The sequence below is a fragment of the Carcharodon carcharias genome, chromosome 14, assembly GCF_017639515.1.
Source record: "Carcharodon carcharias isolate sCarCar2 chromosome 14, sCarCar2.pri, whole genome shotgun sequence".
Lineage (NCBI taxonomy): Eukaryota > Metazoa > Chordata > Chondrichthyes > Lamniformes > Lamnidae > Carcharodon > Carcharodon carcharias.
The window spans coordinates 143,586,322-143,708,687 of NC_054480.1; the positions used below are offsets into that span (position 1 = coordinate 143,586,322).

Sequence of the window (122,366 nt, forward strand, 5' to 3'; positions counted from 1 at the left end):
ATAGAAAGTGCAGTGATATTCAAATTTTCTACATGCATCATGATGAACTCTGAGGTGTTTCAATACACAATAAAGAGAACATTTCAAAGTGGTCATTACAGGAAGTGCAACAATATCCAAATTCAGAACCGAATCTTGTGATTCCAACGCCTCTTCCTCGGGTGACAACAAATAGTCACTGGGATTTTAGGGGAGAGACACAGCCGGCGGAGGTCCCGCCCCGCTTCCTCGCTCATTGGGCTGCGGGAGTCGAGCGTCGAGGGGCCGCCCCCGTTACCAATCGGCCCTCCAACCGGAGTCTGAGTGAGTTTGAGCTCATATGACCGACTCGTTATTTATGACCAGGGGACCGGGAGAGAGGGGAGAGTGGGGGAGAGTGGGGGGGGGGCGGGGGTAGAGAACGAGCGGAGAAACCGGCAGGTGAAACACTGCAACAGTAACAACGAGACGGTCCAAATGTAACAGCGAAACATGGAGCAGGGGGAGGAAGGGCATTGTGCCATTGTGAAGTCTATGTAAACAGTCTGGCTCCTTTAGCACTGATTGGCTTTAAGGCTTCTCCCCTCAACGCGAATTGTTAGCTGATTAAGATCTGGGTTCCGAGGGTTTGGTTAGTTTCGTTTTGCAACCGACTCGCTGGAGAAACGGGCCGGTTTCAGTTTTAAGGGAGGGCTGCGGGTGGGGGTGGGGGGGAGGTGGGTTAAATTTGAACCCCCCCCCCCTTAGATTTTCATCAGTATTTGTGTGAGCCCATTAATGATATGGCTGATGAACCTTCCTTGCCTCTCTCTGCCCGCTTGTCCTATGCGGTCGGACACTTTCTGAATGACTTGTGCGCGTCCATGTGGTTCACTTATCTCTTGGTTTATTACCACACCGTGCTGGCCATTAACAACTACAATGCGGGTATCCTGCTACTGATCGGGCAGATAGCGGACGGGATCTGCACCCCACTCATCGGCTACGAGTCTGATCGCACTCCCGGCTGCGGGAAATACGGCAAGAGGAAGACGTGGCATCTGATTGGTGAGTGTAACACATTGAATCACACGGGCAAGTTTAAATGCAGTTTTTGTATGAAGCAAAAGAAGCCCTATTCTGCTTCCGCCCCCCCCCCCCCCTTGTTTTTTCAGCGATCACATTAGGTGGTGGTGGTTTAGTGCTAACATCATGATTTTCACACGTGGATGTGATTTACAATTGCCTGTGATGACACTGTCAATGTGCTCATGCATTTGCTAATTTCTTAAACCCAATGAATGCACCCCAGTGGTAAGTTGGAAATAATGTCTTGTGTTTCACGGACCTTCGCTTTATGTAGTTTATTTCCTATAGTTTTGGAATGGTGAAGGATCGAGGCTCACTGTATCAATACAAAAACAAAACTTGCTGGACAAGCTCAGCAGGTCTGACAGCATCTATGGAGAGAAAGGCAGAGTTAACGTTTCGAGTCCATACGACTCTTCTTCAGAACTAAAGAGAAGTAGAAATGTGGTGAAATATGTACTGTTTAAGCAGGGGTGACCGGTGTTGGCCTTCTACCCAGCTTCACCTGTCCCACCCTCCTTTAAACAGTATATATATTTCACTACATTACTACTCTTTAGTTCTGAAGAAGAGTCATACGGACTCAAAACGTTAACTCTGTCTTTCCATAGTTGCTGTCAGACCTGCTGAGTTTTTGTTTTTGTTTCAGATTTCCAGCATCTGCAGTATTTTGCTTTTATCACCATATCAACACTCTTGTTTAAACACCCAAGGTTGAATATAGCTGGCGAGGTGAATGGGATAATGAGCAATAACTTGCATTTATATAGCACCTTTTAATGTAGGAAAGCTTCACTTGTGTGTACTAGGACACATGTTGACACAGATCCAAAGATGGAAATATTGTGTGACAGACTAAACTTGGTCAAAGAGATGGGTTTGAGAGGGTTTTAAAGGAAACGAGAGAGAGAGATGAGAAACAAAGTGGTGTAGGAAAGGCGATTCCAGAAATCGGGGCCTAGCCGGCTGAAGGTACATGTGCATCCCTGTTAGCTTCACCCAATCTCTGACATAAGACCAGGATTAGAGGAGGTTGGAGGTAGGGAGGGGTGAGGCCATGGGGGTGGGGAGGATTTGAACATGATGAATGTTTTGATTTGAGCTCAAGTTTATAATAGATTGATGGCGGGGAGAGTATTCAGTAGCCTAGTCAGCAAATAATAAAGGCATAGATGGATGGTTTCAGTAACAAGAGAACTGGAGGTAGGGACAATGAATACCACCAGCTTTAATACCCCCTCAAAGCCACACACTATCCTGACTTGTAAAAATCACAGAATTGGTATGGTGCAGAAGGAGGCCATTTGGCCCATTGTGTCTGCATTGGCTCTCTGAATGAGTAACTCACTTAGTGTCATTCTCTTTCCTCCTTCCTGTAGCACTGCACATTCTTTCTTTTCAGGTAATTCCCTTTTGAATGCTTCAATTGAATGTACACTCACCACACACTGAGACAGTACATTCCAAACCCTAACCACTCACTGCATGAAAAAGTCTTGCTCGTATCACGATTGTTTCTTTTACTAATTACTTTAAATTTGTGCCCTCTTGTTCTTAACCCTTTCATGAGGTGGGATCAGTTTCTCTCTATCTTCTGTCCAGACCTCTCATGATTTTAAATACCCAATCAAATCTCCTCTTGGCAGCCTTTTCTCTAAGAATATAGTGCAGTTCCTTCACTGTCGCTGGGTCAAAATCCTGGAACTCCTTCATTAACTGCACTTTGGATGTACCTGAGGTACATCAGGAGCCCGGGAAGAGTGTCCTGCAGTCAGTTTAGTCAGTTCTTATTTTCAACGAGAGTCACATCACAAGACAGCGCGAGAGAGCGGCGGAGAGATCAGAACCGGTGCGAGTGTGGGGAAGTTCCAAAAAGTGATGTCAGCACAAAGTTGAGAACTGATTGGTGAGTAGTGGGTAAGTGTTTTTCTCCAGTTTAAAATTGAGTAAGCTAAGGAAAGATAAGAGTTCAAGTTTAAAAGTACATAAATAATTTAACGTTTTTACTGTATTTAACTTAAAGTAAGGGTTTTCTTTCAACTAACGGCATGACAGGGCAGCTCAGTCCCGTCTTATGTACCGCCTGCAACATGTGGGAAGTCCTAGACCCTCCTTGCGCTCTGACTGACCGCGTGTGCAGGAAGTGCCACCAGCTGCAGCTACCTGAGCTCTGGGTCTCGGAGCTTGAGCGGCAGCTGGAGACATTGAGGTGCATCCACATGGCTGAGAGTTTTGTGAGTAGCATGTTTTTAAATGTGGTCACCCCACAGCTTACTGAAGTGCAGATAGAGAAGGAATGGGTGACCAGCAGTCAGAAGAAAGGTGTCAGGCAGGTAGTCAGGAAATCCCGAGGGTGCATCTCGCTCGAGAACCGTTTTTCTGTGTTGGAAAATGGTGAGAGTGACAGTTCCTCTGGGGAGTGCAGCAACACTCATGGCGCTGTGAGTGGCTCAGCTGCACAGAGCAGGGAGGAAAAAGAGGGGAAGAGCAATATTGGTAGGAGACTCGGATAGTAAGGGGAATAGACAGACGTTTCTGCAGCCGTAGGCGTGTCTCCAGGATGGTATATTGCCTCCCTGGTGCCAGGGTCAAGGATGTCACTGAACGGCTGCAGGGCATTCTAAAGGGGGAGGGCAAACAGACAGAGATCGTGGTACGTATTGGTACCAACGACATAGGTAGAAAGAGGGTTGAGGTCCTGCAAGCAGAATTTAGGGAGCTAAGAAGCAGATTAAAAAACAGGACCTCCAAAGATAATAATCTCTGGATTAACTCCGGTGCCACGTACTAGTGAGTATAGAAATAGGAGGTTAGTCCAGATGAATGTGCGGCTAGAGAGATGGCGCAGGAGGGAGGGCTTTGGATTTCTGGGACATTGGAATCATTTCTGGGGATGGTGGGACCTGTACAAGGTGGACTGGTTGCACCTGAACCGGAATGGGACCAACATCCTTGCAGGGAGCTTTGTTGGTGCTGTTGGGGAAGGTTTAAACTAACTTGGTAGGGTGATGGGATCCTGAGAGGAGGTTCAGCGGGGGGAGATGAGCAGCCAAAATTAGAAGCGAGGAAGTGAGTCCGGAAGACATAGAAATTATAGGCCAGTTAAGGCACAAGGGAGTTTGGCACGGTTGAATGGTATTTATTTTAATGCAAGGAGTCTGACAAATAAGGCAGATGAGTTGAGGGCACAAATTAACACATGGAAGTATGATGTCATTGCTGTCACAAAGACATGGTTGAGAGAGGGGCAGGATTGGCAGCTCAATATTCCAGGATATAGAGTCTTCAGGTGAGACAGGGAAGGAGATAAGAGGGGGTATCGCAATGTTGATCAAGGAATCAATTACAGCAGTAAGGAGGGATGACATCTTAGAAGGTACCTCAAATGAAGCCATATAGGCAGAACTGAAAAACAAAAAAGGAGCAATCACATTGCTGGGAGTGTACTATAGACCCTCAAACAGTCAGAGAGAAAAAAAAGAGCAGATATGTAGGCAAATGTCAGAGAAGTGTAAAAATAATAGGGTATTAATAGTGGGGGATTTCAACTTCCCCAACATTAACTGGGTTAGTCATAATGTGATAGGTTTAGAAGGAGCAGAATTCTTAAAATCCACGAGAGCTTTTTAAGCCAGTACGTAGAAGGTCCTACAAGAGAGGGGGCGGTCCTGGACTTAATTTTAGGGAATGAAGCTGGGCAAATGTAGAGGTATCAGTGGGGGAGCATTTTGCAGATAGTGATCATAACTCCGTTAGATTCAGGGTTGTTATGGAAGAGGACAAGGATGGGCCAGAAATCCGAGTTCTAAATTGGGGGAAGGCCAATTTTAATAAGATCAGATATGATTTGGCCAGAGTTGCCTGGGAGCAGCTACTTTTAGGTAAACATGCATCAGAGCAGTGGGACTCATTCAAGAAGGAAATAGGGAACCCTGGATGTTGAGGGATAAAGAGAAAAAGGGAGGCTCATGACAAATAGCGAGGCTCAAAACAGCGGAAGCCCTAGAGCAGTATAGAATGTGTAGGGGGCAACTTAAAAAGGAAATTAGGAGAACAAAAAGAGGGCATGAAGAAACATTGGCAGGTAAAATAAAGGAAAATCCAAAGTTATTTTTCAAGTACATTATGAGTAAGAGGATAACTAGGGAAAGAGTAGGGCCCATTAAGGGCCACTGTGGTAATGTGTGTGTGGAGCTGGAAGACGTATGTCGGGTTCTAAATGAATACTTTGTGTCGGTGTTCACAAGTGAGAGGGATGATGTGGGTATGGAAATCAGGCAGAAGGACTGTGATATAATTAAAGGAATTAGCATAGAAAGGGAGGAGGTACTAAGTGGTCTGGCAAGCTTAAAATAAATCTCCAGGCCCAGATGAAATGTTTCCCAGGCTGTTGAGTGAGACAAGGGAGGAGATAGCAAGGATGCTGGCAATAATTTTCAATACCTCTCTGGCCACAAGAGAGGTGCCAGAGAACTGGAGGATAGCCAATGTGGTACCGTTATTCAAGAAGGGAGGAAGGGATAAACCAGGGAACTACAGGCCAGTCAGTCTAACCTCAGTGGTGGGGAAACTATTGGAAGCAATTCTGAGGGACAGAATTAATCTACACTTAGAGAGGTAGGGATTAATCAAGGACAGTCAGCCTGGTTTTAAGGGGAGGTCATGTCTGACCAATTTGAGGTGACCAGGTGTGTAGAGGGCAATGCATTTGACAGAGTCCATTGGATTTTAACAAGGCTTTTGATAAAGTTGCATGAGAATCTGGTAATGAAGGTAAGAGCGATCCAATGGGATCCAAGGCAAGCGAATGACACGAAAATTGGTGGGGTGTTAAATAGGAGGATAGCCTTAGATTACAGGAGGATATAGACAGGCTGGTCAGATGGGCTGATCAGTAGCAAATGGAGTTTAATCCGGTTAAGTGTGAGGTGATGCACTTGGGCAGGACAAACAAGGCACAGGATTACATGAAGAATGGTAGGACCCTGGGAATCAGAGGGACCTTGGTGTGCATGTCCACCGGTCCCTTAAGGCAGCAGGACAGGTAGATAAGGTGGTTAAGAAGGCACATGGGATACTTGCCTTTATTAGCCGAGGCATAGAGTATAAGAGCAGGGAGGGTCTGGAACTGTATAAAACGCTGATTAGGCCACAGCTAGAGTATTGCGTGCAGTTCTGCAATCCGCACTATAGGAAGGATGTGATTGCGCTGGAGAGAGATGAAGGATGTGATTGCATTACAGAGTGCAGAGCAGATTTACCTGGATGTTGCCTGGGCTGGAGAGTTTTGGTTATGAGGAGAGATTGGATAGACTGGGGTTATTTACCCTAGAGCAGAGGAGATTGACGGGGGACATGGTGTATAAAATTGAGGGGCATAGAAAGGGTAGACAGGGAAGAACTTTTCCCTTGGTGGAGGGATCAATAATCAGGGGGCAGGAGGTTTAGAGGGGATGTGAGGAAGAATTTTTTCACCCAAAGGTTGGTGGGAATCTGGAACTCACTGCCTGAAAGGGTGGTAGAGGCAGAAACCCTCATAACATTTAAGAAGTATTTGGAGGTGCACTTGCAACGTCATGGCATACAAGATTATGGGCATAGTGCTGGATAATGGGATTAGAATAGTTAAGTGCTTGTTTGACTGGCGCAGACTTGATGGGCTGAAGGGCCTTTTTCTGTGCTGTAGACCTCTATGACTCTACGACATGGACTGCAGCTCATGAAGGTGGTTCATCACCACCTTCTCGAGGCTTAGTAGGGATGGGCAATAAAAGCTGGCCTAGTCAGTGATGCCCACATCCCAGAGATGAATATAAAATGAAGTAGAAATGGATGATATTTGTGTTGGAGAGGGTGTGTTTGGAAACCCAACTCAATCTAATAGGACCCTATTGCAAAAAAAAAAATCAGACTGAGATAGTCACCACGGAGGGGAATAGCAGCAGCGGTGAGGGAAACGGAGCTTGTATGGAGCTTAGGTCTTATCCATGTTTAATTTGAGGAAATTGCAGCTCATCGAGGACTGGTGTTGGACAATAACGGTGGTGGGGGAAGTGAAGTAGAAGAGCTGGGTGTTGTCAGTGTACATATGGAACCTGATGGTGTTTTTGGATGAAGTTGCAAAGGGGCAGCATACAGACAAGAAATAAGCTGGCGGGGGGGGCGGGAGAGAGAGGTGGTTTAGGTGGCAAGGGTATATCCACGTGGGCCTCCAGAAGTAACAGCTGGGTAGTTAAGTGGAATTGGGCAAGGACTGTCCCACTTGCTGGGATTAGGGTGAGGAAGTGCTGAAATATAGTACGGTTAACCATGTTAAATGTGCAGAGAAGCTGAGGGATAGTGCAATGCAGTCACTGAGGATGTCACTTACTTGTGGTTTTAGGGACGCTTCAACATTTTCAGCAAAATGACATAAACTTCGAGGTTTGAGACTTGTTTTCTGAGGAGGAATTTTTTTGTTCCGTCTTCTCTTGGATGGACTGCATGAAAGAACTGCTCCAGGAACACCCCCTTTGTGCCGTTTTTTAAAATTCATTCGGGGATGTGGGCTTTGCCTGCTGGGCCAGCATTTATTGCCCACACCTAATTGCCCTTGAGAAGGTGGTGGTGAGCTGCCACCATGTATGATGATGAGAATCAGACCTCCCTAATATTATACAGGGATTCGTATATTATCCTGGGATAGTTGAGTATATCACTGCAACTAGTTTCTTCTGGAAGTGTTGACCTGAATAGACCTGGAACTAATTAAACAAAGACTTGGGCCATCTTAGATCCATTATGAAGTGTGGTGAACAGTGAGGAGGATGTTGGTAGACTTCAGGAGGACATAGATGGGCTGATGGAATGGGCAGGCATTTGGCAGATTAAATTTAACTCGCGTGAAGTGACGCATTTTGGAAGGAAGAACGAGGAGTGATGATATGGAATAAAGGGGGCGAGGAACAGACATCCTTGGGCATATGTGAACAAATTGTTGAAGGTGGCAGGGCAAGTTGAGAAAGTGATTCAAAAGGCACAGGGGCCCTGGGCTTTATAAATCGAGTGACAGAGCACAAAAGTAAAAGAGCTATGATGAACCTTTTATAAAACACTGGATCAGCCTCAACTGGAGTAATGTGTTCAAAGTCTGGACGCCAATTTAGGAAGAATGCGAAGGCTTGAAGAGTGCAGAGAAAAGATTTGAAAGAATTGTTCTAGGGGTGAGGAACGTCAATTATGTGGATAGATTAGCGAAGCCGGGTTGTGAAGGTTGAAAGGAGATTTGATGGAGGAACTCAAAATCGTGAGGGGTTTGGGCAAATTAGATAAGGGGAAACTGTTTTCATTGCAGAAGGCTTGAGAATCAGCTGACACAGTTAATGATTGGCAAAAAAACTAAGGCAATATGAGGAAAATTTTTTTTATGCAGTGGGTATTTATGATCTGCCGTGCGACTTTCCAAAGGGAATTGGATAAGTATTTGAAGGGAAAGCATTTTCAGGGCTACAAGGAAAGGGTGGGGTGCTGGATTGCTCTTAGAGAGCCAGCACACATTTAATGGGCCAAATGGCCACCTCCTATGCACTAACCATTCTATGGTTCTAAGACAATGTAATTTTTTAACAACTGCTTTCTTGCGTCTTTTGTCTCTTGTTCCTTTGTCCATGTGTAATTTTGTTTTTTGTTTCTGAAGGGAATGTGAACATTTGGTCTAATCATAAATAAACTGACCTATTTAATGTTGTGACAGTGATTTGCATATATTTGAAAGAGTTTGTACTCTTCTGGCACAGATATTTCAAGCATGTAAACACTTGAGAAGCTTGGGTTTAAAGGGATATGGAGAAAGGATAGGCCGTCAGGAATGAAAAGATAAACATGTCATGGTCAATATGGCTGAGAAGGTTTAATGAGCTGTGTCGATCCCTGTCTTGTCTTGGGGCTTCTGATAACAGGTTTTAGAAATATCTGATAGCACCCTCAGACCCCCAATAAACAATGTGTGCAGATTCTTCTAGAACATTTTTAAAATTCACTTATGGGGTATGGGCATTGCTAGTGAGGCCAGCATTTATTGCCCTTGAAGGTGGTGGTGAGCCGCTGCCTTGAACTGCTGCGGTCCATGTGGTGTAGATGCATCCACAGTGCTGTTAGGGCGAGAGTTCCAGGATTTTGACCCAGTGATAGTGAAGGAACGGTGATATATTTCCAAGTCAGGATGGTGAGTGGCTTGGAGTTAAACTTCCAGGTGGTGGTGTTCCCATGTATCTGCTGCCCTTGTCCTTGTAGATGGTAGTGGTCATGGGTTTGGAAAGTGATGTCTAATGAGCCTAGGTGAGTTTCTGCAGTGCATCTTGTAGATGGTACACACTGCCACAATGCATTGGTGGTGGAGGGTGTGAATGGCACACCTTCCACAAACAATTAAGCGGGCTGCTTTGTCCTGGATGGTGTTGAACTTCTTGAATGTTGTTGGAGCTGCACTCATCCAGGCTAGTGGGGAGTATTCCATCACACTCCTGATTTGTGCCTTGTAGATGGTGGACAGGCTTTGGTGAATCTGGAGATGAGTTTCTTGCCATAGGATTCCTAGCCTCTGACCTGTTCTTGTAGCCACAGTATTTATATGGCTAGCCCAGTTCAGTTTCTGGTCAATGGTAACTCCCAGGATGTTGATAATGGGAGATTCAGTGATGGTAATGCTATTGAATGTCAAGGGGCAATGATTAGGTTCTCTTGTTGGAGATGGTCATTGCCTGACACTTGTGTAGCGTGAATGTTACTTGCTATTTGTCAGCCCAAGCCTGGATATGTCCAGGTCTTGCTGCATTTGGATATGGACTGTGTCCATCTGAGGAGTCGCGAATGGTACTGAACATTGTGCGAACATCCCCACTTCTGACCTTATGATTAAGGAAGGTCATTGATGAAGCAGCTGAAGATGATTGGGCCAAAGACATTATTCTTTAATTGCCTGCCAAATACATAATTTAGCCCTGGCCCAATTTTTTTCATTGGTCAGTGTGGTGACTGTATTACTGGGACAAATGTCTTTAAAAGTGCAGTACCTCCTGGTCCCCAACCCACCACCCAGAGAGGTGGGCACTACAAAAAACAAAATGTGACCCAATGAATGAAACAAGTCTGCAACATTCTTATGTGGTAACTTGATTCTCGTTATTTAGAATATTTGGAGGCAACAAAAGCACAGGTGTTAGTTTCAACATCAACTAAGATGAGACAAAGACAGGGACAGAAACCGGTGATGTTACTGGGGGTGGATTAGTGGTCTTTATGCTGGGGTGGGAACAAAAAGCTTCAGCCTCCAGATTAGGCACAGTCTCCACTTAAATAAAAATAAGCCTTGTGCAAGGTATACAAATTTGTGAAGAAGGATTGTAGCCTCTCCTTGGGCTTTTGCGCATTCACAATGTTGTGTGGGGGATGACCAGAGGGGAGGCTATCTAATGCACTTCAATTTAACTGTAGACTTAGTTCAGTTAAAGTGAGGAATATTTTGTTCAGACGTTTTACTTACTAGTGGTCGCATGCATTGGTATTTCAGGACAATATGTTGCAGAGTGGAATTGAGATTCACGTCTGTAGGTCTCCCTCTTGTGTGAGCTGTTTTTATAATGCTGTCAGATGGAGGCATGATAGAAGAAGATTGGAACAGTGGGTTCCCTGTCATTCTTGCCTGCTCTTCAATGGCACTTATGGGAGAGCTGAGAAATCTTTGCCCAAAGAACGATGTGAGGTGCAAAGAGAGAACTAAAATACAAGGTAAAGGGGATTCCAATGATCTGGAATACTTAACCTTTCAGCAAAATACAAAACAAAAATCACTTTTGTATAGTAGGTGATTCAGAATGTCACTTTAATGAACCTACTATAAATTTATAGCAGATCTGAAACAGGTCAGTTTAAAAATAATCTGCTTTCTTTCTGTTTCAAATTTAATGTGAAAAATGCTCTTGGGTACGGTGTTGCTGGTCTCTCCTATAAGGTGGTGTCCTGTTTCTTCTGTGGGCAGCTTTACTTGTTTTTGATATCTGTTTAGACAGATCTAACCACCTGCATTTCTTTAAGCTTGTGGCATGTTGTTAAATCTAAATTTCCTCTATTATAAACTTTTGTCTGTTTTTCTGTTGATTCTGACTGCAAGAAGTAGATGAACAGTATATCTAATAGCCTCCCATTCAGGGATTCACAAGTTGACCTGTCAGCTAAACTGATTACTCTGTCTGCTAGGATCATATTTTCTTCAGATACAGTGCACAGTGTCTGCGCTCCATTAGTTGTGGTGATTTGCTTAAGATTTTTGTCCCGCATCATGAAAATATAATAATTTTCATAGTATTGTAATTTATTGTAAAGGTAGGTTACTAGTGGGGTGTGTGTGTGTGTGTGTTTTAATTGAATTGCAGACAGCTGGTCTGGGTGCTTTGTATCAGAAGGGAAACTAGGTTTGAAATGCTAAACATGGCTGAAATTTTCAAATGGGAGGAGTGAAGAATATTTTTATTTTTAGATAAACCAGAGGCGTGAATTTCGAAGAGATGGTAAGGTGTTACACCTAGCCAACAGAGGCTAAGCCAAACAATGTTTATTTTTCCCTAAGATTACTGATGATATAAGTCTTTCATAGCACTCATTATGGAAAAAGTAAAGTTACAAAGACGTATTGGAACAATGGGATTTTCATTAAAAAGGGAGAAATGTGTATAAAGGAGATGAGGTTATGTGTCCATTCTAGGATCCAACAAGTGTGAAAAGCCTCCAGCTTCTGTGTACCAAGCTGCGGTCTCCAGGAATCCAAGCTAAGAGAATTAATTTTAAATATCACTGTCCAGGGTACTGTGTGCTTTGCCTGGATCTGTTAAAATCTGTTGTTTTACTGTTGCCTTAACAGAGGTGTAACTGGGAACTAGATTAATTAGGGGATTTAGGAGTTATCATAATTTGTAAACCTATGTATGTGCTTAAAATCATTTATTAATGTTTAATTTAGTTTTGTAAAAAACCTCTAAGACTCAGTGGATTTATTACTACTGAATTCAAGGTACGCATCCTGAAATAAAAATACAAATTGCAAAAACAGTTGTGGTCGCTGTTTCAAGTTTCCCTCTGGGATTTCAGCATTTACCAGCTGCTGTGCCATAACACCTGGCTAATGGGCTAGCGATGTGATAATAGACTCATGTTGCATCAATTTGAACTAGAATGCGTGTGATATTTTCCAAGCAGTGCTTTGTTTTTTGTGATCCTTTCTAAATGGGGCTGTCTGGCTTCATTGCATATTCAACAGTGCCTGCAGCCTTTCTGGTGGAGTGTTACAGATCACTCGGAGTCAGAGTTGCAGTGGCAACATGCACTTTTACGTGCATAGTCTAGTCTGGAGCTATGGATAGTGATGGTGGAGGCTCCAACTCTCTTTCCATCACATGACTGACCAGAAATCCTTCCTGCTACTACCACCAGGTTGATACTCTGCCTTTTTGGCTGCGTTAAGAACACCTATTCCTTAGCCATCGAGTCCTGTGGATAGACTCAAACTGGAGCTTCTGACTCGGGCAGGGATGCTACCTACTTGTCCCCCATGCAGCCTTTACAAATTCACTTTATTTTACAACACAACTTCTTTTCAATTAAAGGGATTTGTGAAATAAATAGTCGAAAATTCAGGAATGTGACATTGGATGATGATCTTATTACGTTTTATGACTTCTCAATGGCTTCTCTAAACAATTTTTTAATGTTTCTGGCTTATGTTGTCACCCTGCAGAATAATAGTACTTGGAAGCACTATTATATAGTGCACTATGCAGAATATAATTATTGATCATTTTCTGCTAACTGTTTCTAAGCATGTGTAGAAAAATCATAAGCATTTATATAATTTAAGGCATTTATTGAAAAGTAAATCTCCCCCTGAACTCAATGGGTAAACATTGATCTTAGTGTGATATTGAGCCATATGGAATGGGAAGATCCCAGCTGATAACATAATTACCTTCACGGGTATCCTGGCTGAATGTGCAGATGTAGGGTTGACAGCTGAAGACATGCTAAGCTCAGGTATGATTTCCCAACTTTCTGCGTGATCCCACCAGCCCCCCACCCCCCGACTCTGTTTCCTGTCAATATTCTTTGTCCTGTCTCTTGCATCAATCGGCACTCTCAGGCTGCTAGAGATGTGTTGCACTCTATCCCACCAACAGTAAGTGGTATCAGAAAGGAAAGATGAGGTGACTGCTTTAACTGAACTCTCTTCATTCCTCCAATCTCTCTCTGATACACGTCCTCACCATTTAGTTTTTTTTTAAAAAAAAACAAAATTCAAACTTTCAGCAGTCATGAGAACTGAAACTGAAGGACAAAATTAAATTAACAAATCTTAGAAAGTGGATTTTGGAGCCAGGAAGTGCTATTTTATTCAGGACAAAATACAGTGCCCATTTTTGCCAAGGTAATTTCCTTTAACTTTTTCTATGGCATATTTTCAGTTCTATTATACAAACCCTGGTAGCTCACTCATCAATACCTGAAACATTTTGCTATTTCCTTCACTTTTTTAAATATAAAATCAAATACAGTTCACTGTTTTCTCTTACACAATCTGTAACGTAGTTTTGTTAACAGTAGTCACGGAAATGTGTGGTTTTACTTTTCAACATTTTTGGCTTTGTCCTTATTCACACACTCAGAGCAGCAAAATCTTTTCTAGTTCTTTAAACAAATCGTATTAAATTGGCTGCTGCTTTGAATAGCATGTGCACATTTCTGGATTAATGATTGAAAGGGTTATTTAATTACTCGGGAAACCTTCCTATAATCTAATGCTGAAAGACTCCTTTGATATTATACTTGGTTACATGACTATGTATACCCCTACTGACCTTGTTTCAATTTCTACAGCATTATCACCTCAGGAGTTTAGTACTTGCAGATTTACTGCCTTGGGAATCTGTTAGTTTTCTGTTTGTTTTTTTAAATCCTTGCATTCCATGAGTGTTCTGGATGGCAAAAGCTCTGTTTGGGCAGTTCTGTGTGCTCCAGGTGACTGCTTCATCTCCAGACCCATTGCTTTCCCTCGCTGCTACCCAGTTCAAACTATAGACTGCTGCAAAGCTTTGGACAAAACATACTCATATCAGTTGCTCTTCTTGGAAAAATCCAGCAGGTCTGGTAGCATCGGTGGAGAAGAGCACAGTTGATGTTTCGAGTCCTCATGACCCTTCAACAGAACAGTTCTGTTGAAGGGTCATGAGGACTCGAAACGTCAACTGTGCTCTTCTCCACCGATGCTGCCAGACCTGCTGAGTTTTTCCAGGTGTTTTTGTTTTGGATTTCCAGCATTCGCAGTTCTTTGCTTTTATCAGTTGCTCTTCCTCCTTGCCTGGTAGCTCAAGGTGTGAAAAGTGCATACAAAATAGCAATCCTGCACACCCTGTTATTAGACTTGAGGTTAATAGGCATGCAACACATTTTATTTTTGACAGTTGCTCTCTGTGAAAGCCTAGTTACCTTGCCTTATTAGCATCTGATTATTGCGAATAAGTTTGGTGACTGCCTTCACTCAAGTTCAGTTGCGCACCAGCTGGTTACTGTGAACATTTTTTGAAAAAACAAATCTTTCGTGGGACTTGGGTGTTGCCAGCTAGGCCAGCGTTTCTTGCCCACCCCTAGTTGCTCCTGAGAAGGTGGTGGTGAGCTGCCTCCTTGAACCGCTGCAGTCCATGTTCTGTAGGTACACCCACAGTGCTGTTAGGGAGGGAGCTCCAGGATTTTGACCCAGCGACAGTGAAGCACATTATTGAAACAATGTGGAGATAATGGCAAAGATGCACTCCAAGATTAATGAGGAAAGGATGATCGATATTGGGAACAACTGGACAGGCTGAGACTCGTGCAGAATGTGAATATCAGTGTGGGCCATTTGAGCTCTTTGTGCTGTATGCTTTATATGCTGTAATCAGGCAGAAAAGACTGCAGGGATGGGGCTCGGGGCCTAACTAACCTAGTCGACACTCTCCCCTTCCAAGGTAGTTACCTTTTTTTGCCTCTGATCAGATGTAGGTAATTGCAGTTCTTGGGTTCAAGATGTCATTGGCACTCAAATTGAACACTGGGCTACCTTTTTAAAATAAAAGCAAAATACTGCGGATGCTGCAAATGTGAAACACAACCAAAAATAGCTGGAACAATTCAGCACGTCTCACAGCATGTGCGGAGAGGAATACAGTTAACGTTTCGAGTCCGTATGACTCTTCAACAGAACTAAGGAAATATAGACATGTGGGGAAATATAAGCTGATTGAGGGGAGTGGGACAGGTAGAGCTGGATAGAGGGCCAGTGATAGGTGAAGGCAAAGAAGAGATTGCCAAAGATGTCATAGACAAAAGGACAAAGGGCGTTGATGGTGGTGATATTATCTAAAGGATGTGCTAATGGGGACATTAAGGGTAGAAAGCAGGACAAGCAAGTGACAGATGGCCCTAGTGGGGTTGGGGTAGGGGGAAGGGATGGAAATAGGCTAAAAGGTAGAGATAAAACAATGGATGGAAATACATTTAAAAATAGTGGAAATAGGTGGGAAAAGAAAAATATATATAAATTATAGGGAAAAGGGGCATCAGAAAGGGGGTGAGGATGGAGGAGAGAGTTCATAATCTGAAATTGTTGAACTCAATATTCAGTCCGGAAGACTGTAAAGTGCCTAGTCAGAAGATGAGGTGCTGTTCCTCCAGTTTGCGTTGAGCTTCACTGGAACATTGCAGCAGGCCAAGGATGGACATGTGGGCATGAGAGCAGGGTGGAGTGTTGAAATGGCAAGCGACAGGGAGGTCTGGGTCATGCTTGCAGACAGACTGAAGGTGTTCCGCAAAGTGGTCACCCAGTCTGCATTTGGTCTCTCCAATGTAGAGAAAACCCCAACGAATGCAGTAGACTAAATTGAAGGAAGTGCAAGTGAAATGCTGCTTCACTTGAAAGGAGTGTTTGGGCCCTTGGACGGTGAGGAGGGGGGAAGTAAAGGAGCAGGTGTTGCACCTTCTGCGGTTGCATGGGAAGGTGCTGTGGGAGGGTGTTGAGGTGTTGGGGGTGATTAAGTAGTGGAACAGGGTGTCCCGGAGGGAACGATCCCTGCGGAATGCTGCCGGGGTGGGGGGTGAAGGGAAGATGTGTTTGGTGGTGGCATCATGCTGGAGTTGGTGGAAATGGTGGAGGATGATCCTTTGAATGCGGAGGCTGGTGGGGTGATAAGTGAGGACAAGGGGGACCCTATCATGGTTCTGGAAGGGAGATAATGCTGTGCAAAGATCATCAAGGAGTACAATGCAACCAACTGCTGATTCTTCACAAGGAGGGGGTGACCAATGAAGGTGACTTGTAATTTAGCTCAGTTGTCATTTTTGCCATTTTTTGGAAATAATTGCAGAAGTTAATGAACTGTAAACTCAGCTGAGTCTGCAGGGTTTGGTAGCAACGTCAAATGAGTGAGATTTCCAAATGAAGTAAGACTTGAGCAATGTGTAGTGCTGAGCACCGTGTGTGGATAGGTTTATTTTTCGTAAGGGAGATTTGCAACATGTTGGATAATTTGCCGCTGCTGGGAACCTTCTGTGTCTTGTCATTTTGGTACCTCTGTGTTGCTCCTTTTGTGAGAGAGTATGAGTTGTGAACATATCCTAGTGTTTCTTTTGGCTGCTTTGACAGTGGATGGAGTATCTACTGGGTGTTAGTGGGATCCACTTCAGATCGAAATCGCCTGCACCTCCTTTTGCTGGTTCAGGAGACTGCTGTCTAACTCAGTCAGCTGCTTTGGCTGGTCCTGGGGCATCTATCCATTGGAATGGCTGGATATGATATCGCTTTCCAGACAGCAGCCTTGCCTTCAGTTGAAAGGTGATCACTCATCATGCCCTTGCCTCTGTTTTTTTCTCCTTAGAAGATTCTCTGAATATTCTATTAAGAGCTAATAGTAGAGATGACTTTGATCTTGAGGCTAGTCGGTTTAGTGAAGTGAGAAAAATCAAAGTTCCTTCTCTTTGGCAGTTGGATCCTTCTCCAGTGAGAGCACTGCTGATGCTCACTGTCTAGACTAGTGCGTAAAGCCTCAACTGAAATTTTAAGGACTGTTGGCATCTGTGGAGCTGTTTCCAAAACTTGCCACGTGACAACATTGTGCTGAACTGCCTCCAACAAGTGTGTGAATTCAAACATTTCCCTTGAATAAGATTTGAACACAGTATATTGAATGTCAATTTTTTGGGACTTGTATCAGTGCTTGTCTCCTTGTTGAGACTTGCGCTGGTTAGTGAGATGTATGAGGGTGCCCTGTGCTGATTCATCCAGTTTTTGTTCTTTCAGATCCATTTAGTACCTGGCTGTGCTGTACTATCCTCAAGAGCTCCTTGACGATGAGCAGAAGCTGGTGATCACTGAGGCAATCCTGCATCTTTCACTCAGGCACAAATGTGGTGCAGCTTTGAAAGCTTCACCCTGGCCCTAGTACAAGCTATGATGCATTTCTCAAGTTTTAAAATGCTTTTGAAAATGAGGTACATGGCGGAATTTACACATGTAGTTGTCACTAACATTTATAGAATAGGAAGAAATTAGGTAAACAGAAATGAAGCAGTATTTTTTTTTTGAAACTGTTCGTGATGATCTTCTAGGCAACTTTTCTTGGTGGAAACATTGAACTATGTTTACAAAACAGCAGTGGCAGCATCAGCGCATCCAACTCCATAACTAAAGAACCTCCTCCTAGAGGTTCCCTGCGCTGCTAACACATTGGTTTACACAGATCATGTGATCTTACAACACAGGATTATTCTTAAAGCTGCAGTCCTACATTTCCCAAAGCTATAATTACAACATTCGTTTTCTCCCCCCCGTTAACTTTTTTGTATATTTTGTATTTACAAGGATATTTATCGCATGACATTACAATATTTACACAGGTCATGAAATTACAAATTCAGTCTTTCAGATGGTTTCCTGATCCGTGTGGAATGTCCACGACTTCCGATTCTTTGACAGGACACGTTCTCTGGAACTGCATTAACATCAGATGCTTCCATTAGGCACAGGCAGTTCAGTGTTGTCCACTCCGATAGAGATGTCGGGCATGTCTATCCTTGGTTGAGCAACTTCAACAGGAACCACAGGTTCAGCAATGGTTACAGGTGGAACATCATTTTGAATTGAATCATTTGGAACACCCTTTTTTTTTTTCTTAAATGATCCACATGCTTATGGGTGATCTGGCCCTCCACTTCCACGTGGTACGACAATGGTCCAGTCACAGAGCTTACTTTACCAGGTGATCACTTCGGTCCCCCACCGAAATTCCTTACATATATTGCTTCTCCAACAGTAAACTGTCACTCACCACTATACAAGTCATGAGTCACTTTTTGGTACCTTGACCTGTTGTCTCCACTTTCCTCTCCAAATTGGTAAGTATTAGGCTTAGTCGTGTTTGAAGAAGTTGCCTCAACAGTAATCCTGCAAGTGCTGCTCCTGTCATGGTGTGTGGGGCGGGGGTTGTTCTGCCGTGAAATAGGAAATGAGCAAGTCTAGCTTCCAATGATTCACTTGTTAACTTTTTCCACTCCCACCTTAAAAGTTTGTACTTCCCTTTCCGCCAGTCCTTTAGATGATGGTATGGTGCAGTCTTCATGTGGTTGATACCACCGATGTTGACAAATCCTTGAAACTTGGTGCTTGTAAACGCTGTACCATTATCTGAGACGATTACCTCTGGCAATCCATGGATGATGAAGCTCTGGTGCAGTTTTTCTATAGTAGCGCCTGACGTAGTGGGGTTCACACACAGGATAGGAAGAAATTGAGTAACCAGAAAGCAAACAGTGTGGAATATAACTATTGGGTATTTACTGAAGAGAATTGTATTTATTCCTAATGCAAATAAAAAGAGGAAGAAATTGCAGGTGTTGAAAATACAATGTCGGTTTTTTATTCGTTCTTATGATGTGGATGTCGCAGGCAAAGTCAGCATTGTTGCTGATCCCTGATTGTCCTTGAAGGTGGTAGCGAGTCACCACCTTGAACTGCTGCAGTCCACCTGTTGCAGGTGCACCCACACTTGCACTACTTGCACTCTGACAAAGATTATACACCAGCTTTGTTACGTTGTCCTTTTTCTCTTTCTTTCTGTTTCTTTTTGGCCCTTTCTGCTTTTGTATTTGCTGTACCGCAGTGATGTAAATAAAGCATAGGTCAGCTCTCAATTCTGTTTCTACAGTTTGTTACCGATTTGTTACCTTGTTGAAGTAAAGCTGATTTTGTTTACCTCTGGCCCACTAAGACTTTGGTAACACAATGGTACCTTTTTTGTAACTGGTTTTAATAAGCAAGTATTATTACGTGGGGGACAGTAGCTTGGTGGCAATATTAGTGGACCAGTAATTCAAAGGCCTGGCTCTCAAAACGTGAGTTCGAATTCCACCATGGCAGCTGACGGAATTTTAATTGAATAGAATTAACAAATCTGGAACAAATTAGTCTTATTAATGATGGAATTGCTGAACTGTCGTGAAAACCTATCTGGTTCACTCATGTCTATCTCATCAGGGAGAAATTTGCCATCATTGGCTGGTCTGGCCCAAATGTGACTCCACATCCACAGCAGTGTAGTTGACTCTTGCCTGCCCTCTCTATAATGGCCGAGCAAGCCATTGTTTTGTCAAACCACTTCAGGAAAAAAAAATGCTCTGACATGGACGGTGGCGGTTCAACCTCAACATCTCGAGGGCAATTAGGAATTAGTAATATAGTGAATCTTTTTTAAAAAATCCCTGATTTGTCATCTTTGTGTCAAATGTGGTTATCGTGCAGTCTGCAGTGGGTGTAGGGAAATTACATAGCAATTTCAGAAATGTCTAATACAAGGCTGGGGAACCATTTTCTTAAGGGCTACACACACAGACAAAATCTGTCGTGGGCTCCACGCTTTTTATGCTTGCTTTCCGTCGCCATTGTGTGCGTGTGTGTGTGTGCATGTCCTCCTTCATTATCCACGTTCCCTACAACAAACATCGTTCTGACCAGCCTTGTCGTGATTGACCTGGAGCTCTCTCCTCACATCTTCTCAGTTAAGGCTCTTGAGTTGGCTGCCCACTGTTTGCTGTCCAGGTTACTGGTGCTTTTCTAGCCGGCGGCTTTCAGTTCCTGCCCTGGGCTCCTGCACCTGGATCTTGGGGCTTTCTGTCTCTGTCTCTCTCTCTCTCTCTCTCTCTCTCTCTCTCCACAGCCTGAGTCTCTGGTGACTGTGACTGTGGTGAAGGATCAGGCATCAAAACATGAAAGTGGCTGGGGGTGGATTTTTTTCTGGAAATCTCCCCACAGGCTGGATGGAAAAAGTGCACTCCGGACTGGGAGTTCCCCACCCCTGGTCTCATACTCTTCTATTGGCTATTCAGTGCACTTAAGATAGATCTTGTGTGGTTGTCATTTGTTGCAAGTTCCTTTCATGAAGCAAGGGCTGATAGCGTTCAAGCAGTTCCTGAATTATATCAAGTGAATCATGCTGTAGTGTGACATAATCCTGGAAGCAGTAAGCAGCCTCTTCTTGTATTGGAAATGTGTGAGAGAGGGATGTTGGATCTTGGCAAAGTTTTTAAATTAGCTGAGGGGGATGTGATGTGAACTTTTGTTCCCAATTCAGATGAGTATTTTATACAGGTGTAAAATTCCACTTATCCTGCCAGTAATGCAAATACAAAGAGATAACAGCAAAAAACTGCGGATGCTGGAAATCCAAAACAAAAACGAAAATACCTGGAAAAGCTCAGCAGGTCTGGCAGCATCTGCGGAGAGGAGCACAGTTAACGTTTCGAGTCCTCATGACCCTTCAACAGAACTAAGGAAAAATAGAAAAGCAGTGAAATATAAGCTGGTTTAAGGAGGGGGGTGGGGGTTTGGGACAAGAAGAGCTGGATAGAGGGCCAGTGATAGGTGGAGATAACCAAAAGAAAAGATGTCACAGACAAAAGGACAAAGAGGTGTTGAAGGTGGTGATATTATCTAAGGAATGTGCTAATTAAGGGTAGAAAGGACGAGCAAGGTACAGATAGCCCTAGTGGGGGTGGGGTGGGGGGGAAGGAATCTAAAAAGGCTGAAAGGTAGAGATAAAACAATGGATGGAAATACATTTAAAAATAATGGAAATAGGTGGGAAAAGAAAAATCTATATAAATTATTGGAAAAAACAAAAAGGAGGGGGGAAAACGGAAAGGGGGTGGGGATGGAGGAGAGAGTTCATGATCTAAAATTGTTGAAATCAATATTCAGTTCGGAAGGCTGTAAAGTGTCTAGTCGGAAGATGAGGTGCTGTTCCTCCAGTTTGCGTTGAGCTTCGCTGGAACAATGCAGCATGCCAAGGACGGACATGTGGGCATGAGAGCAGGGTGGAGTGTTGAAATGGCAAGTGACAGGGAGGTCTGGGTCATGCTTGTGGACAGACCGAAGGTGTTCTGCAAAGTGACCACCCAGTCTGCGTTTGGTCTCTCCAATGTAGAGGAAACTGCATTGGGAGCAACGAATGCAATAGAGTAAACTGAGGGAAGTGCAAGTGAAATGCTGCTTCACTTGAAATGAGTGTTTGGGCCCTTGGACAGTGAGGAGAGGGGAAGTGAAGGGGCAGGTGTTGCATCTGCTGCGGTTGCATGGGAAGGTGCCGTGGGAGGGAGTTGAGAACCCCCTCCCACAGCACTTTTCCATGCAACCGCAGAAGATGCAACACCTGCCCCTTCACTTCCTCTCTCCACACCGTCCAAAGGCCCAAACATTCTTTTCAAGTGAAGCAGCATTTCACTTGCACTTCCCTCAGTTTAGTCTATTGCATTCGTTGCTCCCAATGCAGTTTCCTCTACATTAGAGAGACCAAACGCAGACTGGGTGGTCACTTTGCAGAACACCTTCGGTCTGTCCACAAGCATTACCCATTCCTCCCTGTCGCTTGCCATTTCAACACTCCACCCTGCTCTCATGCCCACATGTCCGTCCTTGGCCTGCTGCATTGTTCCAGTGAAGCTCAACGCAAACTGGAGGAACAGCACCTCATCTTCCGACTAGGCACTTTACAGCCTTTCGGACTGAATATTGAATTTAACAATGTTAGATCATGAACTCTCTCCTCCGTCCCCACCCACTTTACGTTTTTTTTCCCCCTCTTTATTTTTCCAATAATTTATATAGATTTTTCTTTTCCCACCTATTTCCATTATTTTTAAATGTATTTCCATCCATTGTTTTATCTCTACCTTTTAGCCTTTTTCGATTCCTTCACCCCACCCCACCCCCACTAGAGCTATCTACCTTGCTTGTCCTTTCTACCCTTAATTAGCACATTCTTTAGATAATATCACCACCTTCAACACCTCTTTGTCCTTTTGTCTGTGACATCTTTTGGTTATCTCCACCTATCACTGGCCCTCTACCCAGCTCTTCTTGTCCCAACCCCCCCTTTAAACCAGCTTATATTTCACCCCTTTTCTATTTTTCCTTAGTTCTGTTGAAGGGTCATGAGGACTCGAAATGTCAACTGTATTCCTCTCCACAGATGCTGCCAGACCTGCTGAGTTTTTCCAGGTATTTTTGCTTATGCAAATACTAAGGTTGCTTTTGCAGCTCTAATTGTCATTTGCACGTTTATTCTCCCCACCCCCTTTACCCCTCCACATGGTCTCTTTTTTTCAGATGTGCTTCTAATCCTTTTCAAGGAAAGCGTTGCCTATTATGACAGACCATTGACATCAAAGCTGAGACTTCAGAACAGTACCCAGCTGCGTGTGTATCAAGCACCTCTGCACAACAAGTAGCTATGTTAGTTGTTTTCTGAAAATGATATTAAAGCCTTTTAAAAAGACTATTTATAAATGGTGTGATAAATTATGAGTAATGGGAATTTTCAAGGATTTCAGCATTGGAGAAACTGCCTACCCCTGCTGCACTTGCAAATATTGAGGCTGTCATAGATTCTAGAGGCTGCCTGTGGCAAAATGCCAACCATCCAAAAGAAAACTTATCATAGAAAATAAAGTAACAATTATCTGCAAGGTATGTTCTTTTCAGAATGGGGAAAGTAGAATTCTCTGTACATGTTTTCCCTAACCTTGAATGTCTGTATTAATCATTGTGGCTCTGGGAAGGTTGTCTATGGTCCGGATATAGTGACGCTGTTAGGGGCAAGCTTGTCGTAAATTTTACTTTTTATTGAACGTAATATGAACTACAGTACAGGCTTAGCACGAGGCTCTACATAGAATCATCTCCCAGCATAATCTGTCATGGGATCTTACATCACTGGTGCAGACTATGTATTTAACAGTAACCCTTTCTACTACAGGGTGTGCTGAAATGTAACTGGACATCGTGGGATCACTTGTGGACAGCTGGATCTGTGATCAATGTTGGTTTAGTTTGCAAACATTTATAGAAACCTTTCTGTCTTTTTAAAACTGTTTATTGCCTCAGACTTGAATTGCCAACAACAGTCTGTATTTATACAGCAACGTTTTGACATGGTAAAATGTCTCGAGGCACTTAACAGGAATGTTATCAAACTAGGCAAGGAGATATTATTAAAAAGTAACCAAAACCTTGGTCAAAGAGATAGGTCTTGGGAGGTGGAGGCAGAGAAGTTTGGGGACAAGACAAGACAAGGCATGGCTGCCATTGATGAAGCAAAGGAAATTGGAGATGCGCAGTGGGCTAGAATTGGGGCAATGCAGGAGGATGACTTTAGGGCTGGCGGAGGGTCGAGATTGGCGAAGAAGTGGGGCTGGGGCAGGGTGGTGGGGTGGGGAGGGGTGCAGGGCGGGAGGGATGCTAAGAGGGATCATGGAAGGAGAGTAAAACCTTTTTAAAATTGTGGTGTTGCCAGGACCTGTTTGATGTTTAGCATTCATTACTGGGCAGATCTGTTTCCATGGGGCATTCCAACTGAACATGGATGGAATGCCGTCTTAAAATTGAGCCTTCCTTATTCTTTGGGTTCATTTGGACTTTCTTGGCAGCTGATCAAAGCTTAGACATCTGGAACTCCCTTTAGTTCTTTCTATTCTTTAACCTCCAACATTTGGCAATAATTACCTAGCAAAAATAACGTGCCTCTTGGTGTAATCTTTGAAGTTGCTGCTAATCCGGGGGTTCTTTATCTTTTTGCTTCTGAGATCTTTTTGCCCCATGTTATTAAAAATTCTAGGGCCCCCTTTCCCTCTCATTTAACACAAGTACTTTTCTGTTTTTTAAATTAGCTCTACGTTGAAAGATACTTGTTTCTGGTGCTAAGTAAAACAAAGTATATTAAGTAACAGTTCTGTCAAGATAATGGAGATATCTTTGACAAATGTGCATGTTGTGGTCAGTGTCCATCTGGCTTGGTACATTGTTGAACATCTAGGTTCGGGTGAGTAGGTTGTATTATAACGGACCCAAAATGACCAAAGGAAAGAGTACTGCATTAATCGCAGCATTCTCACATCCGGAGCAGCCGCTGCATTGAAAGCTTTCATCCCCTCGCACAATAATTCAAACTGGCTGCCTCGTGCCTTCCAGAAACATGGTGGCAGGGGGAGCATTGGGAAAAGGTGGTTATAAATCAAACCCCACAATCGTAAAACAACATTGTATTATTGGAGCTTTAGCGTTAAACCGCTGACAATGTTTTAAGTAATGTTGAATGTTGTGTATGGATTGCTGAGGTAGGTCACATGAGTGGTATAGTTCTGACTGGGAGAGGCTCCAGTAGGCAGTCACTAAGAGCTGAGCCAACCCATGGCTTGATTGGTGTTCAGGAAAAGTTACACAGCTGTGGCAGATGCTCATCTTGGTTGAGAACCCCAGGCTTAATCTAATTTTGGAGGATTAACACCAGTGTTTGTGTTGTCAGTCCTTAACAGTCAAACTTCTTAACATGATTAGATAGGTCTTCCTTTTTAAAGGATGTTTTGTAAACCAGACAGAAAAGGGGGAATGCATAGTGACGTGTGCGTTCGGAGGTTTGTTTTATTGATGATGTAAACTTATTAATACCCATAATTAGTGCTCCTCATGCTGAGAATCTTTAATAACACATGCTTCCTTATCATGAGACCTTGCATTAAATAGGAGGGCAGCTGTTATTCTTACTGTTAGAAATGTGTATGCGGGCTGTTCAAAATTTCAGTATTATCTCAGGATCCTGATGCTATAGAAACTGCCCCATTTCATAGCATGGTATGGTTTTTACACAGCCACTACTTCAAAGAGCGTACACAGATGACATTGAAGGTGTGTTTGGCTATTTTTTGCTGTGCCCTTGCCCTTTACAGTCATAGGCAGGGAAAGTATGTAGAGGTCAGTGTATCTTTTATTTTTGAAAGAGGTGCACTTCACTGAGCCACCGGTCAGAATATATGGCTGTTAGTTTCCAACAGTTGTTTTACTGTTATAAAAGCAAAGAACTGCGGATGCTGGAAACCCAAAACAAAAACCAAAACAGAAATACCTGGAAAAACTCAGCAGGTCTGGCAGCATCAGCGGAGAAGAACAGAGTTGACATTTCGAGTCCTCCTGACCCTTCAACAGAACTAAGTAAAAGTAGGAAAGGGGTGAAATTTAAGCTGGTTTGGCGGGGGTGGGGGGGGTGTTGTTTTACTGTTCTGTGCTCTGCTTCCTCTGACCATGGCTGCAGTAACTTCCTGTTTTTGAGGGCTTTGGAGGGTTGCATTTTCCAATTGTTTTTTTGACTTCATATTCTGTTGTGCTGTCAGTCTTGCATCACTCATAGCATCTGACTTCCACTGGCTGTCCCTTCTAACAATGCACAAATATGAAACTAGCCTAAAAATTCCTTCATTAGGCCTGTCCTGCGTCTGTAACCACCTCCTGGCTTGATTTTAGCCCAAATTCTTTGTTTTAACTCCTACCTATTCCTATCCTGCTCCTTCATTCTCAGCCCTACTTTGTGCAATTCTCAACCTTTTCTGTATTGCTGCCCCTCACTCTGCCTTTAAAAAAAACTCCTCAAAAATATATCTTGACTGTGCTTTCTGCTGTGTCCTATATAAATGCTGTAGCTACTACAATTATTGTGCTATGTGAGATTAGTCAACTTAGGCTCCAGGATCGGAGCCTATATTGGTCTGTATAACTTGGTACCCCACATTCTGTGTTCACTCGCTGAGCATCAGCTGAGTGACTATAAATTTAAAGTGTGCATTGCCAGCCACACGGTGCTTTCACAAAAAAATGGTTCTTACCTTACCACTGCTGCTGAAATTGTGGGATGGATTTGTATCTCCCTGTGACCATTGTTCTTTATTAGCTGAATTTTTATTTTAACCATGAGGAGGAAAGCAGTAAATCTGCAGAATTTGAGGCCCAAAAAAACCTCTGAACTGACTGTGGAGTAATTTGTGTCAGTTGGAATTGATGATTTAATTACAGAAAGCAGTTGTTGCATATTGGGTGGTGCTGTATTAACCAGGCACTGTATTGTGTCTCTCCCCTTCACTTCATTTCACTTCACTTCAAATTGTCTGGATGCTGGCCACTTTTTATAGTAATTGGTCCCTGCTGCTCTGATTAGAGATCTGGAAGCATCGTAACAATAAAAGATTCCTATTTGTTTAAAAAGAAACCTTGCCTGGATTTCCATGTATGCACATTAAAGCACATTGTTTAAAGCTCTGACTAAGGCAACAACAAGTTGTAGTGTTTTTAACATTATAAAATGCCCAAAGCACTGAGGTGGGGGAGGGGTGCAAACAAAATCCAGAATGCTCAAGCAATCTTCATTAGATGAGTGCAGATATCTTGGAGGGTTGTAGAATGGTAGGAGATAGGGAGGGGCAAGGCCAAGGAGGGATTTGAAAATGAGGATGAGAATTTTCGGGAATCTTAAAACCTCTGAAGTTTTTAAAAATATCATCATGGGATGTGGGCATCGCTGGCTGGGCCAGCATTTATTGCCCATCCCTAGTTTCCCTTGAGAAGGTGGTGGTGAGCTGCTGCCTTGAACCGCTGCAGTCTATGTGGCATAGATACGCCCACAGTGCTGTTTGGGAGGGAGTTCCAGGGCTTCGGAACAGCGACAGTGAAGGCACAGTGATATATTTCCAAGCCAGGACAGTGAGTGGCTTGGAGGGGGAGCTTTCCGGTGGTGGTGTTCCCATCTATCTGCTGCCCTTGTCCTTCTAGATGGTAGTGCATGTGGGTTTGCAAGGTCCTGTCTGAAGAGGCTTGGTGAGTTCCTGTAGTGCATCTTGTAGATGATACACCCTGCTGCCATTGTGTTGGTGGTAGAGTGAATGGCACCCCAACCACAAACAATCAAGCTGGATGGATTTGTCCTGGATGGTGTCAAACACCTTGTTGAAACTGCAGTTATCCAGGCAAGTGGTTAGTATTCCATCACGCACTCCTGACTTGCACTTTGTAGATGATGGGACAGGTTTTGGGGAATCAGGAGGTGAGTTACTTGCTGCAGGATTCATAGCCTCTGACCTAGTCTTATAACCATAGTATTTATATAGTCCAGTTCAGTTTCTGGTCAATGGTAACCCCCAGGATGTTAGTTATTTAACAGGAAGCCAATGAGCATAGGGGATGGGTGAATGGAGATTTGGTGCAAGTTGGGACATTGGTAGCAGAGTTTTGGATGATGTCAAGTTTGTGGAGGGTAGAACTTGAGGTCCCGGCCAGTAGTGTGTTAGGGTAGTTAAGCGTAGAGGTAACCAGGGCACACATGAGTGTTTTGGCAGCAGATGAGCGAGGTAGGGGCTGAATCAGGCAATGTTAATAGAAACAGTCCTTGTAATGGTGCAGGTTTGTGGTTGGAAGCCTGTCTCAGGGTCAGATATGCCACCCAAGGTGGTGAACTGCTTGGTTCAGCCTCATTTGCTAGGGATTGGGTCAGTGGCGAGGGAACAGTGTGTGGTAAAGACGAAGACTATGGCTTCAGTCTTCCCAATATTTAATTGGAGGAAATTTCTGCTCAATCTAGCACTGGATGTCAGACAAGCAGTCTGACAATTTGGAGACCATGGAGGAGTTGAGGTAGTGGGTGTTGTCAGTGTACATGTGAAAACTAATGCTGTGCTTTTTGACGATGTTGCTAAGGGGCAGCCTGTAGATGAGAAATGGGAGGGGCCAAGGATAGATCCTTGGGGGACACTAGAGGTAACAGAGCAGGAAGAGAAGCCATTGCAAGTGATACTCTGGCTACAGTTGAATAGGTAAGAATGAAACTAGGCAAGTGAATATTTGGATATATGATCTCTGTATTCATCCACAGGGCATGTGTATGTTTACTTTATCAACTTTATGCTTGTTCGTAAAATGGTACAGCAAATAGTGTTGGAAGTTTTGATTCTTGTGCGTACTTTGCTTGCTTGGTTATTGCTTTTTAGTTATCTGTTTGAAACCAAATGTAATATGGGTGAAAATGCTGGACTTCACAGCACGATGGAAACACCAGGAATCTTGGTCAATCTGACCACAGCTTCCCTCTGAATAACAGTCCCTGGTTAGCAAGAAACTCCAATAGGACATCTCATGGCAAAGGACAAGCAGCAGCCAATCGCACTGTGGAGAGCTGGGCCATGGGTCTGGCACGTCTTGTGCAAGTTAACATTACCAGCAATGCCTTGACGAAGCCAAATTGCTGCCCACAATTGGTGTGGTAAGATGTGATGTGTTTAATGAATTCATACCAGAATTTCAAACATGAAGAATGTGCAACTTGGTAGATGCTTGTTAGAAGCATATTATTTACCTGCATATTATTTACCTGCATATTATTTACCTGCACGGCATGTGAGGACGGTTCCACTGAAATAAGTACGTATGGCTAAAGTGGTCGATAATTTCTATTGGGTAATGCCATTGTACATATGGCGTCCCAAAGGGTCTCCTCTCTTGCAATGAATTGGAATATACTATGGAATTTTACTTATTTTTCCTCTTTCCCTATTTTACAACAGTGACTACATTTCAAAAGTGCATAATTGGCTGCAAAGGACATTGAGACATCTTTGAGGTTATAAAAAAAAAACTATATAAATGCAAGTTCCTTTTTTCCCCACTCTAACGCAGTTTGTATTTGCACACATCTCTCAACTGAGTTGTATTCCCAACCACATTCCCTGTGCATGTTTTAGTTTAGAAGGACATGTATTACATGTCTCCAATGCATGAAATGGAGACTAATGCACAACTCTTGCGACCTTGTGTGTGTGTGTGTGTGTGTGGATGTGTGTGTGTGTGTGTCTCAAGTATTAAAATCAGTTAGTTCTTCAAAAAAATGCTTAAATTTGCTGTATTTAATGTATTATGATCTAAATTATAGGAATACAATCTCAAGTGGATGACTATGGAAAAGGAGTAGGTTTGGCCTAAGCATTGAAGAGAGAAATGGACAAATGGGTTCTGGGTACAAAGTTTATTCTAGAAAATTGTTAGTTAATACATTTTGGGAAGGAAATAGTACAGAAATGGAGTATTGCTGAAAAAGATGTCGAAGCTTTTTGTCTTGCACTCATCAGGACACTTCCCAATAATACCAATACAAGGAGAAAACAACAATTTATGCTGTACTGTTTTCCCTGATATTGGTATTCTTGCTAAGTGTTCTGATGAATGCAAGATGAAAAGCTCCACGTCTCTTTTCAACAATAGTGGTATTTATTTAAGACATTTTTGTGGAAAACCTGAGAAAAAGGGATTCAAATAAATAATTCCTGCTCATGATATCAGAGCATGGACTGCTTTATTGTAGGGAACAGTTCGAGGCCTAGACAATTGCTTCTTTTAAAAGAGTTGGATAAATATTTGAAGTGAGGAGCATTACAAACTATATGGGGGGAGATTCAGGCCATGGGACTGGTTTTAGATTGATTGATTCAGCAGAGAGCTGGCACAAGCATGATGGGGCTAATTGGAGGGATTCTTCTAATCCTGATGATTAAATCACTTCAGATGACTGTGATCTGATACAGCCTTATGCCAAAGTTATTGTATTTTTCATCTTTGCTGTTTGCCTCCTTGGCAAAATTCAACCCATTTTAGTGCCTTTGTATCTTGTGTGTGGTAAGCCTTGGACATGATGTGTCTCGATTTGCTGTTCTGTTTGACTTTTATAAAACAAAATTTATCCTAAAGTTCTGTGCACCATTGAAATGGCACATTTATTGCCTACCTGTAGTTGACTCTTGAGGTGGCGATGGGCCCCCTTGAACTGGTAGAGCTCCTGTGGCGCTACCACAATGGTACTTTAATCCACCAAGCATGAAGAAATGGTGACACCTGCCCAAGTCAGGGTAGTGTGAGACCTAAGGGAAATGTTCATACACGTACTTTGATCATATCAGTTACTGCGGCTCTAGGTTGCTGCAGAAGACATCATTGCAGATTAGCTGAGGTTGCTGATGTCAGTTTATGCTTTTTTTTAAACCAAGAAAATTGTGGTAGGACCTTTTTTTATTTTCAAGGATTCTCCTTCTGTGTGGACTGCATTCAAGCAGATTGTCCAGCGACTATAAACCAAAAATAAATGTCCACCATCTCCCCAGGAAGGCTAAACTGTGCTTGAGGGAATAGCTCCTCTTTGAAGGTTCTCAGGCAAATATTTTGGACTGTGTCTTATGAGTTGGGTTGCTAGGCAGTGAAATGATGACTCACTTAATCAGCTTGTGTAGCATTGTCATTAGAATATGATGGGTGTGGATGAAAATTTATTTTAGTAATGAGTACCACTTATTCTTTGGGTTCCTCATCCACTCCAAAAGGAACCATTTGAAAAGATAGTTAGCTCCTAGTCTGGGATGTATTTGCTCCAGCCCAGCTGCAGCTCCTTGGAGTTGAAACCAGCTAGTAAGGTTCCCTCTCCTGATTATCCCTTCTTTTGCCCCCTTGCTTTTCTGTCAGAAATAAACGGGCATTTATAGAGACATCAGGATCAGTTTGAACCATAGAAACCATTCGTCCCTTCGAGCCCGCTCCACCATTCATTATGGTAATGACTGATCATCCAACTCAATAGCCTGCTCCCACTTTCTCCCCATATCCTTTGATCCCTTTTGCCCCAAGAGCTATATCTAACTCCTTCTTGAAAACATACAATGTTTTGGCCTCAACTACTTTCTATGGTAACGAGTTCCACAACCATGTCAGTCCTGGCCTCCCAATGAGCAATAACTGGAAGCAAACACAAATATCTGCCCAAAAAGTAGATTTGAATATGATTCACTTTCCATCACTGCAGACAGCAGAACATGGTGCATACTTAAAGGGTCTTCCTATACTGTATTTTTTTAGCTTAAGTAAAATGAAGTTCAAGATCCTGTTTATATTTTCAGCTAAACCTTGTGTTTGAATTGTTGCATTGTAATTGTTTAACTTCCTCTCTTATCTTAACAGGAAGCATCAGTGTCCTTCTATCTTTTCCCTTCATTTTCAACCCTCCAGTTGGCAGCAGAGAAGACATTCCACAGTGGGCTGAGCTCATTTACTTTGTTCCGTTCATTGTTATATTCCAGTTTGGGTGGGCTGCGACTCAGATCTCCCACCTGTCCTTGATACCCGAGCTTGCCACCAACGATCACGAGAGGGTTGAGCTCACCGCTTTTAGGTAAAACAAAAAAAAACCTTGCTCTTTGCACTACCTGCATCCACAATAGAATTCCCACCTGAACAGAAGCTAAAGGTTAACGTTTGCTGGTAGCCTAGTTCCGCTGGTCTTGAATGTTACTGAGTGATCTGTTTCATTTTACCAGGCAGTTGCTGCAGAAGTGAGATGAGGAAGTAGCTTTTGGGTGTTTTCTTTGGTAGTTGAGAAAATCCAAGATTCCAAGCAGGGGAGTCCCACATGTCCTTGTGCAAGATTCCATAGATAAGCTTGCAAACTTGTTTTATCCCAGCTCTAGGAAACGTTGTTCCACGATGGGTGCTGATTTCCCGGAACAGCTTTCCCATTGCTGCTGTGCAATGGAGCTTGGGGAGAACATTAGAGTTATGAGGAGAATATTCTGAATGGGAATGTTTGAATGGTTGACAGTATTAACTGGATCCCAAGCCAGATGGTGAAGAATTAAACTAGGTGCCAATTCTTTTCCTTGATAATTGGTTTATTTACAGAATACAACATTACACAAGTCTGTCTTCTGCCTGCTCTCCAATAGCCCAGCAGTCTCTCTTTATAAGTGCTCACAAGTACTTAATTAAAATGGTGCCCTTCATTGGAATATCTTAAATAATTAGCACTAATAACCATTAACAGACTATAGGTATGATTGTAAACTGCTAATTTAGAAATGTGGGTCTGAATACAAATTGAGTCTGATCTAGTGTTTCCCACTGGCAAACCACTTCATGTAGAATTGGGGTGTGCAGGAGAGAGACAGACAATTCTGTTCAATTGCTCCTCGCTGAAGTTTATGCTCTCCACAAGCCTCCTCCCTCCCCTGTTCATCTGTGCAGCAAGATCCCCACTCTGCCGCCATTTTTGGAGTGCTTTCTTGTGAACAGTGCTCTGTTCTAGAAACATTCCTCCAATGACCGGGAGGGATGTTTCATCATAATATTTTCAGGATGGCAAGTTTTGAATCTTGATTCTGTGGAAGTCTAATCTGTCGGAATGATGTTTGTTTATTTCCACAGGAATGCTTTTACCGTTGTAGCTAATATTACAATTTATGGGATTGCATGGCTGCTGTTTCACTTTCAGGCTGAACAGTCAGCAGATCCTGACATTGACAGCCACCTAGGCAGACAGGATGTCCCCCTGTTCAGGGTAAGTAACCAGCTAAACTCCTTTCCTTTATGTCTAACTCTTGACCTTCTCTCGCCTCCGTTTCTCTCTTCACCCTCTTCCACCCAAACACATTTCGCTCAAGTCTTTCACCTTCTCTTCCAAACACCTTGACTCAAGAACCACAACTTTCCTTTAAAATGTAAAAGCTGCTGCATTAAAAACATCCCAAGGTGCTTCTGACACAGTCACATGAGAAATTAGAACAGGTGATCAGAAGTTCAAACAGGTTTTCAGGAGCTGGAATTACTCAGTGGGTCAGATAACACTTTCTCCCCACGGATGCTAATGTTTCGGGTTGTGACGATGCTGAGCATGACCTAAAACGTTAACTCTGTTTCTCTTCACAGATGGTGTCCGACCTGCTGAGCATTTCTGCTATTTTCTGTTTTTATTTCCGATTTTCTAGCATCGGTAGTATTTTGTTTTTCTGTTGGGGCTTAAGGAGCACCTTGAAGGAGGCAACATTTAAGACCGGAGTGCCAAAAGTTGAGGCCTAGACAGCTGAAGGCATGGCCACCAATGTTGGGGGTTGAGGAAGACTGCTGATGGAAACTGGGGATGTGCGAGGGCAGAATAAGAGGGATGAAGAGTTCTAAGGGTAGTGGGGCTTGAGGAGGTTACAGGAATGGGGATCTGTGATGTCCTACAGAAAACTGAACACTAGAATCACGCTGGAATATGTGTCCACAAACTGTGATTTGCCTTCTGGTAAAAGCCCCCATGTGGAAAATTTGGAAGGGTCAGCTCCTGTTTTTGTAACCGCTGGGGTGTTTAGGCCATGCATGGCCCAGTCCTGGCTGATGCACGTGCAGGGGGTCCAAGGTTCACCAGGATTTGGAGGCACTGACCTCTGAGCTGAAGATGAAGGCCCCGGGCCTGTGTAAAGAGCAAAGTCTAGAGACAAGCAAGGGAGAGGTCCAGGAGAAGCCCAAAAATGAAGTCCCAAGTAAGGGAAGACGATTGGGTAAGAAAAGACTCCAATTAGAGAAAGGGCTGCAGGGAACAAACCTTAAGTGAGATGGGCTTGTGAGAAACCCTTGTAGTCGAAGATACCTCAAAAGAAGTCCCAAAGATCAAAGAAGGTAACTGAAGGTTGGTAACTTGGCGCTGGGGCAAGGTTCACCTTTGGAGCTGTTGCGTTCTGCTTGGCACGGCCGAAGAGCTGAAGTTGTGCTTGTACGTTGATGCTTGAGGGCATTTATTACGTAGTGTGGTGTGTTTGACCACAGTTTTCAGAGGATTAGTTCTTGAAGAGACATGAAGAACCCTGCTCGTAGCCCAATGTAGCCAAAACAACAGAACCTCTGGAGAAAATAAACGACACAGACAGAACATCGACAGCTACTTGGCCTTTGGATTTTCATGGATTGGTGATGCCTCTCGTTCTGCCCCAGAATGCCTAATTAGCAGGGAGAAGCTCTCACGCTGCAATGGTACCACATAAGTTGAAGCGCAATTTGAATACAATGCATTGTTTGCTCTCCGGCAAGGATGTACAGTACTTCAAGCCCCTGAACGAAATGTAAAGCAAAATCAATATATGATGGAGTGTGTTCGGGTTTCAGGTAACATGCAGGTGAACTTACCTGGTGGCTGAACCTGTAGAGAAATCAAAGAAGTTGCACACCATTACCAAAACCCGAATTCTGCCGGCAAGCGGAAGTATCGAGAGTAATGTTGGGAGTTGGGAGGAAATCGACAAAGTTCCTATTTCTGATAATACAATCAAACAGCATATCAACAACGTGTCAGTTGATACTGAGCAGATGCTTCCAGAGTTTAGAAATGAGTGGAAAAATCGCCCTGCAGATTGATTGACTCCACAGACATTAGCGGACTCTGCCAGCTCTTAACCAATTTCAAGTATGTTGACAGGGATCCTTTCAAAGAATTTTTCTTTTGCAAAGAATTGCCCAGTCATGCGACTGGAAAATACATTTTTGTCTTCCTCCAGATAAGCAGTTTTAACAGTATCTTAACTGGACCAAATGCAACAGCATCTGCACTGACAGAGTAGACTTCGTGACTGGAAAAGTCCAAAGGATTAGTGTGTAATGTAAAAGAGCAAAATCCTAACATCCAGGTACAGTGAAGCCCTTGTTGCCAAAACAATGCTGTCTGAGTTAACTGCAGTATTGGGCCAAATGGTGAAAATCGCAGATTATGTAAAATCCTTTTGCGCTTGTGTGAAGTGATGAGGGCTGAGAACCAGGGTTTACTCAGGCAACAGGGGCGTGGTGGCTGTATCAGGGAAAGGCCCTTTCCCGTGCGAGTCCTGAAAGAGTTTTAAGCTCTGCATGAATTGCCGTGGAAAGATTTCTGTTACGTGACGATCCCTGGTGTGCTAGGCTTGCACAGCTTTCAGAAATATTCGGCCATCTGAATGAGCTGAATGTTAAAATGCAGGAGGAAAACGAGAACATTGAGTGCCACAGATAAACTTACAAGGCTTCAGAGTAAAACTGGCTGTTTGGCAAGAAGAAGTGGCAAGCGGGTCGATTTGAGATGTTCAAGCTGGCATCAGTGCACCTGATGGCAAAAGCGCACTCAACCTCATCTCCAAATGGCATCTGAACTTCTCTTGCAGTGTTGTAAGATATTTCCCCTCCCCGAGTGTGGAAAACTTCAGGTACGCAATCTGTTTAGTTCACTTTCTTTTGAATTGTCAAAGGAGCCTTGAGTGAAAAGGCTTTTGCTAGAGGGCAGTTCAGTTGACGAGAGAATAGGTGTGCCTCAATTTCTTTAACGTATAAAGGTACCCCATGACTTGGGAACTACTGTGCTGAGCTACTGAACCATTTGAATTCAGAATTATTATTCTGGTGAGAATTTTGTCCAGATTGCTTCTGATATTGCAGCATTATAAGCTGCTTTGTCGTTACAGTTCTTTGGGATGACATTGTAGTTCTATAACCTCCTGATCTGGCTATTTTACCTTGTATTGCAAGTTTATAAGCTCACCTTTTGGCTCATCCATCAAAATAAAACCAGCTTAGTTTTTATTCCCTTCCCGAATCTCAGCAATTCCTGTTTCTCAATGGTTTCGAAGTTCTAGATTTACATTTGCTGTTTTCAAGATTCAAAGGACCGAAACTGTTTGTATAACGTGTAATCTATCTAGTATAATGTGTAGTCTATCTATATTGTAGTTTTAAAAAGTCTTGAATTTCTTATGCACTTTCTGCCATGAAAAAATGTCCCAGTGGTGGGGAGTTTGAAGCATAGGGACCAGTGTCACTATTTCTCTTGTTTTCCTGTTCCTCCATCCTAATTCCGATTTACTGAAAAACACATTACAAAGGTTTCATGGCCATTTGAGGAATTGACCAATGCAGTTTTGATCATTGGTGACCAGTTCAAATATCTTGTGAAATATGAGCATTATTAAGGCCATCGTTTGTTGCCCACCCTCTGATTGCCTTTGATGGTGATCTGTTTTTGTTTTTTGAACGACTGTATTTCATATGATGTAGGTACACCCATCGTGCTGTTAGGGAGCAGTTCCAGGTTTTTGACCCAGTGACAGTGAAGGAACAGAGATTAGAGTTCCAAGTCTGGATGGTGTGTGACTAGGAGGAAAACTTGCAGCTGGTGGTTTTCCAATGTTTCTGCTGCCCTGGTGACTTTTACCACAAAAGGATAGGTTTGGAAGGAGCTGTTGAAGGAGCCTCCGGTGGGTTGCTACCGTCCATCTTACTAATGGTATACACTGTTGGTGGAGAGGATGAATACTTCAGTGGGGGATGGGGTGTTGAGCTTCTTGAATGTTGTTCTCATCTGGACAAATGGAGAATGTTCTATCACACTCCTGAGTTTCACCTTTGTAGATGGTGGATGGGCTTTAGGGAGTCGGAGGGTGAGTTACAAATCACAGAATTCCTAGCCTCTGACCTCTTGTAGCCATTGTTTTGTATGGCTGGTCCAGTTGGCTTCTGGTCAGTGGTAATGCCTAGTAGGTTGATAGATGGTAATGCCGCTGAATGTCAAGGGTTAATGGTTAGGTTCTCTCTTGTTTGAGATGGTCGTTGCCTGGCACTTGTGCAGTGTGAATGCTACTTGCCACATATCAGTCCAAGCCTGAATATTGTCCAGGTCTTAATGCATTTGGCCACGGATTGCATCAGTATCTGAGGAATTATGATGATACTAAACATTGTGCAATCGTCAGTGAACATCCTCACTTCTGAACTTATGGAGGGAAGGTCATTGGTTAAGCAGCTGAAAATAATTGGGTACCCTGAGGTTCTCCTGTCGTGATGTCCTGGAATTTCAACAACCGCAGCCAATCTTCCTTTGTGCTAGGTTTGACTCAAACCACTGGAGAGGTTTTTCCCTGATTCCCATTGACTTCACTTCTGCTCAGATTCCTTGATGCCACACTCGGTCAAATACTGCCTTGATGTCAAGGCCCGTCTCGCTTGCCTCATGATGTTTCTCGGGCTTATGCAGGAAGTGCAGTAGGTTAGTGATATCTAACCCAAGCACTAGAATGAGTTTTTGTTCGAGATTTGTTTGGTGCTCGTGGTATGAGGCCAACAGTTATCTGAAAATGAAGAATACTTCCGTTCTAGTATGAACTGTCCCAGGCCAGACACCATGTAAGACAAAGTTGGCACTATTTCTCTGCGTCAACAGCATATCTTAACTCAAACTTCAGAGGAACGATTGCATCAGTGTGGTATTTTCTATTTCCCACACCAGTTACCTTGTGGCTTTTCTGTGACTACCAATTAGTGCTGTATCAGGAAGTTCTGCACAGTGGCCTCGCATCACTACAATCTATGCTGAGACTGCCAAACTCAATTAACATGTAACATATAAATTTATTGCTAGAGACGAAAGGCAAGCCTCTGACGGACTGTCCCCTCTACCTCCAAGTCTCTGCAGGGAAGTGAATTTTCTGGTCACTGTAGCCCTGAATAGTAAGAAGGAATAAATCAGTACCTTGATGTGCTGTGATTCAGAGAGGATTAGACTCCAGTTTCGCAAGTTTACGTTTGTTTTTTTTCCCTAAGAATTGTTAAAAGCTTTCATCCTCGTTAGTCATCATAGTTTCAGAAGCTGCTTCTTCTCATTCCCAAAATATGGAACCTTTCTTTTAAAAGCCATCATCAGTTCCATGAATATTGCCCACTCACTTCTCACACTGTGTAGTAATGACGAATGCTCAGGACCCCATCAGTGGAGTTGGGCTGAGAGGAACTGCACAACTATGCTGACTGGTAGTTCAAGTGGCGCAAAAGTAGCCATTAACCACACTTTATTATATAGCTTTCTCTCCACATTGAGCTCTGCAACCTCTCTAAGCCCCAATGCTTAATAAAATAAACATGCGGGGGGAAAAAAATGCCTACAGCTTGTTTTAAATGTTTTTGGATTCTACAAAGTGAAAATTCTTCAATACTAAATTTCTAATTGAGTTTTTAAATTATTTTATTCGCACACTCTGCCCCAAAAGCCAACCTCCATTCTCCTCCATTTATAAATGAAAGAAGGATTGCTACATATCATCTTCCATTTAAATAGAGATTAGTGGAGCCTGGGAACAAGCTGATCAAGAGGATTTTTGTGTTTTGGGTAAATTAGTTCATTAGCTAACAACTCTAACTGCACGCCTTGCCATAATTCTCATCAATTGCTGCTTGCAATCAATAACTAGGAGAGACTAATGTAAGAATAAACAGTGGTGGTTTATTGAGACATTAGGCAGAGCACCTGCACACCTTCAATCAGAAACCATCTGAACTAGACTTACAATTCCCAGTTGTCCGTGCTGTACAGTGACTCATCAGTACTGTCACATGATCAGTACACTTATAAGATGTCAATGCTCTTACAGAGACAGGGGACCTCACTTTACCACAATTTTAGATATCAATTTTATCTGATTTTTAAAAAAAATAGTGGATTTAACCAACATTAGTAACATCTTTTAACTATATTTAATCCTTCTCTTTCTATGGATTATGGTTTTATGTTCCATTTGAACCTGTAATGCACAGTAAGTGAGGTGATTTTGGCCAAGGGAATCTTTCTGACGGCTATTTAAATCTTTTAATATTTGCTTGCAGACCTTGGCTCTAATTGTTATTGGAATTGGATTTGTCTCTTCATTGATGTTCCACATTGGAACACAGGAGAATCTGAGAAATGAAGAGGAACATGTTGTCACTGAACAGACACCGATCATCAATAATTCCAAAAAAGGCTCCAGTCGGTCACTACTGCAGTGGAAACATTGGCTGAAGGAAGTGTCTTTTTATCATGTAAGTTTGTGTGACATTGTGGACCTCTTTCCCTTAAGGTGAGAGGGGGAAAGTTGGTCAATAGGCAGGAAATTAGGGTTAATAGATGCTGCTTGGATTGGCGAAGGGTTGAAAACACTGATTCTAAGAGTAAAACAAAAACAGAATTACCTGGAAAAACTCAGCAGGTCTGGCAGCATCGGTGGAGAAGAAAAGAGTTGACGTTTCGAGTCCTCATGTCCCTTCGACAGAACTAAGTTCTGTCGAAGGGACATGAGGACTCGAAACGTCAACTCTTTCCTTCTCCGCCGATGCTGCCAGACCTGCTGAGTTTTTCCAGGTAATTCTGTTTTTGTTTTGGATTTCCAGCATTGGCAGTTTTTTTGTTTTTATATTGGGGAGAGGGCAAGTTGTTCCATGGTCTCCTTTGTGCTATTAACATCCATGGATCTGTGTCTTTTGCTAATTGTAGGTCATGCAGGATGGTTATTGAGCTCTGGTTCAATGTTTCGGTAGGACTTCTGTTTTTTCCCAATTCTAGAGCAATGAAAAGCTGTGTAGAGAGGAATCTGATCATTTAGAAGTTTGAGATTTTGGCACCTTTAGGAATGTAAATTGGACTAATTCAGGAAGATTTTAGAATTCAATTTTTTAAAAAAAGTCTTCTAGCAAAAGTAAAATTTAAAGGCCTTGTTACCAAATCAAGTTTTCTGGGCAAAATAATTCATATCCATATTTAAATGTGGTGAACAATGGACTCAATGCATAAACATTATTAAGCAGCAGGTACAGAAAGTTTGTTAGAATCTGGAGTTTAACACTGAATGTATATCATATTCCCAAAGTGTGAACCAAAACTGTCTAACTCCCAGAAATCTGTAGAGGAGGGACGTTTCTCTCCAGTTCATTTGAGTTTCTGATAAATGCATCTCGTTTTGAGTGTACTGGGTGAAGTTCACGTTCTCCTTCTGGGAGCCACAGGGAGGTGAGGAAAATTGAATGGTGAGTTATTCGTTTGAAGAGCTGCATTGGCTTCTTACATTTGGTGGAGGGTCCTGTTGCTTGATCTGGAAACTGAGGAGAGTCGAAGGGATTCGAACCTTTTTTCTAGAGCTCGCTCCCTAGTATGCTCCCTAAACAACTACTTCTCCACGTTACCTCCCCCTCTGGTACCACTGAACAGCTTGATGCTTTGCACAGAACCATACATCGCCTTCATTTACCGACTTTAGCTCCATGTCCTTTGCTATTCTTTTCCAATATAAACCTTTTGATCTGTATCTTGAAAATATGAAATGTTTGAGCACCCATTTTGGATTATGGCTTGTATTCATATTGGGAGGATGCATTATTTGAGCTGATTAGTCTTTCTTGCAAAGAAACACAATTTTTACTGTAACTTTTTGGAATGGATTGATGTTGTAGAGGGGAAGTGTTGGGTTTTATTATTTTACAAAAATTGGCAGAGTTAAATTGACTGAAACTATCACTGGCACAAAGCTACAGTGGACTTGAACAAAGCTTTCTTGTACAGTATCTGCCTGTGCTTTCCCTTCAATCTCTCTTGCGTTAGCCCAGGAAAAGACATTCAATTTGATGCCAACCCTTAAAACCAGGTAACCATTTTGACAGCATTGCAACAGGTCAGTGTTCCTACCAAAATGTAATGCAATCTAAAACCATTTCCATGCAAAGGCTGGTGGTTTGTCAATCGATGAGTAAAAGTTAGCCCTTACATGCACTAATCTGTAACTTGTAACTGGTTCAATTTTTAAAAAATTGCACAAGTGTCTTCCCTTGTCATTTTGATAATGATATGAACGAAATCTATCATTGGGGACCAAAGATCAGAGCCCCTTCACTGTCACTCTAGGGAGTAACACTTAGGGCCTTAACTTTTTAGGACAATATGGGCCATCTAGTTTTGTACTATTTTTTTAAAAAAGAGAGAAACTGGACTCTGGCATTGTACCAAGCTGGGGATGTATAACTGAGCGTGTGAAGTTCTGCTTTTTAAAAAGTTTTGTATTTGGTTGCACACAAACAATGGCAGAATTTCTTGCTCTCATTTGTACTCTGCTTCCCTCGCTTTTTTTTAACCCCATTTTCAATTAGTCTGAATTATTCCCTCTTGTGTGCTCTCACTTGTGTGGTCTCTCTGAATCCCATTTCAAGTGTCCAGAATTATTTTATACATCATTGCAATAGATCCTAGAGTGTATTGTCTTTTAATAATTGGTGGCTTGAGGTTTCCTTCAGCCCATCCAGTCTGTTTTATTTACAACACTCCTTTCTTTTGAAAGGTGGCATTTATGTATATGTGCACTCGACTGATCATCAACCTATCGCAGGCCTACATCGCCATGTATGTAACCTACACTCTGAAGCTTCCAAAGGTATGTTCAAGAAAGCATACGCTTGCTCACCAGAAAAGCGTCCCGAATAGTTTGTTTTCTCTGAGATTTGTGATATGTGCAGTAGTAAATGCTTAGCTCATCATCAAAGTGGCAGAAATGTAATGTTGTTGGTTGCTCTGCAGTACAGCAGCAAGCTCGAACAATGTTCTGACCAGTGTTATCCCCCTCACCTCAAAATGCTTAGCTGATGATTTGCCTCCTGCGATTTATGGGACCTTGCTGAGACCCTTTTATGAAGGGTCAATTCCAGTGTGGAAACATTTTTGTTTCTTAAACCAAGCACTGGTAGCTGGCGGGAGTGAAACCAATTGATATTTGGTGCCACCCTGTGGTCAATAAAAGGTGCTGTGCCTCTTAAGGTCTTTCCACTCCTTCCCACAGGGTATTTCCATGTTTTCACTTTGGCTCACTGATAGGACCCAATCATGTCCATGCTATAAGTGGACTTTTAGGAGAAGAACAATTGCTGTACGATATCTCAGGGCTTCTGAATCATGGCAAACATTTGAAAAAATTATAAAGTCTTGGTTGTTAATAAACTTGCTAGTGTCTTCCCCTCAGATATGGATGTTGACACTTGCCATTGTTTCCAGTAGACCTCTTTTTTTCAGTATATTAAAATGTTGCTCATGTTTGATGCACAGACTATTTAAGCTTTTCCTTTTACAGAACTACATTGCCATGATTCCTCTGGTGATGTACATCAGTGGATTTCTGTCCTCATTCCTCATGAAACCTGTGAATAAATGCTTTGGCAGAAATGTGAGTGTTGTTAGCTTTAGAAATGTGAACATCCTACCTCAATGGCTGGACGTATTTGAAGTGTTCATGTGATGTATGTTAGTTTTTCCCTACAAGGGATATTGTTACTTATTTTTTATAAAAAAACCTAATGCCTTGTTCTCCACAATTGATCTGTGATTTATGTGGATGCCGTGTATGTGACAAGAATTTCTGTATGATCTTTTTAAACAAAAAATATTCATTTGGAAAATACTGCATTTGCAGGTTTAAAGTTTTTTTTGTACTTTTGGAAAGAATGTTGAGCTTGTTCCAGAAATTTGATTGTTAAAATACAAGGATGAAATTTTAAAAGCCTCAATAGAATTCTTATAACACACAAATCATTTGACTCATTAGATCTATGTCAAGTACTAGTCGCACAATATCTCTCTGCACCAGTGCTCCCTCCCCAACCTCCGCGGTGGACTCTTAAGTTCACAGCTGGTTCACCGCTGCTGCTTCTGGTAAAGTATTCGATGTACAAGCAAGTCTGTGCATAAACATATACATTTTCTTATAAAGCTATACCCTCTAATTATGTTTTGAAAAACAATGCAGTACTACTTTAGCTGTGTTGAAATTTGTAATTGAGGCTCGAATGCTCTTGAGAATTTAAAGCTAAATTGCTTCTGGGCTAAAAGGCAGCTAATTATCTCGAGTGAGTAAAACAGTTGCTGTCATGATCGAGTACAGAGTATTAACCGGCTCTCTGCTAATTGTCCCAATTTGAAAAGAAATGATCCTTTGTTTATACCACATCCATTTATTTTAAAAAAGGTGCCATGTGGTTTAAATATTAAGTTCCACTGGTTAGATGACTAAGTGAATCATTTTGCACATGTTTGTGGGGGAATAAAAGTTCATGACTAAACCTGCAACAGCCACACAAATTTTAACCTACTGAAGCTGTGCCTCTCACCTGAGGTTAGTTGAGAGAATCATGTGATATTTCCTGGCTAAATCTTTCAGCGTTGATTTGTATTCCATGAGATAATGTGATAAGTTGTTTTGAAAATCGGTTGCACCAAAACACAAAAATTGGTCCAGATTGAAAACAGATGCACTGAAAGAGCGACTCTTTACAGTTTATTGGTAAATGGCCTATAATTGAATCTGATTATTCAGAAGCCAATCTCCCTGACTGCTGCTGTCCCTTATCAGTAAAGTAGACAGAAAGATTGTGTTCAGCAGTGACCATAACTATGAATCGTGTTGTGACAACTTGTTTAACTTGAGGTGAAATTGTGGAAAGCTATTGTTTGAAAGCCCAGATGATTGGTAACTAGCAACAGAGTGGGATTCTGTAAGGAGCCTGGATACTTCCGGTTTTAATAGTCTTTTTTTTAAAAGAGGCTCTTGGACATTCTCTACAGGCTTTAGTATCGCTTTTTTGCTGTTTGAACCTTGATCTTGTTCGGATTTCATGTACCCTGTCGATGTATGAACCTAATATATCTCTTCCCAAGCCATCATAGCTCAGGAAGTGTACAGAAGGTCACCTCGAACGTGAAGAGGAAGATGGATTAACCTTTTCTGGATGTTTTGTAGTTTCTGGTGTTTTTATAGCTTTCTCTTTTTGCCCTTGTTCCACAAGTGTCTGGTTTGTGGCAACTTAAATGAGCCGGAGACTAAAAGAGGAGAGAGAATAAAGAAATAATAGAGACTGGAGAATGGGACTATCATCAAAACCAAAGCAGTTTGATTGATTAGCTGAAAGCCCTTGTTTCTGTGTAAAAGCTCTGTGGCAGACAGCCTTTCACTTTGAGCTTGTCTTTTTTGAATGAGGGTCTGTTAACTTTTGTCCTCTGTCGCTTCTCCCAGCAACTGGTAACCTCTGTTCCTCTTTTTTTTAGATGACCTACTTTTTTGGGCTTGTGATGATCCTGGCGTTCGCCTATTGGGTCTGGTTTTTTCAAATGGAGAAGAGCATCTTTGGTGCGGCAGTCCTTCTGGGCACAGGTTCTACCACAATTCTGGTGACATCACTCGCCATGACTGCCGATCTCATAGGAGAAAACACTGTAAGAAATGAGAAAGTTTGATGTAAATCTTTGTAGCTTGCATGGGCGCTCTCTTGTTTTAAGGTGAGGTGACAAAACTTTGTATCGTAGAAAAATGCACTGGCCTCTGTCTTGGGGAAATGGGTTGTCTGGATCAGTGTGTAGATTGTTATCTCCCTTGAAGGCTTTGAATTTTCTGAAGGCACCAGCAGTTTTCTGATACCCTGAGAGTGATAATTCTAAGGGTAAAACTTAGAAAATGAGTTTTAATTACATTCCCAACGTCCACAAGTAGAGTATTAGGCTTATTGCTGGGATCAAGAGACCTGTCTCCTGAACACATTTGTGTTAACATAGAACCATAGAAAACTACAGCACAGAAGAAAAGGCCATTCGGCCCTTCTAGTCTGTGCCAAAATATTATTCCGCTAGTCCCATTGACCTGCACCTAGTCCATAACCCTCCAGACCTCTCCCATCCATGTATCTATCCAATTTATTCTTAAAATTTAAGAGTGAGCCCGCATTTACCACGTCAGATGGCAGCTCGTTCCACACTCTCACCACTGAGTGAAGAAGTTCCCCCTAAACCTTTCCCCTTTCACCCTAAAGCCATGTCCTCTCGTGTTTATCTCTCCTAATCTAAGTAGAAAGAGCCTACTCGTATTTACAGTCTATACCCCTCATAATTTTGTAAACTTCTTTCAAATCTCCCCTCATTCTTCTACGCTCCAAGGAATAAAGTCCTAACCTGTTTAATCTTTCTCTGTAACTCAACTCCTTAAGACCCGGCAACATCCTAGTAAATCTTCTCTGCGCTCTTTCAATCTTACTGATATCCTCCCTGTAACATCTACAATATTTGGCCAAACGAGCAGTTTATAGAACCAGCAGCAAGTGTGAAGGTTTGTTTACGCGTTGCTCTGCTAGATCCTAGCCAATCCCAGTCTTCTGCTTCCTTCATTATCACGTGTCCTCCAGCAGAGTAACTGAGTTGGGATCAGGTGAAGGGAGCCTTGGCCCTTTTCTTTTATCCTTATCCCTTTTTTTTCTAGCAAAAGAATGAGACTCTTGCTGGGAAAGGGAATTGTTCTCCTAGGTGGACATGTCAAAGACGGAGTAAAGTTCCTCCTAATCTGTCTTGAGAGGGGCAAACGGCTACTTTAACTTTTTTTTAAAGTTTCATTTGTATAGGGCCTTTCATGATCTCTGCTGTCCCGAATTCCTTTACCCACCCGTTAAGTACTTTTGGAGTGTAGTCGTTGTTATAATATAGGAAATGGGTGATTGAGGCAGTAGCACACTACATTTAAAACATATTCAGCTATACACCCATGGTGCTGTAGCCCACAGGGTTATAGGCCAAGAGCTGGAAATTGGGTTTAGGATGGGTAGCTCTTGAGGCACGATGGGCTGAATAATCTTCTTCAGTGAAGTAAATTTCCTTTGTTCCCAAATTCAATGCATAACATTGGAAAGTTCCCTCCTCGATGCGCTGCTTGTAAGGGTGCTATGCACAACAGGCTTGGCTGGTGTTAATAGTCATCATGAGTTTGGTTGATACAGTCTGCATGAGTTTTAGGTGATTTTTTAAACAGTCCCTAGTGGGTACCTACCAACACCACAAATCTACCCACTGCTTAGTCAGAAGGAAATGAAAGTAGTGCAGTACCAGCTGTGACTCAGCTGATAGCATTCTCGCCTCCAAGTCAGGAGGTTCAAGACCCACTCCAGGGACAATGACGCAAATATCTACGCTGATCTGAGGAAGTGCTACATTGGTGGGAGGTGCCGTTTTTCAGATGAGACTTTAAATAAAAGCTCTGTCTGCCCTCTCAGATGAGCATAAATGATCCCATGGCTCTATTTTGAAGAGCAGGATGCCCCGGCCCACATTTATCCCTCAAGCAACACCACAGATTATCCATTATCACATTGCTGTTTGTGGGAGCTTCCTCAGATCAGCTTAGATATTTGCGTCATTGTCCCTGGAGTGGGTCTTGAACCTCCTGACTTGGAGGCGAGAATGTTATCAGCTGAGTCACAGCTGGTACTGCACTACTTTCATTTCCTTCTGACTAAGCAGTGGGTAGATTTGTGGTGTTGGTAGGTACCCACTAGGGACTGTTTTAAAAAAAATCACGTAAAACTCATGCAGACTGTATCAACCAAACTCATGATGACTATTAACACCAGCCAAGCCTGTTGAGCATAGCACCCTTACGAGCAGCGCATCGAGGAGGGAACTTTCCAATGTTATGCATTGAATTTGGGAACAAAAGAAATTTACTTCACTGATGAAGATTATTCAGCCCATCGTGCCTCAAGAGCTACCCATCCTAAACCCAATTACCAGCTCTTGGCCTATAACCCTGTGGGCTACAGCACTTCGGGTGTATAGCCAAATATATTTTAAATGTAGTGTGCTACTGCCTCAATCACCCATTTCAGATAGTGAACTCCAGACCCCACAACACTTTGGGTGAAAAAATTTAAGTCCAGGTTAAAGGGGTGAGAGTTTTTTATTCATGGGGTGGGTGTCGCTGGCTGGGCCAGCATTAATTGCCCATCCCTAATTGCCCTTGAGAAGATGGTGGTGAACTGCTGCCTTGAACCACTGCAGTCCATGTGGTGTAGGTACACCCACAGTGCTGTTAGGAACAAAAACAGAATTACCTGGAAAAACTCAGCAGGTCTGGCAGCATCGGCGGAGAAGAAAAGAGTTGACGTTTCAAGTCCTCATGACCCTTCGACAGAACTTGAGTTTGAGTCCAAGAAAGAGTTGAAATATAAGCTGGTTTAAGGTGTGTGGGGGTGGGGGGGCAGAGAGAGAGAGAGAGAGGTGGAGTGGGGGTGTGGTTGTAGGGACAAACAAGCAGTGATAGAAGCAGATCATCAAAAGATGTCAACAACAATAATACAAAAGAACACATAGGTGTTAAAGTTAAAGTTGGTGATATTATCTAAACGAATGTGCTAATTAAGAATGGATGGTAGGGGACTCAAGGTATAGCTCTAGTGGGGGTGCGGAGAGCATAAAAGATGTAAAAAAAAAAAAATATAAAATAAATAATTTTTTTTTTCTCTTTTTATAATGGAAATAGGTGGGAAAAGGAAAATCTATATAATTTATTGGAAAAAAAAAGGAAGGGGGAAACAGAAAGGGGGCGGGGATGGGGGAGGGAGCTCATGACCTAAAGTTGTTGAATTCAATATTCAGTCCGGATGGCTGTAAAGTCCCTAGTCGGAAGATGAGGTGTTGTTCCTCCAGTTTGCGTTGGGCTTCACTGGAACAATGCAGCAAGCCAAGGACAGACATGTGGGCAAGAGAGCAGGGTGGACTGTTAAAATGGCAAGCGACAGGGAGGTTTGGGTCATTCTTGCGGACAGACCACAGGTGTTCTGCAAAGCGGTCGCCCAGTTTACGTTTGGTCTCTCCAATGTAGAGGAGACCACATTGGGAGCAACGAATGCAGTAGACTAAGTTGGGGAAACGCAAGTGAAATGCTGCTTCACTTGAAAGGAGTGTTTGGGCCCTTGGACGGTGAGGAGAGAGGAAGTGAAGGGGCAGGTGTTGCATCTTTTGCGTGGGCATGGGGTGGTGCCATAGGAGGGGGTTGAGGAGTAGGGGGTGATGGAGGAGTGGACCAGGGTTTCCCGGAGGGAGTGATCCCTACGGAATGCCGATAAGGGGGGTGAAGGGAAGATGTGTTTGGTGGTGGCATCATGCTGGAGTTGGCGGAAATGGCGGAGGATGATCCTTTGAATGCGGAGGCTGGTGGGGTGATAAGTGAGGACAAGGGGGACCCTATCATGTTTCTGGGAGGGAGGAGAAGGCATGAGGGTGGATGCATGGGAGATGGGCCGAACACGGTTGAGGGCCCTGTCAACGACCGTGGGTGGAAAACCTCGTTTAAGGAAGAAGGAGGACATGTCAGAGGAACTGTTTTTGAAGGTAGCATCATTGGAACAGATGCGACGGAGGCGAAGGAACTGAGAGAATGGGATGGAGTCCTTACAGGAAGCGGGGTGTGAGGAGCTGTAGTCGAGATAGCTGTGGGAGTCGGTGGGTTTGTAATGGATATTGGTGGACAGTCTATCACCAGATATTGAGACAGAGAGGTCAAGGAAGGGAAGGGAAGTGTCAGAGATGGACCACGTGAAAATGATGGAGGGGTGGAGATTGGAAGCAAAATTAATAAATTTTTCCAAGTCCCGACGAGAGCATGAAGCGGCACCGAAGTAATCATCGATGTACCGGAGAAAGAGTTGTGGAAGGGGGCCGGAGTAGGACTGGAACAAGGAATGTTCCACATACCCCATAAAGAGACAGGCATAGCTGGGGCCTATGCGGGTACCCATAGCCACACCTTTTATTTGGAGGAAGTGAGAGGAGTTGAAGGAGAAATTGTTCAGCGTGAGAACAAGTTCAGCCAGACGGAGGAGAGTAGTGGTGGATGGGGATTGTTCGGGCCTCTGTTCGAGGAAGAAGCTAAGGGCCCTCAGACCATCCTGGTGGGGGATGGAGGTGTAGAGGGATTGGACGTCCATGGTGAAGAGGATGCGGTTGGGGCCAGGGAACTGGAAATTGTTGATGTGACGTAAGGTGTCAGAGGAATCACGGATGTAGGTGGGAAGGGACTGGACAAGGGGAGAGAGAAGGGAGTCAAGATAACGAGAAATGAGTTCTGTGGGGCAGGAGCACGCTGAGACGATTGGTCTACCGGGGCAGTTCTGTTTGTGGATTTTGGGTAGGAGATAGGAGCGGGCCGTCCGAGGTTGGGCGACTATCAGGTTGGAAGCTGTGGGAGGGAGATCCCCAGAGGAGATGAGGTCAGTGACAGTCCTGGAAACAATGGCTTGATGTTCAGTGGTGGGGTCATGGTCCAGGGAGAGGTAGGAGGAAGTGTCTGCGAGTTGACGCTCAGCCTCCGCGAGGTAGAGGTCAGTGCGCCAGATAACAACAGCACCACCCTTGTCAGCGGGTTTGATGACAATGTCAGGGTTGGACCTGAGAGAATGGAGTGCAGTAAGTTCAGAGAGAGACAGGTTAGAATGGGTGAGAGGAGCAGAGAAATTGAGACGACTAATGTCGCGCCGACAGTTCTCAATGAAAAGATCGAGAGAAGGTAAGAATCCAGAGGGAGGGGTCCAGGTGGAGGGAGAATATTGGAGATGGGTAAAAGGATCAGTTGAACTGGGAGAGGACTCCTGCCCAAAGAAGTGAGCCCGGAGACGAAGACGGCGGAAGAAGAGTTCAGCATCATGCCGAGCCCGAAATTCATTGAGGTGAGGGCGTAAGGGTATGAAACTACGTCCTTTGCTGAGCACTGAACGTTCAGCATCGGAGAGGGGAAGGTCAGGAGGTATAGTGAATACACGGCTGGGGCTGGGATTGGAAGATGGGGTGGGGACGGAGGGACAGGCCGGGGTGGAGGGTCCTAGATGGGTGTTGGTGTCGATGAGTTGTTGGAGCTTGCGTTCCTTAGCACTTGCGAGAAAGAGAAAAAGTTTCTTGTTGAGGCGTCAGATGAGCCGAAGGATAAAATGAAACTGGGGGCACGCGCAGCTTTGAAAAAGGGTACGGCGGTGCTGCTGGAGGGACTCCTTTCAAGTGAAGCAGCATTTCACTTGCATTTCCCCCAACTTAGTCTACTGCATTCGTTGCTCCCAATGTGGTCTCCTCTACATTGGAGAGACCAAACGTAAACTGGGCGACCGCTTTGCAGAACACCTGCGGTCTGTCCGCAAGAATGACCCAAACCTCCCTGTCGCTTGCCATTTTAACAGTCCACCCTGCTCTCTTGCCCACATGTCTGTCCTTGGCTTGCTGCATTGTTCCAGTGAAGCCCAACGCAAACTGGAGGAACAACACCTCATCTTCCGACTAGGGACTTTACAGCCTTCCGGACTGAATATTGAATTCAACAACTTTAGGTCATGAGCTCCCTACCCCATCCCTGCCCCCTTTCTGTTTCCCCCTTCCTTTTTTTTCCAATAAATTATATAGATTTTCCTTTTCCCATCTATTTCCATTATAAAAAGAGGGGGAAAAAATTATTTATTTATTTTTTTTTTTTTTACATCTTTTATGCTCTCCCCACCCCCACTAGAGCTATACCTTGAGTGCCCTACCGTCCATTCTTAATTAGCACATTCGTTTAGATAATATCACCAACTTTAACTTTAACACCTATGTGTTCTTTTGTTCTATTGTTGTTGACATCTTTTGATGATCTGCTTCTATCACTGCTTGTTTGTCCCTACAACCACACCCCCACTCCACCTCTCTCTCTCTCTCTCTCCGCCCCCCACACACACACCTTAAACCAGCTTATATTTCAACTCTTTCTTGGACTCGAACTCAAGTTGTGTCGAAGGGTCATGAGGACTCGAAACGTCAACTCTTTTCTTCTCCGCCGATGCTGCCAGACCTGCTGAGTTTTTCCAGGTAATTTTGTTTTTGTTTTGGATTTCCAGCATCCGCAGTTTTTTTGTTTTTATATTTGTGCTGTTAGGAAGGGAGTTTCAGGATTTTGACCTAGCGACAGTGAAGGAACGACGATATATTTCCAAGTCAGGATGGTGAGTGACTTGGTGGGGAACTTCCAGGTGGTGGTGTTCCTATCTATCTGCTGCTCTTGTCCTTCTAGATGGTAATTGGCATGTGTTTGGAAGGTGCTGTCTAAGGATCCTTAGTGAGTTCCCACACCTTGTAGATGGTACCACTGCTGCCACAGTGTGGGCAGTGTTATAGCACTCAGTTCCTCAATAACGGGCAGAATTTAATCCAGCCTGTTTTGGTGGGAAACATGGTGACCAGGCCGGCTTAATCCTGGAGAGGCCATGGCTCTGCTAGCAGTGGGAAAACCTCTACTAACCCTATTAGCATATCCTTCTATTCCTTTTCTCACTGGTGTTTATCTGGCTTCCTCTTACTTGCAACTATGCCATTTGCCTAAACTATCCCTTGAGGTAGCAAGCTCCACATTTTTGTAGGTCTTGCAGTTAGATTAACTTAAAGTGAGAAGCACAAACACAGCAACTGAACTCCAGACTGGCTGTGGTGAACTTGCATTGATTTTTTTTTCTTCATCAAACAACTTTCCATTTTCTGACGTTTTCTGTCCATAAACTGAAGCTCATCCAAAACTCTGCTCCCTATTTCCTAACTTGCCCCAATTTGCCTTCACTCATCAACTTTGTACTCGCTGAGCTGCATTGGTTCCTGAACTGGCAACATCTCCATATTCTTTTCAGATAGCCTCGCCCTTCCCTATCCTTGTAACCTCCTCCCCTTTCCCTACAACCCTTCAAGAACACTCTGCTCCAATTCTGACCTCTTAAGCATTCCTGGTTTTGGATGCACCACCATTGGCCCTAAGCTCTGGAATTCTCTCCCTAAACCCCTCCTTTTAAAACACTCCTTTTAAATCTGCTTCTCTGACCAAGCTATTGGCCATCTGTTGTGATCTCCTCCTCCTTTTGTGGTTTGCTGTCAAATTTTGATTTTTTACCAACACCGATGGAATTGAGGGAGTTGAGGTGATTGGGAGAATAAGGGATGGCAGCATGAGGAAGAACTTCTTCCAGCTCAGCGAATGGTTAGGATCTGGAATGCACAGCCTGAGTATAGTGGAGGCAGACTTCATCGAGGCCTTCAAAAGAGAATTGGATAATTATCGGAAGGAAAAGGAAATTTTAAGGCTTCAGGAGAAAAGGCTCAAGGGGCTAGAGTTGCTGTTGCAGAGAGCCAGCACAGAGCTGGGCTGAAGGCCACTTCCTGCGCTGTAAGCACTCTGATTCTATAATGGGGCATCTGACTGGAAAGCAGAGTCGAGGCAGATGATCAGCCAAGATTCCACTTCTTTTCCGATGGAAACCTAACATGCTGTTTGTAAATCCTGGTACCTGCCATCAAATGCTTGATGAGTAAACACACAGCCCTCTCCAAATAACAAAATGTGGAAGTGAGGACCGAGTCCTTGGTTATTTGGTTGATTCACAATCACATGCAATGTATAACAAAAGAACTTGGAACTAGAAAATGCCATTACTTCCATGACCCCTAGCTACACCCCCACACAAGAACGCCACTATCCAAGATCCTTCTAATCTTTCCAAACCCTAATGTGCTCAACACAGAACTATTAATATTTCACTAACCCTCTGGCCCCTTTCTTGAATGCCATTGATCCACTTCCTTTTTAAAGGTGTCAGTTGATCCTGAATTAACTACTTTTCTGATGATTGGCCACACATGATCATTATTTAGGAGAGATGAAATTCTTCTCTCTTCCAGTGTTTACTTTTTATCAGGCAGCAATCACAGAACTCAAATAGTACCCCACACTTTAATAGTGGTAATGCTGTTTTATTATTCTAAAGAGCTGTTTTGTGCCTCCCTTTGGTCTTTGTATGTAAAAAGAAAAAGATTAGTGAAGACAAATGTAGGTCCCTTACAGTCTGAAATGGGAGAATTTCTAATGGAGAACAAGGAAATGGCAGAGCAATTAAACCATTACTTTTAGTTCTGTCTTCACGGAGGAAGATGCAACTTGCCAGAAATGCTAGGGAACCAAGGATTTAGTGAGGAGGAGGAGGAGGAATTGAAGGAAATTAGTATTAACAAAAAAATGTTAATGGAGAAATTAATGTGACTGAAAGCCTATAAATCCCCAGGGCCTGATAATCTACATCCCAGGGTACTTAAGGAGGTAGCCATGGAAATGGTGGATGCGTTGGTTGTCATCTTCCAAGATTCTGGCACAGCCATGACTGGATGCAGGGATGCTGTTTCCCCTGGTTGGGGGGGGTGTCTAGAATGAGGGGTCACAGTCTCAGGACATGGGGAGGCCATTTAGGATTGAGCTGAGAAGAAACTTCTTCACTCAAGAAGGTGGTGAACCTGTGGAATTCTCTACCACAAAAGACTATGGAGGCCGAGTCACTGAATATATTTAAGAAGGAAATAGATTTCTGGACTCTAAAAGTGTCAAGAGGTATAGGTAGAGAGTGGGAGTATGGCGTAGAGATATACGATCATGGCTGATCCTCTTGAATGATGGAGCAGACTCAAAAGAGTTGAATTACCTACCCTTTTTCTATGTTCATTTAACATGTTGCCTGTAAGTTGGCCACCTTGGTAACAAGTGGGTTAATTTTAACTCACCAGATGGGGAAACCAATGGGCAATACTATCTCTTCATACTTCAATGGAGAGTGAAAATGGGCGTGGTGTAACCGGTGGTTACAGGCAAGATATTCCCAATAGCATGGCCTGTTCCTCTCTTTGACCATCCACACTTTACCACCTGCCCAGAGACCCCTGCTGGAATCAGGAGGGGGAATCTAGCATGTTCGTTGCCTTGACAATTCTTGGCTGATCGGCTTGTTGATCTTGTTATCAGGCTTTTTTCACTCTTAGCTGATTCCTATACTATTTGACACTGTTTATTGGTGGAGCTCTTTAATCTCCAAGATGAGCTCAATAATGATTTGAATTTATATATTTTTTCCTTCCAGCAAAGTGGGGCCTTTGTCTATGGCTCTATGAGTTTCACAGATAAAATAGCCAATGGTCTTGGTGTGATCATTATCCAGGGTTTTCACCCTTGCAAGTAAGTCCTTTTCATTTGAACTTTAGCTTTCTTAAACCTGGTGCCTGAGGCGCAGTGATAAGGGGATGCAGTGACTGTAGCACAGGAAAATTGTGCAAGACTTGTAACACTACCAAGAATTAGGGTAATAATTATTTGCTAAACATTCAATATAAGAAAGCTGAATGATTTCCTTTCCCAGAAAGATTGGTGATGTACTACCCGTGTGAAAGGCATTGATTTTTAATTCTAATTCCTATCTAATTAGCCAACTTTTCTTCCTCTGTCATCCATCTTGTGTCTCTTTTGTAATCTTCCCACTGAAACAGTAGAGCAGGACCATTAAAATAACTAAAGGCCATCATATTCATGATATGTTGCAGGACCATGAGTGGTGAGTCTGAGTTGTGTGGGCCTACTCCAAACAACTGTTATTTCTTTTTCCTCTCTGTCTAGGACTGAAAATTGCTGTGCACAATGTAGTCCGTTCTACCATTTGGTGATGGTATTAGTGACTGGTGGCGTTGCCTGTGCAGCACTTGTTTGTTTAGGAACTTTCCAAATTTGGCCAGTCAAGATTAGGAGACGTAAGTAATAATTGGTTGCTTTCTATTTTTCATTTTCGGGTATTTTGAACCTTTTTTTTTTGTTGCGCTCCAATAAATCTCACCACCTTGAGGTACTTGCAGTATTCCTCTCAAGCAAGAGAAGCCTGGGTGTTCTCTGTTTCCACGCCTTGCCTTTGTGTATCTAGGGCTTCCCTGGCAGACTTGTGGCATCCTCCCTCCTGGAGGATACCACCAAGCAAGCCCAGGAAGCTGGGTAGTATGAAATGGGAGCTGGAGAACGATAAGGCATGAGGTATGAATTGGGAATGGAGTGGGGCCAATTATACAGCGAGTGGGAACACTTACATTGCATATGTCAGCAGCAAAGCAGGGGATGGATGGATGGATGGAGGTTCTTGGTGAAGCTGATGCTGGGATTGGAACTGATCCTGGGATTAAGTAGCATTCTGTGGCTGAGGAGAGTAGTGAGGTCAGCTCTGCACAACACCTAACTTGTTTAGACGATTCTACTACATTACAACCCCTTGTTTACAGTTGATATTTTTACATAAAAGTTGCAGTGTTTTGAAAAAGTTGTTCTTTGCATAAAAACAGTAAAAACTGATCACTCCCTTCGAAGTACTGATTTCCTTAGGGTTTAAGCAGTGTAGTGTTGAGAGGCTTGTAGATGGAGGACCTCGAGCAGGAAATTCTGTGGTAATCTTTGGTCACTCTTCCTTTTCAAAAAAAAAAGGACTCTTGGCTTACAATATACCCCTCCTCAAAAAATGTAATTCAGAGCGTGCCATGACTTCTGACTTGTACGTCCTGCCCCAATGTCTTATTAGATGCCACATAGATCTCCCAGGGAAGCCCTGGACACACAATGCAAGGGGCAGAGATAGAGCAGAAGAGGAAGGTCTGTGTGCAGAGGCAACTCCCCCTGGAAAAGCTCAATAACTTCTGGCTTGTGTGTGGAATAATTCAGAAGTTTCGTCTTTTAGAAAAATGTCTGAAGGTTTGTCGAGTTAAGATGGAAGCTGTAGTATTTCAAACGACTTTTGGCTTTGTGGTGCTTGCTTGTTTATTGGTTGATCGTTGGCCCATCCAAATGTTCTTGCCCCACGTTTTGCATGTGGCACAGACATTCTCAAGTTAGATGCAACTTCTGGTTTTTTTTAATCTAATTATGGATTGTGTATGACATGACTTGACTTCTCCGATGCTTAATGGAGGATTTGATAACAGTTGCTATCAGTTCAGCTGATCCACTAGGGTGCGCACAATTCTAGTTGTTTTATGTTGCTAGCTTCATAGTGCTGCACTGTGGTTGGTTGGGAAGTTCTGACAATTGGTTTTGCATGCAGTTGGTGCCATATAAGATTAGAACTTGTTTTCGAGCTCAATTTCAGAAGCTTTTAGCCATTACAGTACATTCAGCCCACTGAGTCCATGCCAGCTCTCTGTAGAGCAAGTTGGTCCTTTGAGCGAAGGAGAATAAATCTAACCTTGTAGCTAAATTCCTTCACCCCTGCTCCATTCTGGTAAATCTCTTCCACCCTCTCAAGAACCTTCACCTTCCTAAAGTGTACTGACTAGAGCAATAGGTCTGGCTTAGCTAGAACTCTTATAAAGCAGTCATGTCTAACATCTAGAAATACTAATCCAAGATAAGCTTTAGTTTCACAGTGCTCCTAAAGTGTTATGTATGTGTTTGTGCTACCTAAATGATTGGTACCAGTCTAGCATTTTGGTTTTTACACTCGCTCCCTCCTTTAAGAGCACTGCATTTTTAAATCCTAAAATCACAAGTTACTTCCAGCAGCCTGGTGATCCTTCACAAATGGACTGAATTACACTTTTTTTCTGTATTTTCTGATTTGAGAAACAAGGAAATCAAAACGGCTGCAAGTCTAGCACTGATTTAGTGTTTTTTAACTTTTTTATAGTCAGGATGGGAACGCTGTTAGCTGGTGGAGGCAGCAGATTAGCCCAGCTTTGCTGTTGTGTGTGTGATTGCTGATGTAGAAGTGTAAGTGCTTACAGGAAATCACTGGCTATCCAATGGGAAAGATTTCACTTTGTGTTAAGTCATGTCAGGCTGTAAAAAAGCTAAAAGTGCTCTCTTGAGGAAAAGTGGATGCTGTGATTGCAGTATTGTTGGCTTCATAAGCTGATGGCTGAGCTGCTATTTCTGTCCTGTTGGCATGGATGATGTATCAGTGAGTGCACTTAACTGGCTAAATTAATCTGTAATTGGTGCAGTCTACGTATGATTTCTGGTTACCAAAAAACATTTCCATTGTCTGTCTATTTCAGGGTGAGACGAAGATGGTAAAAATTTTGAAAGCCAGAATGGATTGACTGCACTTACACTGGCTAAATAGAAAAACAAAATTTACTGCATGCACCAACTTGTAAAATTCACTAAACAGAAAAAAAAAACTACAACCAAAAGAAGCTCTGAGATAAACCCAACCCATCATGCTCTAAACCATTTTTTTTTTTTAAAACTAAATAAAAAATAGCTTGCTTTCAAATCGATGCAAGCATTAACCTTCGTGTTAACATAATCTCTACTTAAAACAACAAAAAGATTGTACATTAAAGTCTTCAGGGCTTTCCAACTAACTTCACAACCAGTGAATTACTTCTGAGCTGGTGTCGCCATTTGCAAAATTGATCTGTGCAAGACAATGAGATGGGTGTCTGGATAATCTGATCAATGATGTTGGTTGAGGGAGAAGTATTGGCCGGGTAGAACTTCCTCTGCTCTTCGAATAATGCTATGGGATATCTTATACCCACATGAAAAGACGGTGGAGTCTTGTTTTAATGCCCTTTTCAGAAGATGGCACCTCTGATCCCTCAAGTCACTCGAGATTATGTTGAAGTCTCTGGAATGGGGTTGAATCCAGGACTTTCTGTCACTAAGGAAAAAAAAAACAATGCTACCATTGGGCCAGAGTTGACACTCCCAAGCAATGCAGTTGTTATGTAAGCTACATACCCGAGTACTGCATGTTCTCTTCATTGCTGAGTCCCAACTCATTCTTGTAAGAAGTGATTAAGAGTAATGCCTACTTTATAGGGAGGACCCATGAGGAGGAAATTTGCTTTGCACTCCTGAATCAGCAAGCCAGTCATAAGGATATATCTAAATTCTGACTAATTTAAGCTAGATGGGTGCTTGTCGGTGAGCAGCTTAGCCTCTTTTGCCTGCGCACCTCCCAGGTTTAATGATCTTCTCTTTGAAAACAATGCCAGAGGACTAGAGCATTACAAATGTTACAGCCCTGTTCAAAAGTAAGGCGGAGTAAATACAACTTTCAACCTAATTTCAGTGGTGGGGAAACTTTGAAGCAATAACCTGAGACCAAATTAATTCCCTTGGGAAAGTATGGGTTAATAAATCATTAGCCATCATGGATTTATTCAAGACAAATTGTGTTTAACTAACTTGATGGAATTGTTTCTTGAAGTAGCTGAGGGTTGATATATGGACTTCAAATAGGCATTTGATAAGGTACCGCATAACAGACTTCAAAATTGAAATCCATTGAATTAAAGCAACATTGGCTACATTGATACAAAATTGGCTAAAAGACAAAATGAGTCATGGTAATGGTTGGTTTTGAAACTGGAAGGAAGTATGTAACATTGCTACCCAGGGGTCAGTACAAGGACCACTGATCCTTTTGACGTTGTATATTAATGATCTAGATTTAGATGGATGGGACATAACTTCAAAGTTTGCATTAACATAAAACGTAGATTCTTGTTAGGCAAGGGAATCAAAAATCGGGGGTAGATGGGAATGTGGAATTTGAAATGCAAACATGATCTTGAATGGCAGAGCAGGTTTGAGGGGCTGAATGGCCTACATCTACTCCTATTACATATGTTTGTTTCTATTCCCTGAAGTGGATAGTAATAGACTTCAGAAGGACATGGACTGGTAAAATGGGCAGGCATATGGCAGATGCAGTCTAACACAAGTGTGAAGTGATGTGGTTTTGGTAGAATTTTTCCTATCAACTAAATGGTACATTTTTAAAGGGGGTTCAGGGACAGAGACTGAGGGATGTAAGTGCACAAAATTTAATGGTGGCAGGGCAAGTTGCGAAGTTCATAAACAGCATTTTGGGATCTTTGAATTCATAAACGGTTGTATAGAGTACAAAAGCAAGGCTGTTATGATAACCCTTTTTATGAATCACTGGTTTGGTCTCAGCTGGAATATTGTCCCATTCTAGGCACCGGAATTTAGAATGGATGTTGAGGCCCTCAAGAGGATGCAGAGAATTTCTAATAATGGTACCAGGAATAAGGGAGTTCACTTATGTGGAAAGACTGGTGAAGTTGGGGTTGTTTTCCGTAGAGTCGGGAAGGTTAAGGGGAGATTTGATAGAGGTGTTCAAAATTGTGAATGGTTTAGACGGTTTCTCTTTATTTAACTATGGTTACACTTCTTCTGCCACTGGAGACAGAGAGCACAGATTTAAGTAGCAAAAGAGCCAGAGGCATGATAACTATTTTTACACAGTGAATTGTTATGATTGGGGGAATGAACTGCCTGCAAGGGTGGTAGAAGCAGGTTCAATAATAAATTTCAAAGAGAACTGGATAAATATTTCAGAAAATATTAGCCTATGGGGAAAGGGCAGGGGAATGGGACGAATTGGATAGCTCTTTCAGAGTGCTGGCAGAGGTGCGGTAGGCTGAATAGCTGCCTTCCTTGCTGTACTGCCTGACCGCCATTGCCATTTCGGTCCCATAGTTAAGCAGATTGTTAGGAAGACTCGAGTCCAGGAGGTCTGCAGATGCTAGTCGACTCTTCATCGAGGTCAGAACGACAGCTGATCTGTTTTATTTCCCTACTTGACTTGGTGATCTTCCCAACCTCACAATATTTCACTCCCCTCTTCCAACAGCTGAATGAAAGTAACACCATCAGAGGCACTGTCCTTCAGGGGAAATGTTAAACCGAGGCCCCGTGTATCCCCTCACAGAAGAGCTGGAGTGTTTTCCTGCTCAACATCCACCAACATCACTTTAACAAAAAAAAGACAATGTCCAGCCATTTCTCCCCTGGCAGTTTGAGACACCCCTACTGTGCGCAAATTGGCTGCTGAGTTTCTCTACTTAAGTGGCTGCACTTGAAGAAGAGAAAAGTAACCAATTGTTTGTGAAATGCATTGGGCCATCCTAAGATTATGAAAGGCGCTATATGTAAATGTAAACCTATTCCCTCTTGCCTTGCCCAGGTTATCCCAGAGAAAATATGGTATTGGAGTTCAACAATCTTCCTTGTCATTTTATATCCAATTTAAAATAATATGTGGCAGCAAGTTATACAACTAATGGCAAACTGTGAAGAAAAGTTGGATGTTTTGCAGTCACATTTAGCCTGAAATAGTTATTTGAAATGCGAAGGAAGTACGAAACTAAAACTATTGGTTTTACTTTTGTCGTTAAACATGTATAATCTTTTCAAGTGGGGGGTGTCTGCTTGCTATTTTTAAAAATGGCATCATCTATTGGCATTGAAAACTTGTAATTGGCTAGACCTTTTCATGGTCATGTGCTTTTAGCCTATTTTCACAGCCATTTGTCCTCAATATTTTCACATCTAGTTAATGCAATTGGCCTTGTGCTCAGTGACTGGATACCCTTTGAGTAAGAGCTATGGGTCTGATGAATAGTGGCAATTCATGTAACTGAGCCATGCTAACATTTGGCCTTTCTCCTTATTTCAGTCCAAAAAAGAGCCCATTTCACTCTAGCCTAAGTTTCCTTTTTTGTCGCTTTATTCCTGTTGCATTTGATCCAAAGATGGGGTATTCTGGCTAAATGGTTGCCATTTTGTAAGGATTTACTGTTTATATGAATAGCATAACTAGTTATAAAAATTGCTAAATTTTTAATGTGGAAGCTAGTAAACTCTCCATGGTACAGATGTGTGTCACTATAGCAAGAAAATTCTGTTTTAATGACTTAAATACTTTCTGAAACAACCTAAAATCTCTAACTATATCCTTTACCCAAATTTATTTATAACAATGCACCTTGTTGCATTTACAGGACATAATGTGCTGAGATTTCCTATATTATGTAATGCTGCATGGACTCGAATGTTAGATGAGTTCATGCTTTTTGTTCAAAGCTTAAATGTAAAATTTCAATAAAAATTAGATTAATCCAGAAATGCCAGTTTTTAAGCTTATTTGGACAATCTACATGTACTTGGTTAAATAGCATATTAAAATTCACCTCATGAAACAATGTGAAATACTTTTTAAATGCACATTTACTTTGATCCATGAATGTAGATTTTTAAATAGACCATTAAATCAGCAAATTTAAGTCCTCAATTTTTTTTTAAATATTCAAATCAAATAAAGGGAAATTTTATAAAATAATTGTCATTTTGTCTGTAGAATTTTTCAACGCAGCTGATTCATGTAAAACACGTTTTTAAACATTTCAGCAGTTTTTAAAATTTGGCCTTTTTAAATTTGAAACTTGAACCATCTCATTCAAAGGAGAATGCAGTCACTTTCCCACTTTTTTTAAAAATATGTTTAAATGATTTGAAGCTAAGCAACAGATTAGATTTTAAACAGGTGAACCTTTAGTAATCCCACCTAATACCAAATTTACTGCGGAGCACAACGCCTGTACTAGGAACATTCATCAAGAGGTGAATGCTAGCTGCTGAGTTTTTGTGAGAGATGTCTTCTGGCTATGAGATGCATCTAAATGTGTTGCTAGCAACTGTTTTCTTTTATGCTTCGCCTGACAGAGTGAGGGGAAAAACTCCTGTAGCAACTGGTTTTTATTTTGGACGTGTCCTGATCTACTGCAACAAATGTTGACCATAATAGTATCCAACATCAGAAATGCCAATATTGCAAGCACAGAACCAAAAAGGAATTAACACATTTATGATGCCAAGAAATATTTTTTTTTAAAAATTTTTATCTGATCATTGGTTTTTCTATTTTTGTTCATCAAATAATTTTCTGTGATTCAAACTTGTTTATAAAAGAAACATTAAGATGCTTTTTCTAAAAGCATTCTTGTTCCAACTATGTATTTTTGGAAGTGAAAGTATTTCTAACTCTAAAGGTTTTCCTTTTTTTAAATGGATAGTTCTATAATGGCAGTTAGTGCTTCAGTATTGTACTCCTTTTTCTAGATTCAAATCTCTGGTATATTCACGGCTTTGCTTCTAGAGGGGCAAGCACTTACCAGATGATGACTAGTTCTGTCTTACAACTGCAATTTAAAAAAATATGTATATTTGCTTTACCTGGTAGCCATGTAACTTACTGAGGTCTGATCGACCAAATGAAAGTGCAAAAAGTATGCATATTTTAAGAAACGCAAATAATTGCAGATGATGTTGGTATCTAACTTGTTTTAACACTAAATTTAAATAGGCAAGTGGGCTTGTCTCTTTTTTGTCAGGATTATTATATATTTCAGTTGAAGACGAACCAGACTAGAAGTGAATTGTTGTTGCCATTATAATGTTTATATTATCTCATGTGCCTCTCATTTGTAGAGCAGATTTCCACATGACACCGAACTCTGACTGACTGACTTAGTCTAGTTCACTGTTCGGCTTGATTTAAAATTTAATCGAATCCCGTTCCACCATTTTGGAGAACCAGCTGCAGAATTAACCGATTGCTCTCTCATCCAAGAATATTCAGTACGCCATTTAGGTTTGTCCCAACTTAAGCTATAAGGCTGTTCTTGTACAATAATGCCTCTCTCTACGGGGTGGTGTTCAGAGTTAACCAGCCAGTTCTTAGACACTGTAACGTTATGTTTGTAAGCACGTATTTATACAGCCATAAATGTGATGGTGTTTGCAGGAGGACAAAATTATTGCTGGGAGTGAGGGGTTATGCACATGATCTTAGGTGGTGGATGGCAGGATGGTGGTTCTGTGCTGAGTTAGTCCCCAAGTTTTGGGTGCCTGCTAGATCGGTCATTCTCTCTTTGGATTTTCTTTTAGATAAGGATTTGTTTCTTGATTTGAATTACTTTATTGAGCCTCTCTGCAGCAGAGAGATCAGCAAATTAATCTTTCGGTGTGTAATGTCATTTGAGGTCAGAGGTTTTAAGAGTTGGAAACTGTACGGAAATGTTTTTAATGGATCCTATAGGAAATGGGCATTGTGAAAACTGCCCGTTTAATCTTGTGGGTTGCAGAGCTCCAGATTATTGTGCAAAAATGCCCTTAATATCTAAAATGGAAATGGGCGCTCATAAGGTTAATTGGTCCTATGAGTTTGCATGCTATTGTTTGCTGTCCTGTGTTAAATGAGTCTCAGTCCATTTAGTCCTTGTAGAGTTCGATATGCATCTTATCCTTTGAGGTATGATTGCTGACTCTTGACTACTGCAGATATCTCATCATTTTTTAATGAAATTCTGGTTTTGTTTTAACAGCTTGACATTTTCATACTGGAGTGTAAGATGCCATGTTAATGGAGCTTAACCTACTATGTTGAAGTATCTATCTATCTTTTAAATGTGATGGAAAGATTGCCAGAGGATTGGTCTCTTTTTAACAGCTTTAATTTAATTTAAAAAATTGGGGTAGATCCATTTTTCTTGTGGCTTTACCAAAATGTTGTTTAGTCTTTCTGTAACAAGTATATGCACCATATACCATCATTTCTTCCTCACTAAGGTATTGCATTCAGCGCTGGCATCACACTTTAGGAGCGACGTGAGGGGCCTTGAGAAGGTGCAGAGGAGATTTACCAGAAGGATTCCAGGGATGAGGGTTAGGTTGGGAGAAGGTGGGCTTATTCTCTTTGGGGGTGGGGTGGGGGGGGGTGGTGTTGGGGATAGAGGAGAGTTTTTTCTTATCCTTTCCTGGTATGTGGACACAATGGCAAGGCCAGCATTTGTTGCCCGTCTCCAATTTAAGATTTTGGCCAAGAGGCACAGGAGAGGATGTGGGGAAGAATTTTTTAATGCAGTGAGTGGTAATCCCCTGAAACCCAGTGCTTATGAGGGTGGTGCAAGTAGAGACTATCAATGATTTTGCAAGAAAATTGGATGGACACTTGAGGTAAATCAACTTGCAAGGCTAGGGGAGTAGAATGGGGAATGGGATTGATTGGATTGCTATATAGGGAGCCAGCATCATCTCAGGTCACCTCTTGTGTTGTAATTATGACTCTATTAGTAATGCTCCTCTTTAGACCGTTTTTATCCTCCAAGTTTTAATGGACCTAGGAGTAAGCTCCAGCACAAAAACTTTACATCACCAAACTCTGTTCCTTTATACTTTTAAAGACCTTTGCAAACTTAACTGGTTCAGTCAATGTTGCTTTGCTTTGTTTTGGGTTAGGTTTGGATTTCTTGTCAATTTTAACGAAGGGGAAATCCGATGCAGCTTATTCCCTGGTTTGTGATGATCACTTGTGCTCGGCCAAGCTCTTGCACCAGATATTAGAGCCAAATAGAGCACTCGAGTCTTGCTTCCATTTTGAAGTTGTTACTGTTTGTTTTTGATTTTATTTGCTAATGTCTCTCTCTTTTGAACATGTAGATCATGATATTGGAGTAATAGGATCCTCAACTGAGAAGAGCATTGATTCGAGTGACTATGGAGCAATAAATTGATGAATCTTGCCTGGCGCCAGACACAGTTAAAATGAGACACTAATAACCTTGTACGACGTATCTTAACATCCTAAACCAACGATACTTCATGCTTTGGAACTGGTTTTGAATCTACCTCTTTCAGTTGGCTCCACGATGTGTGGGGGTACAAGATTGATATAAATGTTCCAATGACTGTGTCTCGAATGTAGAAATCTTGGAATGTACAGGAAATTGGTCACTTTCTGTGTGATCGCTTTAATTTCTTTATTTATATAAACCCATATGAAGGATGAATTTAGGTCCGTACTAATGGTTGGAATGGTCTTGATACTGTATTCTAGTCATAATATTTTAATGTCTTTTGCACTTTCTAACCAATGGTTTGATACACTTTTGTTGGGGAAATTCACTGTTTAGATCACCTTTTTCTCCCGTATAAAGCAGCATATTCCCAAATCCTGCTTTTAAGATGGTGTAAACTCAAGCATAACTAAGCTCACTTCTTGCAGCAGAAGCTACATATGGCGATAGAATGCGAGCTGCAGCAGCCTGTGGAAAAGGGAAATTTACTTGCACCAACGCCAATGAAACAGGGCCAGAAATTTTTGATACTTTTGAATATACAAATATCTCTGAAGTGAACCTTCCACATCGCACCCCATAGTTATACAAGATGATGAACAGAATTACTTGTATAATATCAGTCACTGTATGTAAACATGTTACACACTTAGCAAAATTAAAATGTCTAATTTTTTTTTTTAAAAGAGCTGCACTTTTTTTAAAATGTTGATTGAAGGAGTACAGCCATACTCTGGTGTCATGCATGTGATTATTAATCTTCGATCAAAGTGAGATAACTTGAGTAATGTTTTTTGTTGGCCTTTATTATGCTTCTATATGTAATGATTCTTCAACTTTTAATGCTCTTATGAGGGAGTATGTCTGTATGGGTGAATACATATATTCAATACTCCTGGACCATGAACCAACTTTATAGCTACTTTTTTTTTTATTCACAGTATGATTAATGTTGACTGTCTTTAAAATGTTTGTATTGGATGAACTAATAAATGAACAGGTTTGCATTAACCACACAATAGAACATTTTCTAAGCAATTGAGTGATAAGCCCCATATTAATTGTTAAGTCATGTGTAATTTAATCGTGGGCGAATGTCAGCAGAATTGAAACACACGGTCCCAGCACGGCTTTAAGCCTCTTTCAGCCCCACAAGTTAATGGTGTTTCTCTGCATAAATTTGTCTACTAAGGACTAGCAGTCCAGCTGAATGGAGCCTTCCAAGGCAGGGTGACCAGACTCATAGGCCTGCCAACCCTCCAGGACTGGCCTGGAGTCTCCAGGACACTGCTGTGTGCAACCCTGGTGAAATGTAGGGACATCAAGTGGTTTTTCCATTTTATTTTAACATTTCCCTTTACCAGATAAAATATTGAAAGTGTGGGTTGGGGGGGTTGGTGGTGGTGGTGGGAGGGTGGAAAAAGGCTGTCTGGCTGACAGTCAAACGTCATCCAATTGGGTAATGAGTCACCTTGTTTTCCAATTGGTGTAGGAAGGCAGTGCATCATAAGGATGGATATGTTGGCTAACTAAGGGCTGGAGCAAGGATCAAGTCACATGATGAAACCTCCAGGAATACATTTAACCACAGCTGACACTCCTACAGACCCATCCTTCACAACACTGGGGACACGGAGTCTTAGCACATAGTGACACTCGGTGTTTGTGTAGTGAGGGTCAGTGCAACGTTTGATGTGGCCACAGGTATGAGGGTCAGATGACCAGATTATTGCCCAAAATTGAGAGGGGGTATTACTCGCCCATCCATACTCCACCCCCCCCCAGCACCCCCATCCCTTGTAGTTCTTCGGGCATACCCTGGTCCCTCAGAACATTTCCAGTAACATTAAGCAATCTGACCTCACTAAAAGGGGATAAGTCTGACCTCACTGAAAGGGGATAACTGTGGTTTCCAAAACAATGCCTCACTTTTGCTAAAACCTTCCAAAATCACAGGATTGTTAGTGCAGGAGGAGGCCATTCAGCCCATGTTTGCACCAGCTCACGAATGAGCATTATGATTTAGTGCCATTCTCCTATCTTTGCCCTGTAACCCTGCACATTGTTTCTATTCAAATAATTATCTAATGCCCTCTTGAATGCCTCGATTGAACCTGCTTCCACACAGTTCCAGGCAGCGCATTCTAGACTCATACCGCTTGCCATGTGAAAAAGTTATTCTCATGTCACGATTCTTTCTTTTGCAAATCACTTTAAACCTGTGCCTGCTCGTTCTCTATCCTTTTTTGAGCGGGAACAGTTTCTCCCTAACTACTCTGTCCAGCCCCCTCTTGATTTCTCCTCTTAACCTTCTCCTCCAAGGAGAAGATTCCCAAATTCCTCAATCTATCTTCATAACTGCAGTTTCTCTTCCTGGAACCTTCCTTGTAAACCTCTTCTGCATTTTCCAAAGGATTCACATTCTCCCAATTCTGTACACAATACTGCAGCTGAGGCCTAACTAGTGTTTCATACAAATTCAGCAGAACCTCCTTGCCTCTTGTGCTCTATGCCACTATTAATAAAGCCCAGGATACTTTATTAACTGCTCGCTCCACCTGTCCGGCCATCTTTAACGATCTATGCATATACACCCCCAGCTCCCTCTGTTCCTGCACACCATTTAGAGTTGTACCCCTTATTTTGTCTCCATGTCCTGCCTACCAAAATGGATCACGTCACGCTTCTCTGCATTTTACTTCACCTGCCCCTCAACCAACTTGTCTGTCCTTTTGAAGTTACACACTGTCGTCCTCACAGTTTGCAATGCTTCCAAGTTCTCTATCATCTGCCAACTTTGAAATTGTCCCCTGCACACCAAGATATGGAACATTAATATACATCAGGAAAAGCAAGGGTCCCAGTAACAACCTGTACTCAGTTTTGAAAGTTTTCTCAATGTTCTGATACAGCCCTCTGTCTGCTCCACTCCAAGAAAATAATCTAGTGACAATATTCAAAGGAGTTTCTTTAGAGCACATTGATTTCCTGCCCTTGAGTTGTGATGATTATTGAGATGGTTTTTCATCTTAACAATATGCTAAACGTTTGTGACTAACATTTAGGGCAGAATTTTCCCGTCGGCGATTTGGGGGTGGGGCCTGCTCGCCGAAGGGAAAATGACACGGGATGAGGTTGGGAGGAACCCCCGACATCATCACAGTCCATTTGAATCTTCAGGAAGGTGGGCGGACAGTGAAATCAGCTGTCAGCCCACTGACCTGTTAATGGCCAATTAAGGCTATTGACAGGATAATTAAGCCAATTAAAGGCCCTGCCCATCCAACCTTAAGGCTGGCGGGCAGGCCAAGAGCCCCAGTGGCTTCTGATAATACATGAAACCTCATCCACTGGTGGGATGAGGTTTCATGTCCGTTTTTAAAAACTGCAATAAAGTTTATGTGCTTCCTTTTAACATGTCCCATCTCGTGTGACATTGTCACGTGAGGGGGACATGTTAATAATTTTAATATTTTTCTATTTTTAAAGATCTTTATACTGTCAGTAATCTCCCTGAGACAGCACTTAGTCTCAGGGAGACGTGCGCATGTGTGAAAGAGCGCACTTTGAGAGCTGGGGAATCCCTCACCACCACCCCCCCCCCCCCCCCCCCCCCCCCCCCCCCCCCACCCTCCTCGCACAGGAATCACGTAGCCCTTCCCGTTGGCCTCCCTTAATTGGCCCACCCACTCAAAATGGCAGCGGGCCCCGTTTCGGCAGCAGAGTTTGGCTGCCTGCCCGCCCATCAAGGTAAAAATTCTGGCTTTAGTCGGTTTAATTGAAATATATGCAAATTAGTTTTTTTTTATTCAGTTATGGGTTGTTGGCATCACTGGCTCAGCCAGCATTTATTGCTCATTCTGAAATGCCCCTGTGTTAAGAATTCTCGGATGATCATGGCATAACACCATCAATGTCCCACACTTGTGAAACATAATGGACAATTACCGGTAGTACTTTCGTAATAAACTTTTACAAGTGTTTGCTTTCAGACCTTGCAGTCATAAATAGTAACCTAATTTCAGCTTCTGAAGTTCAGTGTCTTGGGAAATCTGTGTCTGCACTCAACGGTGGTAAAAAGAGAATCCCAGGTGTTTTTGGTCATTGTTTTACTATTTTTCTTCTGCAGTGAAACTTGTGCCTTACTTTGGATAATGCGCCAATCTTGGTATTTTTTTTTAAAGAAAATTGTCAGTAAGCTTTAAATTTGGTTGAAGTGTAGTGGGTAAGTGAGCAGAGATAAGCAACAACTCTTCCTTTCCCTGGTTGGTGTGTAGGCAATACAGAATGGGTGTGATAGTATTTCCAGGATGAGGAGGGGTGATTCTTAGGGTGGATCCTTTTTTTTATCAGAACTTACGCTGGCAATACAATCTCATCTGTAAAGTATAAAGCTGCCTTTGTTTTTTTTATGGGCAGAATTTTACATTCCCCTGCTGGTGGATTTATAGTTTGGGGGGGAGGTGTGGCTGTAAATTTTCTTGAGTGGACTTCCCACTGGGTTCCCAATAGCTCTGCAATTTTACGCTGGGACAGGCGAGGCCTAGGCCGACCTACCTGCTCTTGCCCCAATTGAGGCCCCTGGGTAATCCTGTTGAGGCCTCAGCAAAGTAGGAGAGGGGCACTTCCTTCAGCGGCCTCCATTTTAACATCGGGGTACCCGCCTGCCACCTCCCCAACCCTCTACATCAACACCCCCACCACACACACTGCCAGGCCTTACGCCCCCAGCCCAATCCCAGACCTCCCACACTAACTGGTCCTGGAATTCCAAGACTTAGACTGTGTCCTGTCCACCGCAGCTTCTGGCACTGCAGGGATGAGCGCGCTGCCGGCCAGTCACATTGGCTGGTAGTTCTCGGAGGCAAACACCCCCTGAGTGATGGATAGAAGTCCTGCCTCCAGCCAATTAACATTTGTTGGAGCGCCAAATGGCTGTGGGGCAGGCTGTATCGGTGGGAATGTGTTCTCCGCCAACTTCTCACATGTCGGGAAGGGAAACCCCACCGTGCTGGCCCACGTTTCCTTTTCTATCTACCCCATTTCCCCACCTCTAAGTTATTCACACACAGTTGCTGCATTAGTTACTGAGATATTTTAAGAAGGCTCAGTGCCTGTGTTCTAACAGCATTATTTTTACCATGTGGAGGTAGGGATTCTTAGGCACAGGAACTCCAGCAGGCAAAAGGAGGTGGGAAGAGTTGGATCCGTAGGGTAATTGTCTTTTATTGCACTGCTTGTGGGCTGTAAGGAGTCCTTCTTTCAAACTTAACAAGTTTATCTTTGCCATCAGCTGGAACCCTGCCCTCACCACACAATGGCAGACCTGCTTGCAATCCATTCCCTGCCTCCTTTCCTGCCCAACGCCTGTCCAGGCTGGTGCCTGAGAAAGGTGTTGGGAAAACATTAGTAATGGTGAACTCTGCATAACCCCTACGTGATGTTTCTGAAGCTTGTACATCTGGGGTTTCCGATCCGAACATCCTCCTTCCCTATTCTCCTCTTCCGATGGAGTGGAGCTTTTCATTTGTAACAAATTCAATTGTATTATGTGGGAAGGTTTAATAAATAATTGAGACTTCGATGAATCCCCTCAAGCTTTAGGACCTTAAAGAACGCAATGTGGCTTTCAAAAATTCCGGGGAAGCACACCATCCAACAATTAGAATAATAAATCGATCTGTTTTCCAATATATTTTAGTGGACAAGGACCTTGACCTCTACTCCCACTACATTAATCAGGCTCAAGGGAATCATGCTACCCAGCAATGATCAAAGTCAGTGGATTTCCCTACCAGTGCAACAGAAATTCAGATGAATCATTGCCTGATGCAAAGTAATGAATTAAATAGATCTGTTCTCTATTATCAGGCTTGGCCGGGAGATAGACTGTTTCAGATGGATAAGCTGAATAAATGCTCATGAAATGCATTCAGTACAGCTTTGAGCAGTGCAATACACCAACCCCAGTTGTGGGTAAACTGATACGAAATAGATGAAGTCTGGCTTCCAGAACACCACGACAACCACAAAAATTCTCGCTACCACTATCACCACAGTATGCAGAATAGGCAGATAATGATATCGGTTGTAAAAACAAAAAAACTGTGGATGCTGGAAATCCAAAACAAAAACAAAAACAGAATTACCTGGAAAAACTCAGCAGGTCTGGCAGCATCGGCGGAGAAGAAAAGAGTTGACGTTTCGAGTCCTCATGACCCTTCGACAGAACTTGAGTTCGAGTCCAAGAAAGAGTTGAAATATAAGCTGGTTTAAGGTGTGTGTGTGGGGGGGTGGAGAGAGAGAGAAGTGGAGGGGGGGTGTGGTTGTGGGGACAAACAAGCAGTGATAGAAGCAGATCATCAAAAGATGTCAACAACAATAGAACAAAAGAACACATAGGTGTTAAAGTTAAAGTTGGTGATATCTAAACGAATGTGCTAATTAAGAATGGATGGCAGGGCACTCAAGGTATAGCTCTAGTGGGGGTGGGGAGAGCATAAAAGATTTAAAACAAATTTTTTTTTAAAAATAATGGAAATAGGTGGGAAAAGGAAAATCTATATAATTTATTGGAGAAAAAAAAAGGAAGGGGGAAACAGAAAGGAGGTGGGGATGGGGGAGGGAGCTCACGACCTAAAGTTGTTGAATTCAATATTCAGTCCGGATGGCTGTAAAGTGCCTAGTCGGAAGATGAGGTGTTGTTCCTCCAGTTTGCGTTGGGCTTCACTGCTGCATTGTTCCAGTGAAGCCCAACGCAAACTGGAGGAACAACACCTCATCTTCCGACTAGGCACTTTACAGCCTTCCGGACTGAATATTGAATTCAACAACTTTAGGTCGTGAGCTCCCTCCCCCATCCCCACCCCCTTTCTGTTTCCCCCTTCCCTTTTTTTTTTCTCCAATAAATTATATAGATTTTCCTTTTCCCATCTATTTCCATTATTTTTAAATATTTTTAAATCTTTTATGCTCTCCCCACCCCCACTAGGGCTATACCTTGAGTGCCCTACCATCCATTCTTAATTAGCACATTCGTTTAGATAATATCACCAACTTTAACTTTAACACCTATGTGTTCTTTTGTTCTATTGTTGTTGACATCTTTTGATGATCTGCTTCTATCACTGCTTGTTTGTCCCTACAACCACACCCCCACTCCACTTCTCTCTCTATCTCTCTCCGCACCCCACACACACACCTTAAACCAGCTTATATTTCAACTCTTTCTTGGACTCGAACTCAAGTTCTGTCGAAGGGTCATGAGGACTCGAAACGTCAACTCTTTTCTTCTCCGCCGATGCTGCCAGACCTGCTGAGTTTTTCCAGGTAATTCTGTTTTTGTTTTTGTAATGATATCAGTTAGCAGGTAGCATTGATTTGACTCCGGTGCAGCATTTTTGAGGCTGAACACTGCAGCTGAACCCCCTCTCTAACCTCATGCAGCTGAATGTGTTCAGCAGGAAGGACCCTCCCTCACCAGCTTTATTTAAAGGGATCATCAACCACGTTCAGGTTAGTTGCTGATTGCAGCATTCAGCCAGCAGAAATCAATCTTTTAAGACCATAGGACACAAGAGCAGAAGTAGGCCATTCATCCCATCGCGTCTGCTGCGCCATTCAGAGAGATCATGGCTGATATGATAATCCTCAACTCCACTTTCCTCTCTTTTCCCCATACTCCTTGATTCCCCTACTGATTAAAAATCTGTCCATCTCAGCTTTGAATATATTTAATGACCTAGCCTCTACGGTAAAGAATTCCACAGATTGACTACCCTCTGAGAGAAGAAATTCCTCCTCAGCTCTGCCTTAAATAGGCAACCCCTTACTCTGAGATTATGCCCTCTGGTCCTAGACTCTCCCACAAGGGGAAACAATCTCTCAGCACCTACCCTGTCAAGCCCCCTAAGAATTTTGTATATTTCAATAAGCTTGCCTCTCTTTCTTATAAATTCCAATGGGTATAGGCTCAACCTCTCCTCATAAGAAAATCCCTCCATCCCTGGGATCAACCTAGTGAACCTTCTCTGGACTGCCTCCAACGCCAGTGTATCTTTCCTTAGATAAGGGGACCAAAATTGTTCACAGTATTTTAAGTGTGGTCTAGCTAGTGCCTTGTATAGTTATAGCAAGACTTCCCTATTTTTATGCTCCATTCCATTGCCTTTCCTATTACCTGCTGAACTTGTATGCTAGCTTTTTGTGATTCATGCATGAGGACCCCCAAATCCTTCTGTGCTGCAGCTTTCTTCAGTCTTTCTCCGTTTAAGTAATATCCAGCTCCTCTACTCTTCCTGCCAAAGTGCATAGCCTCACTTTTTCCCACATTATATTCCATCTGCCACACTTTTGCCCACACATTTAACCTGTCTGTATTCCTCTGTAGACTCTCTATGTCATCCTCACCACTTGCCTTCTCACCAATTTTTGTGTCATCTGTGAACTTGGCAATAGTACATTCACTTCCCTCATCTAAGTCATTAATATATATTGTAAATAATTGTGGCCCCAGCACTGATCCCTGTGGCACTCCACTAGTTACAGGTTGCCTTCCTGAAAATGCCCCCTGTATCCCAACTCTCTGTTTTCTATTAGTTAGCCAGTCCTCTATCTATGCTAATAAACTACCCCCAGCACCACGGGCTCTTCCCTTATTAAGTAGCTTTATGTGTGGTATCTTATTGAGTGCCTTTTGGAAATCCAAATATATTACATCTGATTATCCTTCATCTTTCCTGCTTGTTACTTTCTCAAAGAATTCTAATAAATTTGTCAGGCATTAATTTATTAATTAATAGGTGCCATGAAGTTTGTGTGCAGTCTATATTGGCAGCAATGGGCGCAGTTGGACCCCATATCATGACCCCTGTTCCTGTTTACGAGGATGACCAAATTTAGCCCCTTATTGTTCAGAATTCCCATCAGGAATACAATAGGAGACTCACTTCAGATGCATTAAAAGGATTGCATCTCTATGTATTTCCTTTCACACATTTTCTTTTTGCCATAGGTACACGCGTATCATTGCATCTGTAATGCTTTAGCTGTCATTCTTTTAACTTTTGATTTCACTTCTGATTTAAGCCCTCTACAGCTATTCTCCAAGATAAGTAGCACTGTTGCTTGCATAATTTGCAAATCCTCTTAGGATTTGATATCTCCATTAGCATTCCTCCCTGCTGATCAGTTACATCTGCCTGGAATATCTTTGAAATTTGCATTATTTGATCTTGTACATGCATTTTGTACAAATGCTTTATGCATTTTACAAATCACAGTAACAGTCCCTTTTTTTAAAATATGATCTTAAAACCAAATAGTTAAGTCTGAAAATTCACTTGTTCACAGAAGGCTATGTTCTGTATTTCAGGGAAGAAAACTTGGAAGGGAGGAGAGGATATTCTAGAAATACACTGTAATATATTTAATATCCTATAGTAATAACCAAGGGAAGCCTGTGTTAATGTTATGTCTGTTACATTGTTAAGGTTAAGAGAAACAGGTAATGGGTATTAATTGTCTTTGAGCTCAGATAAATAGGGGTTAGCTGGGACACTGGGTGTGGGAGGAGAGCTGAAACTGAACAAGTTAATAAGCTTTCTTAAGAAAAGCTCTGTGTCTTGGTTTTGGCTTCACCAATCAGCTTGGATCCTATCAACAGCCTGGAGGATATTACACTACCAAAGGGTACTATTTTTAACCGAACTCTGAATTTCAAGATCGTTGCTCAAATACTCTTAATGAGGAAGTAGTCTAATTAAACATAGCCCGAGATCATCCTACAGCTGGTGGCCTGCATTTACTCCAACTTCATCACCCACCTCCTCCTCAGCCCATCTGCCTCTGAAGCCCTCATTATTCCAAAGCTCTCCTCATCATCATCCCACCCTCCATAAACATCAATTCATCCAAAACTTAATTCATATCCTATCCTTTATCAAATTCCACTTATCACCCTGATGCTCACTGATTTATATTAGCTCTTGGTCTTCCAATGCCTCAACTTTAAAATTCACCCTAACCCCGCCCATCTTTGTAACCTCCAGTCCTACAATGCTTCAAGGACTCTGTAATCAATGTTCCCACTAGGCTGTATGGCAATCAGGAATGTGCCACATGGGACAATAAAAGGCCACTGGCAAGCAGTGGTTCCTTTAACATGTGTGCAGGTACAATCACATGACAGCGCCATGATTAGTGAAGGGAACTTAGAGGAAACATTGGCTGCAATCCTCCAAACCTGGCTTCTTGTGCATCTCCTGGTCCCTTCGCCACACTATCTCTTCAGCCATTTAAACCTCCACTCTGCAGTTCTTTCCTTGATTTCTTCCACTTCTCTCTTTATTTTAAGACTCTCCTCAAAACCCATTTTCTTGACCAAGCTTTAAGTTACCTTTTTGAGAATCCCCCTTTGAGGAGTCGTGTTTGTCTGATTCCACCTCTGTAAAGCACTCTAGGATTTCTATTCTATATTAAAGACATTATGTAAATCCAAGTTGTTCTACTAATTCTTGAAGTACACAGCTGTTCAGTGTATGTGGCTGCTTTTAAATCCCTGCTTCCCACTGTTTGGAAGAGGCCACATCAAAATGAACAAGCAATGACTTAATTTGTGCTTTGTTGCTCTTTTGTGAATGGCATTTAAAGAATTATTCATTCCCAGTTCATCCATTCAGAACTGGGGCAGATGGTTGGAGAACGAATGTGTTGACTTAGTAAGCAGGTTGTAGTGATTTTTAAAAAAAAAATCTTAAGTATAAGGTGAAAGGATAATATCTGATCCAGTTTATGCAGATGCAGTCCCAACAGTCTTATTTGCAAGAGATGCAGAAAATACTCTATACCTAGTCATGCCTAATAGGCCAAAGTGAAGGGGTGCTGTCAAAAATCCATTAACCTCAATTAGACAATTTCACGGTATCCAAAAGTTGGATCTGAGCGATGAAAAGTGACTCTAAACCCACAGAAGACTCACAGAATCCTGTATAAGCATTCATGATCTACACTGCCAAACACCTTCTACTCCAGGAAAAGAAAGGCCAATCCTCTGGCAAAAGTAGATCAGGTAGATGTCAAATGGATGTCATTGTGGCTGATTCAATCAAAGATACAGCGGGAGATGGGCAGAACCCTTAGTAATTCAGCATAAGGATCTTTGATACCCACATCAATGTGTTGCTAGACAAATGAGTGCTTTCATGTTCCCAATTTTGTTTGTTAATTTTGTTGAGCCTCTTTTCTATGCTTGCTTAGCTTTTGATTTGATGCCAGGAGATTAGCTACGGTCTACAATAATTCTTTCTCTGTTTTTTACTCTCCTTTCCTAGCTGCCTCTGCTAACTTCAGAAACTCTTCTCTTCCGTCACCATTGCATTTTAATAAGTAATTATCCAATCCATTATTCTGATGATAGAATATAAATTCTACAACTGTTCTCATAGGTCAATAAAGTGTATCATCAGAATACGGATCTAAACTTGCACATGTCCCAGAATAACTGCAATCTTTGTGTCCACTTTGCCATAGAAATAGCCCAAGAAATCACAGCCAGGATTTTTTAGCTCCTCCTGCCCGGCGGGATATTACGGTCCTGCTGAACTGAATGGAGATTTAAATGGCTCGCCGCATCCGCTGGGGAGACAGGTGGGGGGAGACATGCCACAGCAGGACCATAAAACCCTGGCTCATCTCTTTTTCACACTGTGTTCAATTAGCTTTTATTTTTCACTGTATGGAGGATGGTTAAGCACATGTCCTACTGCCCTGTACAAAGTTACCAAACCTGGACTGCTCTGAACAAATGATTGAACAAGTCTTTTTCTCTAAGAATATAAACAGTTTGGACTCTTGGAACAAGCTAAGATTTGTTGAAAGGGAATGGCAAAATACTGCGGATGCTGGAAATCTGAAACGAAAACAAAAAATGCTGGAAAAACTCAGCAGGTCTTACAGCATCTGTGGAGAGAGAGACAGAGTTAACGTTTCAAGTCCATATGAAACAGACTCGAAAAGTTAACTCTGTCTTTCTCTCCTGTCAGACCTGCAGAGTCTTTCCAGCATTGTTTGTTTTTGTTTGTTGAGAGGGAACTGTTTATAGCATGAGTGCCTTAAGGTGGTGAATCATTAGTAGAGGGTACTTGATGCTGGGATATGTTAACTATAAATGCATCATTTGGCTCTTCTTATGTTTTGCCTTTGAACTTTGATCTCCTTAACTGTGTAAACAACAAGTTTTAATACCTAAAATAAATTACCCATTTATAAACGTCTTATTTATTTTAAAATAAAATTATACTATTGGAGGCATTTCTATGTTTCCCCATTTTTCTATTTTTTGGCCTTTCTAGAATTATTACTTCTCCTACCATGGTAAAGTAAAGACATAGTGGAGTCTTCAGGTGAAATGGCATTAGAGGGTAGGAGATAATTGGATTAGGATACAGCGATGTACAATCCTCACCACTTATAGTGGGATGTTGATGTGACTTGCCTGCTATTAGTAATGAATAGTAAATCCAACATAGGCTGTAGGAATGAGACATCATCCCCATACACTGAGGGTAAATCAGTGCAGCAAAGCCTTGTTGCCAGATCCAGAGTACTGTCATTGACACCTGCCTCCCACCAAATCACTGAGAGTGATGTATGCCTGACACTTCTGCTTGCAGCCTGGTAAACAGCATCATATGAGAACTTACTCAGTCTGCTCGTCAATGACTGAAAACCATTTCACAAATGTTAAGTTTTTATTATTTGACGTAGTTGAAGATAGAATTGCAGTGTCACTGAGGATATTAATAAAATAATCAAAACAGACCATTGGTTGAAGAAAATTTTTTCATAATGTTAATTGTGGGCAAATGTCTGGAATCTGAGAGCAGTGATAAGCCTTTCAAATCACAAGGTCAGCCAGCATAGATTTGTTAAAGAAAAAGCTGTTCGGAAGATATAATTTTTCTTTGAAGAAGCGTGACATTGGGGATATAGAAAGAAGGCAGCAACAATAAGGTGAATCACTGAGGCTTTTTATACAGAGTTGAGTGTAAAGAAAGGATTGACGAACTGAAAATGTAATAGAACTATTCGCCTGCCTTTAAAATAGCGGAATGTTAGATTCCAGCCTTTGTTATGTCAGGAAGTATGATTATTAAATTGTCTTGTTAATTATATGTAACAAGAGGTACAGTTTTGATAGGATAACAGAGGAGTGTTATTGATCTCAGCACAATGGAAGGAGTCCATTACTAAGGAAATTGACTTAGTAACTGAAGTTATTGATACAGTGTAGTCCTGAGAATGTGAAAGAACACAGAACTGAAAGTCCAAGGACAATAAAAAGGCTAATGACATTTAAGGTTTTATATATAGTAAGATAGAGTACAAGGGTAAAGAAGTCCTGATAAAACATTCTTTATTCCATAGTTTGAATATTGTGCTCAGTGTTTCAAATTCTGTTATAGATAAGGTATTAAAGTCATATAGGGGACTCAAAATGTTAACTCTGTTTTTCTCTCTCCACAGATTGTGTCAGCCCTGCTGAGTTTTTCCAACATTTTCTGTTTTTATTTCAGATTTCCAGCATCTGCAGTATTTTACTTCTATGTTAAAGCCCATTGGGTGTGTGCATGTGCGTGTGTGTGTGGGTGGGGTGGGGAGAGAGATCCATCAGGATGATGGAAAGGAAGGAAATTTGAATTAAATTTAAATTCCTTCTTGGCCAGGTGCATCCCCACCCCCTCTCTCCCTAACTTACAAACCTCCTCCAGTCTTATGATCTGACTCACTCTCCATCCCTGCAACGATTGCCTCTTGTGCAACCCTCCCTGCCGTCCGACCTTTCCCCAGCATTGGCAGCCAGTCAACTACCTGGGCCTTCCTAAGTTTTCAGCTATCCCTCCTTATATCCCTTGACTTGGCACCTATTGTGGTGGGAATGTTTTTTGTTTCTCTGGTGAAGACACTATAAAATTGTCCAGAAGAGAGGTTTAAGGTACCGGCACCATCTGAAATCACGGAGGGGGAGGTGGTATTTGGGGGGGGGGAGGAGAAGGGGGGGGAGGAGGGGAGGGGAGGGGAGGAGAGGGGAGGAGAGGGAGGGGGTAGTGGAGGGGGTTGGGGGGAGGGGGAGGGGGAGGGGGGTGGGGTGTGGGTGAGAGTGGGGAGGGGGTGGGGGTGAGGGGGGGGGAGGGGGTGGGGGTGAGAAGGGGAAGGGGGTGGGGGTGAGAGGGGGGAGGGGGTGGGGGTGAGAGGGGGAGGGGGGAGGAGGTGTGGGTGAGAGGGGGAGGGCTGGGGGGAAGGGGGAGGGGGTGAGAGGGAGGGGTGGGGGTGAGAGGCGGATGGGGTGAGGGTGAGGGGGAGGGGGTGGGGGTGAGAGGGGGTGGGGGTGGGTGTGATGGAGGGGTGGGGGGTGGGGGTAGAAGGGGGAAGGGGGGCTATTATACCTTTTGAGAGCAAATTGTATAAATAGTTGAAGCTATTGAAGGAGATGCAGGGCAAAGGGGAGCGGGATTAGGCTACATTTCTCTGAGATGAGCTGGCAGACACAGTGCTAGACTCTCTTCAGTTCTAGGGTGACACTGAACCAGAGTATTATTGGGAAAATAAAGGTGAGATTAATACATGCAATGGCCCAGTCATTTGTGACGAGAAGATGAGTTACCCGTCACTGTAAATTGTTGGAAGATTTACACCCTCCACCGTTAACCTCGCAACCCTGGACCTTCCCCTAAACTTTAATAAGGTGTTGCTTCTACACCTGGAGCCCTTAATGGAGCCAAAAACGACCTTTCTGATGAAAGGTGATCCAGCTGAATAGTTAAATCTGCTTCTCCTTCCACAGATAGCGCCAAACTTGCTGAGTTATGTCCAGCAATTTCTGGGCTAGGTCTCAGCATTCACACATTAGCAAAAATAATCAGAGTGCAATTATTTCGAGTGGTTTTGGTGTTAGTTTGGTTAAAGCATTTTCCATACAATCTTTCCCGCTCGTTTCCCTGCTTATAAAAGCAGATAGCCGTTCGAGCTGTGCAAGACCAGGTGAGTTACGAATGACAGCACCTGGTAACCCACCTGAAATGGACAGGATCGGGGTTTGTGCCGAGGAGCTTGCCTCTCTCATTGGTCAAACTCGTTAAAGGGTCCTCCCACAAATAAACGTGAAGCCAGCCGGGAACAGAGCCGATTATAAATCAGTCAGCAGGTTTATGGTGATATGTCGAGGATGTTAAGAGAGTAAGAAACACTCAGTTAAAGCAGGTTTCTGGAACCTGTGTTAAAGCAAAAGATAAAATGATACGTTCTATTATATACCGAAGGTAAGATTTGAAAAGCTTGCCTTGTCTTAATGAAATTATTAATTGGACAATTTTCATTTTCTTTCTAAATAAGTTACCAGTGATAAACTTGTCAGATGGAGGATGCTGCAATGCATCTTTAGTTTTGGAAAGAGAAACAGAGTTAATGTTTCGAGTCCATATGACTACTTTCTCTAGCTGCGAGACCTGAGTTTTTACAGCCTTCTCTGTTTTTATTTCAGATTTCTAGCATCCGCAGTATTTTATTTTTATTTTGTATCTTTATTTTCACCTGATGCAACTGAGTGTACAATGTTCTCGGATAAACAGGAGGTGGGGAGGATGGTGATTCAATCACTGAGTTCTAACAATGAATTTTAACCCAATAATTGTATAAATTAATTAATGCTTTGTGCACTATGTCCTATGTATTTGTTTAACATGGTACCTCAACTTTATAGAAATTGTTCTGCAAGTCTAATTTCATAATGGAGAAGGGAGAACTCCCTCACCCCTTCTTCCTATTATTGCTGATCATCCACAGTGGCAGACTGTCTGTCAATCTAATTGTAATTAAATCAAACTACTTAACCTAACTTTTTTTTTGTCTGATAATTATTCACTACCTAGTCTCATCCTTTTCTCCATCAGAACTTTTCTTGGCTTTCTATGTTTGAGTTACCACCATGGTCAGTTCTCCTCTGGTGTTTTCCTGTTGTTTCCTCCAATGTGCTTCTAAGATCCTTCATGTTCTTTGTCCTTACTGTGTTGAGAGAGAGAGAGCCTACCATCTTCCCCCTCCTCCTCCTTCAAGTGCCATGCCTTAAGAGGGTGTTGGTGATCATTGGGTTGGGCCATGATTCGAGACTGGTGAATATTTGGGATTCTCTACCCCAGAGGGCTGTTGGAGGCTCAGTCATTGAATATGTTCAAGACTGAGATTGATGGGGTTCTACATATTTAAAAACATCAATGGATATGGGGATAGTGCAGAAAAATGGTGTTGATGTAGATCAGCCATGATCTCTCTGGTGGAGTGGGCTCAAAGGGCTGAATCCCCCCTCATGATATGTTTGGTAGTGTGGCTGACAAGAAAACTCTCCTGCTCTTACCACCTGTCTGCAGGTGTATTGGAAGAATTTACAGGCTGACAGCCCCAAAGCTCCTTAGACAGCATCTTCCTAACTCACAACCACTACCACCCAGAGGGACAAGAGCAGCAGTTAGATGGGAGCATCGCCACCTGGAAATTCCCCCACCAAGTCAATCACCATCCTGACTTGGAAATATATCCCTGTTCCTTCACTGTGGCTGGGTCAAAATCCTGGAACTCCCAAACTAACAGTGCTGTGGGTGTACCTACACTGCACGGACTGCGGTGTTTCAAGAAGGCAGCTCACTATCACCTTCTCAAGGGCAATTAGGGATGGGCAATAAATGTTGGCCCAACCAGCAAAGCCCACATCCTGTGAATGAATAAAATAAAAAAAATCAATCTGTTTGGCCACCCTTTTTTTATGAACTCTCGTTTCGTAGCCATCCAGTCCTTAAGTGGGACTTGAACTCGGAGATTCCTGCCCAGAAGCAAGGCTGTTACTAGTGTGCCACAAAACCTTTCTAGCATACCATCATCTCCAGTTTGCTGTTTCCTAAGGCTTCAAAACAACATATCATCATCCCTTGTATGAAAAGGATAAAAATGTGTTGGCTTTTAACTTTCAGGTTTTGCTGCCCCTTAACCCTCTGCCTTGATTTACTGATTCTTCTCTTCTCAGGTTCTATGTTGACCATCCATTGATGTTTTGAAATTTTAAATTTTTTAAAAATCGACCAAAATTGGTCAGTTTTTAAGATGGAGCCTAAGTTCATGTATTGTCAATTGTGCACATAGTAATATTCTAATAGTTCAATAAAGCAGAGGAGATAAAAAAGTATAAACTTGGAATAAGAACATGGACCAAGGAAAGAAATGAAGATGGTCTCTCAAGGGTAGAAGAAATTTCATTTTTCCTGGTATTGTGACCCCAGTGTCTATGTTAAGCATTCCAGATCTATTGGTATTCTTTCACTGCAGCAATAATGTTGATGTGAAGTCATTTTGCTTAGCATTGATGCTAAATTTCTTGGCATAAATCCAGAGTGAGGGTCCAACCTGAGTGTGGAGTGAAGGAGAGTACCTCCGCCCCACCAAGGTTTGGTCTGGCCTTGCATTTGTCTTGTCGTGTTCATTTTCTGTGGTGAGTTTTGTACTTGTGGTCAATGTGTTTCATAAATTCAGACCTGCTGATCTTGAGGCAAGACGCTATGCTCTTGAAGCTATTTATTGTATCTATAAGCCTCTCTACAGGGAAATCTGAAGCTGTGGCAGCGGTCAGAATTTCAAGGTTAAAGGTATTTTTGTAAATTGAGGCAAGGATGAAACCTAATTACCAATATTGACGTATATCTTGGCTTCCTGTGGTTTGTATGCATCTGAATGACTGTTTCAGAGGGTGAGCTGTAATGCTCAATAGTGGGGTAGGTAGGTGATTTCAGAACAGTGTGTTAATTTGGTTAATGGAAAAGTACAACGTTCTGTTGATAGAATGTTAGTTAAAGAAGCAGTAACATCCATCAAATATGTACAATGGGTTTGAACCTTGCAACTGCCATATAATAGTTACTTTGTAATCTCAAACAAAACTCACCAGGTTGTAAGTAACACTAGTCTATTTAGCCTTATTTTTATTTGGCCTGTTGTGCTGTTCTCTGCCTCACTGATATTAGGTGTATTGGGATTTGGGCTCAACTAACAGTTTTGCAAAGAGTAGTTACAGCACAGAAATGGGTCCCTGTTTGTGTTACGGCCCACTTGAGATGTCTGTTACAAATTAGAAAACCCTCTTTTTTTTATCCCAATGCTGGTGTTCCCTATTTATAAATTGTTTAAAACCTCATTCTCTGCTCCATTTCAACAAAGGGCTAGTTTCAGTGTAGAGTAGGAGCAGCTAATAAACCAATGTACGTTTGTTACTCTCTTGTGCAGCCAGATGTTTATTATTTTTAACCAAAAACAAATGTATGAGTCTGAAAATTAGCCAAAGGAATCATTTGATGTCATAACCTTTAAAGTCAAAGTTTGTTTTTCTTCAAGGCATGTTGCTTTTAGGTGCATTCCTTGACCAATTTATTAAATTATTTTGCAAAAACAACCAGCTCCATTTGACTTCCATCACCATGGTTCTATTTCTATTTGCCCAAACACAACCAGCGCATCTCTGGCAATGACATATCTTCCTGCCTCATACCTTGAATTCTGGGGTCACTCAGTCTATCTTTGTCTTCCTCCTCTTTCTATCTTCCTAATCTCTTTGCTGCTGCTTTATATTTTTGAGTATTGAAGCAAGGTAGTCTCCCTGAGATGCATAGTTTGCTGCTAAGCACCTCTAATGTACCTGTGAATCTGTGTAATACCTTTACTTTACTACGTTTCCCAAAATGTTAGTGAGATTCGGGGACTGAATGTTGAACCCTGCCTGCTATTGCCCTACTAATTGGAATGTATCACATGCAACCAACATTAATTTCAGTAGGTGGCAGAATCCTCCATGGGGCTCAGGCTGTGGATCATTGGACAATTTTAGTTAATATGAACAACATGCAGATAAACAGTGTTCTTGGTGTGAACAGATTTTATTACACTGTCAAATTTAGTAAAGATGCCCCTCCTACTCTATCCTTCGACACATAATTTGATCCTAAATAGTGAATTATTCAATATTTTGTATAGTGAACACTAGCACCTGTGATTGCTTCAGACTAACTGAACTAGGAGAAAGGCTGAGCATCAACTCGCAGACACTTCCTCCAACCTCTCCCTGGACCATGACCCCACCACTGAACATCAAGCCATTGTTTCCAGGGCTGTTACTGACCTCATCTCCTCTGGAGATCTTCCTTCCACAGCTTCCAACCTGATAGTCTCCCAACCTCGGACAGCCCACTTCTACCTCCTACCCAAAATCCATAAACAGGACTGTCCCAGCAGACCAATCGTGTCAGCCTGTTCCTGCCCCACAGAACTAATTTCTTGCTATCTTGACTCCAATCTCTCCTCTTGTCCAGTCCCTTCCCACCTACATCCGTGATTCCTCTGACACCCTACATCATATCAACAATTTCCAGTTCCCTGGTCCCAACAGCCTCCTCTTCACCATGGACATCCAATCCCTCTACACCTCCATCTCCCACCAGGATGGTCTGATGGCTCTCTGCTTCTTCCTTGAACAGAGGCCCGAACAATCCCCATCCACCGCTTCTCTCCTCCGCCTGGCTGAACTTATTCTCACACTGAACAATTTCTCCTTCAACTCCTCTCACTTCCTCCAAATAAAAGGTGTGGCTATGGGTACCCGCATGGGCCCCAGTTATGCCTGTCTCTTTATGGGGTATGTGAAACATTCCTTATTCCAGTCCTACTCCGGCCCCCCTCCAACAACTCTTTCTCCGGTACGTCGATGATTGCTTCGGTGCTGCTTCATGCTCTCGTCAGAACCTGGAAAAATTTATTAATTTTGCTTCCAATTTCCACCCCTCCATCATTTTCACATGGTCCATCTCTGACACTCCCCTTCCCTTCCTTGACCTCTCTGTCTCAATTTCTGGCGATAGACTGTCCACCAATATCCATTACAAGCCTACCGACACCAACAAATACCTCGACTACAGCTCCTCACACCCCGCTTCCTGTAAGGACTCCATCCCATTCTCTCAGTTCCTTTGCCTCCGTCGCATCTGTTCTGATGATGCCACTTTCAAAAACAGTTCTTCTGACATGTCTTCCTTCTTCCTTAACCAAGGTTTTCCACCCACGGTGGTTGACAAGGCCCTCAACTCTGTCCGGCCCATCTCCCATGCATCCGCCCTCACACCTTCCCCTCTCTCCCAGAAACATGATAGGATCCCCCTTGTCCTCATTTATCAGCCCACCAGCCTCTGCATTCAAAGGATCAGCCTCTGCCATTTTTGCCAACTCCAGCATGATGCCACCACCAAACACATTTTCCCTTCACCCCCCTGGCGGCATTCTGCAAGGTCATTTCCTCTGGGACATCCTGGTCCACTCCTCCATCACCCTCTACACCTCAACCCCCTCCCACGGCACCTTCCCATGCAACTGCAGAAGGTGCAACACCTGCCCCTTTACTTCCCTTCTCCTCACCGTCCAAGGGCCCAAACACTCCTTTCAAGTGAAACAACATTTCACTTGCACTTCCCTCAATTTAGTCTACTGCATTCGTCGCTCCCAATGCGGTTTACTCTACATTGGAGAGACCAAACGTAGACTGGGTGAGCGCTTTGCAGAACACCTTCAGTCTGTCCGCAAGCATGACCCTGACCTCCCTGTCACTTGCCATTTCAACACTCCGCCCTGCTGTCATGCCCACATGTCCATCCTTGGCCTGCTGCATTGTTCCAGTGAAGCTCAACGCAAACTGGAGGAACAGTACCTCATTTTCCGACTAGGCACTTTATAGCCTTCCAGACTGAATATTGAGTTCAACAACTTTAGATCGTGAACTCTCTCCTCCATCCCCACCACCTTTCCGATTTTTGCCCCCCCCCCGCCTTTTTTTTCCAATAATTTATATAGATTTTTCTTTTCCCACTTACTTCCATTATTTTTAAATATATTTCCATCCATTGTTTTATCTCTACCTTTTAGCCTTTTTCGATTCCTTCACCCCACCCCACCCCCACTAGGGCTATCTGTACCTTGCTTGTCCGGTTTCTACCCTTAATTATCACATTCCTTAGATAATATCACCACCTTCAACACCTCTTTGTCCTTTTGTCTGTGACATCTTTTGGTTATCTCCACCTATCACTGGCCCTCTATCCAGCTCTACTTGTCCCACCACCACCCCCCACCCCGCTTAAACCAGCTTATATTTCACCTCTCTTCTATTTTTACTTAGTTCTGTTGAAGGGTCATTCGGACTCGAAACATTAACTGTGTTCCTCTCCGCAGATGCTGCCAGACTTGCTGAGTTTTTCCAGGTATTTTTGTTTTTGTTGAGGAGAAAGTCGGCCTCCACTGCATCATTCAAAACCCTTTGCAGATTCATCAGAATGAATGTGGTTTGGAGGAGGTGGTCAATTTTCACAGGTTGTGAATTGCATAGGATGTTTGAATTGAATGGAAGGCTTGACTTGACTCATTAATCTGTGTCAAAACACTTTGGCCCTTTAGATTGATCCCTATCCAAATACAATAATAGCAATTGCAACATGCATGTCAGGACCTCCTGAACCAGCATCTCTGCCTGTGCCTGAGGGGTGTCAGATTCTGATGCATGCCTTGGAGCAACTCCATTTCTGTGCACTTGGTCCAACATGCAATTGACTGTGACAAAAATGTTTCAGCCTTCTCAACCCCATGCTGGCTTTCAGTGACGTTATCAAGTGCATGGTGAGTGTGCATTTGTATACTGATGAGGTCCTGCTCTACCTCTCAACTACTTTATCCATCCCACGACTACCTCTGCTATCAGTTTGCCTGGTCACATCAAGACATGAAATGAGACAGAATTTCGAGCTAAGTTTCGTTCTTCGAATTTTGCTCAACTGAGCTTCGTTCTTTCAAATACTATCATTTTTCTCCTTGCCTTTTTCCTCACTACTGGTGGTGAAATTTTTAGCTCCATCCTATAGTATTGAGGAACTTCCTCCCTGGATGTTTCTATGACCTCCACGTAATGATTCATTATCAAAAGAATAACTTTCTTTGGCAAGTTGGAAAGGTAAGCCTATAAGCAATGTCAGTAGTTTTGCATTGCTACTCTGGCTACAGCTCTCCTTTTGTGCGTTGCTATATGCAATATTAGCTGTTGTGCTCCTGCAACCAAACTTGACTAAGGGATCAGTCTGCCTTCTCTGCCAGCATTCATTGGCTCCCAGGAAATGCAGGAACCCACTTTTGCTTCAGGCTGGTAAACTTAACCTCATCCAGTCCAATGTGTGCACTTTTGATTTTTGATATTTAACTCCACAGTTGTTTAAATTCAAGTTACATTTTGCCATTTTTATTCAAGTTTGAATGTGCAAGACCATAAGCATGTGATACAAAACTTCAACAACCCGCTTGAACTGATCTAGAATTTTCAGTATTCCGCAGCATCATTTCACTGGGAAGTTTCAAAGTGAAGGAGGAACTTGTTGTTGTGTGCCAGATGGATCAAATCCATGAGGGAAAATTGATCACATGGTTACAACTGTTTTGCAATTTGTATTTTATTTCAAGATACGTGCCCTGACTTCAGAAGTAATAAGACTAGCACAACTTCAGAGGTTTTTAGAAAACTAAATTAAACTTTTATTAAGAAAAGATTAAGCACATCCATAGGTCTACACATTGCTACTATGACTCCTAAAACCCTAATTAATCTGGCTTCCAGTTACACCCCCGTTAAGATAACCGTAAAAACAAATAGATGTAAAGAGATCCAGGCAAAGCAACATAATACCCTGGACATTGAAATTCAAAGTGAGTTTTCTTAGCTTCGGTTCCTGTAAATGGCAACTTGATGCACAGAGGCTGGAGGCTTTTCACATTTGTGTTGGATCTTACAATACTTTGCCTTCCCCTCTGACACATAGCCTCATCCCTTTTATACATATTTCTCCCTTTTTAATGCAAATTCCAATGTCCTGATATGTCTTTGGAACTTCACCACCTTTCATAGTGTTCATATTATGAGAAAAGATTTATATTTTCAGTAACCTTTGGGGGAAAAATAAACAAGGCTTGGCTTCTGGCTAGGTGGAACATCCTACCTTCCCTTTGAAATTTAAACTAACCTAATTTATCTAAAAATGCAAATTTTCCTTACAGGTCACATTCTAAAACTTCAGCCATGTTTATGTATTTAACATTTCAAACCTAGCTTCCTTTTTGACTCTGCTTCCAGCCCAGCTGTTTTCAATTCAATTAAATCCAAACCCCACTATTAACCTACCTTCTCAATAATGTTGAGAATGATTGTTTTCACGACACTTGTAGCTAGCAATTTTATAACATCTGATTCATTGCATTACATTCTTTAATTATAACATCTCGACAATTTCCCGCTATTAACCTTGACCTTGTTAGTTGGCACAGTCCTGAACAGCCTTGACAACGTTGCAATACATATCATGCAAGTAGATAAGAACTGATTCCAGTGAATATCATACATTGCCAATTACACAACCCTTGTCACTTCTTCACAGAAGTGCAGGACTCATCCTAACTTGCACTGCTAACCTTTCATTGTTATACTTTTGAAAAGTTAGAAGCTTTCAATTTGTTTCCTGTTTGTATCTGAGATCTGTGTTTAAGAATGGGGATCAATTTATGTCCATCATAAGAATAGAATGAGGAAGCTATGAATTTTAAAACTGCTAATTTTATTGTATTTGTATCGGACCTCCATTGAACTGCATGCAATGTGATCAGGTCCTTTTGCTATTTTTTTAAAGTATATTCGTGAACCAGGTCCTTTTGCTATTGTATTGCACCTCCAAGTTGATCCCAAATTGGTGTGTAGTAACTCTTTCGAGTACAAACCCGTTTCCATCTGTTTCAGATGAAGTTACATTGTTTGCCGTTGTGAGATTTGAACTCTTGATCTTGGAGTTACAAGCCCAGTACCATAACCACTTGGCTATTTAGGCCAAGCCTGTGTAACTCTTTCGAGTACAAACACATTTCCATCTGTTCCTATTCAGATGAAGTTACATTGTTTCATAGTTTGCCATTGTGAGATTTGAACTCTTGATCTTGGGGTTACAAACCCAGTACCATAACCACTTGGCTATTTAGGCCAAGCACAATTGGTGTGTAGTAACTCTTTCGAGTACAAACCCGTTTCCATCTGTTTCAGATGAAGTTACATTGTTTCATAGTTTGCCATTGTGAGATTTGAACTCTTGATAATCTTTTAAATGAAAACCAAATCAACAAAATTGGGATAAATCAGGCACAGCCCCTAATTCAGGTCAGTTGTAAAACCAAGAACAAAGTTTGTAAGTTTCCTTTAAACTTTAAATCAAAATGTGATTAAAGGGGTCAACAAAACACCCCAGTCCCCGCGGTGCCCACCGAGCACAGAAGGCCTCGAGAGTGCCAGCAGACACCGCGTGCTCCTTCTCCAGGGACATCCGGCAACGAACGTAGCCACGGAAGAGGGACAAACAATCGGGCGGGACTCCCCCGTCGATCGCCCGCTGCCTGGACCTGTTAATGGCCAACTTGGCCAGGCCCAGGAGCAGGTTCACGAGGAGGTCCTCCTCCTTCCCGACCCCCTTCCGCACCGGGTGCCCATAGATCAGGAGCGTGGGGCTGAAGTGCAAACAAAACATCAATAAAAGGTTTTTCAAATAACTAAAAAGGGAAAGTATATTCGTGAACCAGGTCCTTTTGCTATTGTATTGCACCTCCAAGTTGATCCCAAATTGGTATGTAGTAACTCTTTCAAGTACAAACCCGTTTCCATCTGTTTCAGATGAAGTTACATTGTTTGCCATTGTGAGATTTGAACTCTTGATCTTGGAGTTACAAGCCCAGTACCATAACCAATTGGCTATTTAGGCCAAGCCTGTGTAACTCTTTCAAGTACAAACACATTTTCATCTGTTCCTATTCAGATGAAGTTACATTGTTTCATAGTTTGCCATTGTGAGATTTGAACTCTTGATACTCTTTCGAGTACAAACCTGTTTCCATCTGTTTCAGATGAAGTTACATGTTTCACAGTTTGCCATTGTGAGATTTGAACTCTTGATCTTGGGGTTACAAACCCAGTACCATAACCACTTGGCCATTTAGGCCAAGCAAGCCTACTGCACCTGGTATTCCCAGGCAGTCTCCCATCCAAGTACGAACCAGGCCTGAGTCTGCTTAGCTTCCGAGATCAGACGAGATCGGGCGTTTTCAGACTAGTATGGCCGTAGGCAAAAAAAACACCCCAGTCCCCGTGGTGCCCACCGAGCACAGAAGGCCTCGAGAGTGTCAGCAGACACCGCGTGCTCCCTCTCCAGGGATGAGATTTGAACTCTTGATCTTAGGGTTACAAACCCAGTACCATAACCACTTGGCTATTTAGGCCAAGCTGAAATTAAGTTGTTTCATAGTTTGCCATCGTGAGATTTGAACGTTTGATACTCTTTTGAGTAAACCTGTTTCCATCTGTTTCAGATGAAGTTACATTGTTTCATAATTTGCCATTGTGAGATTTGAACTCTTGATCTGGGGGTTACAAACCCAGTACCATAACCACTTGGCTATTTAGGCCAAGCTAAACATGTAACTCTTTTGAGTACAAACCTGTTTCCATCTGTTTCAGATGAAGTTACATTGTTTCATAGTTTGCCTTTGTGAGATTTGAACTCTTGATCTCGGGGTTATAAACCCAGTACCATAACCACTTGGCTATTTAGGCCAAGCTTGAATGTTTGATACTCTTTTTGAGTAAACCTGTTTCCATCTGTTTCAGATGAAGTTACATTGTTTCATAGTTTGCCATTGTGAGATTTGAACTCTTGATCTGCGGGTTACAAACCCAGTACCATAACCACTTGGCTATTTAGGCCAAGCAAGATGTAACTCTTTCGAGTACAAACACGTTTCCATCTGTTTCAGATGAAGTTACATTGTTTCATAGTTTGCCATTGTGAGATTTGAACTCTTGATCTTGGGGTTACAAACCCAGTACCATAACCACTTGGCTATTTAGGCCAAGCACAATTGGTGTGTAGTAACTCTTTCGAGTACAAACCCGTTTCCATCTGTTTCAGATGAAGTTACATTGTTTGCCATTGTGAGATTTGAACTCTTGATACTCTTTTGAGTAAACCTGTTTCCATCTTTTTCAGATGAAGTTACATTGTTTCATAGTTTGCCATTGTGAGATTTGAACTCTTGATCTTGGGGTTCAAACCCAGTACCATAACCACTTGGCTATTTAGGCCAGCACAATTGGTGTGTAGTAGATGTACAAAGTGCCATCAGGTTTTTTAATATCAATAAGTGGCTTCAGCTTGTCATACTATTGGCCACATTAGTGGCTGTTTGGTAACTGAGTATGTAAGAATAACACATCGCAGAGAATTTTATGGGGAAACTGTAACTGCTTACAAGTTATTTCCAAGATTGGAGCACTGAACATAAGATATTTTAAAATTTACTCAATTTCTGTAGGGTTACACTATTATTTCTGCAAAAAGCTCCACGTTGGCCACCTGAGAACCCTCCAACTCACCCCAGGCTCTGAACCCATTAACTTCAATTGATTGTTTGCTGTGTCCTGAAAGCAATCTGTGTTTAAGTGTTTGCTTTGCAATGAAAATGTATTTGCTTAGGAATAATTTGAGGCAGCATGATGCATATCAGGTAGTAACTTGTAATATCCTCAATATGGAAAACCAGTTCACAAGGACACAGATTCTTGCCATTGATGCACTAACTAACTTCAACCTATCTCAAATTAGTGCTTTTTGAAAAAAAAACATTTTAGACTTCATTTTGAATTGTGATAGAATTCCAATCCATCATACTGCCATCCTTTAATTTTATTATCTGCATTATTTGGGTTTCTTTTAGAATGTCAGCTTGGACCTTGTGATCTTTAAATCTATATTTTTCAATGAAAACAAATTAAATTCTTTCATATTCCTCTTGTTTTGAGGTTTACATCCTAGATTAATTCCTAATGCTCTTCCGGAAGATTTTTTTCAATCCGTAAATATCCTTTTAAAGACTAGTCAAACTGCACTCCATTCAGAATAGAGCCTTTCTGGTGAATTGTTAAAATAGCTGGTTTTTTTGTAGCATCAGTGACTGAAGTTTCATTAATGAGTTTCATTAATGAGTTATCAATAATTGCATTCCAATCCATTCCTTTTCCAACTCTGCCAACAATAAGTTCAGAACAAAACACCTGGGACATTGAGGGTTTTTCCAAATTTTGGGATGCCTGTTTCTTGTCTGAGAAATGAATGACTGACTGACCAACAGTTGAAAATTGGCGAGGGGGGGGGGGGGGTGGGGGGCGGTGAGCCGCCATGGCTGCCCCACAGATGCCCAAGACATCAGTGTAAGCAATAGGACCGCAAATACAATTTTCAGGCACAGACGGGTAGAGCCTGTGCACACTCTGGCCAGTTGCACAAGACGTCGGGTTGCCTAACCAGTGGTGCTAAAAGGGACGGTCACTATAAACTTGGTTATTAAAAATCAATTTTTGCAGCCCAGTGACCTCATGGTCAGCTGGCATTAAGAAATTTATTTAGACATAATATTTTAAACCAGAATACTTTTAAAGGTCTAGGATTTGGATATTTATGGTAGAGTGGGACCTCTGCCTAGCCTTGTAATCTCTCCTGACTCCTGTTGGATTTCTGGTCCCAGGATCACTTCACAATTGGGAAGAGGTCTCTGTCCAAAAGTTACACCATTATGGGCTTGCTGCAACAACCTGCTGGAATAGGCTAAGTGGTAGCAGCTGAGCTGCTTAAAAAGACCACTTTTGGGCCTCGCTTTAAATTTTGGTGATGGGGCTTGTGCACGGGTACTTGCAGAACATTTGTTCGGACATTCTTCCTTTTGAAGCCTCAGTCCCTTCTAATGACCTTTTTTATGTCCTGAATGTTGGGCCTTTAATGTTGAGGCCTGGACAAATGTGGGAAATGCAAGGGGGAATGCATCAAGTTACCATATACCTATCCACCATATGTGAAAGACTGTTCTGCGCTACACAAGTGGGGAAGCTGGTGCACCAGCAGAACAGCCCTCAGTATCTTCTGACTCCTTAACTCGTCCAAATCTGCCAAAAGAAAAATCAGTAGATTGCTGCCTATTGATGGTGGTGAATCAATAGTTTAACCATTAGAATAATCGGTCTCAATACGAATCCTTGATCCCAAGATTTATTTTTCAAGTTTACTGGTTTTGAGGTCAGTTGTTAAAATTCTTGATGGCTTTACCACTTGCTGAAAGTAAGTTGGCAGTACACCAGCATTTATCTGAAACATCATAAACTCTAATCAATTTATCTTTAAAAATCTTGAACAAACACTTCCCTATTTCACCAAAAGGAATACACATACAGAAACTCTTATTAATGTAAGAGGGGTTTGGTAGCTATTGCTGGCATCCACTCCCAGCCCTTATTACCAATTTGAAATGGCACGTAGGGCATTGTTGAATGACATAAAAGTTCAAGTGTGATTATTAATCTGTAGACTTGGGCAATATGCCACCTGGAAATCTCAATAGTACACAAAATATAATTGCAGGCTGAACTCAGGAAATTTGCTACATAAAACAGCTTGGATCAAACAAACCCTTTGTTTCATACACAGGGCCATCTGTCATTTATGACACACCAAGGTCATTTGGCCCACTTCAGTCCATGCTGGGTCTCTGTAGAGCAATGAAATCAGTTACACTAGCCCATCCCCATAGCTTTGCATGTTTATTTCCCCCAAATGCCCATCAAATTTTCTTTTGAAATCATTGTCTCCAGGCAGCAAGTTTGATAGGTCATTACCATTCACTGCATTTATGTTTTTAAAAAGTTATTTCCCTCATCTGTTTTCTTGCTCAAAACCTTCAATGTGTGTCCTTTCGTCCTAGCACCATCAGCTAATGGGAACAGCTGATCTTTGTCTTTAGCTCTTGTAGCTAAAACCCCTCATCTCTGGAATCATTCTGGTAAATCTCCTCTGCAGCCTCAAGAGCCCTCATTTCCTTCCTAATGTGTGATGAGCAGACCTTGATGCAATACTCCAGTTGTGCCCTAACCAGAGCTTAATATATGTTCAGTGTGACTTGCTCTTTAATTCCATGTGTCTATTTATGAAACCCCAAGTTCCATATGCTTTGCTACCTATTCTCTCTACATTCTGCACGTTCAAAGATCCAAGCACATGAATGGTCAGATCCCTCTGTCCCTGCACACTCTTTAGAACGGTGCCATTATGTATATATTGCCTCTCCCCTCCCCATCCTTTCTGCCAAAATGTATCACTTCAATCTGCACTTGTCTGTCCATTCTGAAATAGCCCATATATATATTCTGTTGAAGTCAGTTAACATTGTCCTCTGTCCGCTGTGCCTCCAAAGTTGATATCATTAGGAATTTTTTCTCCCATATTCCAGTAACCAAGTCATTTGTATAGGTCAAAAAAAGCACTTTTCAACACTGAACCTCCAAACATCTGTCTACCATCCTCCTCTTTAAACAACCATTGACCACAACTTGCTGCATTCTGTCCTTTAGCCAATCTTTCATTCAAGCTTGATTTCATTAACCAGCTTTTTCATATGGTGCTTTCTTAAAATCCATACAATATCCCTTCATCAAAAACATTCAATTAGATTAGTCAAACACTCAACCTTTTGCAAATTAGTGCTGGCTCTCCTTGATGAGCTCAAACCTCCAAATGCCCGTTCATTTTTCCCTGATTGTGTTTCTAGAGCCTTAACCAGCTCTAGAGGTGTTAAACTGATTGGCTTGTAGTTACCAGGAATGTCCTTGCACCCTTTCTTGAATAAGGGTGCCACATTTATCACTCTCCAATCCTTTAGCACTTTCCCCATATGTAGGGAAATTTGGAGGAGTATAGCAAATCCTTCTGCTATCTCCACCCCCACACCCTTTAAGAACCTGGTATTTAAGCATTCAGACCAAGTGACTTAGCCACTCTTAAGCATAGCCAGCCTTTCCAGTACATCTTGCCCATCAGTTTTCACCCCATCAATTACCTCCTCCATTTCCTGACTACATTGTACTTTGGGCAGGCTTTATGAAGTCACAAGGTGAACTGCTCACCAGAATTCCCAGCCTCTGACCTGCTCTTGTAGCCACAGTATTTATATGGCTGGCTAGTTCAGTTTCTGGTCAATGGTAACCTCCAGGGCAATGCTTAGTGGGCCATGTGGTGATGATGATGCCACTGAATGTTGAGGAGAGATAGTTAGATTCTCTTTTGGAGATGGTTATTGCCTGGCACTTAAGTGGTAACTAACATTCACGGCACACATCCACACTACACATCAGCCCCAAGTCTGAATGTTGTCCAGCTCCTGCTGCATGCAGGCAAAGCCTGGTTCAGTATCTGTGGAGATGCAAATGGTACCAAATGCTTTTCAGTCATAAGTGAACATCCTCACTTCTAACCTTAAAATCATTGAAACAGCTGAAGATGGTTGGGCCTCAGACACTACCCTAAGGAACTTTTTGCAGCATGTCCTAGGGCTGAAATGTTTGTGGCTGTTGGAGGCCAATCTTCATTTTTGCACTAGATATGACTCCAACCAGTGGCACGTCTTTCTACATGATTTCCCATTGACTTCAGTTTTGTCAGGGCTCCTTAATGCTACACTCAGTCAAATCCTGATTTGATGCCAAGGACAATTGCACTGGCTTCACCTCTGGAGTTCAGATGTTTTTCCACGTTTAGATGAAAGGCTGTAATGGGGTCAGTAGCCAAGTGGCCCTTGTGGAACCCAAACTGTGCTGCTAGTGACACTTCGATCACTTTGGTTGAGAGAATACTGGGGTGTAATTGGTTGGATTGTCCTTTTTGTGCACTGATCGTACATGGGTAGTGTTATGTTCCATCTGTCCGGTTGCTTTGCTCGTGAACACAGTTGCATGCATATCTACTGGTGAGTAAGTTGGTAAACGAGATGCTGCAGATACCAGTGTAAGATGAAGCACATGCTGCTTATTAACACAAGTAACAGAGTACCAACATGTGTGTTTCTCAAACCAGACCCTTTTCTAAACTACTGATTAATATTGTAGCCTGCGTTACACAGCAATTGGGTAATAGTCACGTGGTCAATCTGTTCTCATTCTCTTAAAGGTGTATTGAACTTCAGTTACCACAGGTAGTTTTCAACATTGTTGGTTAGATGTCAATGTTTTCTCTCTACAGAGTTTGTATTTGAATTGCAGTGGTTTGAAGAGAACACTACTTTGTTAGTACTGGCCTGTCATGTTTATATTTTCACCTGTTCTCCAGCTCAGACAGACTTTTTTTTTTAAAGAGTCTCCATTGCTGCCAGGACAAAGTAAAAATAGTTGTATTTCCAACTGCAGTAGATAACAGGATAGTTTTGTTTCAAGATAGATATCAGGACTGACCCTTCCACGGGCCTCAACAGTTTTCACTTGTCAACTCCACTTAACCAATTCAGCCTGTGTAGGGGTGCACTTGGAAAGTAACAATTTCCTGACTAGGAATTGGATTTGAGCTAAGACGATAAAAGCAGTGAACTTAGACACAATTGCTGGTGGCCTTAATGTTACTATATAGATAAATTCATGCTTCAGGAGTGCCTGTGGGTGAAGTTTCCATTGGATTCTCTAAGTCTTTTGTACCTCCTTTTTAAGAGGAAGATTGGTAGGGAAATCCCAGAGAAACCATGTTTCTCTCTCTTTTTATCCTTTCTCTGGAGTTTTCACTGATTTCCTGTCTCGAGTACAATGGGATTTGAGTGATCCCTTTGTGGAAACTTCTTCCCTCTGTAGAGAAGCTCTTGCCTAATTATGCTAACTAAACTGTTGCCAGTTTAAAAATTCATCAAGCCCTACATTTCCAAAGTTGACTACCTATTGCTACTTCTGAGAGGTCTCCATCTTGATAGTGGAGCAGGGAACTTCAGGAAAAAGAGCTATATTACTAGGAGTATGTCTTGACTTCTTCAGCAAGTAACGTTGATGCCTGATAGCAGCTCTGAGCCCCAGTTATAAAGATCCAGCTTTTTTGATAACTGGCAGCAATACAAACATGCCATTGATGATTGATTCAAGCTGTCCATGCCTGGAAGTGTTTAGCTCTTTACTCGAATGTATGAACGTACAAATTAGGAGCTGGAGTAGGTCGGTCAGTCCCTCAAGCCTGCTCTACATTTTATAAGATCATGGTTGATCTGACAGTGGCCTCAACTCTACTTTCCTGTCTTAATTATTACTTTCCTACTCCCTTTAACTCCCTTGTCAATCAAAAGTCTATCTAACTCTTCCTGTCAATCTAACTCTTCCTTTAAAATATTCAATGACCCTGCCTCCACTGCTCTTTGTGGAAGAGAATTTAACACACTGGTGACCCCCTTGAGAGGGAAAAAAATTCCTCATCTGTATTAAATGGGAGACCTCTTATTCTTAAACTGTCCCCTTGCCCTAGTTTCTCCAACAGGGGGAAACATCCTCTAAGCGTCCACCCTGTTAAGTCCCCACAGGATCTTATGTTTCAATAAGATCATCTCATTCTTCTAAAATCCAAGGGTACAGGCCCAAACTTTCATCAAAGATAATCTCTTATCCCAGCAACTAGTCAAGTGAGCCTTCTCTGAACTGCTTCTAATGTTAAATCCTTTCTCAATTAAGGAAACCAAAAGTGTACTCCAGATATGGTCTTGCCACTAGTTACAATTTGCCAACCTGAAATGACCCATTTTATCCTTCTGCTCCCTGTTAGTCAATTATCTGATATAATTACCCCTATCCCATGAGCTCTTTTATTTTGCATTATAACTTTTACTGCATCTTTTATCAATGTCTCCTGGAAATCCAAGTTCACTGAGTTTACATGTTTTATTCATGTTACTTCCTTGAAGTCTAAAAAGCAATGAGCTCAAACATTGGGTGGAATTTTCCATGCCTGCTGGGAGCAGGTGTGATAGGTGGCATGAGCAGACAGTGTGGCGCAATCGGTTTCACAACAGGAAGGCAGGTTGCAATTGTCCACTCATCTCGCCAATGGCAGGGGCCATGTTTCCTGCCATCAGTCATCAGGAACCTCATTGTAATACATCAGATCATTATCAGGTCATCGTGTCAGGCTCTTGCACCCCCCCGCTGGGTCATCCGTCCACATCAGTGGGAAAGTATGCCAATGTGTTTCACAAGACAGGTGATGAGCGCTTGGCGGCCTGCACTTTGGGTGAACTGGAGGTGAGTGCACTGCAACATTCTGCAGAGCTCAGCAGGGTCACCTGTTGCTTTGCAGTCTTCAGGGGCTCTGGGGGGTTGGGGTTTAGTGACATCCTGACCGACTGGTGGCTGAGGGGAGGGGAAAGCAATCAGGAGGGCGAGGGCAAGTGCAGCCCTGCCTCTGAGGTGACTGGTGGTTGAGGGGTGGTGGGGTGAGCGCTGTGACAGGACTCCAGGGAGGGTGCCTCCAGATTCCTCTTCAGAAGTTTCTTCAGGGCTTGATTGGAGGCCCTGGGTCATGAACTCTGTCAGCTGTTTGGCAGATGTCTGTGAAAGCAAGGAGAGATCACTAGTGCATGGCAGTGGCCTGTGAAAGAGGACACATCACTCTTGGCATGGTTGTCTGATGGATGTTGCACTGCTGGATCCTCACTTAATAGACCAGTGCCAATTTCACCGTCTACAATTGTCACGGGTGATTTTAATCTGCATCTTTACTGGACAAATCAGATTGGCAGGGGTAATATGGAAGACAAACTTGTAGAGAGCACCAGGGATTGTTTCTTAGAGCAATACATTGCTGAACCTACCTGGGAGCAGGCTGATTTAGATCTAGTGATGAGATGGGATTAACAAGAGATATTGTAGTTAAGGATCCTCTAGGGGGTAGTGATTGCAACATAGTAGACTTTTAAATTCAGTTTGAGGGCGAGCAGCTCGGGTCTCAAACCAGTGTCCTCAACTTAAATAAGGGCAATTACAGAGGGATGAAGAAAGAGCTGTCTAAAGCAGGCTGGGAAAATAGACTAAGGGGAAGGTTAGTGGATGAGCAGTGATAGATATTTAAGCAGATATTTCATAAAGCTCAGCAAAAATTTATTCCGGTCAAAAAGGAGGACTTGATAAGAAGGATGATCTACCTGAGGTTGAGGAGAGTATGCAATCAAAAACTAAGGCATACAACATGGTGAAAACTAACGATAGGCCAGAGGATTGGGATTTTTTTTTTTAGGAACCAGCAGCCAATGAATAACAAGCTAATAAAGAGGGAGAAAATTGATTATGAAAGTAAATTGGCAAGAAATATAAAAACAGCAGCAAGAACTTCCACAGGTATATAAGTGGCTAAAGTGAGCGTGGGACCCTTGGAGAATGCAACTGGAGAATTGATAATGGGAAACAGGGAAATGGCAGATAATTTAAACCAATACTTTGCATCGGTCTTCATGGTGTAGGACACTATAAATATCCCAAAGGTATCAGATAAGCAAGGAGCTAATGGGAGGAAAGATCTTGTAACAGTCCCTATCACGAGGGACAAAGTATTTGACAAATTAATGGGGACTAAAGGCAGGCAAGTCGCTGGGACCTGATGGCCTGCATTAAAGGCTTTTAAAGGAAGTGGCTGCAGAGATAGTGGAGGCATTGGTCAAAATATTCCAGAACTCACTGGATTCCAGGAGGGTGCCAGCCGATTGGGAAAACCGCTAATGTGACGCCCCTGTTCAAGAAGGGAAGGAGACAAAAAGCAGGAAACTATAGGCCAGTCAGCCTAATGTCTGTCGTTGGCAAAATGCTAAAGTCCATTATTAAGGAAGAAATAGGACATTTAGAAAAGCCTAATGCAAACTGAGTCAACATGGTTTGGTGAAAGGGAAATCATGTTTGACAAATTTGCTAGAGTTCTTCGAGGATAGAATGAGCAGAGTTGACAAAGAGGAACTGGTAGATGTAGTGTATTTGGATTTCCAGAAAGCATTCGATGAGGTGCCACATAAAAGGTTATTGCACAGGATAGGAGCTCACGGTATTTAGGGTAATATATTAGCATGGATTGAGGATTGGTTAACACACATTCAGGATTAATGTGTCTTTTTCAGGTTGGAAAGACGTAACTAGTTTAGTGCCACAAGGATCAGTCCTAAGACCTCCGTTATTTACTATCTATATTAATGACTTGGAGGGGACAGAGTGTAATGATCTAAATTTGCTGATGATACAAAAATAGGTGGGAGGGCATATCGTGATGACATAAGGAAGCTGCAAGGGGATTGAGTGGGCAAAAACTTGGCAGCTGGAGTTTAATGTAGGAAAATGTGAGGTCATTCACTTTGGTAGGAAGAATCAAAAGACAGCCTCATATTGAAATGAAGAGAGACTCCAAAAAAATGGTAGCACAGAGGGATCTGGTTGTTCTTGTGCTTGAAACACAAAAGGTTAGCATGCCGGTGCAGCAAGTAATTAAGAAGGCAAATGGAATTTTGGCCTGTATTGCTGGGGGGTTGGAGTTTAAAAATTAAAAGGAAATGTTATAACTGGACAGGGTGTCGGTGAGGCTGCACCTGGAGTAGTGCACAGTTTTGGTCCTCTTATTTAAGAAAGGATATACTGGCAGCCTAGTGAATCTCTTTTGAACTGATTCCTGGCTTGAAGGAGTTGGCTTATCAAGAATGGCGGAACAGGTTAGGCCTTTATTTAAGAGTTTAGAAGAATGAGGGGTGATCTTATTGAAACGTGCTAGATTCTGAGGAGGCTTGACAGGGTGGATGTTGAGATGATGTTTCCACTAGTGGGGGAATCTAGAACTAAGGAACATAGTTACAGAATAAGGAGGCACTCGTTTAAAACTGATGTGAAGGAATTTCTCCTCTCAGAAGGTGGTGAATGTCTGGAATTCTCTACCCCAGAGAGTTGTGGAGGCTAGATCACAAAGTATTTAGAGAAGGTGGGTAGATTTTTTTGAAATATCGGAGTTGAGGGCTATGACGAGCTGGCACGAAAAAGGAGTCAGCCATGATCTTATTGAGTGGTGGAGCAGGCTTGAGGGGCTGAATGGCCTGCTGCTCCTATTTCTTATGGGTTCTGAAGAAGTCATTTGGACTTAATGTTAACTCTTTCGCTCCACAGATGCTGTCAGACCTGCTGAGTTTTTCCAGCAATTTTTGTTTTTTTGTTTCCAATTTCCAGCATCCACAGTATTTTGCCTTTATCCTATTTCTTAAGTCAGCACAGGACCAGCCCAGATCCTCGCCAACCAGCTGGCATTCCACCACTGGTCTGTGGCCTCCCTCATGTGCCACCTTGTCCTGCATTGATAGAGATGGAGAAAGTGTAAGCAGGATGCCTGCCAGGCCAGATGACAAGTATGCTTGGCCTGTGTGGGTAAGTGGTCCCATGGACAGGATGAGGACTTTGACAGTGAGAGAGTGAATGAATTGTAATGTCCCTTGAACCAGCAGGGCTTGCAGGCCCTGTGGTGTGTGATGGGTTTGTGAGTGATGAGTGACTTACCCTGGCAGAATGGAGATCATTCATCCTCTTGCGGCACTGGGTGGCTGTCCTTTTTTTTGCAGGGCATTGCCACTGACCGCCACTGCTTCCCACGCTGAGTTAGTGCTGTTGCTGCCCATCCTGTGGCCAGAGTGGGAGTTGAGGTCATCCTGGCAGGCCCCCACAGCATCCAAACGTCACTTAAGACACGTCACTGAACCTTGGGGCTGCGGTCATCTTCGGTTTTAGGGCCATGTCTTCTGTGTAGCAATGGTGAGCTGGAAGCAGATGTGTGGGGCTTGTGGCTGAACTTTAAATATGGCACCCAGTGGGGCGATGGTGGTCAGGTGAGTGACAGCCCACCCACTGTGGGAAGAGTGTGTTTCCTGGGAGTGCATAAACAATGAGGTGGATTTCAGGATGATGTGGCATGGAAACCCGCCATCTTGTAAAACGCCCTTTTATTCGCCTGCTACAGCACTTTGGTGGAATTTTCCCAAATTGCACTTTGTTTCCCTTTCACAAAGCCATGCTTTAGCCTTATTGGGTTTAACATATTCTAAATGCCCTGTCAGGAGCTCCTTTAATAGGTTCTAGCATTTTCCCTATGGCCAATGTTGGGCAAACTTTGCTTTCTATCTCCTTCCTTTCTTGAATAGAGGAGTTTCATCTGCTATTTTCCAATCTGAGACTTGTGACACTTATGGACCCCATTCATTGGGTAAGGACTGGTGGCCAGAAAATGAGCTGTGGCTTAATAACAGTTGGATGTTGTGGTATAAGGATCTGGCACATACAGGGTTAATATGGGACGGAGTACAGTACTGCCCACAGTGAGGTAAGAGGAAAGAACCTGTAGCCAGGGTTAGTCAATGTGTCAGGCAGTCATGTGTACCAGCAAGCATAGAGACAGCTCCAAACTTGTACCCTTCACTGTGTATTTGTAAGTTGTTCCAAAAGTCAGTAAAGACTTGCAGGCAACCTACATATGACCATGACGACTTCTTCAGACCTACAAGCTGTAGCCAACACCCTGCCATATGGTGATAGTCTCCAAGACCATGGAGAAAAACCAAATTGCTGGCAGACTGGGGTGGGAGGGAACTCAGCAAGCAGTCTGACCTGAAAATGAGCTTTTGAAGCAGAGAGGGAAAAAAATACCAGGATAAAGGTCAGAGGCTGGAGGCAGAAATTAAAATTCCTTGCTGCAGCAGAAGACTCCATCTGAATGTGTCCTTTGGAAGTCCAGTTTCAAATTGCCAGATTGCAGGGTCAGCTGTCCAAGCAGAGATGAGCTACAACTTTTTTTAAATTCCAGGCTACAGCAAGTCCTGGGGGGGTTGGTGGTTAGAAACAGATTCCCGAGTCCGCCCCTTGAATAAGTGGTGCCTTCACACTCTCGAAGAAGAGAAAAGTTAACTCCTAAGAATCAAAGGCCATGATTTGACATTTTTGCAACCGTAAAGTGTGGCACCGAGATGGAGAAGTCTGCAGCTAGTCCATCCAAACAGCTGTGGTTTAAAACTTTTTTTCCGAGCTGAATGTGATCCTCTTTGTAGCAGAGCCTGCCAGAACTGGCAAACACAGGATATCTTTGTCTCCAATTGAACGGCGACGCCATCAAACTCAGAAAGCTCTTAAAAGAAGCAGCTACATTTTTAAAAACTTAACCACGGATCAGAATTCTACACTTCCAAATCACTCCAGATAATCCAAGGTCCAGATCAAACACAGTTCAGGACTTGGGAAGAAAAGATTCCTAAGATGCATCATCGCTTCACTCAGGAGCAGAACAGGCTAACACACTTGTTTACTTGGTAGGCCAGATTGCGGATGACATAACAGATGATTCATCGAATTCTTGTAAAGTTTGAAGAAGTAGTAAATCATTTCGTTTATGTTTAATCTAAGAAACACTTGGCTGAATTTATAAACAATTTAGTGGTCAGGAGAGCCTATCAATTCATTTGGCACTGATCTGTATGGGATGGCAGAGGGTTGTAAATAGTGGTAGGAGTAGCAGATGACGCAGTCTGACCTCATGCAAGCAAAGGAAGATTTAGCCCTGGAAAAGGCAATCCAAATAGTTAGCGAGTCAGAACTCCATGAGTAAAACAGAATCAATTTTAAGGGGAGAAAATGAACCGTGGCACAGAGGTCAACCCACAGTTCAGTTAGTTTAAGTAATAAAGACAGGGACGCCCCAGGCCGGAGAGTGAGCAATATCTGAACTAGCCAGCACAGCAACCATGCCAATGCTGTGAGCAAAGTATCCCACAGGCAAGATCAATGCTCTGCAATTTCAGCCCAACGCTTTTAGTGTAACGGGATTGGACACCATGGCAAACTGCAGGGAAAACACCCAAATGAATAGAAGGCCCAAAGATCATCCAGGAGGTTGAGACTGCACAGCCCAGAAGACGCACAGCCATGTTTCCTGGGCAAAGTCAAAGATCTTGATTTCTCATTTTGGAATGTGGAAATTTTAGTCCATAGCCAACAAATTTTAAACTAAAAATAGCCAGTGTAATAATCTTGTCAGACAAAACCATGGCTAAAAAACATCTGGCTTTGAACAGAAGACTCACCACTCTATGGGCCTGGGGGAGTCTGACTTCTAGTCATGGGCATGATTCTGGAACCATCTAAGGTATAGAGGCAAACATGTTCACGCTGATGTACATCAGTAACCAGCCTTTCTTTCGAACAGCCCTGAATCTCCAAAACAGCAAAAGATGTCAAGACAACCATTGTCATTAACCAGACAGAGCTGCACGTTCCCAAGTCCTGAGAGTATCCTGACTGGGACTTCATCTCTGAATTGTCTTCTCTCTCCTTGCAGAGCAGTTTTGTCCATTCTTGTTACAGGTGCTGGAAAACCTACAATGGACAGACCAGCCAACCACCCAGGCGATACTGCAACATCTCACAATGGGGGATGTAAAAGAGAGCGACCAGCAGTCCAATGAGCCTCCACCTCAGGCTTCGATAACAGTACAGCAAGTGGGTCAACGCTGAAAATGCATACGTTGCAACTCCCAGCCAGAAAGAAGCTGGAACCTGGTAGCAGCCATCCACCCTGACAGTGAAATGCAGAGGTGAGCCTATCACCCCCGTGAAGGAAGATGTGAAAGAAATGACAAGGAGATAAGCACAATGTTGGTCCACCAAAATGACCAAGTGTGGTTCAACATGGAAGAAAAAGACGAAGAGATACCCAGATGCCAGAAGAACCTCCAGATCAGTTTACCTGCAGCAACAGGCCTAACACCACCTGACTGTGTTGTTCCAGTGAGATATAGAAGGATTATAAGGCCTCCAGACCACTTGAACCTTTGTTATCACTGCCTTGTCCTTTGAATTCAATGTCATTACTATCTTAAGTCATGAGGCAAACTATATAATCACTGAAAATACATTGGCTAAAGACTTTGGGGAGGTGCAGTATAAAGGTCTGGCACATATAGGGTTAATATGGGTGAGTACAGTATCACCCACATTGTAAGTGCACATAACCCACACCCATGGTCAGTCTAGTGTTGGACAGAGCTGTGTGTACCAGCAAGCACGGAGACAACTCCTAGCTTGTACTCTTTTTTTTTTTACAAAATATACAGTAACCTACGTATGACTACTAAGACTTTCAGACCTAACAAACTGTTTCCAACGCTCTAAAAGCAGATATGTAGAAATTAGTGTGTGCCTTTTACTGTTGGGACAGGGCAGTTTCTGTGTAGAACCGCAGCCACCTTGTTTTCAGCTGTAGTACATTCTTGTGGGTAATCTGAGAATGTCTGCTGTAGGTATAAGGTATCATCTGGTTTTTGCATGGTCAGCTTTATAGGTTTCCTTAATTTAAAACCAGTAATAAATCAGCTTTCTAACCACAGACAGGTTGTGTGCAAGTCAAACTGGATTTTTTTTATTTTGAATTGCTCGCATTACTTGATTACGCAACTTGAAGTGTTTTTATTGGAATGGTTTGTCTGTTAGGTCCATCTTCATTCCTCGAAACACAACCTGTATTTGTGCAGTAAAGACTTCTTATTGATGGTAAGTTGATATACATTTCATTTTGCAATATTTTAACTAAATATTTTCCATTGGCTGAGATAAGATCCAGTTTTGAATGTTACAAATTCTGGGTTAATCAGTGAAGTTGGCAATGAGCACCTTCACCTGGACAAAGATAAGTGTGCACTTCATTGGTGCAATAGCAGGGGTGAGAATTCTGAGAGAGGAGTCCCTCACTGGCTTAGCAGCATTCTTTAAGGGGCAAAAAAATAGGCAATTAATAGAAACCACACCCACAGAATCTGGCTAAATTGAGCGGCAGAGCCCTTCACAAATCTATCATGTTGGATCATTGGAACAAAAGATCAAGTCATAATTTTATTCAGTTATCAGTCACTTTTTAAAAAATAGTCATAAATATATCTTTCCTTTCGGGTACCATGCCCTAAAGAGGGTGTTGGTGACTATGGGTTTCCATGGTTAAGCTTGACAAGGTACTGTAGATAGTTGACCAAGAATCTCACCTCTTGCTGACTGCCACAGGCATGTGAAGGATTTATAAGCTCCTCTGGCCACATTGTGAACGCACCTTCCTTGGCCATCAAGTCTTTGAGTGCATCTTGAACCTGGAGCTTCTGGTTCAGGGACACTACCCACTGTGGCATGAGACCACCTCCATAAATACATGGCTAAAAAGTCAGATAAAGGGTATCCATATCTTGTTCCAAATTCAAAGTCATTCTAAAGTCATATCCCTCCCAAAGTCATGTGTCCTAACTGGCCCTGGCTCGTGTTTGCAAGACAATGCCAAAGGCTCTTTCCCCTGGGAAACAGCAGCGTCACAAAATCTTTGCGGCTCATTCTCAGGTACCCCTTCAGGTTGCCTGGAGCAGTACAAAATGGCCCAATGCAACTTCAAGACTTGCATGCAACTGTGTGCATGTGCTCCTATGGTGGGGAGCGCAGCAAAGGGTTGCCTACTCCATTCGTGTTTCAGCCAAACGGGAAGTACAAAGAAATTCTTCCTCCTCTTCCCTGCTCTCCTAATGTTACGTGGAGAAAGCTGACGTACAGAGGACATCACCTTCATTGGTCTGCTAAATGGCTGTTTTTGTTCTCTGACAAGTGCATCTTGAGTTTTCAAATAAATGGAAACTGGACTTGGATGACTAATCAGTATTTAAAATTCACAGGATATACAATTTGCAGATGATAGCAAATCGATGTCTTTGAAATCTGTGACCAAAGACCAATGGGAGCAGATGCCTGGGAATACTTCTGCCTGCAAGTTCTCCCTCAAGCCACACACCATGCTGACTTAGAATGATGGTGCCAATCTGTCTTTTTCTTTTAACTGGGTCAAAATCCTGGAACTCCGCTACCTAAAGGGCACTGAGTGTACACCACATGGGCTGCAGCTCTTCAAAGTGGTGACTCATTACCACCTTCTCAAGGGTAATTTGGGATGGATAATTCCAGCCTTGCCAGTGATGCCCAAATTCTAAAAGATTAAAAAAAAATCTCTTCCCAATTGTGATTGGTTCCCCTGCAGTTTGTTGCTGACACCAGTTTGCTTTTCTTTTAAGCTTTATTTAAAAATCTGAGTCTGCTTTTGGTAATTTCTATTGTAACTGAACTGCCGGAGTGTCAAGTAAACAAATAATGTTCTTGGTGCATGTTCGTAATCTTGATTGTCTGTCTGAATTTTTAAGTAGGAGGTAACTTGATTTGTAGCAAAAAATAATCTTTTAAATTTTATCCTAGAGGAGGAGGAGAAAGTATTTTTGGTTGAAGGACATTAATATTTTCATTCCCCTCATTCAATTTGCACTTTGGGGACCTGCAATCCCCGCATTGCTTTGACCATCAGAAAGGGTGTCATTTGCTAACAATGACATACCTAGGCCAGGAATCTCCAATTCAGCTGGGTGTGCTTATAGAATTCCTCATTTGTTTTATCAATAAAATGATAAAAATGCTTTTCTGGCAAACAGCCAAGAGGCTCCCATTTAGAATGTATGTACTTGCTAATGTTGATGTCCATGGCATCTGCCCTCCTCTCGGAAAAACATGTTGGGGGCATTGGAAGGAAAATGAAACACAACAGGCCAGTAACGTTCTTGTAGAATTGTAGCATTCTGGAATTCATAATAGGGGTAAGCCCTTGCTGTCCCATCAGAAGAGGGAGTCGCTTCTCCTTTTGGGTTTTTCACTTCCATTTGGTCTCCAATCTGCCTCCCAATTCTGATATGAACTGGAAAGCTAAAGCTGTGTCTCATTTACTCTTTTTTTTTTTGTCAAGACACCATTTTGAGTGCCATGTCTTTTTAAGTGATTTGCCTCTCTGCATCAGGAACCATTCCTTAATTGAGGTCCAATTAATCAGTTCTGATTAGTGCAGGATCTTCACTTTTTCTCTCTCTGATCTTCAATCCCATTATCAAAAAAATTGCTGGAAAAACTCAGGTCTGACAGCATCTGTGGAGAGAAAGACAGAGTTAACATTTCGAGTCTGTGGAGAACGCTGCTGCTCGCTCACCTCGGGTTCCCCCAAAGTGAAGGCCGCCAAGTGCACATTGCCAGCGTGCTGTTGTGAAACACCTGATTCCCCGCCAACGTGGACGGATGATGAGACGGGGTTCCAAGAACCTGGCAGGATGGCCTTTTAATTATATGCTAATGTATTACAATGGGCTCCCCGCCAACTGATGGTGGGAAACACAGCCCGTCACTGGCAGGCTGAGCTGACAATCGTGATCTGCCTTCATGCCTTTGTGAAGCAGGTTGCGCCATATCTTCTGCGCATGTCACCTATCACTCCCACCGCCAGCAAGCTTGGAAAATTCTGCCCAGTGTTCTGGAGAGGACATGCAAATATCACCTTCAATACATTGTCGATATGCTGCCAATAAATTTCTTAATTGGTGGCATGTTTATGGTTAACTCTACCATGTTTTGGGTCTAACTACATGTACTTGATGATTAATGCTATTCCTCAACTCCCTCATCTATAAGCTTGCTTCAGTTTCCACATTTGCTACACCAAGTTATATTCCTGACCCCTGACATGCAAATTTGTTTTTTTTATCCTTTCTTTCTTCCTTGCGTCTCTATAATCCTCTATAAAATGTCATCTGAGTTCATGTTTTCCTCACCTTTTCTGAGGATTTACTTCTGCAATAATTATCCCAATCTTTCAAGGTTCAATTAATTTGGAATTCCACAGCCCACATCCTTCCTCTCCACAAAACTAAGTTTTGACATGTTCTTCATCCGTGGACATTACCTGGCTTCATTTGGGCCCCTGTGACTAAAGGGGGGATTGATCTCCAATCCAAACACTGCCTTGCAGCAAACCGACTCTGACTTTGATTCCTTCCTCCATGCACTTGCTGCTCTAACATTGAACTACTGGTTGCACCAGATCACTCCACTCCACTATCGATGGTTAAGTGTGTTCTCATTATATCACCCTTCCCTTCTTGGAATTCTTTCTCAATGCCACTATCTACCACCTTTCCCTACCTGCAAATATTTTTTTTTTCTTTGACTATGCTTTCAATCTGTTTCTTCTCTTTCAATTTCCCTGCCCACTTTCAGCTTGAGTGCCCGGAGACATTGAGGTGAGAGCAAGTTGCTATGCTGAGATCTGATTAATGTTTCATTCATTTTAAGTCAGCTCTCTAAACTTAGTGTCCCTCTTGCCAATGATATAATTCCTTGTTTCAGATCAGTTTCATATTCATGTAACCAACCAGTGATTCCTGGACACTTGTTCTACATGCAGAACCACGATTTAAATCGGCTGCAGTAACAGAAAACAAACAGAAGAACAAAATCCCAGCCCCATTGTGGTGGTGGGACCAGCTGTGAGAGATTCATTGGCCCAGCCATTGATCTGGTGGTGGGTGGGGCTGGACAATCCCGCCCACTGTCTTTTTTTTTTTAGCATTTTTTTCCTTGTGAATCATAACCTAGAGTTAGTTGGAATGTGGTAGTTAACTCTTTCTTTTAGTGGTTCCAGTTTCTTTTTATATAAAAAGAAACAAACTGCTAAAACAAAAGGAGGCTGGGAATCTTGATGCACTTAGCTTTAATAGCCAACCTCGCTTTTAGTTATTACATATAGTGATTCTGATGCAAATACATTCAGTTCCTCCCTTGAATGTAATAATATGAATGGAAGCCATTCTAATGAGCAGTGGGAGCTCTAGCTGGTGTGTTTCCATTCGGCCCTGCCAATATGATCATGGCTGATCCCCAATCTCACATCCATATTCCTGCTTTAACTCCATACCCCTTGATGCCCTTTAATATCCAAAAATTATCATTTCTTTCTCAAATATACTCGGTAACCTGGCCTCCACAGCTTTCGTGGCAGAGAATTCCACAGGTTGACCACCCTCTGTGTGAAAAAACTGTTCCTCATCTCAGTCCTAAAATGGCCTGCCCCATATCCTGAGACTGTGGCCCCTGGTTCTCAACTCCGCAGCCAAGGGGAAACATCCTCCCGACATCCAGACTGTTCTAGCCCTGTTAGAATTTTATACGTTTTGATCAGGTCCCCTCTCATTCTTAACTCTAGTGACTACAGGCCCAGTTGAACCCAGCATTCCTCATGCGACAGTCCTGCCATCCCCAGTATCAGCCTAGTGAACCCCTCACTGCACTCCCTCTATGGCAAGTACATCCCTCCTTAGACCTTCAACACTGAGCTGAAGGTGAGTCGTCAGCCAACTTTATGGTTTCCTTTCTGGATGGAAAATGGCAAGCAGTACCAAGGCTTTTAAAATTGAACTAGGCCTACACAGAGGGCTATGTTTGCATCATTTCTTTTTGATATTACAAGAACCTATTAAATTTCACAAACTGTATTCTGTTCAGTCATGGGCTCTGTAAAATGAAGAGTTTCTTGGATTACACATGGCCTTGCGTCTCAGTGCTGGCCAGCTTGCCTTCCCTTAGGGGGAAACATATGTAAAAAACCCAAGTGACATCCAAATATCTAGTGTACACTGTTTCATCGCCTCCCAGGTGATCCCACTCTCTAACTGAGATAGTAAAGCTATGGTGCAACTTTTGAGGTAATGACAGTTGGGGTAGCAACAGTGAACTGCTGGCATTTATAGTAATTGTGTCTCTGAAATCGACAGCAACTCCTGGCATCTGCTCATGCATAGTTATACCCGATGGAGAAGAATGTTTGTTGAAGCCTCCCCAGTCTGCAATCGATTAGAAATCACTGAACTGATGAGAATATTCACATTTACTGAACAGCCTCACTGGCCTGGAAAAAAAATATTTTTATTTGAGCAATGTCAAACTTCTCCATTTTGGGGTTAATGTTATTACTTCAGTTTATACCTTTTAATCCCATAGGTGTGCCTGAATCATCACTTGTTTCACTCCCTGTATTTAAAAAAAAATTAAATTGGAAGTGCAAAGCTCAGTGCATTTTACTTCCTGGTTTGCTGTCTGGGAACTTTATCACACTTTACCTCACTTTGATGTCATTGCTGGCTGTCTGCCCCTTTTTTTTAACTTGGAAACAAAATTAAATTGACATCAGAAAAGTGGAAATCCATATTGCAGAAATCAGCCAGACCTTTGGCAGCTTTCAATGTTAGCAGCAAGCACTGTGGCTTCTGTGAAATCTGGCCAGCGATCTCCCCGACCATAAAGTGACAAGATTCATTTGTGGGAATGTCTAGTGATCCTGAAGATCTAACACATCTGAAATTTGTAACTGAAACCTTTTTTTTTGAGTCTTAGCCTCAACTGTTCTTCAGGCCTGGCTGTATCTAGTGAGCCCTATACCTGTCCTTGTTGCTAACCGTGATCTAAGATCATTTAGATTTTCTTTAAGGCAGTGTTTTGTAATGATTTCGATGTGGGTTTATGGTTGCCTTCCCCCCCTTGACAGAAAATCGGCTTTCACTGAGCTATTGGAGAGCCATCAAGCAGAGGCTAGCTATTTCTGCACCTTTGGTAGAAAACTGGAATTACGTGCACGAAATAAAGTGCGTTGACATTGGGCGAGCGTCCCGAGGTCAACGCGCCCTCGAGCGATATCTTGCCAGGCGGGCACCGATGAAGACTGAGGCGCATCTGCCATTAATTAAGTAGCCAGTTAAGGCCCTCGAGACCCCAACTGAATCCAGGTTTAAGTAGCCCGTGCAATTTTTAGCTTTGTCCCCATGCCATAGTGGGCGGGCCACAATTTACAAACCCTCACCCACGGGCAGGCTAAGAGGGGTCACTGGGCTTCACAAAGCGAATAGTGAGTAGCTTTGGATATCACTTGCTGCTTATTCTGTGAACAGGATAGCTTCGTTTCACTTCAGCGCTGCATTTAGAGGCTTCGGTTAAGGACTCAGTGTTAGCTTCCAGGCCCCTGGAGGATTTGCATTGTGTGGGGACTTCCAGGTCTTAGACAGCCTTCCCTTACCCTGGGAATGGGGATTGTGGTCTCTGCTGGAGGCACCTCATCTGAGGAGGAAGAGGGCCAGAAGGGGGAGGAGGCTGACTGCCCCTAATCGGCTTCCATGGGAGCGACCTGTGGAAGGAGAGGAGCAGGCACAAGGGGCGCAGGTCCTACAGGAAGGCCAAGGCGAAAGGGGCAGCAGAAGATGTCCCTATCCCGTTGCCAGATGTTACAGGAGGCGGATGCAGCTCCATCTGTCAGAGGATCAGCCCTGAGATCAGCTCTGACTGTGGGTGGACACCCCATGCCGATGGCCCTAAACCTCCTATGCCTCCGGCTCTTTCCAGGGCTCAGTGAGGGATCTTTGTGGAGCCTCCCAATCAGCTGTCCACAGTTGTCAAACTGGTGACCGACACACACACACTCAGTTCAGGTGTACATTGACTTTAATTCACTACCATCTGGATGAGGCCAACCAGGCAGAGTGAGCCAGAGGCTTTGCAGCGATCGCTGGGTTCCCCGGTGTCCAGGGTGCCATTGACTGCACATATGTGGCCATCAGGAGTCTTCGTCACCAGGAAGCTGTGCACGGTGCTTTCTTTCTCTTCCTCCACTGGCATTGGAGACAGCCAGCCCGCTCACTCTGCTGTCTTGATGACCTTGGCCGGTGTCTGCTGGCCCGTGGAGCCTGTGCTGGTGAGGGAGTGGCCAGTGCCATGGCTGGCATCTCCCCATTTACCGCAGGCTAATCAGATGCCATAGTCACTGGAAGAGAGACAGAGGAGCTGCTGCCGTCATCTGGAGGGCCCTGAGGGGAGCTCGCAGAGATGACAGGCAGCTCATGCACCAACATCAGGTGGCTCTGGACCTCCCCTTTGATGGACAGGCACTTCACTGAGATACTGGGAGCCCAATCCATCTCCCACACTGACCCTGAGGTCATTGCCGGTGTGAGGGCTTGCAGGTCAGAGAGCATCCCCGGGAACCCCTGATTGAGTCCCTGAGGAGCCTCTTCATGAGAGTCACCATTCTCTCCATGGAGGAAGCATTGCGCTCGGCCATGAGGCTCAACGCAGTGCTTATGCTCCACATAGACTCCACAATGGACAACTTGGCATGCATTCCCTCGTGAATCTCCACCAGATCCTCCCACACACCCTGCTGAACATCCAGCATCTGCTGCCTTGGATGACTCCAGAGGCCCATCAGCTGAGCATTGTCCTGGTCCCCAGGAGTCCTCCGACTGCTGGCGCCCTGGGCACACTCTGCCTCCGTCTGCATCTGCCTCTATCTGCAGCACTCGAGTGAGTGCGAAGTGCCCTCACCCGTATACACCGAGATACTAGATGCTGATCTTGTGCCCATCGACGTGCTGACGCCTACATGACAGAGGGTGTGACGCTGGTGTGCGATCAGCATGCTGAGGGGCTGCTGGTGAGCCTAAAAAGGAGAAGGACATGTCGTTAGACTGTCAGCGTGCATGCCTGGCACCCTGAGACAGAAATCTGCATCATGGTGCCCTCATCTTTCCATCTGGCACCCCAACCTCACCACGATTGCTTGACCGAGGTGCGTGGTGCCTCTCCAACTCCAGGGCCTCTTGCTCGTATCTACTGAGGAGGAAAAGGTGTGGGGGGGTGGGGGGGTCCCTCACCAGTCCGAGAATTTATGGAGGAAAAATATTATTTTGTACATTGATTAATTTCCCCCCCTTCTCCGTTGCAACCTGGAATGCCTAGTATATCCAGACATAACCATAGATATTAGCAAAAATATAAAAGCAAAATACTGCGGATGCTGGAAATCAAACAAAAATAGCTGGAGAAACTCAGCAGGTCTGACAGCATCTGCGGAGAGGAATACAGTTAATGTTTCGAGTCTGTATGACTCTTCATCAGAACTAAAGAAAAATAGAAATGAGGTGAAATATGAGCTGGTTGAAGAGGGTGGGACAGGTAGAGCTGGATAGAGGGCCAATGATAGATGGAGGCAAAGAAGAGATTGCCAAAGATGTCATAGACAAAAGGACAAAGGGGTGTTGACAGTGGTGATATTAGCTAAAGGGTGCGCTAATGGTGACATTAAGGGTAGAAAGCAGGACAAGCAAGTGACAGCCCTAGTGGGGAAGGGATGGAAATAGGCTAAAAGGTGGAGATAAAACAATGGATGGAAATACATTTAAAAATAATAATAGAAATAGGTGGGAAAAGAAAAGTATATTTAAATATAAATTATTTTTAAAAAGGAGGATCGGAAAGGGGGTGGGGATGGAGGACCATAGATATCTGTGTGTTGCAGAAATTAGAGGTTTGTTTTCTGGCCCCACCCCCAAAGACAGGTATAAGTATCTGACCTCATTGTTGGTGCCTTATTTAATCATGGCCAAAGTCTGAAATTCCACTAATACGTATCTGTACACTCTGGCACGTAATATATCCACATTGCTACGTGCCAATTAATGACGATGACTCTATTTTGATATCAACTTTTAAAAAATGTTACAAGTGGGGAAGCACACTTTTTTTTTCAAAACTACCTTTTCAATCCTGTTCAAGTACCTGTACAATAAATATCGTGGCATTGAAAGTTTCCTCATCTAATGTTTCAAAGCATGAGTGTTCAGATACAAAAATTGGGCATGTAAGTCCTTGTTTCCATGCTACAATACAGAGCACTTGACACCTAATTTGACGCACCCTAATTCCCAGTGGTGAATTTGGCAATAAGCCTTCTCTCAAACTGCAGAGAAAATTCCATTGTTTGCAATGGAATTGTGGGAGCCATCGTGAGATTTATTGATCGATCTTTCATTTGACCTTTGTATAGCGAATGATGGAATAAATTGTATTTTTAGCTGATAAGCTTTTGCTGAGTACGAGGTGTATATATATAGGTACGTATGTTTCCTATTGCTGAGATAATGGGTACAACAGGTGTGACTTTTGAACTGCTTTGCTATTGAACTGTTTTGAGCCTCAGTACTAGTCTGCTGTTCTATAGTTACTGTACAGCGTCGGGCAAGGCACAAAGAAATAATCCTGGTTTCTACTGTTAAGAGAAGAATAAATTCAACTACAACAAAAAAAGGTAAGTCTAGTTCCAAAGATAGCTACTTTAAATAACGAAGGATGTGTGTTGTGAGGGGAGGAGTGACAAAATGCAGCACCAGCTCCCCTCCTGTCCTATATGGACTAGATAAGGAAAGTTTTTTGGGATATTTTCATTGACCTAAGGTTATATTCCCTTGGATTTAGAAAATTTTAGGGTTGAATGAATTGAGTTGGTTAATGATTTAAAGGGTTTGATAGGGTAGATGAGAATTTTCTGAGGGAGCTGCTAGACCATTCAATGGCTACGTTTGGAAACGCAGCTTAGGGAGAGAGTAGGGCCCATGGGGAGCAAGGGAGAAATCTATGGGTGGAGCCAGAGGACATCGGTAGAGTTTTGAACGAGTACTTCACATCCAACTTCACCCAAGAGAATGAGGATGAAGGTATCGAACTCGGGGAGAGAGACTGCCAGGTTCTTAGGCAAATTGATATAGGGAATGACAAGGTATTGGAGGTGTTGGCAGGCTTAAAAGTGGACAGACCTCCTAAGTCCAGATGATTTGTGTCCCAGACTGCTGAGGGAGGCAAGGGAGGAGATCACAGGGGCTCTGACCAAATTTTTAATTCCTCTCTGGCCACTGAGGGAGGTGCCAGAGGACTGGAGAACAGCTAATGTGGTTCCACTATTTAAGAAGGGCTGTAGAGATAGGCCAGTGAGTTTCACATCAGTGGAGAAAACTCTGAATGAGAGAATCTATCTCCACTTGGAGAGGCAAGGTTTGATCAGGGATAGTCAGCATGGCTTTGTTAGAGGGAGGTTATGCCTAACAAATGTGATTGAATGTTTTGAGGAGGTGACCAGGTGTGTAGATGAGGGTAGTGCAGTTGGTGTAGTTTATATGGATTTCAGCAAAGCCTTTGACAAGGTCCCACATGGGAGACTTATAAAGTAGGCAAATGCACATGGGATATAGGGTAATTTGATAAGGTGGATTCAAAATTGGCTTAGTTGTAGGAGACAGAGGGTGATGACAGAAGGATGCTTTAGTGACTGGAAGCCAGTGTCCAGTGGCGTACCACAGGGATCTGTGCTGGATCCCCTATTATTTGTCATTTATATAAACGACATAGATGACTATGTGGGGGGTAGGATTAGTAAGTTTGCGGATGACACAAAGATTGGCCGGGTGGTTAACAGTGAGGCTGAGTGTCTTGGGCTACAGGAAGATATAGACGGGATGGTCAAATGGGCAGATAAGTGGCAGATGGGATTTAACCCTGAAAAGTGTGAGGTGATACACTTTGGAAGGAGTAATTTGACAAGGAAGTATTCAATGAATGGCATGGCACTAGGAAGTTCTGAGGAACAAAGGGTCCTTGGCGTGTGTGTCCATAGATCTGTGAAGGCAGAGGGGCATGTTAGTGGGGTGGTGAAAAAAGCATATGGGACACTTGCCTTTATCAATCGAGGCATAGATTACAAGTAGGGAGGTCATGTTGGAGTTGTATAGAACCTTGGTGAGGCCACAGCTGGAGTACTGTGTGCAGTTCTGGTCGCAGCATTATAGGAAGGATGTGATTGCACTGGAGGGGGTGCAGAGGAGATTCACCAGGATGTTGCCTGGGATGAAACATTTAAGTTATGTAGAGAGGTTGGATAGACTTGGGTTGTTTTCGTTGGAGCAGAGAAGACTGAGGGGCGACCTGATTGAGGTGTACAAGATTATGAGGGGCATGGACAGGGTGGATAGGGAGCAGCTGTTCCCCTTAGTTGAAGGGTCAGTCACAAGGGGGCATAAGTTCAAGGTGAGGGGCAGGAGGTTTAGGGGGGATGTGAGGAAAAACTTTTTTACCCAGAGGGTGGTGATGGTCTGGAATGTGCTGCCTGGGAAGGTGGTGGAGGCGGGTTGCCTCACATCCTTTAAAAAGCACCTGGATGAGCACTTGGCACGTCATAACATTTAAGGCTATGGGCCAAGTGCTGGTAAATAGGATTAGGTAGGTAGGTCAGGTGTTTCTCATGAGTCAGTGTCGACTCGATGGGCTGAAGGGCCTCTTCTGCGCTGTGTTTCTGTGAAAACTCTCCTCACTAAAAAGTGGAGGCTGGGGATCGATTGGAAAAAATCAAAATTGAGACTATTTTTATCAATTTAATGGACTTAAATGAAGAAAGGTGGAGGAGTGTTTGTGGAGCATATGTACTGGCATGGACCAGTTTGGCCAAATGGCTGCCTTCTGTGCTGTAAATACTCTTTGCTATGACAAAGCTAATTTTGGTTGTTGAAGGAGGAATCCTGGTCAGAAGCCCATGCTGTTTCTGCAGTAAGGCCATGTAATATTGACTGTGCACCTGAACTGGTGGAAATGGTGCCACAGCTTAGACATTTAATTCTTGGAATGATCTGTTAACGATGTAGTCATCCCTTGATTCTGAGTTGGAGCATTAAGTTGATTGTGCTGAAGCCTTGAAGTGGGGCATTGCTGTCTCTTTTCAAATGTAACATTGTCATCACAAAAAAAAATCATTACCATGTGCTATAAAAATTAAGCATATTGCAGCATTCTGAAACTATAAATGTAGCGTCTCAATTGCACTGTATCATATTTTCCCCAATCCTGACACAAATTCAAGTGCAATCGTTTGCAGGGATTTGATAGTGAGGTGAATTCAAGTGCCCTTATAAAATGGATCATGTCCATGACACAGCTTTACTTTTATTTAAGCTGAATACCAATCAATGTAATCTTGCCAAGATATGTAAGTCATGTTTTTAATATTGTAGTTTTGAGCAGTTGGTAATTTGGACTCTACTGTCCTATGCAATAAGGTTAAAATGTGTCCTGAATTTTGATCTTGTGCCTTAGGAGCCTTTGCGCACTTGCAATATCTGCTTGCTTTTCAGCAGTCCTGCTTTGGAGTTAAGGCATGGGGTGAACATGGGACAAAGTTGTTTACAGTTCCTGGTCATTTCATTAAAAACAGCCACTTCTGTCTTGAACCTACCAGAAATCGAAGGTCTAATTTAATTACCACTTTAATTTCATAGCACACCTGCTATTGGTGCTTTTCTGGTTTGATAGTTGTAGTGCTTTGTAAACTTGGGGATTTTGAAGTAAATTTACTCATCTGCAAGAGATTTAAATATCCAGTCTGTACAGTTTGTATTGTATATTTTTTTACAAGAAAGAAGGTTGTCCTCAGAAAACTATGCCCTACTTGGGTTGATTTGCTACTGTAAATGTAGGTCCATTTTAGGTCAATAATTCTTCAAATATAATCTTGCTTGCTTTGCATGTTTGCAAGACGTTTGAAGCATTAGTGGATACTTCCTTTAGTTCACTAATGCTAATCACTCCTCCCTTTAAATGGCTGGAGCAGCTTACCTTTCGGGGACCTGATCCTTGCTGCTCTTGTAGGTAATCCAAGAGCATATTAATTGTATCCTTCTTGTGACCTGAACTCTCTATTCTTGACTTTCATATGTGCTTGTTCAATTTCTTGAAGGTACCTAATCAAATGCTTGACAAAAAGAGGTTGGTTAATGTCAATCATTTTTCTTGTACTAAGCAGCAAGAACTATACAGACAAAACATTATAGTCTCTGGTGGTTGAACTGCTTTATTTCACAAACTGAACAGGTAGAACAGCAGTAATTGTGCTCACTTTATTCACTGCCTTCAATAATACAAAATAAAGAATAGGCCACTATTCTCTGCTGCACTCCATCTTTCTCTCATTGTTACGATCAGGTGTGGAGGTTTCAAATGGCTCCCTTTTTTTCCCCTTCATTTGACCGCAATAACGAGATTTTTTTTTTTGTAAAGGATATATTTGCCAATTCAGTGAGTGTTTGACTGTTTGCATGCTGTGATCATTAGAACCAATCGGATGGGTTTTCTTGCATTTAATAAAGAAGCTAGCTTTGTTGTACTTAAACCTATCTAAGTAAAATAATAAAATATGCTCTGATTTCACTCACACACGTGTGCACTCCCCCCACATCAATAAGAGTGGGGAAGGATAGATTTTCTGATTTGAGCCCAGAGAAACGAAAGGGATATATATTGTCTTTAGTCTGGTGACTTGGCTGAACTCGATGGTCTTGCGAATTTCCTTTGGTGGTCGTGATGCTTCAGATTTAAAAATTTGGCTGTTATCCAGGAGATATTGGTGCTGGGTTGAATTCTTGTCTGTAGCCGGGGTGACCCTGAATGGTCTTAGTCAACAAATGGGATTCAAAGCTTGCAAGGCAGGTTGGCAAGAGGCAGGAAGTTTGGACCCCACCTTGGGTCTTTTTTTTGTCAGTAGCTTAGCTGCTTGTTCTCTTGCTGCAGAGAGAGCAGAAGTTTAAACACACAAAGGTGGGCCTGTCACATGACCATCACCCAATGATTCAAACATGGTCGTTGCTAGTGTATTTCCCTCTTGTAACTTAGTTCATGTCTGCAAATCCTTTCTCTGCCAGTGTCCCATTGTTCGAGTGAATGGATTTAGTATATTTCCATTGTAGCTTGTTAATGTCTGAGGAGACATCTGTTGCTAATGGGGGCAGGATATGTGGCTCACTCATTCTCTTGTGGCCATTGTCCTTGGTGGACCTTTTGCAGATGTGTCTCCGTCTCAATGGATTGGGTTGTGGAAAGTTGCAATGCAAATTGGGCAGCCATCTTTGCATGCTCAAGTCATTTAGTCTATTTTTAAATCTCTTCAGTTTGTTGTTTTTCTAGCCATTGGATTAAAATTATTTGGCATAAAGCATGTTTTCATGCATCCTTAAGCTGCCTGACTGACTTGCAACATATTGTCTCTGTTTATCTTCACTATTCATAGGCAAAGAAGTCTTGAGGTTTTTTTTTTCATGACGTAACAGCCTAAAGAGGAAAGGTCCAAAAGCATATGAGTTTTCTACCTTTGGCTTTTGTGATGCATTGGCAGAATTACTTAACCCTTGCAGTGATCCTTCCTTTTGTTCCAAAAGGATGGTTTGCTTCTTGGCTGAGTCCTGTTCTGGCATTACATCAGCCAAGGCCATCTAAAGAACAACTCATGTAGGATTTTCAGATGTTTTTTCTAAATTTCTCCTCGTCTCCATTCAGCTGTTCCCTCGTCTGTCTTAAAGAAATAGAGACAAGCAGGGCAATGGCACTAGGTCATAATGCACATTTGAAAAGCTGATGCAGACACAATGGGACAAATGGCTGCCTTCTGTGCTGTTAAAATTCTGTGAAGCCAGTAGGTTTGACAAATCCTAAGATCATCCACTTCAGATTGGGGGACTCCAGTGGTATTGTCAATGGACTGGTATTCCAGAGACTCGGTAATGCTCTGGGGACCAGGGTTCAAATCCCACCATGGCAGATAGTGAAATTAGAATTCAATAAATATCTGGAATTTAAAAGTTTAATGGTGACCATGAAACCATTGTTTGTTGTAAAAACCCATTTGGTTCACTAATATCCTTTTGGGGAAGGGAATCTGCCGTCCTTACCTGGTGTGGCCTACATGTGACTCCAGACCCTCAGCAATGTGGTTGACTCTTAAATGCCCTCTGATCAAGGGAAGTTGGGGATGGGAAATGAATGCTGGCCTAGCGAGCAACACCCACAGCCCATGAACAAATATTTTACAATAAGTCTTTTGATGACTTGGACCAAACTAACTGGACCTTGACACCCATCCACTTACCTGTTACGGAATAAGTATGGCTCTCTAATGCTGGATTAACTGGTATTGAAAAAGAAACTAGTCATAAACTTGACAGGAACAGCCATAATTTGTCACCAATGTAAACTGGTTTCTTTTTAAACTATGACTATTTTACATATTTTGGCAGGGTTGGGTAACTGCTAGGAATGAATTTCTTTGGGATTTTGGACTGCTTTTTTGAATGTTGCTCAACTTGAATGTTCAGTAGAAATGAATTTTTACTGTTTATTTTTCCTAAAAATATTATCCAGAACTGCCAGCCTTTTGTACTGGCTCAAACTATATTTTTGTAGCTAGTCCACAAAGTATTTCAGTTCCTTTTTTGTGGAGTGTATTTTTACAGGATCTTGACTTACTGGTTACATTTTCTATAAACTGCTTTTTGCAGTGCTACCCACTAGTGATTGTTGACCAAGCACAGCCACAGCTTCACCATTTGAGACATATGAATAATTTTAGTTGAAAATGGCTTGCATATCCTTGCAATGCAGCTAAATGGATTTTTTAAGATGTTTGTTTCCTAAATATACATGTACCGCCCAAGGGGGCAAAAGACCCTGAATGATTGATTAAGCAGACAACTGACTGCTTTTTGTCTTATCATTTTACCAATAAGCATGTACCTGGTTAAAGTTCATCAGGCTTGTAGTATGATGCAGGAGGTCAATCACTGATTGGAAATTGGCCCTTCATGCCTGTGTCAGCTCTGTGGTAGATCTAGCCAATTAGTTCCATAGCCCTGTAAAATCCCTTCAAGTCCCCATCCAACTCTCGAATCTGCTTTTACTCTTTTTCTTCTTCAGCCAATGTATTCCAGTTCACCACAATTTGCTTTTTTTTCTTCTTTGGCTCAAGGGAGGAACATAAATTAAAATCTCCTTTTAAATTGGTGTCCCTGGAGCTCACTAAAGCTTCTGCCGCTGGAAGCGGGATCTCCTTATTTAGCTTAACAAGATGATTTCATGATTTTAAAGACTCCTATTAAATCTCTGCTTAACCACCTTCCCAGTCCAAGGATAAAACCTCATCTTCTCCAATCTCTCCAAGGTGGTGTCATTTTTAGTTGCCCTCTTCCGAGCTGCTCTGAACTGAGTACAATATTGTAGCTGAGACTCGGCTGGGTTTTATGAAAGTTTAGCATAATTTCTTTGGCTTTTTATTAAAAGGAGCTGGGATACAAAAACAAGGATGCTTTTTTTTTAAGTTTTCTCAACTTGTCCTATTATCTTTCGAAATATTGACGTACATAAACCCCTAGGTGATACAATGCCGTGCGAATCAGTGTTGCAATCAGACTACCAACAATGGTATCTCTTACTCTAGCCACACCTGGATTGCCAATTAACCAAATAGTTAGTGGCTAATGTATTGAACAGCACAAGACTAACCAGTTTACTTTGAGTAAAAATTTCCATTAAATGTGAAATAGGCATGGTTATGTATTTCAAGTTTCATAACTACAGCAATGTGGTTGACTCTTACATGGCCCAGCAAGCCACCCAGTTGTACCAAACCCCTACAGAGTCTCAAAGGAATGAAACCGGATGGACCACCTGGCATCAACCTAGTCACTAGAAATGACAACGTCCAAACTCAGCCCTGTCAATCCTGCCAAGTCCTCCTCACTAACATCCATTAAAAGTAAAACCAAAAGCAAACGGGAGCATCATCTTCTGGTCCTTTAGTTCTACACCAAGTTTTCTGCCCTTAAAAATAAATTTAATATTCACTATATAATTCCAATGAGGGCTCATTAATGGCATATATGTCACTACTTGAAGAAGTAGCAACAAGCACCACCCTAGGACCTGAGCACGTGATCTCAGCTCCTGGAGCTGCCAACCTTCAGATGGGATGTTGTATAAAAAGATTGACTACCTGGCCAGATACGGTAAAATTTCCTGTGGCACTACTATTTTGAAAATGAATGGAGTCTTCCCAGTGAGCTTAACATTCCTCCCAACCAGCAGCAGCATAAATGGGGGGTGGGTTGGGGGAAAGGACTATTGATCCCATCATTATTCGGTATTTAGATGTACATCAGCTCATGCATTTGACAAGGCCGTTATATAAACAGATCCTTCCCACAATGAATCCCAGATTTCCAATATTGCAAAGTGATAAAAGATTGCTCCCAATGGACAAAACCACACAGAAATTGCAGCTTTTTTCATTCCTTTAGCAAAAGATTCCAAGGCATTTTCTTGGGAAAAGAGCATGGAGTGTATCCTGGTCAAAAATCTTCCTTCGATCAACACAACGCCAAAGTCTATTAATTGTTGTTTCATTTCATTGATGTTTGTGCATGTATGTCTACACAAGGTAGCTACTGCTGTTGCCTACATAAAGAAAGCAACTCGTTAGTTGTGAAGCCTACAGTTATGAAGGTTGCTAAATAAATGCAAGTTCTGTTTATTGAACATTCTCTGGAAATTATGAAGTTGAATTTTTATTTTTGAAACATCTTCCGTAATGGAGA

At 42.6% G+C, this 122,366-nt stretch overlaps 1 protein-coding gene and 1 non-coding gene across 3 annotated transcripts; one reads left to right on the forward strand and one right to left on the reverse strand.

Annotated features, from left to right (window-relative positions):
- Nucleotides 1–410: 410 nt before the first annotated feature.
- On the forward strand, nucleotides 411–65,177 carry mfsd12a (major facilitator superfamily domain containing 12a). 2 transcript variants are annotated; one of them, XM_041203756.1, is made up of 10 exons: nucleotides 411–1,026; nucleotides 31,463–31,673; nucleotides 32,702–32,834; nucleotides 38,927–39,121; nucleotides 41,404–41,496; nucleotides 42,187–42,279; nucleotides 44,154–44,321; nucleotides 53,825–53,919; nucleotides 54,355–54,485; nucleotides 64,027–65,177. In XM_041203756.1, the coding sequence occupies exons 1-10, from the start codon at nucleotides 762–764 to the stop codon at nucleotides 64,098–64,100; spliced, it is 1,458 nt and encodes a 485-aa protein (XP_041059690.1). In that variant the 5' UTR covers nucleotides 411–761; the 3' UTR covers nucleotides 64,101–65,177. The 2 variants fall into 2 exon arrangements, with proteins under 2 accessions (XP_041059690.1, XP_041059691.1); XM_041203757.1 differs by lacking the exon at nucleotides 411–1,026 and adding an exon at nucleotides 1,144–1,272.
- A 24,137-nt stretch (nucleotides 65,178–89,314) lies between these two features.
- LOC121287700 lies at nucleotides 89,315–89,433 on the reverse strand. Its single transcript, XR_005945232.1, has one exon. It is a non-coding gene; the product is annotated as a 5S ribosomal RNA (ribosomal RNA).
- Between the last annotated feature and the right edge of the window lie 32,933 nt (nucleotides 89,434–122,366).

Excerpts from the sequence above, each read along its gene's own strand:
- mfsd12a (XM_041203756.1), top strand. The coding sequence starts at position 762 with ATGGCTGATGAACCTTCCTTGCCTCTCTCTGCCCGCTTGTCCTATGCG. Across the intron at positions 39,122-41,403 it reads AGGAAGTGTCTTTTTATCAT|GTGGCATTTATGTATATGTG; the intron begins GTAAGTTTGTGT and ends TTCTTTTGAAAG. Across the intron at positions 41,497-42,186 it reads ACACTCTGAAGCTTCCAAAG|AACTACATTGCCATGATTCC; the intron begins GTATGTTCAAGA and ends TTCCTTTTACAG.